Source organism: Schistocerca cancellata, chromosome 8 (genome assembly GCF_023864275.1).
Source record: "Schistocerca cancellata isolate TAMUIC-IGC-003103 chromosome 8, iqSchCanc2.1, whole genome shotgun sequence".
NCBI classification, from domain to species: domain Eukaryota; kingdom Metazoa; phylum Arthropoda; class Insecta; order Orthoptera; family Acrididae; genus Schistocerca; species Schistocerca cancellata.
The window spans coordinates 275069336-275213514 of NC_064633.1; the positions used below are offsets into that span (position 1 = coordinate 275069336).

At 43.3% G+C, this 144179-nt stretch overlaps 1 protein-coding gene across 1 annotated transcript; it reads left to right on the forward strand.

The window, feature by feature from the left end:
* Positions 1–33364: 33364 nt before the first annotated feature.
* On the forward strand, positions 33365–105086 carry LOC126095512 (RAD51-associated protein 1-like). The gene is made up of 3 exons (XM_049910297.1): positions 33365–33711; positions 91450–91689; positions 104936–105086. The coding sequence occupies exons 1-3, from the start codon at positions 33365–33367 to the stop codon at positions 105084–105086; spliced, it is 738 nt and encodes a 245-aa protein (XP_049766254.1).
* The last annotated feature ends 39093 nt before the right edge of the window (positions 105087–144179 follow it).

The window sequence follows — 144179 nt, forward strand, 5'->3', positions numbered from 1 at the left end:
TTCCGAGAAGCAGCCAGGAAATATATTCAGTTACCTCCTTTTATGTGCCTGGAGCTCTCTATCTCCATGCGAATAGCTCTGCCTGAAATACAGCAAAATGTAGCACTGTCAAGGGCGATAGCGATCTACAGGCATCTTCTAGGAAAGATTACTGGGAGCCTGAGGCACCCAGGAACAATATGCAACTACTTCCTCCTCTCAGTGGGGAATCGCAGTTTTGTCTGAAACATGACAATTTATGTCGCCAGCAATCTACCTCAAAAGTTTTCAGACCACCCAGTAGCAGGAGAAGAAAGGAAGAAGTTGCCACGTCTCTGCTTCTGCTGATCGCCGTTCCTGTGTTCCTATGGGCTAATGCCTAAGCCTCCACCCTCCACTTCATCATTCCACTGTCTTCCATGGCTACATTACGTTCTCTGTGTGCTTACCAGCGTTCTTAGTGTTCGTGTGTTTGCTTGTGTGCTGCTCGCTTACATTATAAGACGAAATGTTCAGCCAGCAACAGCAGCAGTGACAGTGGCAAACGCCCTTGGCAAGGATAAATACCTGGTAAGTATATTTTCAAATTGGTGATTGTAACTTTTTTTCCTCACAGTTCTTTCGCTGCTGAGAGGCAGCAGTGGCAGCAGCAGCATCAGCTTCGTAAGTTCATATTTTCTTCTTTCTAATGCTGTATGTATAAGTAATATGTTGCTGAGACACATTATTTTAGTTGAAAAAATTGTATTGGAATGGTGTGTATTTGTAAGACATTGTTGTCTGAGACATATTCTTTGTTGTTGATGATTTCGAGAATGAGGAGCAGGCAGGCGGATGATACTTCCCCTGTCACAGCTATCGTGTAAGTGTGTATTCTAAAAAAAAATTGTTCTTTGTAGTTCTTTTTGTGTACATGTTCTTTATTAGATCGATATTTTGTAGGTATGTAGGAGAGCTGGATCAGTGGCTCCACAGTGGTTTGGACGAAAATGATGAGATACTGCAATGGTTGGAGGAAATGGAGAGGCAGCTATATCGCCGTGAGAATATGCCAGAGGTGATTCCCAGTGACATGAGGGGTATGTCATGGAGCCAGAATAATATAGGTAATTGATAGACACACTCACGCTCCTTGCATATAATCAGTGCTCTTTCCTTCCTTGCAGCAGCAGCAGCAGCAGCAACCAATGTCTAGAACTCTGCACTTAATTTGTTTTCGTTATTGTATTTCTTCCAGAAGGTGCCTCGCGTACAAGGGGTACAAGGGTCGGTGAAGAAACAACCATGCAGGCGCTGTCCTGTGTAGTATGACACAGCTGTGTACGATGCCAAACATTAGGGCACGAGAAGCAGCGGTATCTGCAGCCACCCCCGCTACTGCCGCCCCAGCAGCTCTCCTATGGCGTTCAAGTGGCACCCTCTATCTGGCAGCTGGCTCAGGGTTGTGACAACAACCACCGCTGCAGCTGCAGCCACAACGGGATGCACATTGGGGCATTCTACCATCTCCTCCTCTATCGAGTTCCTTCCCGCGTCGCTAGGAACCTGCGCCTCCCTGCTCCACGTCGGAGCCACCATCATCATCGTCGCCAACTAGCTGTAGTTATAGTAACAGTAGAAATCCCATGGCTGGCAACAATTTTCAGCCACGCTCTTTTAGTGAAGGACATCAGATTAGTAACTAAATACCGAAAATTAAAATACTTGGTGCTTTTAGACGCCTTTGAGGTACGAATCTCTTTCAATAAAACCGAGGATCAAAACCGAGCGAGGTGGCGCAGTGGTTAGCACACTGGACTCGCATTCGGGAGGACGACGGTTCAATCCCGCGTCCGGCCATCCTGATTTAGGTTTTCCGTGATTTCCCTAGATCACTTCAGGCAAATGCCGGGATGGTTCCTTCGAAAGGGCACGGCCGATTTCCTTCCCCATCCTTCCCTAACCCGAGCTTGTGCTCCGTCTCTAATGACCTCGTTGTCGACGGGACGTTAAACGCTAATCTCCTCCTCCAAAACCGAGGATCCAGCAGGAGGGTACCCTGAACCTGTAGGGTTTCTGAGAGTGTGCTTTCTTGTTCTGCTAACAGACCTCCTCAAAGTTGTTAACGGCCCACAGTATCCCGCCACTAAATGCTGCACTGTGCTGAGCATCAGGCTATCGTATGTCCCCAAACAAGACAACCGTAGTGCCGGTGAGACAAGCCTTCACTATCTTTGGGGGAAAATGGGTTGATATCGCGGAGCACACCAATCACAGAGTGGTTTCATTGAGTCCACCTTGAGTGCTATACTGACTCAGTTTTCCGAGATGAGAGTTAGAGCGTCAGCTAAAGCACTCAGCTCAATACTACACCTTGACATTAATTCCAGAGACTGTTCATGCCCACATATTCTCTGGACGTCTCCCCCATTTTATTATGCATCAGTTTGTTTGTCTTGGGACTCTATGCTCGCCGGCCGGAGTGGCCGAGTGGTTCTAGGCGCTACAGTCTGGAACCGCGCGACAGCTACGGTCGCAGGTTCGAATCCTGCCTCGGGCATGGATGTGTGTGATGTCCTTAGGTTAGTTAGGTTTAAGTAGTTCTAAGTTCTAGGGGACTGATGACCTAGTCCCATAGTGCTCAGTGCCATTTGAACCATTTTGAACTCTATGCTCAAGAAAACGAAGCGCAGAATCGAACCATGAGCCAATGCTTACATGCTCCTTTTCTGTGAGCCAGGGAGCAGTAAAGGATTGTCAGTGTTTCCATATGTACGCCAAGCCAAATACCCCACATATGGGGTGAGAGGTTCAACGCATCCCTTGATTATAGTTACATCTTGTACTAGGATGACAATAACCTATAAGGACACGTCATGCAACAATCACTGCCGATTGGCTGGTTTCGACGGGTGCCAGAACAACAATGTGAGGGTGGAATATCGAGGATATATCGGCTGATTCCGGTGTTGGGTGCAGAGCACCTAGTTCGGCTAGGAGGCTCCACCCCAAAACTGATCACAACGCTGGGGAACAAGTGGAAACACGTTCTTCACTGTCGTAATCATCTGCAGTGTCTCAGACTCGGGATGATGGCCAGGCTATCTCCTTCAAACAAATCCACCTGGTTGAAAGAGTATATTGATCGCAATACAACAATGTGGGCTTCCACGACATGTGACTTCGAGAAATATTTCTTTTAAATTAATGACTACTTCTATTCTCAGCAAAATAATGAAGAATTTAGGGAACAAAATGGAAGTTTGATTAGAACTGAATGTGATGGGCGTTGGGGTGTAAGGAAATCCCATCGCCAGGTCAAATTTTAAACGGGTCACAGTATTCCGTGAGAACTTTGTTGCTATGAAGATGTCGAAGGTTGCAACAGTAGATTTCACGAAACCTACCTATGTGGAAATGTGCATACCACACCTATCCAAGATCCACAAGTACTGCTTTCATTATCTGTTCACGGAACCTCATTTCGCTGATCCTAAGTTACTTTGAATGGATGCAGATTGCTACATCTATTGGGTGCAGAACTGTGATCCATAAAACGTAACGAATGGCCACAGTGAAGATTTCGACACGTAATCATACACGTACGATAATCCTTACGGGTTTGTTCCAGAGAACAAGAAGATTATCGGCCTAATGATTGAGGAGACGAATACGTCACCGACTGTGGAGTTTGAAAGTCTGCACGCAAAAATAAATGCGTATCGCACATTGGAAGGTGCCACCCAGACAAGGCTGTGCGTCGTGTTACAGCGAGAGCCTTCTGGACGAAAGACTATTTGCAGAGCCTACACAGCGGTATCCAATGTACACTATTGGCCATTAAAATTGCTACACCAAGAAAAAATGCAGATGATAAACGGGTATTCATTGGACAAATATATTATACTAGAAGTGACATGTGATTACATTTTCACGCAATTTGGGTGCATAGATCCTGAGAAATTAGTACCCAGAACAACCACCTCTGGCCGTAATAGCGGCCTTGATACGCTTGGGCATTGAGTCGAACAGAGCTTCGATGGCGTGTACAGGTACAGCTGCCCATGCAGCTTCAGCACGATACCACAGTTCATCAAGAGTAGTGACTGGCGTATTGTGACGAGCCAGTTGCTCGGCCACCATTGACCAGAAGTTTTCAATTCGTGAGACATCGGGAGAATGTGCTGGCCAGGGCATCAATCGAAAATCTTCTACATCCAGAAAGGCCCGTACAGGAGATGCAACATGCGGTCGTGCATTATCCTGCTGAAATGCAGGGTTTCGCAGGGATCGAATGAAGGGTAGAGCCACGGGTCGTAACACATCCGAAATGTAACGTCCACTGTTCAAAGTGCCGTCAATTCCGAACAAGAGGTGACCGAGACGTGTAACCAATGGCACCCCATACTGCCACGCCGGGTGATATGCCGGGATGGAGATGACGAATACACGCTTCCAATGTGCGTTCACCGCGATGTCGCCACACACGGATGTGACCATCATGATGCTGTAAACGGAACATGGATTCATCCGAAAAAATGACGTTTTGCCATTCGTGCACCCAGGTTCGTCGTTCAGTACACCATCGCAGGCGCTCCTGTCTGTGATGCAGCGTCAAGGGTAAAAACAGCCATGGTCTCCGAGCTGATAGTCCATGTTGCTGCAAACGGCGTCGAACTGTTCGTGCAGATGGTTGTTGTCTTGCAAACGTTCCCATCTGTTGGCTCAGGGATCGAGACCTGGCTGTACGATCCGTTACAGCCAAGCGGATAAGATGCCTGTCATCTCGACTCCTAGTGATACGAGGCCGTTGGGATCCAGCACGGCGTTCCGTATTACCCTCCTGAACCCACAGATTCCATATTCTGTTAACAGTCATTGGATCTCGACCAACGCGTGCAGCAATGTCGCTATACGATAAACCAAAATCGCGATAGGCTACAATCCGACCTTTACCAAAGTCGGATACGTGATGGTACACGAGGCATCACAACAACGTTTCACCAGGCATCGCCGGTCAACTGCAGTTTGTGTATGAGAAATCGGTTGGAAACTTTCTTCATGTCAGCACGTTGTAGGTGTCGCCACCGGCGTCAGCCTTGTGTGAATGCTCTGAAAAGCTAATCATTTGCATATCACAGCATTTTATTCCTGTCGGTTAAATTTCGCATCTGTAGCACGTCACCTTCGTGGTGTTGCAATTTTAATGGCCAGTAGTTTAATATGCCACAGCTGCAGCATATGGTGTAACAAAACAGTTTTCGAGTAAGAGAACTCGAAATGTATACACTCTGCTGCAATATAAATTTACCCTGTCGCCTCACGATGATAAAAGGCTCATTTCTGACGACGGGATTGGAACCCTCCTCTGCTCACAAGATTCACTTGTTGAAAAAGAGGGGTGAGGGATTCTGAGTGAGATGTTATAAATGTTGCAAAATAGTATGAATCTTTTCTCATATTGTAAGTACCTGTGATTGTGTGTGTGTGTGTTAATTTTTGTGTGTGTATGTGTGTTTGTGTGTTTGTGTGTGTGTGTGTGTGTGTGTGTGTGTGTGCGCGCGCGCGTGCGCGGTGCAGATAAAGATTTATTTATGTACACCGTGCCTGTGACGAATGTGTGCTATGTACACTTGTACATATACACATTACAAGATCAAAAGTATCTGGACACCTGGCTGAAAATGACTTAGAAGTCCGTGGCGCCCTCTATCGTTAATGCTGGAATTCAAAATGGTGTTGGCCCACCCTTAGGCTTGATGACAGCTTCCACTCTCGCAGGCATACGTTCAACCAGGTGGTGGAATGTTTATTGGGGAATGGCAACCCATTCTTCATTGAGTGCGGTACTGAGGAGAGATATCAATGTCAGTCGGTGAGGCCTGGCAGGAAATCGGCGTTCCAAAACATCCCAATGGTGTTCTATAGGATTCAGGACAAGTCTCTGTGCAGGCAAGTCCATTACAAGGATGTTATTGTCCTCTAACCACTCCACCACATGCCGTGCATTATGAACAGGTGCTCGGTCGTGTTGAAACACATAATCGCCATCCCTGAATTGCTCTCCAACAGTGGGAAGCAAGAAGGTGCTTAAAAACGTCAATGCAGGCCTGTGCTGTCTTAGTGCCACGCAAAACAACAAGCGGTGAAAAACGCGACCACACCGTAACACCACCGCCTCCGAATTTTACTGTTGGCACTACATACGCTGGCAAATGACGTTCACCTGGCATTCACCGTACCCACACCCTGCCGTCGGATCGTCACATTGGATACCGTGATTCGTCACTCCACATCATGTTTTTCCAATGTCCAATAGTCCAATGTTTACGCTCCTTACATCAAGCGAGGCGTCGTTGGGCATTTACCGGCGTGATGTGAGGTTTATGAAAAGCCACTCGACCATGAAATCCGAGTTTTATCACCTCTCGTCTAACTGTCATAGTACTTGCAGTGGATCCTGATGCAGTTTGGAATTCCTGTGTGATGGTCTGGATAGATGTCTGCCTATTATACATTACGACCCCTCTTCAACTGTCGACAGTCTCTGTTAGTCAACAGAGCGGTCAGCCTGTACACTTTTGTGCTGTACGGGTCCCTTCACGTTTCCACTTTACTTCCACATCACAAACAGGACCTAGGAATGTTTAGGAGTGTTGGAAATTTCGCATACAGACGAGTGACACACGTGACTCCCAATCACCTGACCACATTCGAAGTCCATGAGTTCTGCGGACCGCCCTATTCTACTCTATCACGATGTCTAATGACTACTGCGGTCGCTGATATGGAATACACCTGGCAGTAGGTGGCAGCACAATCAACGTAATATGAAAAAGTATGTTTTTGGGGGTGATACTTTTCGTCACATAGTGTAAATTGCAAAACAAATATGTGTGCACAATGGTAATCAACAAAAATTGAACTTGTAAAAGATTTGCACACAATGTGCGTCGACTAAAATAGTACTTGTAAAAGCATATCTGTGTACCATGTGCGTCACGTAAATAGAATAGTATGTTTAAGTTTCACCTGCCGATAGCCGTCCGAGTCGGAATAGGTTTTACGTCTAGATGTATGCATACATAGTTCACAGTCCATCAAAATTATTGTTCTATAAAAGCCATGCAACTGCTACTGTTAGGGCTGTGGAATTTAGCTGTAGTGTGTAAGAATAAAAATATCTCCACATGACTCCTTAGCATAGATGTATGTATCTGAAAATTGTAAATCCATCAGTCAGTGAATTTTGTTGTTGTTGAGTAAGAAAGGTGTCTCTGCACTGAATATCACAAACATATTATACCTCAAGTACAAGTTGCACATGTGAAAACTGAATAAATAAAATTTGATACCAAATGTCCATGAATTTTCACGTGTGAGCAGGAGGCACATGCCCAAGTCTGCTTACAAAGACAGATAGCAAAGAAGTCTATATAACCAGGACGTGAAGAAAACTGCAGACCTGGTATCTGGGCAAAGCTAGCTATATATTATCGAGGTTGGATCATGGTGGAATGAAATCATACGCTAACTGCGAGGTAAAAATTCATTTACTTTTCGTGCAGCTTAAAAGTAATTTTACATTCTCGTAAGCAGACACAACACTATTTTTACACATCTTATTCTCGAACCGATGTAGAGCTGGGCACCCGTAGAATTCCAGGTCTTGAATAGCAGCGAACTTGAAGATTCGAAGCATTCAGGTGGTCTTCTCCTCGTCTTTGACATAGACGATAATATCCATGTAGTCGAATACCTGAAGCGACATCAAATTATCAGGATCATCGCAATGAATTCTATTATAGAAAAACATTAACCACTTCCCACTCCTCCATGTTGTAGCACACTTCACATTCTTGAAAGTCTTTGGTGACGCTATGTTTGCTGAGAATATTTCTATTATATCAGCATTTTCTGTGTATGCTGTGAATGTAACATTTTTAATATGATTAAAGAACTGTCGACGCTCATTATCATAGAAACCCTGAGATGTTCACACCTTCAGATTCAATGGTGAAATGCTCTGGGTTTGGCTCAGCACCTGTTCATTGATGCAGCTGTACCTTTACTTCGACGGCAAGAACAGGACAGTCTCTACTCCAGGTTGGATGAATATTTGAGCAAGTAACGATTAGACAGGAGAGCTGCATCCGGGTCAAGCTTTTCATTGTAGCTCCATGTGAAGATACACATTTTGCACAAGTAGCCTATTCGCAACAAGCCAATGTAGTACGAGAAACATGCTGTAATTTTTAACAGAGTGGCGGGTTAGGAATGTAAGGACGCACTTTAACGCGAGAAAGTTACCTGAATGGGAGCACAAAGGCAGCCGTTATTTGCATTTCCCTGCTCCCACTTCATTATACACGATGTGTAAGAGCCATCGCACAGGCTCTTTTTCTCGTAAAACTCGGACTGCACTCTCTGAGCGCCAAAAGCTTGTCAACAGCCTCTTCTCGAGAATACACCGGTACTGAACCACTAACAAATTAATTAAAGGCTATCGCAGAAACCTTTGACAATGAACACCCAAAGCCGGTCTTGCTAGACGTTAATAATGTCACTAGAAGTTAGGAAATTGAAATTACTCTCTCTTCTATTAACACTTTCCTCCCGCTTTCGTGGAACAATGTGGCGGACTGCCATGAAGAGCTTTGTGGTGACAACATGGAAGCGGCAGAAGCCACAAATCATTTTTTATAACAAAAATATGATAAGTTTTCAACGTGGTTAATTTCTTTCCATATTCACGTTTCAAATTCTTCGTTCCTTTCATTTTCCAGCAGCTGAAAGGCATTATGTTCGCCCTTATCCGTTTGCCTAAAACGAATTTTACCCAAACAAGATCGTAAGAAGCGTTTCCTTCGACAGTGTCTTTACGGTAGGTCTAAAGCATGAGGAGTTCTTGATATCCGTTCCGCCATCACTTTAATTAACCTTCTTGAAACTCATGATTATCAAATGACATAATATCACGGCATGTGATTACAACTCTACTGCAGTGAAATGTGTTATACGTTTACTTGTGCTTAGGAGCTCTCGTCGCCAGGCGTGCTGTATTCTTTGCAAACAGGGTTACCACTAAGCCACTAAATTGATTTAGCATACCTGGTACACCGTCAACCGCTTTTTTAACGGTACCAAGGAGAGCTACTCAGGTGTGTCCTCCATCCTCTTCACTTCTGGTGAACAGGTCTTGTAGTTTTACCATTATTTAATAGTGCTGATTATTTTCAAACACAAATCGATAATCGAGCTCTCAGGCTGATGAATGTTCATTCCACTTGAGATGCCATAACGCTGGGTTAGGTTTCATTGAATTGATGAGGTTTATTTTTATTTGAAGAGGCACCAGAAATAAATGTAATTCAGGCGGAGCCCTGCGTAGCGGGATGCTAACGACTGACTCTTAACAGCCTGTAACGTCCCCTCCCCCCCCCCCCCCAATCTGATCGGTTAAACCACTTGACCATTTGATCGCTTATCGAACAGTTTCGAAAGTAAGGCTATTGGTTGCGAATATTGTCGAATCGAAATGAAGAAACATACACAACTCTCCGCCTAGATTGGCAGTGACGACTCACTCCACTACGACAGCTGTTTTAATACACTCCTGGAAATTGAAATAAGAACACCGTGAATTCATTGTCCCAGGAAGGGGAAACTTTATTGACACGTTCCTGGGGTCAGATACATCACATGATCACACTGACAGAACCACAGGCACATAGACACAGGCAACAGAGCATGCACAATGTCGGCACTAGTACAGTGTATATCCACCTTTCGCAGCAATGCAGGCTGCTATTCTCCCATGGAGACGATCGTAGAGATGCTGGATGTAGTCCTGTGGAACGGCTTGCCATGCCATTTCCACCTGGCGCCTCAGTTGGACCAGCGTTCGTGCTGGACGTGCAGACCGCGTGAGACGACGCTTCATCCAGTCCCAAACATGCTCAATGGGGGACAGATCCGGAGATCTTGCTGGCCAGAGTAGTTGACTTACACCTTCTAGAGCACGTTGGGTGGCACGGGATACATGCGGACGTGCATTGTCCTGTTGGAACAGCAAGTTCCCTTGCCGGTCTAGGAATGGTAGAACGATGGGTTCGATGACGGTTTGGATGTACCGTGCACTATTCAGTGTCCCCTCGACGATCACCAGTGGTGTACGGCCAGTGTAGGAGATCGCTCCCCACACCATGATGCCGGGTGTTGGCCCTGTGTGCCTCGGTCGTATGCAGTCCTGATTGTGGCGCTCACCTGCACGGCGCCAAACACGCATACGACCATCATTGGCACCAAGGCAGAAGCGACTCTCATCGCTGAAGACGACACGTCTCCATTCGTCCCTCCATTCACGCCTGTCGCGACACCACTGGAGGCGGGCTGCACGATGTTGGGGCGTGAGCGGAAGACGGCCTAACGGTGTGCGGGACCGTAGCCCAGCTTCATGGAGACGGTTGCGAATGGTCCTCGCCGATACCCCAGGAGCAACAGTGTCCCTAATTTGCTGGGAAGTGGCGGTGCGGTCCCCTACGGCACTGCGTAGGATCCTACGGTCTTGGCGTGCATCCGTGCGTCGCTGCGGTCCGGTCCCAGGTCGACGGGAACGTGCACCTTCCGCCGACCACTGGCGACAACATCGATGTACTGTGGAGACCTCACGCCCCACGTGTTGAGCAATTCGGCGGTACGTCCACCCGGCCTCCCGCATGCCCACCATACGGCCTCGCTCAAAGTCCGTCAACTGCACATACGGTTCACGTCCACGCTGTCGCGGCATGCTACCAGTGTTAAAGACTGCGATGGAGCTCCGTATGCCACGGCAAACTGGCTGACACTGACGGCGGCGGTGCACAAATGCTGCGCAGCTAGCGCCATTCGACGGCCAACACCGCGGTTCCTGGTGTGTCCGCTGTGCCGTGCGTGTGATCATTGCTTGTACAGCCCTCTCGCAGTGTCCGGAGCAAGTATGGTGGGTCTGACACACCGGTGTCAATGTGTTCTTTTTTCCATTTCCAGGAGTGTATTTAATTATTAATAAGATTAGTTTTCGTACTTATTTTTCACGCAAATAAATGTCGGCTCTGACTGAATAATTAACTGATTAAACTTGGATGATAGTGAAATAATACAGGCGAAATTCACTGCAGAATCAGAAGATTCAGCTTGCATAATCCACAAATGCGTATATAACTCCACTGCATAATTGTGTACGATGCCTGTTGATACTGATATTCCCTGCTATTACTCAATTTAGCATTCCTGAATTAGTGTGCTCAGTGATCCTGACGGAACATTCATAATATAATACGTATTGTGTTTGCTGTAACACTGAAATTATCATGAATGCGGCAGTACAAGGATGTCGCACCACACTATCACTTGCCATCAAAAATTTGTTTGTAGATGAAGTAAGGAGAGTAGATGAACTAAGGAGACCATAAAATAAAGGTTTCAGACGACTGAAACATATTACTGAAGATAATATTGGAAACAATGTTGACGTACTACACACCAAGTGATCGACACACAATAATACGAGTATACAGGTGAATCCCCGATAATGCTACAAACTTTCAGGGATAATGAAGAACAGTAAACATATCAATTTCGATTATGAGACCTTTGTCTGGGAGCTACCATGACGAAAGGTATAAGGGAAAATCGTTCTGGTACCTGACAGTGGATTTCTTCTACTGCAAACTCTTTGTTTCCATAATTAGGGAAGACGCAGTATGGACCAGAACGTGAAAATATTGAGTAGTAAACTAGGGCCCTAAAAGACATACCTTAAGAGCTATGAGCACTTGTTCAGTAGAGGAGATAAAGTTCCACAGTAGCGAAGATAAACAACTGCTCATAATTCTTAAGGTATGCACTTCTGAGCCCATGTTTACAGGACATTTGTTGGTTGTTTTTGTCCATACTGCCTCCTCTCAAAATAAGGAAAGCAAAGAGCTTGCAGTAGAAGAGGTCCACTGTCAGATTGATATATTTATCCTCCACCACCAACCTTGAAAGTTTTTAACATCATCAGGAAATCAATCTGTAGAAGCAAATGCTAATTTCTTGCAATATTTAACTTGTTTAGTGACAGCATTATATTTAAATTAAGTAATTAATATCAAATAAAAGAATATTATTCTTGAAGCCTGTTAGTATGCGATGTCTTAATTTTGATTTACTCACGACTATACAAACGTAGCAAAATTTGATACATTTATATCATATTTATGATAATCACGCAAATAGGGTTCTAGAAGTCAAGGACCTATCCCAAATAATATTAAATGTCAATAACGCGGTACATCACACGAAATCAACATTGATACAAAACACTATATTACAGGATAATTACTGTTTTCAGAATAGTCACTGGACTCTACAATTCAAATTACTGATCCCTCTAAGTATCAATCTTTCAGTCTCGAGATACTCGTGTTGTCCAACGTCATAATGTTATGGAGAGGTTCGTTCATGTGTAGCAACAGTGGTCCAGAACTTTCCCATATCCGAAGTTTTTGGCAGCCCATTAACAAACACTGCTTGAAAGAATTAGGAGAACATGAGTTTGGGCATGTACCATACTCTACTGAGCTATAATTGCGGATTGGGTATGATCCGAAACTACACCTTCATCTTTGACAAATTAAGTACATAACAAAGCGTTTTCACATCCTCGATCGTTTCCATAAAAAGAACTGAATTGTCCCACAGGTGTCGAAAAATGAAGTAGAAACTACCATTCATTCAACCTCCTGGATGGTTTTCATCAGACTTGGAAGCTCCAGTAACGTGAATGCCCTCCGTGAGAGTTTACCACAGTCTGTGGTCTACGTGGTATGATCCGTAGTAGTCTACGGAGGTCACTCTGTGGTATCCGTATCCATTCTTCATTGAAAGCCCGTGAGAGTTCATGGAAAGTGTGTGGTGAAACAGGACGTTCACGACGACATCTGTCAGGCATGTTCAACAAATGCACAATGGTGTTCAGGTCGAGACTCACAGCCGGGCATACCATTGCTACAATGTCAAGGCTTCGCAAGGCATCCCTGCTGATGCCCGCCACATAGATCGTGGCATTAGAAGGAATTCAATACCATCACCGTATGCAGCAGCCACCACGTGGTCCAGCAGGATCCATTCGATGTACACCATGGCGGTAAGGCGACGATGGACAACGACAAGATCGGTATGGCTGTCAACACTGAAGCCTTCCGCACATCAAAGATTCTTGTACTCTGTCGAATTCCTGGACAACATTTGACGGGTACTCCTCACCAAAGGTTTCCGCACGCGAACACGGCCATCACGTTACGTTAGAGAGTATCTGGACTCGTCTGTGAGTAACACGTTTCGCCAGTGCCGAAGTGGTCAGTTGACATGGGAAAGGCAGAACTCAAGGCGATCTGTACGACATTGTCGTTTGAAGCTGGGTACTCAAACAGGACTTCTGGGTCGTAAGGTCCTTTTTCGCAACCTGTTCATTACATTCTGATCGGATATAGCGATTACAGTGGCCCTTCTGAGACTGTCTTGCAGTGCTCTGGCGGTACCGGTAGGAACGCACGAAGCAGAGATCGTTAGATGTTGGACATCCCTTTGAGACTGTAATGCGTAGGCGACCTAGTCCAGGTCGCCTCGTGTACTGTCCTGTTTCACTGAAGCGTTTCGACAACCTATGAATGATTCATGCAGAGACATTGGCACCTGCAGCAACACGACCGAAAGTCCATCCCTTTTGGATAAAACAGATGTCCATAAATGACAGCTGCTATCTGCGTACCTCAACAGAAAACACTGGGACGCCGGTTGTCACTGGTACTGACACTGTAACGGATAACACTGCCAGTGGATGGTGAATGATTTTAAGAGTTCGCTACATCGAAAACGAAGATCTCAGATATCATCCAGTATATCAAAACAGATACGCTGTTCCTCTATATCTTCTGAACAGCCTCTTATGCAGCAGGATAAACTTCCCCACCTACTTGACATCTCAAGTATCACGTCTGCAAGAAACTAGTACGCTGTTAAATAGCGGTTAGGAAAAGCAAGAGAGAGGGCAGTTCGTCGTTTACGATACCGCCTAGCGATTCAGACGCGCTACTTGCGATGCGTCCAGTGGATGAAAGCCCTTCTCTGTGACCACCGTGCGCAGCCACGAAAGCCAAGTTTCAAAGCCACTGTTTGGTAGACATGGCAGCCCTAAGCTTTACATTTCCATTTGCCCAATCGCTGCTCGGTGAAAATACAAAGTTACATGGAAACGAGTCAGTTGGGAAAAAAAGCAAAGTAAACTGTTTTATAATTTCAGTAACAGTCACCCCAAATGTTAATGCGTTTCTCGCACTGCAAGACAAGATTGTCGATACCTTCATAGAATAATTTTTGTGGTTGTCTTCGGAACCGTAACTGTACGCAGGCGTGCACCTCGTCGTACGAATCAAATCGACGGCCACGAATATCCTTCTTGAGGACTCAAAAATATGGAAACCGCATAGCGACTGTATTATGTGTAACGGTTTCCCAGGAAAACTTCTGCAGCCTGGTAGAGAAAACGTTGGCAGCATGTGGGCGGTTATTATTCTGCATAGGATGATACCGTCCGTTAACCTACTGCTCTTCGACTTTTTGGAACACGGTGCCGCGATTAATGGTTCAAATGCCTCTGAGCACTATGGGAATTAACTTCTGAGGTCATCAGTCCGCTAGAACTTAGAACTACTTAAACCTAACTAACCTAAGGACATCACACACATCAATGCCCGAGGCAGGATTCGAACCTGCGACCTTAGCGGTCGCGTGGTTCCAGACTGAAGCGCCTATAACCGCTCGGCTACCCCGGCCGGCGCGGCGATTAATGTACAGCGGTGCGCGGACACTTCGTAAAACATGTAAGGCGCTATCAAGTCCAAATGTCCAGGAATGTTGAAGGATGGCATCATTCTGCAGCAGGATAACGCCCTCCCATATGCTACCACAGTTCGACTATGCTGCAGACCTTTCACTGGGAAATCCTCGCACAACATTTATCCAGTCCCGTTCTCCCCCCTTTCCATAGTTTTCGATCCTTGAACAAAGACTTTCGTGGCCGTCGATTTGTCTCGGACGAAGTGGTTTTCGCCTCAGTTTACTTAAGTTCTTTCCAACTGTCTCGTTTTTACTTGACTGTCCCTAACATACAGGCTGAGTCGAGACGAAGGATAAGTTGTTCGAGGGCTGACAAAACTAATGATTCTTAACAAAAACCGTCATATGAACATTTGTCCTTATGTTAAAAGTTTCCGAAGAAACTAATGAAAACAGTTGGGAACAAGACAAACGTAGGTGATAGTAAACGAAAGATTGCGATATAATGTTTTGTTTAATTATGTACATTTCCCCACAAAAGATGTTCAAGAAGCCCACCATCAACTACAAAGTAATTTGTAGCTTGTGTTTACAGTTGCTGTGTTGCTGATCTGAGCTTCGTCTTTGGTACGTGTACTTTGCTGAGCACACCATGTAAAATACTGAAATAGTCAGTAAAGGCAACACTACGTAGCCTAATGTCACTTCAGCAGTATTCTCATGTGAGTGCTGGTGAAGAATGACTTGCGACTGACGCCTGTGACTTTCAAACAGTTGTAAGTCGGAAACGGCCAAAACAGGGCGTATGTTCGTTTGAAGCATTTTTTGCCGAATCACTAACAGCATCACCACTCAAACCATGTATCTTTCCTACTGGCTCACTCTGTATGTGGATTATGTGGATGCGTATCCACGCTCCAGAGGTAACCGGTGTGTCTAGGCGAGTTTAAACGCTTCTGCTGATCGCTCCTTAGTCGCAGTGTCACGTCTCAAGTGCGAATCAAATATTTACAAGGGATATTTGGAACCTTCGCTCCTTGTTGCGTTCAAATTTCCGATAGTGCAACGGTACTTAATGCTACCTCCTATCTCAATATTCTCTTCGAAATAGGACTGGTGCATTACTAGCCCATATTACCCCAACCAAGTCCTACGCGAAAGACAAAATGGCTCTGAGCACTATGGGACGTAACAGCTGCGGTCATCAGTCCCCTAGAACTTAGAACTACTTAAACCTAACTAACCTAAGGACATCACACACATCCATGCCCGAGGCAGGATTCGAACCTGCGACCGTAGCAGTCACACGGTTCCGGACTGCGCGCCTAGAACCGCGAGACCACCGCGGCCGGCCGAGAAAGACAGACCGCGGGGCGTACGTCACGAAGGTAGGGCGAGCTAGCTCGCTCAACTCAGCTGATAAACTGCGTTTCTACATCTCTTAACTTGTAACTGTGTGTGTATGTGCAAACGAGAATTTCATCTTCTACTGCAATCCATTATTATGGAGTCTTACTGTTATTACTACTACAATGGTAGGTAGTCTAAAGGGCTTGTAATAATTTGTTACGGTTTTACTGGGGTACACAAAATTAAAATCATGCCAGAATGATTATAAATTGCATAAGGCACCACATCTTGGATGCAGTGAGGACTGTTACGCAGAAGAGACTAAATGCTATATACAAGCTGCTATATCATTGTGTTGAGAATTGATCTTGAAGTTTTGTTATATGACTTGTAATCAGTAAGACTTCATAATAGCAGATTCCAGTAGAAGATGCAATTTTCGCTAGTACGTACACACCCAGCTGCGAGTTTAACAGGTTTAGAAACGCATTTTGTCTTCTGAGTTGAGCGAGTGAGCTCAGGCCTACCGTCGTGATGTACGCGCCGCGGCTTTCCCTTCTCGTGGGCCTCGACCCGAACCCTTCGTTGGGAGAACGTGTGACTCTCAATTTGCGAGCAGCCTCGGTTGCGTCCCATCACAGTGACTACACCCGATACGATCGTTCCCTGCAGTAATTGAGGTAAGTGTTTTATACCGTTGTACACGGAGATCGCAAGCCAACAACTGCTAGTTCTATTTTGCTTTTAAACCGAACTACACACATGCCTGTTGACTGTCGGTTAGTGACCCACTCTCGACGAAAATTGACGTTTAACTGATCTAAACTAATAGGAAACATGCCCGAAGTAATCTGAAGGTAGTTCATGGAAGGATGGAGCCGAAATATTTTGTCGCGGTATACAGCGTCGCCGGAAAGGTTACAGGAGAGCTCTAGCCCAAGGTATTTGAGGAGTGCTCAAGCTCTGCGCTTTGTGATCCCGGTCTTTTTTTGGTAAGGCATCCATATCTAAAAGTTTTCAGAACACATATACAAGTATCGCTTATTATACCTTATATTGAAGAGAATGCGCCTCATAAATGCTGTAGTTCTGGGTCTCTGCCTCTAATATTTCTTTGGAAAGCTGTCGGAAGTAATATGAATTCCTACCTCAGTTTTTAATAGCTGGTCAGCATTGGGGTTAAACACAGGAACTGAGCACATGATTGTTAAAATTTTTATGAGTCAAATGTTAAAGTATATGGTTTAATGTTTCTCTGTCATTGTAAACTTGAGAGGAGTTGGGATGTGGTACTATTGCGCAGTTGCGAGTTTCTTTAGCTACATGCCTCCCCCCCCCCACCCCCTCTTCGGTTCGAGTTTTAGAAGAATATCACAGCCACGTTGTCTAGCTCCTCCGCTCATTTAAACTGTATGAGTAAGAGTTACGTACAAACAGTGCGAAATACAGGATGGAATAATGACAATATTATGACAACTTTGAGTCGCGGACAGGCACAACCAAAAGACACCATGTAGTGAGCTTTCGATCAAAAGGTCGTCTGTAATAAACAATCTCTCTCTCTCTCTCTCACACACACACACACACACACACACACACACACACACACACACTACTCCATTGCATTTGTGTGTGTGTATGTGTGTGTGTGTGTGTGTGTGTGTGTGTGCGTGCGTGCGTGCCTCTCTCTGTGTGTGTGTGTGTGTGTTGTCTATTTCAGAATAAGGCTTTTGGACGAGAGCTTACTTTTTTAGCAATCTAAATTATTTGCATGAAGTGTAGCCAGGCATGAAAATGAAACTTGGACGATAAGCAATTTAAACAGGAAGTGAACAGAAGCTTTGGAAATATGGCACGAATGAAGAATGCTGAAGATTAGATGGTTAAATCACGTAACTAATGAGGAGGCACGGAATAAAACTGGGAGAAACGTTTGTGGTACAACCTGACCAAAAGAAGGGAACGGTAGGTAGGACATATTCTGAGGCATCAAGGGATCACCAATACCACCAAATTACAACTGGAGGGAAGCGTGGGGTTAAAAATCGTAGCGAGAGACCAAGAGATGAATACAGTAAGCAGATTCAAAGAGATGTAGGTTGTAGTGGTTACTTGGAGATGAACAGGATTGCACAGGAAAGAGTAACACGGAGAGCTGCATAAAGCCAGTCTTTCTACTAAAGACCACAACAATAACAACAACAACAAATTTTCCCACTCCTCATTTAATCTTCATCGCTGTGCGATTTCGTTAGACACCTTTTCATGAAGAGTACTTAATCTTCTTGTTCTATGAATATCTTACACATTTCTGTTTCTTGGTTGTGTTTTGAGTTTTCTATCCCCATTTTGTGCTTATTGTAATTTTTGAAATTGTGAGATATTTGTCAGAATATATAACACTGTCTCTGTGTACTGTAACATCCTACATCGTGGAACTTAATGTATTACTGTCTATTGCATACTCAATTAATAATCCAAAACCTCGACAACTCCATGTAAACTTCTTAATATCTTTCTTGTGCAAGTAGATATTTGTTAATTTCGGCTGAGTGAAATCTGAAAATTGCGTAAGTTCCTCTTGATTTTCATTTATTGTTACTTCTCCGAAAGTCCACATTAAATCTGGAATGGGTATTTTTGCCTGTTTGAGCATTTAAATCTCAACTAATGATCATTACGTCACTCTTTACACAATTATCTGTTACGTATTGCAGTATCTTATAAAACAGTTTTATTTAGTCTTTTTTCCCTTCTTCAGAGTTGTACGACGCTATCACCGTTATATGTTCTCTTTCTGTTTCAAAGCGTGGTGTTTCCATTATTTCTCGTTTCATCTTCTACTTTTGATCTCTTAATATGGCTACGCCACGCAGAGCTCTTTTTTTGTGGTATACTCGTTTGCGAATCATTGTGTATTGGTTCAAATCTTTCTTTGAATGTCTTTGTCTGTTTCAGTTAAAAGTAGCTATATTTGTACTTTTCTTCTTTATTTATCTCTCTAATTCTTGCTCTTTCATATTTACAGCTCTCGTATGCCATGTACCGAGTTTTAAATATATTTCGTTCTTGATGTCGATGCAGTCCTCTTAACGTATCCAGGTCTATTTCAATTGCTTCCGTTCGGTTGTATACTGTGTATCGACTGAGTGAAATTTGTTTTGTGTTGGAGCACTGCGGATAACCCTCTACTGAAAGAATAGGGTTCGATTTCGGGGCTCCTTCTCCTGGATCTCTTAACTTCACAACGTTTCTCGAACGTGATATATTTAGGCTTTCCATCACTAACCACGTCTAGATCCACCGGGCTCTTCTCTTTTAACTAAATCCTGACGGAGCGGGTTGCTGTTTCCGAACTTCAAGTCATGTTAGGAGGTGCCTGGTACCGCGTTACCTCGTCAATGGTTGCAATCTTCGCTGTAATCTGACAAGGGAACCTCACGCGGTTCTGTCATCCGGGGTAACTTGCACTCATCTCTATCTTCCTTTCTCAAAAAGGTGCAACACTGGTTATGACAACAGGATCACCTGATGTCGCGCTCAGTACAGAGTTTGCGCAGTGGCTACTTCATTAATTAGTCCGGCGTCGCCTTGCACGCACGCACGAAGACCCACACATATACAAACACACGCACGCACGCACACACGCACACACACACACACACACACACACACACACACACACAGTCAGCATTACATTCGTAGATTCACAGCATCAAAGCCTCTACTCTTCTCTCTATAAAAATAATCTTCTGTGAATTATTTTATAGACACTTTTAAATATTTTTTAGATTGAAATTCTAATAATTTTACTGTATGATACTACATTTTTAACATTTCTCCATCTTCTGGAAAACTGAAGTATTACTCAAACGTAATTGTACTGATAGTCTTCCCTACTAATTGTATAATTCTGCAAGGACTCTTATCTTCTTACTGTTATTATGCAGTTCTTCAGACGTGTTCGATATTCCTGCACTTCTTTCCAAGCGAGAGACTTAATTATACTAAAAAATTGTGTACCTTTGAACACGTGTTATTTCCTGGTCGGTGTTTTAATGTAGTGACTAATTTTACAACACGTGAATGAACGCGCGCTGGAGACCACCATAAGTAGTCTCTGGCATTTTATACCATTTTTGTCATTCAGAGAAATGATTGTGTTGTGCAGCGTTTGCAAATATTGTGAGTTCTATATAGTTAAGTGCTATTCTGAGAATATTGTTACCCCTTTATAGAGTCTTATGGTCTGTAAAATTCCGAAATTTTTTTAAACTGATATGTAACACACCAACAATTAAGCCATACTTGGTTAATTGTACACCGTCCACGTTTCACCTGGAAACGGAGAGATTTTTTACAGTAAAAAACGTGGTATGTTTGCAAATGGACTCAATTGCTTCAATGTGTTAACAATTTTGTGTGTCTCGGAAATGGAAACTTAGTTTTTTTTTGTCAACATCTCCTATTTTAATGTGTTTTTAACTTATAACTTATTTTTGGTAATACTTCTTATGATTTCAGTAACTGAGTATCCGTGTGAAGTAGAGTAGTTATGCAAGAGATGGACTATCGAACACAGTATCTGGAAAAACTATACTGTCCCGGAGAATTTTTTGTGATTTCAGAAAAAGACTGGAGCATATAAAGTGAACGCATCATGTCAAAATGGCTTCTAGAAGTGAAAATCTGTTAAGTCTTCCTAGGTACTTCACTCACATTTACGTAATTACGTTTTATTCTATGAGGCGGCTGACAAAAAAAGGCTTACACACCAACATAACAGCACTTTGTAGTCCTGTATCATATTTCTCCACGTTCAATGGTTTAGTGACTATAATTCAAATGTAGAGGCACTGTGCACTTCATCAAATGCGAACACTTAAATACTGTGCGCTGATATGGACTTGGTTACTCACTTATAACTGGCATAACACTTCTTTAACCATTTATGTGAGAAATATAATGTTAGTACTTATCATGAAATCTCCTAAGTTATGGTTTTCCGGACTAAGTGTCCTTTAAGTAGTAAAATTGTCTCAGATAAAATTGTTTTCGAACAAGTGTCATTCTTCAGCTACCCATGATGTCAAGTCTGTCATCATAGCGATAAAGATATTGACATAAAACCAGATAAATTTTGAAACATATGCTGATGTAGCTACTGTAAAGTGGAGAGTATAACCGGACAGTGCACAAGAATAAAGATTTTGTAAGACTATGACACGGCCAGTACTTCTATATTAAAGCGAGTAGCGAGTGCTGCATTCCAACAAAGAGGCCGCTCAGTAGAAAACAGAATGCAGAGATGAAGTTTTAAGAAGATAAAAATGCTATTCTTGAGCAGATTACATGAAAATAGAGACTGTGCATCAACGCCTAAAGAGAAAATGAAAGTACAGCAAATATGTACCCCATCAGATGGCATGAAAATCTAAGAATGGTAGGTAACACAAAAGTTTCAAAATTGGTGTTAAATGGTAAACGAAATGGAAGAAGAGAGTGAGATTATCACTCTGCAACGGAGTGTGCTCTGATATGAAACTTCCTGGCAGATTAAAACTGTGTGCCGGAGCGAGACTAGAACTCGGGACTTTTGCCTTTTGGGGGCAAGGGCCCTACCAACTTTTTTTTTTTTTTAATCTCATTTTGTTCGCTTTTATTCGTTGCATCTGCTCGGGGCGGACGTCGTAAGACATCCATTGAAATTCGTTGTTGCCCGCATCTCGTGGTCGTGCGGTAGCGTTCTCGCTTCCCACGCCCGGGTTCCCGGGTTCGATTCCCGGCGGGGTCAGAGATTTTCTCTGCCTCGTGATGGCTGGGTGTTGTGTGACGTCCTTAGGTTAGTTAGGTTTAAGTAGTTCTAAGTTCTAGGGGACTTATGACCACAGCAGTTGAGTCCCATAGTGCTCAGAGCCATTCGAACCATTTTTTTTTAAATTCGTTGTTGATCGATTAACTCAGTTTTTTTTTATTACAGAGGGCACGTAACCCTCTCACCGAACACTCTGAGCTACCGTGTCGGCACTGAACTACCCAAGGGCTACTCACGCGCCGTCCTCACAGCTTTACTTCTGCCAGTACCTCGTCTCCTACCTTGCGAACTTAACAGAATCTCTCCTGCGAACCTTCTGTTAAGTTTAGAAGGTAGGAGACGAGGTACCGGCAGAAGTAAAGCTGTGAGGACGAGGCGGGAGTCGTGCTTGGGTAGCTTAGTTGGAAGAGCACATGCCCGCGAAAGGCAAAAGTCCCGAGTTCGGGTCTCGGCCCAGCACAGAGTTTTAATCTGCCAGGAAGTTTCGAAATGGAAGAGGAAAAAATAGCTGATAATACGGTATGGAGACAGAAAAGACTGCAAGCCTAATTCACGAACTTCAGAGGATGAAGAAATGTTTGTTTTTCCACCTCAACAAAATCTCGTTCTGTTTGGTTTGTTTAAGCTATACCGAATAGCACAGTGGACATTTCGTTTTACTTCATCGTTTCCGACAAACAGTAACTCCAAATCGACGAGGCCGTCGGCACCGCATATCTAGCTGCGCGCTGGCCCAGCTACAGCGGCCCGACCGAAGCTTTCGAAATTTCACGCTACATTTAGCTCCTTCAAAAACTTTGAATTTCTATCATTTCGCTCTGGCAGCCATAAAATGTGTAATTATCACATCCGGACTGTGCCGAGGCGTACGGTTTCATTTAATTAAAATGTATTGTTCCAGAATTCAGCTATGAATGCGAAGCGCACCGGTAGGGAAAAAAGAAGCAAAAAAGAGGCAAGCCGGTGTGCATTGGTGACGCGCTCTGGCGTGTCCAGTTGTGTAGCGCGCCCGCGGACAGAACACTGGACGCTAATTAGCCAGTCCCCGGCAGTATCATGCGCCGCCGCCGCCGCCGCCGCTGCCGCCGCTGATGCGCCGTCACCCAAAACCACGGCACAGCAGCGACTCGCCGCCGTGCGGCGCCGCGTAGCGACTCGTGGCTGCAACGGTTTGTTTTGGTGCTCAGCTGTGTCGAGTGACGCGTTACCTCAATGCTGACAAAAGCATCGATCGCATCCACTGCTGATGCACCTCACAACTAGGATGGGAATGTTTAAAAGAGAACACGTGGAAGGTTGTTCCACAAATCTCATCACATGTTGTTTCACGGAGTACACCTTATTACTTAACAATAATATTATCATTACAATTGAAAAAAAAACTTGTTAAAAGGGTCACAACTCTCAGTCTTAGAAACTTGAACAGGCTCAATTAATTGAAAACAAATTTTAACAGTTTATACCATCAAGAACAGGGCTTGAAACAGGAAGTATACTGTTCCCAAAAATGGGAAAAGTCATATCACCTTGGCGTGCCTGCAAGCAAGTTCAACAGACAATTTTATCAACAATTGAATTACAATGACAGCCATTAAATTTACTGACAATTTCGAATCTTAGGTAACGGATACACAACTGGATATCACACATCCAAATACTGAAAGGATTACAAGTCATGCCACTGATTACGGCTACTGATAGGCCGCTTAACAATACATAAGCCTTAATAGAAAAATTCTTAAACCAATAAAATACGCAGTGCTTCAAAACTGACGAACTGGAAAGATATGAAATTTTGAGTATAAATCCCAATCCGTACACTCTTAAAAAACATTGAAAATGACCCTTACATAAAATTACAAATTTCCCAAAATACAAGATAAGCTGGGAGTGTATACAATGTAAATGTGACTCCTAACTGGTATAGACCATCAGAAACGTTGACAATGACCTTTAGAAATATACAATCAACCAAAATTCAACGTAAGTTGGGAGGACATGCAGTTTAAATGTACTTCCCAGCTGCTACAGACGAGCAGAACGGTTGAAAATGGCCTTTAATAAATATACAAGTGCTCAAAATTCAAGATAAGTTGGAAGGCCATGCGATTTAAATGTACTTCCCAATTTCTACAGACCAGCAGAAGCGTTGACAATGCCCCTTAGTAAATGTACAGATCACAAAAAATGTTCAAATGTGTGAGAAATCTTACGGGACAGTGTGCTCCCTGCCGCCGTTGGATAAGCAGCTGCAGCAGCAAGTCGTATACTTCTAGCTCACTCATTTGTTACATAGTTTAATTCTTAATTTCTTTGTGTGTTTTTGGTACTTTCATTGCCTAATTCATAAATTTCGGGCGTATTATAGTATTTGAGAGCTGTAGCATCGCGTTTTAGTACCTGAATAGTGTAAAATCGCGTAGTCTCCTTCCGCCGCCGAGCAGTGTGTCAGCAGTGCGCAAGTAGCAGCATTACTGCATTTACTAGGCAATCTTGTATTTTAATAACCGTTTCAATTTTGTGTCGATTTGTTTGCGCTCTCGGTAGATTAGTTCAGACGTTCTTTGCACAACAGTTTTTAGCATGGATAGGGACTGCAACTGCTGTGTTTGGATGCAGGCTGAGTTGGCATCCCTTCGCTCCCAGCTTCAGGCAGTGTTGGCTTCGGTCACACAGCTTGAGGCTGTTGCCAACGGGTATCACTGTGGGGGTCCGGATGGGGGTTTGTTGGGGACGGCCAGCTCGTCCCACGCATCCCCCGATCGGGCTACGACTCTGGTTGCCCGGGATACTGGTCGCATTGAGGCTGATCCCTCCCACTCTACCTGTGGTAGAGTGGGAGGTCGTCTCAAGGTGTGGCAGGGGGCGAAAGACATTCTGGAGGGCTGAACGGAAGGCCTATCCAGTTTGTCTGACGAACCGGTTTCAGGCTCTGTCTCAGGCTGATACTGATCTTCGGCCTGACATGGCTGCTTGTCCTGTTCCAGAGGTTGCCCCTCAGTCTGCAAGATCCGGGCGGTCGCAGAGGGTGGGCTTACTGGTAGTTGGGAGCTCCAACGTCAGGCGCGTAATGGGGCCCCTTGGGGATATGACAGCAACAGAGGGGAAGAAAACCAATGTGCACTCCGCGTGCATACCGGGGGGAGTCATACCAGATGTGGAAACGGTCCTTCCGGATGCCATGGAGGGTACAGGGTGCACCCATCTGCAGGTGGTCGCTCATGTCGGCACCAATGATGTGTGTCGCTTTGGACCGGAGGAAATCCTCTCTGGCTTCCGGCGACTATCTGATTTGGTCAAGACTGCCAGTCTCGCTAGCGGGATGAAAGCAGAGCTCACCATCTGCAGCATCGTCGACAGGACTGACTGTGGACCTTTGGTACAGAGCCGAGTGGAGAGTCTGAATCAGAGGCTGAGAAGGTTCTGCGACCGTGTGGGCTGCAGATTCTTCGACTTGCGCCATAGGGTGGTGGTGTTTCGGGTTCCGCCGGATAGGTCAGGAGTCCACTACACGCAACAAGCGGCTACACGGGTAGCAGGGGCTGTTTGGCGTGGGCTGGGTGGTTTTATAGGTTAGATGGCCTTGGGCAAGTACAGAAAGGGAAACAGCCTCAACGGGTGTGGGGCAAAGTCAGGACATGCGGGGACCAAGCAGTAATCGATATTGTAATTTTAAACTGTCGAAGCTGCGTTGGTAAAGTACCGGAACTTCAAGCGCTGATAGAAAGCACCGAAGCTGAAATCGTTATAGGTACAGAAAGCTGGCCGAAGCCAGAGATAAATTCTTCCGAAATTTTTACAAAGGTACAGATGGTGTTTAGAAAGGATAGATTGCATGCAACCGGTGGTGGAGAGTTCGTCGCTGTTAGTAGTAGTTTATCCTGTAGTGAAGTAGAAGTTGATAGTTCCTGTGAATTATTATGGGTGGAGGTTACACTCAACAACCGAGCTAGGTTAATAATTGGCTCCTTTTACCGACCTCCCGACTCAGCAGCATTAGTGGCAGAACAACTGAGAGAAAATTTGGAATACATTTCACATAAATTTTCTCAGCATGTTATAGTCTTAGGTGGAGATTTCAATTTATCAGATATAGACTGGGACACTCAGATGTTTAGGACGGGTGGTAGGGACAGAGCATCGAGTGACATTATACTGAGTGCACATCCGAAAATTACCTCGAGCAATTAAACAGAGAACCGACTCGTGGTGATAACCTCTTGGACCTACTGATAACAAACGGACACGAACTTTTCGACTTTGTGTGTGCAGAACAGGGAATCAGTGATCATAAGGCCGTTGCAGCATCCCTGAATATGGAAGTTAATAGGAATATAAAATAAAGGAGGAAGGTTTATCTGTTTAGCAAGAGCAATAGAAGGCAGATTTCAGACTACCTAACAGATCAAAACGAAAATTTCTGTTCCGACACTGACAATGTTGAGTGTTTATGGAAAAAGTTCAAGGCAATCATAAAATGCGTTTTAGACTGGTACGTGCCGAGTAAAACTGTGAGGGACGGGAAAAACCCACCGTGGTACAACAACAAAGTTAGGAAACTACTGCGAAAGCAAAGAGAGCTTCACTCCAAGTTTAAACGCAGCCAAAACCTCTCAGACAAACAGAAGCTAAACGATGTCAAAGTTAGCGTAAGGAGGGCTATGCGTGAAGCGTTCAGTGAATTCGAAAGTAAAATTCTATGTACCGACTTGACAGAAAATCCTAGAAAGTTCTGGTCTTACGTTAAATCAGTAAGTGGCTCGAAACAGCATATCCAGACACTGCGGGATGATGATGGCATTGAAACAGAGGATGACACGCGTGAAGCTGAAATACTAAACACCTTTTTCCAAAGCTGTTTCACAGAGGAAGACCGCACTGCAGTTCCTTCTCTAAATCCTCGCACAAACGAAAAAAATGCTGACATCGAAACAAGTGTCCAAGGAATAGAAAAGCAACTGGAATCACTCAACAGAGGAAAGTCCACTGGATCTGACGGGATACCAATTCGATTCTACACAGAGTACACGAAAGAACTTGCCCCCCTTCTAACAGCCGTGTACCGCAAGTCTCTAGAGGAACGGAAGGTTCCTAATGATTGGAAAAGAGCACAGGAAGTCCCAGTCTTCAAGAAGGGTCGTCCAGCAGATGCGCAAAACTATAGACCTATATCTCTGACGTCGATCTGTTGCAGAATTTTAGAACATGTTTTTTGCTCGAGTATAATGTCGTTTTTGGAAACCCAGAATCTACTATGTAGGAATCAACATGGATTCCAGAAACAGCGATCGTGTGAGACCCAACTCGCTTTATTTGTTCATGAGACCCAGAAAATATTAGATACAGGATCCCAGGTAGATGCTATTTTTCTTGACTTCCGGAAGGCGTTCGATACAGTTCCGCACTGTCGCCTGATAAACAAAGTAAGAGCCTACGGAATATCAGACCAGCTGTGTGGCTGGATTGAAGAGTTTTTAGCAAACAGAACACAGCATGTTGTTATCAATGGAGAGACGTCTACAGACGTTAAAGTAACCTCTGGCGTGCCACAGGGGAGTGTTATGGGACCATTGCTTCTCACAATATATGTATATGACCTAGTAGATAGTGTCGGAAGTTCCATGCGGCTTTTCGCGGATGATGCTGTAGTATACAGAGAAGTTGCAGCATTAGAAAATTGTAGCGAAATACAGGAAGATCTGCAGCCGATAAGCTATTGGTGCAGGTAGTGGCAACTGAACCTTAACATAGACATATGTAATGTATTGCGAATACATAGAAAGAAGGATCCTTTATTGTATGATTATATGATAAACACTGGTAGCAGTTACTTCTGTAAAATATCTGGGAGTATGCGTGCGGAACGATTTGAAGTGGAATGATCATATAAAATTAATTGTTGGCAGGTGGGTACCAGGTTGAGATTCATTGGGAGAGTCCTTAGAAAATGTAGTCGATCAACAAAGGAGGTGGCTTACAAAACACTCGTTCGACCTATACTTGAGTATTGCTCATCAGTGTGGGATCCGTACCAGATCGGGTTGACGGAGGAGATAGAGAAGATCTAAAGAAGAGCGGCGCGCTTCGTCACAAGGTTATTTGGTAACCGTGATAGCGTTACGGAGATGTTTAACAAACTCAAGTGGCAGACTCTGCAAGAGAGGCGCTCTGCATCGCGGTGTAGCTTGCTCGCCAGGTTTCGAGAGGGTGCGTTTCTGGATGAGGTATCGAATATATTGCTTCCCCCTACTTATACCTCCCGAGGAGATCACGAATGTAAAATTAGAGAGATTCTTCCCGCGAACCATACGCGACTGGAACAGGAACGGGAGGTAATGACAGTGGCACGTGAAGTGCCCTCCGACACACACCGTTGGGTGGCTTGCGGAGTATAAATGTAGATGTAGATGTAGAAATGCTAAGGTCATCAGTCCCTAAGCTTACACACTACTTAACCTAAATTATCCTAAGGACAAACACACACACCCATGCCCGACGAAGGACTCGAACCTCCGCCGGGACCATTCGCACAGCCCATGACTGCAGCGCCCCAGACCTCTCGGCTAATCCCGCGCGGCTAGTTCACAAAAATTCAAGACACGTTGGAATAAACTTCAATACAAATCTATTTCTCAGCTCGTACAGACTAGCAGAAACGTTTACAATGACCTTCAATAAATAATTGCCCAAAATTCAAGGTAAGCTGAGGGCTACAGCAGATGGCTATCACAGCCAGCAAGGAACAAGCAGCTAAGTTTCACAATGAGTGGAGTCAGATAATAACTGTGAATCAAGATAAGGTTCAGATTAAAGCCGCCACCGCACAATTTTACAATCACCTGCATAACCTGTAAGGTGTCAGGCAAATCCAACACCTTCCATGAAATCCCTGACATGATAAGCAAATCCAGTTGTATGTCACATAGCTCCGAATAAATCGTGACATTAAATTAACCAAAGTAAAACGTGTAACGAGTGAGCAAATGGAATACCACAGACTAACACAAGAATGCCTAAATGCATGTCATACCTTCCCACCGTGAGACAGACGCAGTTCCGAGGGGAGAAACGAGAACAGAAGCCAAGAGCAGAACCGTGTTAAGCTGGAAGGCCCTACGATAAGGGATGGACACCCACGTCGCCAGCTAACCGCTAGGACCACCCCCAGCCCATGTTAAAAGCTAGAGCCCTCCAGATGAACAGTATAGATCTTACGATAACACAAAAAGGGCCACACCACACGCAAGTTTTAGCGTGAGACTTTTTCGCGTCTCTGTTACGTTGCAAACTTTAAAAACATTGCCCCACCACGAAAAGTATAACGTTTGTCATTGGATAGACAGAATTTTTGTAGGCAGAGCTTAAGGTTAACATTGAGACCCTGATTGGTCAGATGAAAACACAGCCAGATAGTTTTTTTAAACCAACTTCGGTGAATTGTAGTAAGGAGAAGTTAGGAGAGAGTTGCTTCCGAGGCGGCGAGGTGAGCGGAGCTGTGCTGTTCGCCGCCCCCTGACGAGCACCGATAAGGTAATGAACACACGCGATGCCGCATAACAGCGCATAAAGCTTCACTCAGAACTGCAGAAGTCTCATCTGTTACACCCAGTTTTTGCGTAATACAGTGTCGATCGTCAATTAAAGCTCATGGTGTTCACATTTGCCACTTGACTTAAAAATCTGAAACGCGATGATTTTTCTGTTATATAGTTATTGAGAAGACACATTAGCCACTGTACTTTACGACAAGTTAGATAAGTAATTAAAGATAATTGAGGGTCACTGTAGACCATTTTGATAGTTTTCTCTTTTGTGAAACTTAATTTAAACTTAGGTTATAAATGCGATATGGCATAGGTCATCCTTCGATCCATTGTAGAACTTGGAAACCCATTCAGGGAATATTCGTTCACATTTTTGTTGAATGCAGTTGGTTTTTACCATTCTGTATTAAAACATTTCCTTTTATCAATAGTGCAATTTATAAACAATGTTTTGTGAGTAGAATAAAATTTCCAATGGTAAACTTAACTGCTTTTTCGACGTTATTTTACCAGCTAATTAAAAATAGGAAAGCCTTGAACCCCTTCCACTAAATTTAGTTAGTATTAAGATTTTTTTACAGGTCCCAGGTTCAAACTAGTCAATTCCCTAAAAAACACGCTCAGAGCGTCGTTGCGCGAAAGTGGTAGGGAGACATGATATAGAACAAAAAGAAACCACACAGAATGTTAGAAACCCTTTAACTATGTTTTATGCAGCATAAATATGAAATACATGTTAACTTGTACTCTTTGGAAATAGTATCCAATAAAACTGCTAATTTTGTTAAACAATTCTAAGTAAACCATGTCTTATGGGATGGAAAATTCTCGTGCCAATGAAAGAGAAGTATAAAATCTGTGCTGGGAAGTTTAGAAAAAGTCTGTAGGAAATTAGCATTGTCAGCTTACATTATTAAGATCATGCCACCAGGAGGAAGACGGTTTCACAACCAGCTTTAGACCACGCATAGAAATCCAAATTTTGCGACCACTTCAGTATCAGGGTGTGTTTCATTGCATCCGTGAGATGCCGAACGAAACAACAAGTTTACTGTTAGTAGTCACTGTTTACTTTTATCCGCAAAGCGTTTCGAAGGTTTAAACCTCTATCATCAGATGGATTTACTTGTTTTAGTATGATATATGTGTGTGTTGTGTTAAGATTTTGGGGTATCTCATGGCACTGTATAGCGAAGAAACAGTCAGAACAGGGTTTTGGGAAGATTTTTCTTTCTTTAAAAAAACTAGACGTATATCTAAGGCTGAAAATAAAACAATTGAAATAGAATATGTCCAGTGTTCAAAAGCTCCTTTCACTGTCGTGAGGCATCACACGCAAACTGTCGTATTTTGTAAACGAAGATGGCGTCTGGAAACTTCTGAGTTGTATAAACTGAAGTAACTGCCTAATCTGTTCTCTTTTTGCCTCATTTTAATAGCAACACTTCAGTAAGATACTTTTACGAACTATAAAATGAAACAGAGTAACAAAAAAAGTATAGGAGTTAGGAACATAATTTTAAAAAGGAATAATTAATTTAAAAACCTTATGTTTTCCTTTAAGAAATCTTGTCTACCTTAGGTCTATTCTAGTATCCCGGAAGTGTCTACAAAAAACTGAACAACAGACTAGGCCGTGTGGATACTGAAGAGCCAAAGAAACTGGTATAGGTATGAGTATTCAAATACAGAGATATGTAAACAGGCAGAATACGGTGCTGCGGTCGGCAACACCTGTATTAGACAACGAGTGTCTTGCGCAGTTATTAGATCGGTTACTGCTGCTATAGTGTCAGGTTATCAAGATTTAAGTGAGTTTGAACGTGGTGTTACAATCGACACACGGGCGGTGGGAGGTGGTGATGAAATGGGGATCTTCCCGTACAACCATTTCACGAGTGTACCGTGAATATCAGGAATTGGGTAAAACATCAAATCTCCGACGTCGCTGCGGCCAGAAAAGGATCCTGCAAGAACGAGTCCAACGCAGCTGAAGGGAATCGTTCAACGTGACAGAAATGCAACCCTTCCGCAAACTGCTGCATATTTCAACGCTGGGCCATCAACAAGTGTCAGTGTGCCGACCATTCAACGAAACATCCACGATATAGGCTTTCGGAGCCAAAGGCCCGCTTGTGTACCCTTGATGACAGCACGACACAAAGGTCTACGCCTCGCCTGGGCCATCAACATCAACATTGACATTGGATTATTGATGACTGAAAACATGTTGCCTGGTCGGATGAGTCTCATTTCAAATTGTATCGACTGGATGGCCATATATGGGTATATATGGGTATGGAGACAACCTCATGAATCCATTGGACCCTGCATGTCAGCAGGGGACTGTTCAAGCTGGTGGAGGCTCAGAGCGATATGGGGACCCTTGATACTTTTAGATACGACTCTGTGACACGTACGTAAGCATTCTGTGTGATCACCTGCATCCATTTATGTCCATTGTGCATTGCGACGGACTTGGGCAATTCCAGCAGGAAAATGCGACATCCCACACGTCCAGAATTGCTTGAGAGTGCCTCCAGGAACACTCTTCTGAGTTTAAATTCTTCCACTGGCCATCAAACTCACCAGACATGAACATTACTGAGCATATCTGGGATGCCTTGCCGAAGAGATCTCCATCCCCTCGTATTCTCACTGATTTATGGACAGTCCTGCAGGATGCATGGTGTAAGTTCCTTCAGCCCTACTTCATACATTGGTCGATTCCATGCGACGTCGTGCTGCATCTCTTTTTTTTTTCAGAGCACGTGCATACCAAGCACGTTCTCTTTTGGGAATTAGAAATGGGGTATTAGGGTTAATGGGTAGCTGACTCTACGCTAGTGGTTTGTAACGACCTGGGAGTATGGGTCGGTTGGGGAGCGTGCACGGCTGGCCGACAGTCAGCCTTCAGCGGCGCAGCAGTTCGGACGGTGTTACGTCCCTGCTGCACGTGTCCACGAGAGCTGTTTACGCTGTGTAACGGTGTGTCGCGGTGGTACGTAGAACGAAACACGGCATTGTCTTTCCGCAAATTGGAACTGAAATTTAGTTTTGTTAACGAATATGGCCGACCAAACGCTTGCGAGATAGAACATTATTTACGGGACGAGGTTAAAATCTAACCTGAGTTTCTAGTGACAATAGACTTATCCACAGTCAGCAGCGTGGTCTGTGTCAAGCTCATTAATGAAACAGCATATGACGAACTACTACCCCAACACCGACAAGGACTTCGTTTCTGTCATTCGGATGGGATTGCTGGAGTGGTTGCATTTGAACACGCCTCTTTGAGCTTCCATTCGAAGTGACAAGAATTGGTGACAAACGCATTGCGTCCCTACGGAACTTTTCTATTCCATGTGGTTGAGAAGTGTGCGGGTTTCAAAACGTATCCTGACCTAAATGGTATCAGACAAACACGGATCGAACTACGAAAATATGTTCCGTAATACCTGTACATCCCTAGTCGCAGGGCTATTGTCATCTATCAACCACGAACGTGGTATGGGTGTGGGGAGGAAGGACACGTACGTTCTGAGTGTACTCAACGAAGGTTGTTACAGCTGCCACAGGATGCTCCAACACTCACACCGCAACCGACAATGCCCCCAATGACCTATGTAGAGGTATTACGGGATGACGCAGGATGCTCTGCAGAAACGTACCGGAATGTATAGGGAGAGGTAGATCGCGGCGAAGCATGGAAGCCTGACGTTGCACTGGGCCGCCTATGGCAGTCACAGGAGGACCTTTCCTTCGTGCCGCTCGCGGCCCCTTCGGACACAGCACTTACGGACATTGATAATTGGACGGCGAACATCAAGAGGCCATGCTGATCTCTGATTCCGAGGCTCGGCAGCGGGAACAGCAATCACCAACACGCCGGAAGAAGCGCCGCCTCACGGTGGAGAACGACCAACCAGATACAGCAGGGAATGCTGAGACATTTCCGAGTACAGAGCCGACAACCATGGATAGAGAACTGCTTAGTGTGGATGCAGGGATGGCCAGCGGGACGGCAACACGACCCTCCTATGACGATGCTCTAGAGACAGCGGAGGAGTCCGATCGACGTCCACAGAATACTGGGGAGGCTATGGCACCTACAACGTACGACAACTATGGGACGCTGGAGGACTGGTCACAAGACTCACCCAGTGGGGAACAGATGATTCTGTAGGAGCTGAACCTATACACTCTCCCGATGTAAGACGGAACGTGTGCACGGAGTAATTGGAGACAACTTGAGGGGACGGCGGGGGGAGGGGGGGGCGGTAGAAAGAAAGCTGCCTGTGTACGGAAGTATTGACGACCGTAAGGTGCCTTATCTACGTTGATAGCCATGTAACATGCTTACCGAATATTGTCTGTTAACATCAATAGCATTGGGACGACTGTAAAAATGAACATGCTCTGTGACGTGTTAAGGGCTACAGACATTGACCTAGCGTTTACAGGAGGTTCTGGTGCTTTCCCTCTCGGCCTTTTACGGTTATTATATTTACTATTCTCGGTGTGACTCGATGGGCGTTGGCACTGTTATGATGCTGAAGGAAGGATTACGTGTAGATGAAGTAGTATATTTGCGTTCGTCCCGTGGTACGGCCGTTACCATATGTGGAGTACGTTTGAACAATATGTACGCGCCGTCAGGCTCTGATAAGAGAAGGGAACGCGCAGGTTTTTATACGCGTGAGGTCCACCGTTGATCCAGGGACGATATGATGTTTGCATACTCGGTGGAGATTTTAACTGTGTGCTCGACAGGACCAACATCCTAACTGTACTGCAAGACCAGAACTTCGGAAGCTGGTCAACAGGATGGAATTAGTTGATACATGGGCACTGAAGTATTGCAACCAACTAGGATATACATTTTTCACGAACCATTCCTCGAGCCGTTTGGATCGGATCTATGCTTCAAGAAGTTAGCGTTGTAGACGGTGGACGCAGAAATCTGTCAGACCGCTTTTACAGACAATGAGGCATATGTTTATACAGTTATCCTTGCTAGACAGCAGGTGTGAAGACGGAGGGGTAATTGTAAGATGAACGTCTCCCAACTGCGTGATGCACAATGCCGACGCATAGTGGAGGACGCGTGCCATGGCTGCTCCTTCTAAGAAATTCTTATGGTTCTGTCGTACACTGGTTGATTGAGTGCGCGGAGCCAACTTTACGGAGAACGTTAGTAGGTTACATGAAGGGGGATTCTCGATGGCAGCGCACGGCCTCTGACTTTTACTTTACGGCTGTCCGGGAACTGTTCGCTCAACCACGTTCACTATAAGGCCAGACAGCTGTCCACCGATCGAAGGCGAAGCTGATACAAATTATGACGCTAAAGTTGGTGGGTACCATGATGTGCCCGAGTTTGCAGGACTGTCTGGTCAACGAACTTCCCTCTATGCATTACGTCATATAGGAAAGAAGAAGGAGACGGAAGACTCGATCTCGGCAATGGCTGCATTTTTCAACACAAAGGGGCATAGCACAGACATTCATCGATTATTTTAACAGATTCTATGCGAGCGACGGGTAGGGCCAGAGGGAGCGTCGTGGTTCAAAATAGCTCTGAGCACTATGGGACTTAACTGCTGTGGTCATCAGTCCCCTAGATCTTAGGACTACTTAAACCTAACTAACATAAGGACATCACACATCACGCACATCCATGCCTGAGGCAGGATTCGAACCTGCGACCGTAGCGGTCGCGCGGTTCCAGACTGTAGCGCGTAGAGCCGCTCGGCCACCCCGGCCGGCTGGAACGTCGTGGACGAGAAACTGGACGCGACGTGTGGGAACGGGGAAACGGACGTGTTATCTGAAATCATGTGTGAGGAGTTGGAGGAATCGATTACTCAAGGGGCCCTCAACAAGGTCCCAGCACTGATGGTTTCCCTTTGGCATTTTAGCGTGCATCTGTTATCATTATGACAGCGATTTGGCAATGCATGTTTAATAAGAGTCTGGGGTGAGAAGTCCCGCTACCCGTTGAATTCACAGAAGGGCTCGTGATCCTAATAACCAAGCAACGTGGCGGCAAACGATGACGTGATTGTTGCCGCTTGAGCCTCCTTAATAGTGATTACAAGGTCTTTTTTTGGAAATTTGTGTTAAGATCTTATGGGACCAAACTGCAGAAGTCATCGGTCTCTAAGCTTAGCCAGTACTTAATCTAACTTAATCTAACTTACGCTAAGGGCAACACACACACCCATGCCCGAGGGAGGACTCGAACGTCCTACGGGGGGAGTCGCGCGGACCGTGACAAGTCGCCTAAGACCGCGCGGCTACCCCGCGTGCCTACAAGATCTTAATGCACATACTGTGCAGTCGTATCAAAACGGAATGGAATATATGCTGACCAGTTGTGTCTTTGCGGCATCAGTAATATTCACACAGCCTTGGGAGACTCGTGACGTTAAGTCGCCCTCGCGGCCACAAGTCCTCTCCGGGTTCACTGGTTGCTATAGATTTCGATCTTGCCTTTGATCGGTTGGATCATGTATACCTCGCGGCAGTGATGAACGGGCTGGGTGTCTCGCCATTACTGACCACTGCAGTGATGCTGCTGCTGCTCGGCGTAAGATCAGCGATGGTGATCAATGGAGGGAGAACAGAGTATTTTAAGATCTTAATAGCTGTCGGACAGGGTTGCGCCTTCTCGGTCCTCCTGTATGCGATCGCCTTAGAGACGTGCATCGCAGGCCTTCGCCGCCGACTCACTGGGGCCTCCCTGCGGCTTCTATCTTTCAAACGTAGAGCATACGCAAATGACATTGTGTTCCTCGTCCGGAATTATGGGGAGACTCGCTCAGCACAGGGTTGGCTACAGACATATGGGATGGCACCTGGTAGCGAGATTAAATTCAGAAAATCACAATTCGTGCATGTGGGACGTGGACTAGAACCAGGAATGGTAGAACTCTTACCAGTGCTGCAAACCCTCTGTCTGGGCATCTCCTTTCATAATGACACGGCAGGAATGACTGCGGATACCTACCGACGGTTGATGGATATGCTGCAGCGAATGTCACTCATCAACCTTTATCTCGCTCCCGTGATGTGCCACCTGACACACATTCTCCCCTTGACGTGAACGATGACTTTAAGGATTCAGGCGGCTTTTGGGTACTTTGTAAACTTGGGACAGCTCTTTACGGTACAGCACAACACACTTACCCTCCCAACGCGATAAGGGGGCGTTGGCTAAGTCAACGTTCACGAGAAGAAGCGTGCCACGTATATCTCCTTGTGGGGATGATCATCGAACAACTAATACCAACATCTCACCTCACCCTGGTCAGTGTCGGTCATTTATCGCCTCCGTTAACGTATGTGTGTACCTTCATCCTTGAACACAGTTACGTTCAGGCGCGTTTACCGACTTCAAGACAACCAATATCGAAGGACGTGCACCATCTGCTTCTTAGACATGTCGCCCGGAACAGGGTGTAACGGAAACATCCTTCCGTTAATTGGCAAATGGTGTGGCGCACGTTAGAACACACACACTACCTACACCAGCTACTACTGTCAGGTTAACATAGTACGTTGTCGTGAACCGGAAATACCCAACGAATGACAAAAAGTACGCAATACATTTGGCTGAATCGCCCATGTGTCAATAGTATGGCTTGCTGGACACGGACGACCACCGAATGGTCTCCGGGACATTGTATTTTTTCAAAGGAAAAGTATTTTTTGATTCATAAGATAAACGCAGTGGCGTGGATCACAGGAATGACGGTCCATTACAAATATCGGTAAACACACACGAACGTACTAGATTACTGCAATGCTTGAAAGACAGACATACAAAACTGTTACGGCTGCGAAAGTGTAAAGATCAGTATACTCTTTTCCTGGACCCATCGGATAGTTGGGGTGTGGCAGGTGCGCATAGATAAGCGGTGGTGTTGTCGTTTGTGGAACCGACCAAGCAAAGTGGTCAACTAAGATAAACTACGCGAGTATGCGACCCAGGAAGAACTAACAGTTACAAAGTTAGCAATGGAATGTTTCTTTTAATTTTGTTTCTACATATCGTTGAATTGAATCTCGTCATACGTAGGGAATCTTTTTATTTTTCTAGATCTGATCAAAACAGGTAGATTATTATTTTTATTCAGTTAATTGGTTTAAGCATTTTTTTGTTTCAAATACTTCGCAGCGTCATTTCCATCATCATATCGATTTTTTATTTACTTCTATCTTTTTCTTATCATTGTTTTATCGTTAACGTCCTACTTCTGTTACCTATAATCAGCAATCATGTGCCAACAAGGACAGCTCATATTTTGACAACGTGGGAGACCGTGGAGCCACATATTAAAAAATAAAACCTTAAGTGAGAGATCCGGGTTTGAATTCCGTTCTGGCACTAATTTTCACTTGTAACCTCCCATTAATTTCGATGCCCAAATGCGGCTGTCATTGAAAACCTTTGAAGAGTATTTGTTTGTCCGCTAGATTACACTCGTATGTCAGTTCTTACAGACGCGTCCGAACCATCAAACACCACATATACAGTGTGCTCCAAAATTCCCCTTACAAACTTCTAGAACTTGTAGAGGGGATTGGGTAGACGATATTTTGAATTGGTACCGTTTCCGTGCTACAGTCGTTTGAAAACATATTTGTTAGATAGGCATGTAACAGGGTAATCAAGGTGGGGGGGGGGGCGGGGTGGTTACGTATGGAGTCGCTGATGTCATCTGATGTCTGTCCTACCTCTCTGACCTGGTTCACATGTCTGTGAGTGTTAGAGGAGCATGGTTGAATACACGCTTGCAGAATACACAACGTTATCCTTCTGCACGCCGAAGCTCACGTTAATGGAAGAGCTACTCGTCACCTCTATCAACATCGTCATCCAAAACGTTCGATTTCATTGCACACCCTTTTCACCGCAGTTACGCAACGACTTCGGGAAAGGGGTACCTTCACAATTAGACTCGTGACTGTCGTGCTCCAGGGAAACGCCAGGCATTGAGCTAGTGTAACTGTAAACAACAGTGGACATGGAAACTGAGGAAGTTTCCTTTTTATTTCTTTGGCTATTAATGCTTGGAATTGTGAAACAAGTGACGTAATGAATCATGACTAATAAATTAACTGTAAAAATGGTAGCATTACCAACCTGTTTTAGAATGGTTGTCGCACGGAAACAGTAGTTTCAGATACAAAATGTTATGTATTCAGTCGACTCAGCAAGTCCTAGAAGTTTTTAATTGGAATTTTAGAGCACCCTGCATATAAGTGTAATGGCAAGCTAGATGTTGGTAATGACCACGAAACCCAGAAAACCATACAAAAGGATCATAGAACACAATGTAGTGGAAGATATAACAATGGTCACAAAGAAAATGAGATGGAGGGCATAAGTGAAGATATTTCTGTTGGTGACTACGGTTTTGACCTCACGAATTTTGGTTTTATGTAATTCTTTTCAACACTGCACATAAAACACTGTTAGTAGATGCATGATACCAGATAGTGAAAGTAAAATTTGTTTACCTTCGATCGCTTACATGGCATTCCAGTTCAGGTCCCCTTGGAAACTCGGCTGTACCGCAACACATTCTGGCTGCGGTGACTGTTTCGCCATATCTTGGCAGCCTGCAGTAAACACTAAGGGACTCCACATCCACTGTCGCTAAACATGAGCATATTTACCGGCACTCTTAAGAAAAGCTCCGAACAACACAGAGGCGCCAGCATCACTCCAGGCGACGTCACAATCACTGAACTGTTTTCCTACACTGGTCAAGTGTTGCCTGGAAACCAATTGCTTGTTCTTCCGCATTACATTAATCGCGCAGCACTTTCTTCGAACATTACAAGATTGCTTTTCCGACTAACATCGCGCCAAACAGAAATTCTATCCTTATCATTTAGCATCCTCTTACATTTACCAGGCAATGGTAGTTTCCCGTGTACTATATTCTCATCAGTAAACAGTTAGAAATTGCCGCTTAGCCTGTTCTTCAGATACACTGTAGTTTATGTACAGGGAGAACAAGAGCGATCCCGTCATACCTTCCTGTGTCACTCCTTACGATACCTTTGTCTCTGATGAACATTGGCCATCCGGGACAAGGTAAATGGTTCTAATACTTAAAGAAATAAAATAGAGATGATTTGTAGAGGAAGTTCAAGCTTTGGCAACGCAGTTCGTACGGGATGAAAGAATGATGTAAGAAGTCTGCTTTTTCTTAATTTGTCAATTGAATCTTGTTGTACAGCTGAGAAACGGCACAGGCTACTGTGTCATATGGTCGAACAGGTGAATGTAACGAACAGTCTGCTGTAGGGGGGGGGGAGGAGGGGAAGAAAGATGTTATGGAATGTTAGTAGGTCAATCAAGTAGGGCTATAACTACCAGACCGAGTGAGCATGAAGGGAGTTGGAAATTGAAAAAAAAAAAAAAAAAAGACTCCACCTTTGCTGAACAGGCTCCACGTGAATGTTATTCATATAGGGAATGTGATGTTCTCGATAAATGAGCTAAAGGCAGAAAACTAACATTACTTGAAATTCTAGTCATTAATAAACACCAATGAAGGAATCGTGACCTGGTTCTTAATGACCAAGTAAAGTTCCATTACGCACCCTTACTAAAGCAGTAGCAGCCAGTAATTATGTCTCTTACCATTTGACAAAAGGATCGTTATGTTTCACACCCACATTTCATAGAATTCTTTCTCTCCCCTCTTTTTCGTTCTGCTTGTCACATTCACCAGTTTGCCCATATGACACAGTTGCCTGTGCCATCACTCGTACAACATTTTTGGCTTATATGGTTTTAATTTAATTTGTGATACATTTATTCAAAGTCTCTTTAGGTATTGCATTATACTGTTTTCTATCGACATCGTCATAAAATTTCACATATCTTTGTATCATCATAAACTAAAGGCTATGCCTTGTCGATTTAGCCACGTCCCTCTATCCATTGTCATCCTCTTCAATTCTTCATACGATTTTATCCCCATATCTTCTTTGATGTTATTAAAATACATTGCTCTACGCGTGCCTATTGGTTTTTTCCCTAAAACTTTTCCTTCAAATACATTCTTTAGGAACTGGTTGTGTCTCGTTATGTGCCTTATAACTTTTGATTTTCTTCTTCCTCTATAATTTAGCAGCGTTCTGTTCTCATTAACTTACAGTTACGAATGCTCTCCGAAATTGTGTGGACTATCTGATGAGTATTAAGATATCTGGCGATGGCGTATGGAGCTGCTGAAAGTCGATTCAGTACGAACTATTAAGTAAATATTATTGTGAATCATTAATACTGGGTATGCAAGCTATTAATGTATCTTGATTTTTTTCAGTGTTGATCCATTATCAAGCGCAAACTCAGAACTGTCGCAGGTTCGAATCCTGTCTCGGGCATGGATGTGTGTGATGTCCTTAGGTTAGTTAAGTTTAAGTAGTTCTACGTTCTAGGGGACTGATGACCTCAGCAGTTGAGTCCCATAGTGCTCAGAGCAATTTGAACCATCAGAACTGTCTCTCCGGTGTCTTTACCTTCCTAAAGCCAAACTGATCGTCATCTAACTATTTCCTAATTTTCTGTTCTATTATTTTGTATACTCTACATGGAAATAATGTATCAGCTAGCGGACACAAGGCACGAGACTAGTCACGACTAAATAAACCGAAGAAATCATAAATTCGATTTTCTGTTGATTTTTATGTTTTAATTCACAAATTAATGTATATTAACAGTTTTCACATGTAACTGAAAGTAATACTATGTAACAATGTACGCGTTATTACATCTCCATTCTAAAAAAGAAATATCCATATATGCTCAGTGTCGACCGCTGTGGCCGAGTGGTTCTAGGTACTTCAGTCCGGAACCGAGCTGCTGCTACGGTCGCAGGTTCGAATTCCGTCTCGGGCATGGATGTGTGTGATGTCCTTAGGTTAGTTAGGTTTAAGTAGTTCTAAGTCTAAGGGACTGATGACCTCAGTTGTTAAGTCCCATAGTGCTTAGAGCCATTTCAACCATCTGTTCAGTTATAAAAATACGCTTCCACATATTACTCTCTGTATTATTGTTGATATTCAGTTTTATTTTATTTATGTTAGTACGATAGTGTACAATGTATTCTATCTATATTTTCACTATGGCTTTTGTCAATCGACGGTCTCGAAATAGAAGAAACATTAACAGAAATTTGACCAAAACAATCGTTTCACTCATAATACACTGTCCCAAACTGAAGAAGTAATTAATTAAAAGATTAATTGGCTGAGTTCCATTTTAAAGCTCTACATTGGTAATACTGAAGAGCTTCAAAATTTTGTTCCATTTGGTATATTTCGTAGCCAGACATGGAGTACGTATATACTTGGAGATATAATCCGTGTATTCCTATGCACTCCTGCGAATAGTTTTAATTAGCAGAATACGCGTCAGCTACCTCCTCAAAATGCAGTGTTACGCTGGCGCTGCACCTACTGCAGGGTAATTAGAGTCAAACGTAAACAAAGGTGAAAATGTTAACATTCATTTATGTTCGGTAGAAGGAAACATAGCAGTAACAAGATCGTGTTTACAGAGAAATGCACTCGTTTTTTCTCAAAAATGAGACAACTCTTATTAACCATTTTATAGCTTACAGGAAAATATCACGTAACTATCTAATGTTTCTAGTTTCAACGTCTAGACCCATTTTCCTGCTGCTGTTTTATGCAAATATGCACAAGAAATCTGAGAGCATACAGAATTAAAATATAAATACGGGGCAGTAATGGAATGCAAATTTGTTTCTGTCTGAGCTTTACGTTAACAGTGTGGGACAGCAGGCACCTACACGTCATACATATTTTACGTTCCCCATTCTATTTTCCACACATGGATGCACTGTCATAAGATACTGCCGAATAGAATTGCTACTAAAGTAAAAGCATTTTTGTCAACTTCTCAGAAAGACATGCTTTCAAGGAAATGCCTCCGAAGTTTTTGTTGTGTTCTCAATATAGGATGTGGTAATACGTGACAGGCACATTACTGCATCCACTTTCCTGCTTTACTGACGCCAAGTTACAAACTCTGCTGATAGAGGGCTCCGTCCTGTAGTGTGTAATGTGGCGGTGAGTAACGCCGTTAAACTGAGGGGAAAAATCGCAACGCCAAGAAGGAATTGGACGACATAAACGGAAGATAGTAGGTGAGTTTCTGCATTTGAAAGATGTCTGTTCAAATTTCGCGCCAGTCGCGTAACATTGGTGGTAGTAGAGCCACTATGAGGATGCAAATCAGGTTTGCTTTAAATACACGCTGTAACAGCCGTTAGCGTTAGATACCTTTGAGATAGAAAGCAGTGAGTTGACGTTAGTCAGGAATGCCTTTAAGGCGACAGACACCATTATCAGCACCTCACTGAGTTTGAACGCGTCCGTGTAATAGGGCTACGAGAAGCTGGATGTTACTTTCGCGATACTGCAGAAAGACCTGGCGGGAACGTAGCCACTGTACATGATGCAGCGATGGCTACGATAAATGTACGGTCGCAAGAAGACTGGGCTCCAGACGGCCACGTCGCACTACCGAGAGGGAATAATATCGAGGCCGGCGTATGGCTCTGGCGCATCGTGCGTCTGCAGCAGCAATTAGAGCAGCGGTTGGCAACCACAGTGACTGTTACAGATCGGTTACTTCAAGGACAGCTCCGAGCCAGAGACTTCAGTGGTGTCAAACGAGAGCTCACTGGCGAACAGGGTGGAGGTCTGTTGTGTTTTCTGATTAAAGCTAGTTTTGCCTCAGTGCCAGTTATGGAAGTGTGTCGGTTATGAGGCCAGAGATGCTGGCTAACACAGTGGACCTACACCTGGAGTTATGGTCTGGAGTGCGACTTCGTATGACAGAATCAGCACCCTCGTGGTTATCTCATACGCCGTACTGCAACACAGTGCGTCAGTCTGGTTATTCAACCTGTCGTGCTACCATCCAAGAACAGCATTCCCAGGGGTGTTTTCCAACAGGATGACGCTTGCCCACATACCTCTGTTGTAGCCCAAAATGCTCTATAGGATGTCGACATGCTTTCTTGCCTTGATCGATCACCAGGCCTGTCTCCAATCAGGGTCATATAGGACATCATCGGACGACAACTCGAGCGTCATCCACAAACAGAATTAACCGGCATGTGTTGACCGACCAAGTACAGCATGAATGGAATTCCATTCTACAAACTGACACCCAGTACCTGTACAAAGAAATGCATGGTCGATTGAATGCTTGCCTTCCAACATTCTGGTGGTTACACCAGTTATTAGTGTACAAGAACTTCTCATTTGCAACAGATCACGTTGCGGTTACATTCACCTGTGAACTTGCAATGTTAAACACTTGAACACGTTAACCACACCAAAGTATTCCCTAAGTTTCATTACTCTAAATCAATTATTTTTTGGTGTTGCAGTTTTGCCCATCATTATCGGTGAGTGAGAGACCCTCAGGAAACGGAAAGCATGAAACCGATAAGTTCATCCAAACGTGGAGCACCCTCTCAATCTGCAAATGCCAGACTTTACACGACTGCTACGACACCTGCAACAATCAGACTCTTTGGGTTCATTGCCATAGATCATCCTCTACACGGTCCCGACTTGTGTCCATACAGTTTTCATCTGCTCCCAAAAGTTAAGGAATACCTTCGAGGACTTCACTTTGACAGTGATGAAGCGGTGCTAACAGAGGTGAGGTAGTGGCTCCGACAACGAAGTTAAATATTCAACAATGATGGTATCAACAAACTGTTTCTCGTTCGGACGGGTGTTCGTCACTGAAATAAGTGTTTAGATATGAAGAATAAAGATGTAGAATGTTAATAAACTGTTTCCCTTAAAATGATCTCAGAATTTTGATATAAAAATTTCAGAGACCTTACTTTTCAAAAAAATGGTTCAAATGGCTCTCAGCACTATGGGATTCAACTTCTGAGGTCATTAGTCCCCTAGAACTTAGAACTAGTTAAACCTAACTAACCTAAGGACATCACACACATCCATGCCCGAGGCAGGATTCGAACCTGCGACCGTAGCGGTCTCGCGGTTCCAGACTGCAGCGCCTAGAACCGCACGGCCACTTCGTCCGGCCCTTACTTTTCAGTACGACCTCATATGTCCATTCTTCTGTTTATTTTTGTGATCATCATATCTGGCGAGCGAATTCACATCAAGTGCTTAACATTTTAATGCACCAGCGTAACCTAATTGTATACTATTTAATGAAGAAAATAAATATTCCGTTAACTAATTTCAAACTACAGTTGTTTGTCTGATATATTATAGGCTGAAATGCACTATTTGTGCCACAGGACACTTTCTGGAACAATATGATATCACGTTTAATGCAGACCGTCAAAACAACAGCCTTAGGAAGTCCAAACGTAGCGTTAGTAGATATTTTAACACAACATTTAAAAAAAATAGTTCTCACTATTTTATGTCCCTGACAACAAGAGGGAGAAATCACTTATTGATATGTATGCCCCTAGTAGTGATGAAGACTGCTTTATTACGTCAGTAAACTGGGAACATGAATAACAAGAAAGTAAGGCACTGATTGGCAGCGAGAAATAAGATTAACACTGTATCCACCAACATGAATACACTCAGTCCATAGTGGACTAGGGATACGTTGATCGCTGACATCCAGCATCATTGTTGCCAGCTGTCAGTTACGAAGTGCCAACGGCTACAGCCGAAAGCAATAGCTTTCTATAGCATTCCGGCAACACTGAAGTGTTGCTATTAAGAAGTTTTAAAAATGGCGTAACGTGATTGATAGCAGTAGGTGTGCGAGAAGGTGCTGCCCCCATCCCACTGCAACTGTCAAGGACCAACTTACAGCGATCCGACTATAGAATTGATTAATGAAATAGGAAACTTCTTACAGTGTCCGTAAATGCCGAGGCCTAGGGCCCGTGGTCAGTGGTAAGCAACGGCTGCACCTGAAGACTGCTGAACGCGTTGAAGGACGTTTGGTAGCTTGCGTCCTGCGAGCCTGTTGTCAGCGACTGAGCGATGGCTGCACAGACGCTGTGTAGTGGGTCGTGGAGGTTACGAAGCTGAACCCACGAGGCTGTGATCGGTGACAGGCACCAACCGCTCGGGGCGGTGGCGAGGCGACTCGGGAGTTTTTCTCCGCGGGTCGATGAGACTGTCCGCTTGAGTACTCATGGAGACGTCTAATGCTCAAGATCGGAGATCGGAGAGAACACAGCGTGAACTCCATGAAAACTATTTTGGCAAAGAAGCCAGGCGACTTATTATATGCACCCTCGGCAGAAGAGCACACAATCGGTTTCCAGGCGGCACTTGACCAGTGTAGGAAAACAATGCCGTGATTGTGACGCCGCCTTGAGTGATGCTGGTGCCGCTGTGTTCTGCGGAGCTTTTCTTAAGAGTGCCGGTATATATGCTTATGTTTAGCGACAGCGGATGTGGGGTCTCTAGTGTTTAGTGCAGGCTGCCAAAATGTGGCGAGACGTCGCCAGCAGCCTCAATGTGTTGCGGTACAGCCGAGTTTCCAAGGGGAACTGAACTGGAATGCCATGTAAGCGATCGATGGTAAACAAACAAGAATGCATTAAGAGATGGGCAATTTCTTAAAAGATTCACAGTTTTTTTACTGTAGTGAAGTCTTGTATCACGCATCTACTAAAAGTGTTTTATGTGCAGCGTAGAAAACAATTATATAAAACTAAAATTCGTGAGGTCACAAAACAAAATGTGACATAATTACAGCGCAGTTGCAGGAGGGCTGTATAATGTATGTTATGGTTTGCCACTTAACCCATAAAATAAAGTTAATGTGTTATCTGAGACCAATCAGTAACAGGATACATCACCATCATCATTATCATCAGGTGTCTGACATTTGCTGCTGACCAGTAACAGTGCCAGTAGCACATCACTGAACTGCTTTGATGTCTTTTCTTATTCCGATCAGGCGGGTAGCTCAACACTAGAACAGTACTCTAAAATGGGCTGCACAGACGTCTTGTGAGCGGTCTCCTTCATAGATGAGCTACGATTTCCGTAATTCTCCCAATAAAACGAAGTCGACCATCAGCACTCCGCAAAACAAACCTTACGCGCTTGTTCCATGTCACGTCGTAACGTTATGTTAATCGAGCAGCACTTTCTTCTAACATTACAAGATTGCTTTTCTGACTAACATCGCACCGAACAGAAATTCTATCCTTATCATTTTGCATTCTCTTACCTTCACCAGACAACGGCAGTTTCCCGTGAACTATATCGCCATCAGTAAACAGTTAGAAATTGCCGCTTACCCAGGTTTTCAGATACACTGTAGTTCATGTACAGGGAGAACAAGAGCGATCCTGTCATACCTTCCGGTGCCACTCTTTACGATACCTTTGTCTCTGATGAACATTGGTCATCCGGGACAAGGTAAAGGATTCTAATACTTAAAGAAATAAAATAAAGATTGTAGAGGAAGTTCAAGCTTTGACAACGCAGTTTGTACGGGATGAAAGAATTATGTAAAGAGTCTGCTTTTACTTAATTCAATTGAAGCTCCTTAAATCGAACCGTCAGTTGATCATACAATGAAGGCTTCCACGGCTGGTGTTTACTTCAATAAAGGCTTCCAGCCTGCAGGGCCACGGACGACATAAGTGTTCCCTCACGTTTCATCTCAGACTGCGAGTGGCACCATCGGAGGTAAAAGGCACCTGCATGAAGAGATCGAGGAGTTCCTGAATTTATACAGCAGCCTAGACGGTCTTGCGATTCGTCACGTGATGCTGTATGCGAGATTATCTCTAGCTGTTACCATCGTTCTCAATTACAAGTAGTCAATCGTCATTCTGCTGCCGAAAAGCCGAAATCGATATGTCATCTAACATAATACTTCCTTATTTGCCGTTAAAATTATTGTGGTGTTCGTAGATCTCTTATGTTTTAGGAAAGACAACGTATTATGACGCACATATGTGTAGAGAATCTACGGAGAACTACGAACGTCCTACTAATTTCAACAGGGAAAAAATAGAATAAAATAGAAATTGCGATCTTGCGCCTACAGATTGACGATCGATTGTTTTTAGCCGAGAATGATGGCAAATGCGTACGTCATGACGTATGGCGATGATCTCTACCCATCTCTATAAATTCGGAGGCCCTCGAGCTTTTGGTAAAACTTCTGTTTCACAGTCAAAGATGTCCCTTCGTTCGGAGACGATACGTCAGGAAACAGTTTTATATAGAACAAAATATGCTCTGTATCCGATATTTAATTCAGTTTCGTACGCGCAAATTTCGGTAAACAAAACCCGTAGTGAAGGAAATGTGCATCAAATCATTATCCTTGACATTTATGCTCACAGAATTACATAATGTTCAGTTTACATTGTAGCGCCTTGATAAAAGGTGCACACCCCCCCCTCCCACACACGCACACACGCGCGCGTGCGTGCACACCCACACACAGACACACACACACACACACACACACACACACACACACACACACACACACACACACAAGGAGTTTAATTATCGCTAATGCTTACTTAACTTTGGCTATTGCTTAATTTACTTCGCCAATAACCATGTCTTTTACAAAAACTCAAGAATTCAACCAAGTTGATAAAAAATACAGATTGAGACGCAATCTGGTGAAACAACAGAATTTAAACTTGTTTATTCTATGGAAACTGCTGATCTGGGATAAAATTATGGTATTAAAACTTAAATTGACTCTGGAGTCGAATACCTGAATTAAACAAACAGGGAGGAGAGTTGCTGGTCTGATGTGTTATGTAGAAGACGTATATGTTTATTCTGGGGTCTGTCAGAGTATTCCGAAACGAGTACAAAACAGAAGTAGAGCAAAACGTAACAATATACAAGGGATATTACTAAAACTGAAGGCCTTTCTTAATTTGATTCGTTTAACAAAATCCACTATTGTAAATTTGTTACTACGAGCTAGAACCAAAAACAGCGCATTTTAGACTTCAACGAGATCGTCAAGAAGTAAGTTTAGTACATTGCACACCCGGGTTTTCTTGGTACAAAGGGATCTGTATTGCTGAACGCATGTCAGGTGTGACGGTGCATCCAAAATTCACCGATTTAGAGGAGAGTCATATTCGTCAGTCCGATAGTTTTAGCCGAAGCGAAATCTAAAAAACACTAAGATATATGAAAAAGAACACGCACCACGAAGAAACTATCAGAATGGCATGGAAATCGGTAAATGTGATGTACATGTATAGCCAACAAATGAGTTTCAGAAAAATTAGATGAATTATCTAACAGGAGGAGTTTTACAAATTGAGCAAGTCATCAGCTCGTTGGTTCACCTCTCACCCATATGCAAGTAGTTATTCGGCTTCGCACTGATGGATGTCCTCCTGTGAGATATCATGCCCAATTCCGTCCAACTGGTGCGGTAGATCATCAAAACACCGACCTGGTTGGGAGACAGCGCCGATAATGCTCCGAACGGTCTCAATTGGGAACAGATCTGGCGACTGTGCTAGCCAAGGTAGAGTTTGGCAGGCACGAAGATAAGAGGTAAAAATTCTCGCTGTGTTCGAAAGGGCATTATCAAAAATGGTTCATATGGTTCCAAGCACTATGGGACTTAACATATGATGTCGTGGGTGCCCTAGACTTAGAACTACTTAAACCTATCTAACCTATGGACATCACACACATCCATGCCCGAGGCAGGATTCTAACCTGCGACCATAGCAACCGCGTGGTTCCGGACTGAAGCGCCTAGAACCGCTCGGCCACAGCCGCCGGCAGGGCATTATCTTGCTGATATGTAAGCCCAGGATGGTTTTCCACTAAGGGCAACAAAGCGGGGCTTAGAACCACGTCGACGTACCGTTGTGCTGTAACGGTGCCGCAGGTGTCACCAAAGGACCCTTGCTATGAAAAGAAATGTTGTCACAGATCACCACTGCTGGTTGTTGGGCCGACTATCTTTGACCCACAAGTTTAAACTTCACACTAGTTACTGCCCGCCATCCACGTGGAGCACGTGTTGGTCTCACCGCGGACTTCTAGTACCGCGCCACACACGATTGATTTCATCAAAGTGTACGAGCCTGAAGATGGCGTTGATGCAACGTCGAAACTAGTAGCCAAATAAATATAAAACCTTAACTACAGCTGGAGGATTTTCATTTTTAACAAAAAAAGTCAGTTTTGTATCCCATCACTGTCCAGAGCATCTCCAGAAACGTCTTCGTCCTGGTCTCTCACTGACTCGACTAGAATTGTCGTCAGAGATGTCTCACGCTTTGAACTGAGCCCCGATGACGAGGGAAGACGTGTCTGGAGACATCAACTTGACTGTCGCTCACAATATGGTCCGACAACCAGGTATGATGGGTGCCATTTATTTTCATAGCAGGATCTTTTTGGTTGTCAGATGAGGCACTCTTACAGCGCAGCGGTGCCACGACGTCATTCTACGCCCCGTCTTGTTATCCTTCACGACAGGATACCCTGTGTTTACATTTCAGCAAGATAACCTCCGCACGCTCACACACAAACACGAGAGTTTCTACGGCTCGTCTTCGGGCTAGGGATAACCTACCTTGGCCAGCAAGGTCGTCGGATCTCTCTCCATTGAGAACGTTTACAGCGTTATCGGCAGGGTCCTCCAACCACCCCCAATTGGACGTAATGAGGCACAACATCCCTCACATGGACGTCAAACAAGGCTGTCGATCAATGATAAGCCGAGTAACTGCTTGTGTAACGGCCACAGGTGGATCAATTCGTTAGTGTTGATTTGCTCGATTTGTGAAGATCTTTCTCTTCAATACATCACTTTTTCTGAAATTGCAATAATTTCTTCTTTTGTACATGCACATCCCGTTTGCCGATATCCATCCGATTCGGATAATTCCTTCGTAGTTGGTGCATGGCGTCGTTTTTTTTTCATTCTTTTTTGTCTTTCTGTTTCTGAGAGAATCGAATGAGTCAGATGATCAATTGGCTACAACACAAGTTTTTCATGATTCCAGCCTTGTATAAATCTTTTCGGTGTTGAGACCACATGAAATCATTCTTTCGAAGATTAGCATCACCTTCTTCGTCAGGAGAAAGAAGCAGTAGAAAATCAATGTGCAGTAACAGACGCTAAAATCTGATTGGTACCTCGGGACGAACTCTTTCAAAGAAATGCAAAAAATAAATAAATAAATCATAACCCTTAATGGGAGACGTCAAGCTGGGGTTGGTCTCAGTTTCCCTTCTGCTCCTCAATCGCTGCCGAGATGGGTGTGGACAGCATATCGCCGCATTACCAATTTTCTCCATTTGGGCATGCGAATCCCGCTCCCAGATAACGTCACCGTCAATAGAAGTTCGAATCTGAAACGACGTCATCCGACCAACCACAAGCCTGATCGCCATTATAAAGGACGCAGACTTCGGTCCTGAGAGATACCTCCTGATAAAGAGGATGGTATTCATCTTCGAAAGCTCGAGCTCTAACTCTGACTTACGGGGTCTAAACACCAAGAAGATTTTATACAATCGCGATAAGATCAACCTAGCCATCTCATCGCGCCCTTGTGTTTAGCGAGTTTGCTTTTATATTACTTTCGCTTTGGCTTTGCGGATACGGCTTTTCACATCGTGGGCTCGCGGACGTGGATGCTGTGGACGCTCCAGCCGGCAGCGGCGCCAGGGGCGCAGGCACTGACTAACGCGCGGACCCTGGCGTATTGTCTCATGCTCCCTACCAGCTACAATGCGTCGCAGTTAGCGCGCTGGGCGGTGCGTTTTGATTGCGTCGCTGCCGTCAGGGGAAAGGGAAAGGAAAGGACACAATTGCATTGTTCGGCGCTGACGTGCCCCTCTGATGGGACATGCTACCCCGCACCCCCTCGCTCCTGTTCGTCATCACTCAACTGTGTCGCTGTTTCGATCTGCATCGCATCGTCTCTCCGCTTCGAAGTCCTTCACAAATTGTGGCCTGATATCGTATGAATCTAATTGATCATCTGCGTTCCTGTCTTATCTATATGTGTTATTATCTTATCAGTCCATCCAGTTTTCAACATCCTTTTGTAACATCACATTTTAAATGCTTTGATTCTCTCTTCTCTTTCTGTGTCCACCAGTTCGCAATTCACTCCCACATGATGCTGTGCTGAGAAAGCGCAATATACGCAATTTCTTTGTCAAATTAAGGGTAATTTTTGATACTGATGGGCCTCTTTTGGCAAGAATAGCCTTCTTCGCCTGTACTAATCTGTTTCTATGTCCTTTGTATTGCTTCGTCTTCAAAGTAATATTTTATTTACAAGCTAGCGGAATTCCTTCACTTCGTCGACTTCGTGGTCCTCAGTTATGATTTTTAGTAAATCGGCAATCCTATTTCTGTTACTACTCATTACTTCTGTTCTTCAACTATCTTTCAGTCCATGGTGACTGCTCACTGGACACTTTGTTTCATTCAAAATGTAGCGTAATACTTTCCCACTCTCACTGCGCATGGAAATGTCACAATCGAGTCTTACTGTTGACGCCCTTCCACCATGAATTTTAGTCCCACTCCTGAAATTGTTATTTATTTGTTTTTTCTTTGTTTCCTCATTGATTCTTCGACGCATAGATTGAACAGTAGCCGAGGAAGTATACATCTCTTGCTCATATCCTTTCTAATCCAACTATTTTATTCTTGATCTTCCATTGTTATTGTCACTCCTAAATTCTTTCCGTATTCCTTACGCCTATTTTACTTAGAATTTTAAACACTTTACAACGTTTTACATGGTCAAATACTTCCTGATATTCTGTGTGTCTTCCACTACCAACCACAACGTCATGACTGCCAAACTGATCGTCCACTAACATATTCTCACTTTTCTTTTCCATTCTTCTGTATACTTTTTTGTTGTATACATCGATGCAGGAGCTGTTAAGCAGATTATGTGATAATTGTGGCACTTATCTGTCTTTCCTATCTTCGAGACTAGGTGGAGGACATTTTTGCGAATGTCTTCTCGTATGTCTCCATAGATTCTACAAACTTGGTTTGCCAGTTCTTCTAACGAACCTAGAAATTTTAAAGAAATATTTCCGCCTTATTTGGCTGCAAGTTTTCCATTGCTCCGTTAAACCTGACTCTAGTATTCACTCCCGTAAATCCTCCACACAGATTCCACATGTTCTTTTGCCTAATCATCAGGCAGTTCTTCCCCCTGGTAGAATCTTCATTATACTCTAACCACTCAACCACTTTCTTGATGCGTTTAATATCAGAATTCATCTTGCAGTCTGAATGTTGATGCATTTGTTTTTAATTTCACTTATGTATAATCTGAATATATCCTTCCGCTGAACATTAGGTTCTTTATTTCTTGGCATTTTTCCTGCAGCCACCTCGCCTTGGCTTCCCAGGACTTAACAAGAGACTTACGAGGACTATTCGGAAAGTAAGCAGCTATTGTTCGTGAAATGGAAACCACAGCGAAAATCTGATGAAGCTTTGCTTAGATATGTTCGTCTGTAACTATATTACGCCTGTAGAGAGCGTCACCTCGCTATTCGCAGTTCTGAGCGGACAGTGCGCGCATAAAGATGCCTTGAAAATAAAGTCAACTGTCAAGTATGTGTGCCTGACGAGTGATTTCGCCCGGTTTCATACAACCCTACGTAACGTAACTGTTATGTAGTTCCTTCTTCACGGTATTTCTCGGCCGCTCACTGCAGGGGCAACGAGGACGATCCAGCAGGGTCTGCAGTGTGAAGTGTTTGATCACCCTCCATACATCCCAGACTTATTTCCCTATGGTTTTGATATCTGCTTAGATGATCCATTCACTATGAAGACAACATTTTAGAGCCGGCCGAAGTGGTCGTGCGGTTAAAGGCGCTGCAGTCTGGAACCGCAAGGCCGCTACGGTCGCAGGTTCGAATCCTGCCTCGGGCATGGATGTTTGTGATGTCCTTAGGTTGGTTAGGTTTAACTAGTTCTAAGTTCTAGGGGACTAATGACCTCAGCAGTTGAGTCCCATAGTGCTCAGAGCCACAACATTTTAGATCAGACTACAAGCTGAAGCCCAACGTTGAAAACTGCCGGAAAACAAAAGAGGCTGCTTTCTATGATGAGGGTATTGGAAAGTTTGTACTACGCTACGACAGACATCTGTGCCGGAGCAGTGACTTTGCCCAGGAGTATGATGGAAGCTGGCTGGAGGGTGCAGCTAACACTCGCAAAGAGAACAGTTTTGATTTTCGCTGTGATTCCCATTTTGCGACCAATCGTTCCTTACGTTCTGAATAGCCCTCATATATTGCTTTAATGTCAGATCCTGGACATTTCAGTACTTCCTTCTTTCGGTGTTCAGTTTAAGTGTATTTCTGTTAACCGAAGGTTTTATTTATAATTACTTTGCTTGTAACTTCATTTGTCCGTCCAAACATCTGTTATTTCTCTTTTTATGAACGTCCATTCCTCTTTACAGAGCTGTGTAAAGTGATATTTACCATCACAGTATCTACAGCCTTAGAGGAATGCAAACGCTCCCATTCCTTCAGTATCCCGCTTCTTTTTACACTAATTCTTTCTAGGCCATTATATTACAGTTCAGCCTATTCTTTGTCATTACAGAATTGTGATTTGAGTGTTTCTGGTCGTGGGTACGCCTTCCAAAATCTGATTTCACAATGCTTCTCTTATAATAATTCTTTCCAGCTGGAGGTCTTTCCGCTTTTTCAGGTATACACGGTGAGTCACCTAACGTTACCGCTGGATATATTTCGTCAACCACATCAAATACTGACGAACCGATTCCACAGACCGAACGTGAGGAGAGGGGCTAGTGTAATTGGTTAATACAAACCATAAAAAAATGCACGGAACTATGTTCTTTAACACAGACCTACGTTTTTTTAAATGGAGCCCCGTTAATTTTGTTAGCACATCTGAACATATAAACAAATACGTAATCAGTGCCGTTTGTTGCATTGTAAAATGTTAATTACATCCGGAGATATTGTAACCTAAAGTTAACGCTTGAGTACCACTCCTCCGCTGTTCGATCGTGTGTATCGGAGAGCACCGAATTACGTAGAAATCCAAAGGGAACGGTGATGGACCTTAGGTACAGAAGAGACTGGAACAGCACATTACGTCCAAATGCTAACACCTTTTTATTGGTCTTTTTCACTGACGCACATGTACATTACCATGAGGGGTGAGGTACACGTACACACGTGATTTCCGTTTTCAATTACGGAGTGGAATAGAGTGTGTCCCGACATGTCAGGCCAATAGATGTTCAATGTGGTGGCCATCATTTGCTGCACACAATTGCAATGTCTGGCGTAATGAATGTCGTACACGCCGCAGTACATCTGGTGTAATGTCGCCGCAGGCTGCCACAATACGCTGTTTCATATCATCTGGGGTTGTAGGCATATCACGGTACACATTCTCCTTTAACGTACGCCACAGAAAGAAGTCCAGAGGTGTAAGATCAGGAGAAAGGGCTGGCCAATTTATGCGTCCTCCACGTCCTATGAAATGCCCGTCGAACATCATGTCAAGGGTCAGCCTAGTGTTAATTGCAGAATGTGCAGATGCACCATCATGCTGATACCACATACGTCGACGCTTTTCGAGTGGGACATTTTCGAGCAAAGTTGGCAGATCATTCTGTAGAAACGCGATGTATGTTGCAGCTGTTTGGGCCCCTGCAATGAAGTGAGGACCAATGAGGTGGTCGCCAATGATTCCGCACCATACATTTACAGTCCACGGTCGCTGTCGCTCTACCTGTCTGAGCCAGCGAGGATTGTCCACGGACCAGTAATGCATGTTCCGTAGATTCACTGCCCCGTGGTTTGTGAAACCCGCTTCATCGGTAAACAGGTAGAACTGCAACGCATTCTCTGTTAATGCCCATTGACCGAATAGCACTCGATGATTAAAGTCATCACCATGTAATTGCTGATGTAGCGACACATGAAACGGGTGAAAGCGGTGACGATGCAGTATGCGCATGACACTGCTTTGACTCAGTCCACCGGCTCTCGCAATGTCCCGTGTACTGATGTGTGGGTTCATGGCAACAGCAGCGAACACACCAACTGCACCCGCTTCTCCTGTGACGGGCCTGTTACGGACCCGTTTGCGTGCTACGACCATACCTTTTGCATGCAGTTGGCGGTAGATGTTTTGCAATGTGCGGCACGTTGGATGCTCTCTGTCCGGGTACCGTTCTGCATACACCCTGCAGGCTTCAGCTGCATTTCGTCAACACTCGCCATAGATTATCATCTCCGCCTTTTCAGAGTTCGAATACACCATGGTCACAGTTCCTACAACACTACACTATCACAGACGTCTGGTAACACGGTGTACTACAGTTGGTCTGCGTGCGGAGACGAATGCCGAATAACAATAGAAGCAAGCGCTACATGCGGACACTGCGACAGCTAGACCAAACCACAACAGTTCACTACAGCCACACTCGTAAACACGGTCGTCATCGTAAACATGTCCCTGCAGATGCTGCTCGCCGACCGTGGCCCGTGTTTGTTACAACACGCAACTGAACGTCGGAGGTTTCAAGAGTCAAATTTAGGTTACAATATCTCCGGATGTAATTAACATTTTACAATGCAACAAACGGCACTGATTACGTATTTGTTTATATGTTCAGATGTGCTAGCAAAACTAACGTGGTTCCATTTAAAGAAAACGTAGGTTTGTGTTAAAAAATATACTTCCGTGCATTTTTGTATGGTTTGTATTAACCAATTACACTAACCCCTCTCCTCACGTTCGGTCTGTGGAATCGGCTCGTCAGTATTGGATGTGGTTTACGAAATATATCCAGCGGTAACGTTAGGTGACTCACCCTGTATATTTTTCTTTGGTGCACGCTCCTTGCAGGTGCAATTCATTGGAGATCTTATACAATATTTCTTCCATTTCATTCTTACTGCCACGCACATATGGCCCAATAACTCTGTCTTCTATTCTTTTCCCTTCGATAGTATTCTAATCACCAGTGATAATTAGATCGTCATTTATTCAGTATCCTTATTTATTTTCTCTGTTTCACATTTGTTTGCTTGTGACGTCATCATGTATACCTGAAATGTTAATGTTTGGCTTTGCTTTGTTGTCAATGCCGACAAGAATAATCCTGTCACTGTACTGTTCACAGTAAATCACTCTCCGTCTTACTTTCCCGTTTCTGACTAGTGCTACTCCCATTACATATTTTTCTGCTATCCTATACTGGTTTGATCAGAAATCCTCATCTTCTTTTCATTTCATTTCACTGATCTCCGCTATATCCAAACTAAGCTTTTGCTTTGGCATTTTCACTTGTAATAGCTTCCCATTCTCAATTAGACATGATATTCTACGTAGATATTATCTCTTCGTCGGTTATTAAAGTTTTTGTTCATGGTTATCTTCCCCAGTTTCACCTCCTCCCTTCCCTCATAATCATACAAAAGCTGAGATAACTTCCGATACTGCGAGAATAATGTGCTAGAGCACTAAAAGACCTAAGTCGAAACAAGGCCCTGCAGTAGACGACATTCCGTCACACCTACTAATATCTTTGGGAAAATGAGACAGGTGAAATAACGTCAGACTTCAGATAGGTTAAGAAAACGGAAAATTAGGTTTATAGCTTTTGTAGATTTGGAGAGAGCTCCTGAAAACGTCGACCGGAAGACACTCTGAAATTCTGAACCTACCATAAACAAAATACAGGGAGCGAAAGCTTATACACATCTTGTACAGAAACCAGACGGCAGACATAAGAGTCTAGAGGTATGAAAGGCAGGAAGTGGCTTGAATGAAGCGAGGCAGGGTTGTAGCCTATCCCTGATGTTCTTCGATCTGTACATTGAACAAGCAGTAAATGAAACAAAATAAAAATTTGGAGGAGATATTGACGTTCAGGGAGTAGAAATAAAAATGTTGAGTTTGTCAATGACATAATTCAGTCAGAAACAGCAAAGGACTTGGAGTAGCAGCAGACTGTACTAGACAGTGTCTTGAAAGGAGGTTACAAGATGAACATTAACAAAAGCGAATCGCGGGCAATGGAATGTAGTCGAAATAAATCAGGCTATGCTTGAGGGAATTAGATTAAGCAACGAAACACTGAAAGTAGTAGATAAGTTTTGCTATTTGGGCATTAAAATAGCCGATGATGATCAAAGCAGTGAGAATATAAAATGTAGACTGCAATGGCAAGAAATACATTTGTGAGCCGGCCGGAGTGGCCGACCAGTTCTAGGCGCTACAGTCTGGAACAGCGCGACCGCTACGGTCGCAGGTTCGAATCCTGCCTCGTTCATGGATGTGTGTGATGCCCTTAGGTTAGTTAGGTTTAATTAGTTCTAAGTTCTGGGGAACTGATAACCTCAGCAGTTAAGTCCCATAGTGCTCAGAGCCATTTTTGCATTTGCGAAGAACACAAATTTGTCAACATCGAGTATACATTTCTCAGGTCATTTTTCTGGAATGTAGCCTTCTATGGAGTGAGACGTGGACGGTAAACTCTTCAGACAAGAAGAGAGAATAGAAGCTTATTGAATTTGGTGCTACACAAGAATGGTGAAGATAAGATTGGTATATCAAGTACACAATGAGAAAGTACTGAATCGAGCTGGGGAGAGAACATATATGTGGCATCACTTAACTAAAAGAAGGGATCAGCTGGTAAGACATATTCTGAGACATCAACGGATCACCAGTTTAGTACTGGAGGAAAGTAAGGAGGTAGGAATCGTAGATGGAGACCAATACAGCAAGCAGGTTCAAATGGATGAAGGATGCAGCAGTTATCAGGACATGAAGTGTCTCGCGCAGGATGGAGAAGCGTGGAGAACTGCATCAAACCAGACTCCAGACTGAAGACCACAGAAATAGTATTGCCTTTATTACGACCCCCCTGAACTCAGAGATTCCATGGTAATATGAAAGTCGCAGGATCTTGACCAAGACGAGCTGCCGTATCGCGGAACCAGTCTTGGCTGGCCGCTGTAGAGTTCCGAGAGTTGTTGATATAAGTTTCTCCTCCTTACACGAGGCACAATACTATCTACCTACTAATGACCACCGGTATTTCAGAGCAGTCAGCATTATAATCTTTCATTTCACACACGATTTAGATTGCTTTACTTATTCTAATGTTTACAGCTACGCTGAACTAGCAGTCGTTTCAGTATACCAGGCATGCAGTACACTTCATGTCAGTTTGAAGCCTGTTGCAGTTTGAATCAGGAGCGATCAAACCTGTCCACAACTAAAACGTGTGTATGACTTATAACTAGCACATTTAATGATCTCTTTCTTGTACAGGGGAATGGCGGTTATACTATGGGCTGGCTGATAGTATGGGCCATTCGGTGTTTACAGAATTGTTAAGGCTTTCGTGGCCAGTTGTTGGCAACTGCCTATTGTCTTCTGTCTCGGGTTCTTCGGCCGACGTTCATCTGATGATTTTACTGGCATTTCGCCAGCACGAGTGGCCGGCATTGTCAAAGCTTCACCCTCCATTCACCACCGGCAATGGAGGGTGAAGCTTTGACAATGCCAGCCACTCGTGTTCGCGGAACGTCAGTAAAATCATCAGATGAACGTCGGCCGAAGAAACCGAGACAGGAGACAATAGGCAGTTTGTCATTCTGTGTTTTTCACGTCCTTTGTAAAAACAGCCGACGCACGCAGTGCGTGAAATAATGCAAAGACGTCAATCCACCAATTGCTCTAACTTGAATTATATAGCTCTTGAATTTATATCACAAGTCAGTTTTATTTGTTTTTTATGTTGAATGGTGCAGGTTTGGCACCGGTGTATACCTTTGCAACTAAGAAGTAATACGCTATATGATCGAAAGTATCCGGACACCTGACTGAAAATGACTTACAAAGTTGTCGCGCCCTCCATCGGTACTGCTGGTTTTCAGTATTGTGTTATCCCACCCTTAGCCTAGATGATAACTTCCACTGTCGCAGGCATACGTTCACTCAGGTGCTGGAAGGTTTCTTGGGGAATGGCAGCCCATTCTTCACGGAGAACTGCACTTAGGGGCAGTATCGATGTCGGTCGGTGAGTCCTGGCACTACGTCGGCGTTCCAAAACATCCCAAAGGTTTTCTATAGGATTCAGGTGAGGAATCTGTGCAGGCCAGTCCATTACAGCGATGTTATTGTCGTGTAACCACTCTGCCACAGGCCGTGCATTATGATCAGATGCTTGATCGTGTTGAAAGATGCAGTCACCATCCCCGAATTGCTCTTCAACAGTGGGAAGCATGAAGGTGCTTAAAATATCATAGTAGGCCACGAACCTACTATGCTGTGATACTCCTACGTGTCGCGTCCCAGGTTTACTGGCGGACTTGAGTGAAATAAAATAGCTCTCCCAGACCAAACACTCCCTCTGCGGTTAACAACCGTAGTTGTAAATCGGAGCTTGCTCCAACTAAGGTTGACAACCTTTGAAAGTCAAAAATGGAAAGGCCTTTTAAGAAAAAAATCCCGCCGTCCTGCTCAAAAAGGCAAGAAAAGGCTACATCGGATTCGGTGGGTAGTCAACTAGAAGACAGCAACGAATCGGAGCGTTTGCAACCAACAAAATGCACACTAAAACACAAAAAGAAGATTAAACATGAGCAGATAAATTGTATAGCAACACACAACATAAACCCACTACTTCAGACCGGAAAACTCAAGGAGCTCACAGATGAACTAAATAAACAAAAAATTTTAATAACAGGGATCCAAGAAATGAGAAACACGACAGAGGACCCATTCGAATCACAAGGATACAGAATTTATAATGGGAAACCAGGACCGAGGGCAATGAAACAATATCCCCAGTATGGAACAGAGTTTTTAGTAAACATAAAAATAATAGATTCAGTAACGGATTTCCAAGTAGTATCACCAAGAATTGCGACTCTCAGCTTTAAAACAATGAATAAAACCTATACAATAATAAATGCTCCAACAAATGAAAAAAAATTTTCTAACAAAAATAAAGGAAGAGGTAGATAATTTTAGGGACCTTCTAGAACAAACTGTGAAAAGAGTAAATAAAAAAAATGTAAAAATCTTATTGGGAGATTTCAATGCTCAGTTGGGAAAAGAAAGGAAATATAAAGATATAATTGGAAAATTGAGTCCACATAAATTTACGAACAAAAACGGTCAAAAACTTGTAGAACTCTGCAGAGAACCAACCTTATATCTAAACCAACATACTTTAAGAGGAAGCCAAGTAAACGTAAAACATGGAAACATCCAGACAGGAGGAAAGGCTAGTGGCAGCTAGACCATGTCTGTATGGACAAAAATTTTCATAACGAGATCCACAATGTTAAAGTACTTATAGGAGTAGACACAGGCTCAGACTATATAGTTAAAATTAAAATCAAATTCACTCCATTAAAGAAGAGGACCGGAAAAACTAATAAAATAAAAAAAGAGGTTTGACCCACATCAGTTAATTAAAAATAATAAATACCAACAGATAACCCAAACCATCAAATTAACAGGTGATCTAGAACAACTAGTGCCTGATCTTAAAAAAGAAGCAGAGACTCTAGCTCCCTTGAACCCACGAAGGAAACATGCATGGTGGACATCAGAATGTGACAAATTCCATGAAGATAGACACCAAGAATGGTTAATGTTTCAAACACATAAAACTAAAGAAAATGCCATCAACCTAAAAAATGAAAGAAAAAAATTAACACAAAATATTAGAAGAATCAAGAGAGGATTCCATAAAGATATTATAAACTCTATAGATGGTAATTATCATAAAACCAACTCCAGGAACTACTATAAAATCTTTGGGAAAAAATACAACAATATGAGGCCCCTACACTAATACTGAAAGATGAAAATGGAAGAATGACACACAGTAACAAGGAAAATGCAGAAGTCATGGCAAAAGCATTTAACAAACTTTTGAATTGCGAGGAACACAAAGAACCCTTACAAATCAACATAAATACCCCAATAAAAACCAAACATAATGACAGAATGGTACAAGGACAATCCAAAGATGATAAGAACTGGAAGTGCAAAAGATGATGTTAGCTTAAACTGCTTGTGATTCGCTGATGATCTTGCTTTCCTAGCCAACATCGTTCAAGAAGCCAGGCAACAAGTGAAATCACTACAAGAAATAGCAGAGAAAGTAGGCCTCAGAATATCATTTGAAAAAACGGAGATTATGCTAACTGATCCACCCCTTGCAAACAAAATTACAATATGAGAACAGGAAATCAAAACTGTTGATAAATTTAAATATTTAGGCGCAGTAATAACGCACAATCTAAATGAGAGGCCATCATGGCAGAATAAAATAACAAAACGGAACTACGCAAATTACATTAGCAAAACTACAAACAACAAAAACGCCTATCTATAGATGCAAAATCGAAACACTATAAAACAGTTGCACAACCAGAAATAACGTATGGAGCTGAAACTATCTTCAAAACAACTAATACAGCAGAAATTGCCAGAATATTAAAAATAGAAAGAAGAATAATTAGGACATGTATAAATAAACAGTATAAAGTAAATGGACATTGGAGAATAGCATCAAATGAAACAGTATATAAGAAAACAGAACCAGTCATGAGCACGGTCAGGAAGAAAAGCATCTCATTCTTTGGACTTCTGATGAGAACTCCAGAAAACAGAATTAGTAAAAAATAATACAAAAATTGTGAAATAGCAGGAGCGACATTAAATGGATCACAGAACGTAAGGGAGATACAAAAGAACTCCATATTACAGTAGATGACCTAAAAAACAAGACAGAGAAAACCAGAATACTGCAAGACCCGCAAACCGGACAACAAATGAAAATCAATAAAAAGAGTACAGGAAGAGTGGTCTCAGATGAAGAAAGAAAGAAAATATCTGCAAGAATGAAGAAATATTGGACAGACAGAAGAGCAAAACACCTTTCATATAAGAATAGACTCTAATAATTATATTACCTAAATATCATATTAAGTTATTGTTGAGCCAAATTGTATCCCCGTGTCTCAACTTGTTTACAGCTTTGTACTTTTGACTATAGTTGTCCAATGAAGGCCATAAAATAAATAATAATAATAATAGGCCTGTACTGTGATAGTGCCACACAAAACGACAAGGGGTGCAAGCCCCCTCCATAGAAAACACTACCACAACATTACACCACCGCCTCCGAATTTTACTGTTGGCGCTACACACTCTGGTAGATGACGTTCACCGGGAATTCGCCATACACACACTCTTCCATCGGATCGCCACATTGTGTACCGTGATTTGTTACTCCACAAAACGTTTTTCCACTGTTCAGTCGTCCAATGTTTACGCTCCTTACACCAAGCGAGGCGTCGTTTGGCATTTACCGTCATAATGTGTGGCTTACGAGCAGCCGCTCGATCAGGAAAGCCAAGTTTTCTCACCTCCAGCCTAACAGTCGTAGAACTTGCACAGGATCCTGAAGCAATTTGAAATTCCTGTGTGATGGTCTGGATAGATGTCTGCCTATTACACATTACGACCCTCTTCAACTGTCGGCGGTCTCTTTCAGTCAACGGACGAGATCGGCCTGCATGCTTTTGTGCTGTACGTTTTCCTCCACGTTTCCACTTTACTATTACATCGGAAACAGTTGCCCTAGGGAGGTTTATGAGTATGGAAATCTCGCGTACAAACGTATGACACAAGTGACACCCAATCACCTGACCACGTTCGAACTCCGTGAGGTCCATGGAGCGCCCCATTCTGCTCTCCCACTATGTCTAATAAGTATTGATGTCGCTGATATGGAGTACCTGGCAATAGGTGGCAGTACAATGCACCTAATATGAAAAACGTATGGTTTTGGGGGTGTCCGGAAATTTTGATCACATAGTTTATTTCCACACTGGTATTACTACTTCAGTAATGTAATGTAGGAATAAAACATAATGTTGAAATTCCACTCACTGACGCCGGTTTCTGCTTCCATCATGTTTTAATGCATACTGTCAGTCAGGTACGACGGACTACAACAAAATCGGGTAGTATGGATCATATAAAAAAAAATTGACTCTAGCACTCGATGACATGTGTAAAGAACAAGGATGCCGGTGTTCGTTGAAGTAAGTGGTCCGTGACTGCAAGGAAGGAAGCCGATCTAAATGTTTTGGAAGGCGAAATAATCCGAAGGGATGAAGCCGACCGTTCTAATATTCCTAGAGCCACGCTGCAAAGGAGATTGTAGGGAATCAGGAGATGATGGTGATGCCTAAGAGGGGGATTTTCAAACCTACACTTAAATAAGATTACGGAGAAATTCTTGTCGCATGCGTGACAGATTTTGATCCCATGTTAATGCCGCTAGCCAAGATTGTGTTTCCAAGATTTGGTCACGATTTGGTAGAGAATTAAATACTGTCTCCTGTGAGATGAAATGACTTACGGTACTGCGAGAAGAATGTGACAGAGTAAAGGACTTGGAGTAGCAGCTGAATGGACTAGACAGTGTCTTGAAAAGAGGTAATAAGATAAAGATTAACAAAACCAAATCATGGGCAATGGAATGTAGTCGAATTAAATAAGGCTATGCTTGAGGGAATTAGATTAAGAAACGAAACACTGAGAGTACGAGTAGTAGATAAGTTTTGCTATTTGGGCAATAAGCAGTGAGATGGTCAAAGCAGTGAGAATATAAAATGTAGACTGCAATGACAAGAAATGCATTTATGAAGAAGACAAATTTGTCAACATCAAGTATACATGTCTCAGGTTATATTTCTAGAATCTAGCCTTGTATAGAAGTGAGACGTGGATGGTAAACACTTCAGACAAGAAGAGAATAGAAGCGTATTGAATGTGGTGCTACAGAAGAATGCTTAATATAAGATTGGAATATCAATTACACAATGAGAAAGTACTGAATCGAGTTGGGAAAAGAAGGTATTTATGGCACCACTTGACTAAAAGGAGGAATTATCTGGTAAGAAGGGCGAAAAGAAACTGGCAGAGATGAAAAGATTTTCCAGCCAACTGTTTTTTTAACACCATGTGCTCCTCATACATAGGGTGAACATAAATACAACTGACAAACTGGAGGGACGGATTCCTGGCTGGAAATGAGGGAAAGAAGTTCCTATGAACATGTGTCCGGAAATGCATCGTTGCCACGGTAGTGGCGCTGACGAATGACAGTGCCTCTGACCACCACGTTCCTCATGTGTTGCAGGCTGTGTGGCCGACGCATCGCACTGTAAGCAGCAGAACGGTCCGGTATTCACGTCGGGAACGAGCCGATGTGGTATTTATGTACGGCCAAGGAGATGGAAACGGTCGAGAGGCAGCACGGCTATACTAAAACAAGTACCCTCAGAGACACCAACCACATCACACAACAGTTCAAGTCCATAGCAGGGCGTATGTGATCACGAGCGCCTGCAGACAGAGAAACGTGCAGGTAGTTGGCGGACTGTACTTAGACCAGATATGAAGGACGGCGTTCTACAGAATACTGAGACGAACCTTAGTACAAGCTCCAGAAAAGTGATCCGCCAACATGGTGTAAGCCAAAAGAAAACTATGATTATCCTGCACAACAAACTGTACTTTCCCTGTCACCTGAAATTGCATGGAGGCCACTTGAACATGTGGTTTGACTTGGATGCAATGTAGATCTCTACTGCGCTCCGGGACGATTTGTTGTCGTTGCATGCAAACCGTCCATTTCCCGACACATGTTGATAGGACCTTTTTTCCTCCATTTCGAGTAGGGAATTGGTCTCTGCAGTTTGTCGGTTTTATTACTGTTGAGCCTGTGTAAACAGATTAATGTGTTTGTGAACCATAAAGACACATTTCTATTTCAAAACGTATATGTCGTAGTATGGCCTATACTGTCCAACACATTCCTTAACTTCTAGAACTGAAATTTTTAGAAGATATATTCTTACTGTATCTTGTTGCGGTTAGAAATCTCTTGCATATATATCTACTTGGATTCTCTGCAAATAATACTTAAGTTCCTGCCAGAGGGCTTATTGAACCACTTTCACAATAACTCTCTATTATTCCAGTCTCGAATAGCGCGTGGAAAGAGACGAGCACCTATGTCTTCCCGTACGAGCTCCGATTTCCCTTACTGTTTGCGATGATCGTTTCGTCCTATGTAGGACGGCGTCAACAAAATATTTTAGCTTTCGTAGAAGTAAGTTGGTGAGAAAATCCTGCCGCAACGAGAAGCGGCATTGTTTTAATGATGTCCACAACAAACCCTGAATCCCGTATCACGTCCATGACACGCTCTCCTCTATTTCTTGATAAAACTAAACGTGCTGCCATTCTTCGAGCTTTCTCGATGTACACCGTTAATCATATCTGGTGAGGATCCCACATCGCCCAGAACTACTCCAAAAGAGGACGGACAAGCATAGAGTAGGCAGCCTATTTAGGAGATCTGTTGCACCTTCTACGTGTTCTGCAAATAGTAACAGTCACACCATTTACACTAAAGCAAATATGCAGGTACAGGTTTTATTCTGTACACGTTATTGCAAAGTGAAATAACAGTTATATGCCAGTCTTGGCTTATTTGACCCTTACTTACCGCAGCTCCGCTATGTGGCTGTGACAAGTATCGAGATTATTTGAAGTTCTTCGAACTAATAGCAACGGAATAAACGTCTTCATTCAATGTAGCTATGGAATACATTCTTGCCCTATCTTTCACAAGAGACCATGCCTCTCATTTCATGGTGACTAAAGTTGGTAGTGTAAGCCACTGTCTATCGCTGGCCGCTAGTTGTTCGTCCTCAAGGCGACACACCACACACGTATGATTAATACTGACGCCAAAGTACGAGGGGCGTTCAGTCAGTAGCGGTACACACTTTTAGGCAAGTTTCCGCAGAAAAAAATGCGGCTTATGTTTGGGAAATTGTGGAATATTCCTGTTTCAGCCCTAGAGTATCATGAAGTTCGGATAAGTGGCGGCGCTATACGTAACCTACAAAATGACGTCGGTAACAGACTTGCGTACCAAGCAGACAGTTGTCAATGAGTAACTTTTGACGGGAAACCAGTGCATCGCAGATATTCATAGGTGCTTGCAGAACGTCTACAGAGACCTGGCAGTGAACAAAAGCACGGTGAGTCGTTGGGCGAGGAGTCTGTCACCATCGTCGCAAGGTCTCGCAAACCCGTTCGATTTCCCACGTGCGGGACGTCCGCACTCGGATATGAGTCCTGTAACGTTGGAACGTGTAGATATTGTCATTCGAGGTGATGGACGGATCACAGGCAAACACCTCGCTGCTCAGCTGGAAATCTCTGTTTGTAGTGCTGACACATTGGTCCACCAGTTGGGGTACTCAAAGACGTATGTCCTCAGGGTTCCTCACCGCCCAACAGTAGCCAATAAGGAACAACGAAGGACCATCTGTGCGAAATTGCTTGCTCGTTATGGGGATCACCGTGAAAGATTCTTTTCGACATCCTCACAAGCGATAAAAACGGGTTAATCACTTCGAACTAGAAACATTCATCACTTCGAACCAGAAACAAAACGGCAATTCATGGAGTGGCGCCATACCACCTCTGCTCCGGAGTTCAAAGCCCCACCCTCAGCCGATAATGTCATGGCGAGGGTTTTCTGGGAGGCTGAGGGCGTTATTCTGTTTATTGTCCTCACTCATTGTGCAACGATCAACTCTGAAGTGTATTTTGCTACCCACAGGCATCTGAAGAAACGGCTTCAGTGTGTTCGTCGTGACAAAAATGCAAACGAAATTTTCCATCTGTTTGACAACACAAGGCCTCACACAAGTCTGCGCACCTAGGAAGAGCCCACTAAACTTCATTGGACTGTTCTTTCTCACCCAATCATCCCGGATCTCGCCACTTCTGACTCCCAGCTTTTCGGCCCAATGGACGATGGAGTCTGCGGGAAGCAGTACGTGGATTATGGCTATGTTGTTGATGTAGCAAGATGCTGGTTCTGACGTCGAGTAGTAGTGAGGTATCATGCGGGCATACAGGCCCTCCCAATATTGTTGCGTAAGACCCTCACACTGAACGGAGATTATGTTGAAAAATAGGGCATGGAACCAAGAGACTGGGAAATAGTGTGGTGTGTAGGAATCCTCAATAGAACCAACCCGTTTTCAAAGACAAATGTGTTCATTTACTTATTGAACACCACTCGTATAATCTGTTAATATTACAGCACACAATTTTGCCCTGCTGATCCTGCCAGTCGGGTTTTTCCCTTTCTCAGATTGGTGCACAGAAAGACTGCTCAAAGCCAGGTGTGAGAGGTAGCACGGAGTATGCCGTTCTCGCTGATCCAAGATTCCAAGCAGTGGCTTCTAATGGTCAGATTTGATAGTGCCCATACACTTCTGTTCTTACTTTTGTTGCGGCCGTCACGCGATTTTCAGAAATTCTGAATGCTGCTCCTGGTCAGCACTAGGACAGCGGGCATATTACTTTTCTTTGGACCACCGGAGCCAGCACTGAGGCACGGTTCACATTGCACTTCTCGTGCGCTGGCCAGCTAATCGCAAGAAAGAACCAACCTTCCACAGACCCACAATAAGATAGCGAAATACACATAATTGTACGAACTGCGCTCGTTTTCATTCAGACTGTATTTGCTTGGAGTTGTTCGCCGTTCCACAACTATTTTAAACTTTTCCACAGTGTTTAACTTTGTAAAAATCACGCTACATTGCTGTCACGAAATGGGAACGCGGTGATGTGATTCTAACTTACTTAAACAATGACCCATATGTTCTTTTCATTTTGGTTTACAAGTTGGGTTGTTGTCATTTGTTTGACAGATAGTCAGAGCACTCGATAATGGTTTTAAAAGCCCAAACCAGTAACGAGGAAGAGGTCTAAATAAATACATCATAAGTGGGAAAATTCCGACTTCACTTGATAAACTAATGTCTGTGGCGTCCTCTGTGCACAAGATGTTTACTAATCCAGTACTCGAAATGACATACCGCTATCAAAAGCAAAGCAGGTACAGCTATTTCCGACCCAACTTTTCGTGGTCAGTACATGGTTATCACACGGGTCACTAAACGAGGATTTGAACCATTTGCCTCTTTTGCATCATATTAGTGCTTCATGAAAATATGGTGTTGCTTGTAAAACCATTTTTTATTTCTTGCTCGTGTGTAATTTATGCCCGACAACGGGTTTGACAGAAAGCTACGTCTTTCTTCTCAACCATCCTGGGTCGTCTTCTTTACTGGAGTTTGAATTGAAGGAATAACTAATTAGAGTATCCATTCCGAGTCCTTATCCATAATTAACGGGACGAGCTCCGCATTTTTCTGCGCGACAAAGAATTTAAGTCATACTGTCGCCTTGTGTCAATACCTACTTTCACCAAGCGAGTATGAGTGGGTGATTTTTCATGCTAGGAGTAACTGAAAAGAAACATACATGATAATCATTGCTATGGCATCGTACGTAAGTCATAAGCGTCATGAGCTCAGAATTTTAGTCTCGAAACTATATTTGATGATGAAAAATTACGTTTAAACATAAAGCGATCGGAAACTCTCAGCAAACATCAGTTTTCATAATTTGGCAGTGCTCAGTTAACACAGAAATGAAGCTGAAGTCAATTCACATTCCATGTTTTTCATTTTCTTTTTTGTGGAAGTTTATTATGATCTTTTTAACTGACATTTCAGAAGCAAATTTTGCTTGAATTACAATTCCTAATTTTTCTGAAAGAAACAAAGTAAATGAAATATCTAGTTACATTTAAATACGCTCCGTAAGAACAAGGTATGCCATTCACCTCAACAAACCTCGTTGGAAGAAAATAAGGATTATTAATTAAATACAGTTAAATATGAACACAGGAGTAATTTACGGTAAGGTAACAGGTATTTGATTCATATAACTGATTCGCCTCGAATGGCAATGAATCCCCAATCTTCAGTGCGGATGCACATTTACGTTTCACATCCAGTGGGAATCTAAAATTAGCGAGCGTGGAGGACATAGACGAGGACAGCGAATAGGTGGCGTTAGGTGAGAATGTGATCTGGCCTTGGGGACAGCCCAGAAACAGCGCCTTTGCGATAATCACTGTGTCTGGGTGGCGCAGTGGTTAACGCGGCTACCTAATAAACAATAGATCCTAGGTTTGAGTCCCGGTACAGCACGCACTTTAACTCATCGACGCTGATTCCTCTTCAATTCTCGATGAAGAAGAAGCACTCCGTCTTCAGGCCACAAACGGCCCATCGGGACCATCCGACCGCCGTATCATCCTCAGATGAGGATGCGGTTAGGAGGAGCCTTATGCGCAGGGAGCCTTATGCAGTAAACGGACAGAATGCGGAACCCAGTTGCCCGGCCGCAACACTACTTGGGTTGCGGCACGTACCTTGTGCTAGAGGAGGATTCAGCTCGTCCCATGTTCTTTCTCCTCTGAAAGAGAAGCCAAAACTCCCATGAGACGCGACCAGACACCTAGCTCCTCCACGTGCGCTGTTCGATGAATCCAGGCCCGAACTTACCGCTGAAAAATCGCCCATGTTCAAGGAGTATAGTGTTGACCAGTGAGTGTACCGTGTTCAAAGATTTGGATTTCAGTATACCCAAGCAACATTATGCCCCCCTCCCGCACACCATTACACCAGGACCAACGAAACGACTATATTGATCAATCTCATTTTCCAGTGTATGGAATGTTGACCATATAGAACGCCAGCAGGGTATGCGTACAGATGATTCACTGTCTAAAATATACTTTATACCTTGTACATGGAGGTTTGGCACTACAGAAAACGACACAGAAGGACGTGAAAGTATGATGATGACGCTCAAGCTGATGAAACCATAGACACTACCCAGCCACAGACTCTGTAGTGTGATCTATTATACAACAGTTATCACAATAGATACTTCTCAATGTGTTTGTACTCCAAGTCCATAGTTGCCAGCACTCTTCCACGGACAAAAACACTGCGTCCAGCATAACCGAAGAGATTTGATCAACTGCATTTCTAATTCGTCGTTTCACCTGTGTTGTGCTGTTAGTCTTCAGCTTGTACATTTTAGACTTAGTAAGCCCCACAAAAAGAATTCAGATGGGATCAGGTCTGAAGAGCGAGGGCCTGGAAGCCTTTGAGAATTCCGTCCAATTCATTTACTGACAAAATGAGCAACTTGATAATTACTGACAACTCAGGCAAAATTGTTTGGTGCCACATCCTGCTGGAAAGCAACTGAGTCCTTAAGTGCATCTTGTACAAACTATGATTCCAGAAAGATTTTCAGCATAACGCGGAATGTGGTTCGCTAATTGTTTATTCTATAATTTTAAACGATACATAAACAGTAGTCGTTGTCGTCCCTAACCACACATAAACTTTTGGAGTTGTTTCGTTGTCACTCCTGCAATGCGTTCGTTTGGCTAGATTCTATATCTCTCTCTGTTCAAATGCCAACAGATGTGGAATGTTACATCATAGCTGAGAAACACGTGTTCCCTGATATTCCCGTTTTCCACAGCTTGTAACAGATCGTAACACGGAACCTATCACGCTGCAAAATCACCAACTTCAACCTTATGCAGGAGTTGGCCGTGTTATGCATGGGTTTCTCAATCTGTTTCTCATGGTTTCCAAACCATGGATTGTGGGATACCTATTACCTACTAGTGTACGCAGGTGAGTTTCGAGCAATGGCATCCTCTGAGTGTCCCACCGTTTCCTGACTTACGCTCGGCCTCCAACAATGTTCCTCCATATCAGCGTAGCTCTTATGTTTGAATCAGTTAACTCTAGCATTACCAACGCATTTTCAAAATAAATCGTTAATTGTTGTTGACTTTGAGTCAAAATATGCTTTTTAAAGAGATACTGGTAAGTAATTAAGGCCCTGATTACCAATTTTAAAATATAAAGTAACTGATTAAACTGAAATAGTCTCGAAAGATGGGCATAACGAAACCCTCCCCTTTTGGTAACGTGAGGGATAACGAAATTATTTGTTTAGTCTCCTGTCACAGATTCACGTGTGTGCCTCAATGGTGACTAGTTTCTAAAGAGTCCGTAAGTTTTCGAAACACTGCCTGCGTCTTTATCATGGGACTGTAAAAGAGTTTCCACGTAATATACAAAACTTTTGTTCTCTTCTTACAGTATACTTTCGAACTGTCTGTCCTAGGCACTGCTGATTTCCATACACCAGCTGAAGTTAATAAATGTACTTTACTATCTTTAACGGACGCCAAACGCGTTCAATATTAACGAAATTCTTAATTGCAACTTCGTGCAACCAGTTTTTCTAAATTTGTGGGTAATATCTTCTCCCAGCTGTTGATAAATCATCCCACGCAAACGGACGGAAACAACAGCAGTTCATTCGTTCGTTGTTAGTATTTTTACAGACAACCTGCAACAAAAATGGATTTACCTATAATGCTACAGAGATGTATAGAAACTAAGTGTTCGCTCTGCGTAAATTGTCTTCCGTGAGTCGAGCATGAATCATGTGTCGAAGTAGTTTGTGTGTTCAGAGGATCGCATATCCCAGCGCCAGCCTTTGGCTGAGATTTATACGCTTTAACTAAGTTGATTAAGGACCGTATCTGGTCAGCACAAAGACTATTCAGCGGCCTATATCAACACCTCCCATCTCTAGTATTTCTAGCATAGAGTTGCGCTCTGCCAAAACTACCGTACGCTTATTTTGGTACAGTAGATAAATGACGTAGTAGACGGTAGAAGAAGAGAAATAAATCAATGTGTATAGTTGAAAGTCTACGACTTCTCTTTGTCCGTTTGACTGGTTTTTTTTTATTTTTACACTGGAGAGTCAAAGAAACTGGTACATCCACCTAATACCGTGTAGGCCCCTCGCGAGCACGCAGAAGTGCCGCAAGACGACGTGGTATGCACCCGACTAATGTCTGAAGTAGTGCTGGAGGGAACTGACAGCATAGGTCGTGCCGGGATGTCCATAAACCAGTTAAGAATAAGAGGGGGTGGAGATCTCTTCCGAACAGGACGTTGCAAGGCATCCCAGATATGCTCAATAATGTTCATGCCCGGGGAGTTTGGTGGCCAGAAAAGTGTTCCTGTAGCACCTTTGTAGCATTTCAGGACCTTTAAGGTGTCACATTGTCCTGCTGGAATTTTCCATGTCTGTCGGAATGCACAATGGACATAAACGGATGCAGGTGATCAGATAGGATGCTTACGTACGTGTCACCTGTCAGAGTCTTATCAGGGGTCACATATCACTTCAGCAGCGCACGCTCCAAACCATTACAGAGCCTCCGCCAGCTTCAACAGTCCCTTGCTGACATGCAGGGTCCATGCAGTCATGAGGTTGTTCCCATACCCGTAGACCTCAAACCGCTCGATACAATTTGAAACGACACTCGTCCTATCAGGCAACATGTTTCCAGTTGTGAATAGTGCAACGTCGACGTTGCTGGGCCCAGGCGAGGGGTAAAGCTTTGTGTCGTGCTGTCATCAAGAGTACACGGGTGGGCCTTCGGCTCTGAAGGCCCATATCAATGATGTTTCGTTGAATAGTTCCCACGCAGACAATTGTTGATGGCCCAACACTGAAATCTGCAGCAATTTGTGACAAGGTGGCACTCCTCTCACACTGAAAGATTGTCTTAAGACATCGTTGGTCACATTCTAGCAAAATCTTTATTCGGCCGCAGCGATGTTGGAGATTCGATGTTCATCAGGTTTCTGATATTCACGGTACACCCGTGAAATGGTCGTACGGGAAATCACCACTTCATTGCTAGCTCAGATGTGCTGCGTCCCACCGCTCGTGCTCCGACTATAACACCTCATTCATTCTCACTTCAACATTGATAACCCGTCATTGTAGCAGAAGTAACCGATCTAACAACTGCAGCAGACACATGTCTTATGTAGGCGTTGCCGACCACAGCGCCGTATTTTGCCTGTATACATATCTCTGTATTTGAATACGCATGCCTGGACAAGTTTCTCCCGCACTTCATTGTATTTATTTATTTATGTTATGCACATTTGAACAGCAGACCACTCAGTCTTTGTTCACATCGTACACTCCTGGAAATTGAAATAAGAACACCGTGAATTCATTGTCCCAGGAAGGGGAAACTTTATTGACACATTCCTGGGGTCAGATACATCACATGATCACACTGACAGAACCACAGGCACATAGACACAGGCAACAGAGCATGCACAATGTCGGCACTAGTACAGTGTATATCCACCTTTCGCAGCAATGCAGGCTGCTATTCTCCCATGGAGACGATCGTAGAGATGCTGGATGTAGTCCTGTGGAACGGCTTGCCATGCCATTTCCACCTGGCGCCTCAGTTGGACCAACGTTCGTGCTGGACGTGCAGACCGCGTGAGACGACGCTTCATCCAGTCCCAAACATGCTCAATGGGGGACAGATCCGGAGATCTTGCTGGCCAGGGTAGTTGACTTACACCTTCTAGAGCACGTTGGGTGGCACGGGATACATGCGGATGTGCATTGTCCTGTTGGAACAGCAAGTTCCCTTGCCGGTCTAGGAATGGTAGAACGATGGGTTCGATGACGGTTTGGATGTACCGTGCACTATTCAGTGTCCCCTCGACGATCACCAGTGGTGTACTAGCAGTGTAGGAGATCGCTCCCCACACCATGATGCCGGGTGTTGGCCCTGTGTGCCTCGGTCGTATGCAGTCCTGATTGTGGCGCTCACCTGCACGGCGCCAAACACGCATACGACCATCATTGGCACCAAGGCAGAAGCGACTCTCATCGCTGAAGACGACACGTCTCCATTCGTCCCTCCATTCACGCCTGTCGCGACACCACTGGAGGCGGGCTGCACGATGTTGGGGCGTGAGCGGAAGACGGCCTAACGGTGTGCGGGACCGTAGCCCAGATTCATGGAGACCGTTGCGAATGGTCCTCGCCGATACCCCAGGAGCAACAGTGTCCCTAATTTGCTGGGAAGTGGCGGTGCGGTCCCCTACGGCACTGCGTAGGATCCTACGGTCTTGGCGTGCATCCGTGCGTCGCTGCGGTCCGGTCCCAGGTCGACGGGCACGTGCACCTTCCGCCGACCACTGGCGACAACATCGATGTACTGTGGAGACCTCACGCCCCACGTGCTGAGCAATTCGGCGGTACGTCCACCCGGCCTCCCGCATGCCCACTATACGCCCTCGCTCAAAGTCCGTCAACTGCACATACGGTTCACGTCCACGCTGTCGCGGCATGCTACCAGTGTTAAAGACTGCGATGGAGCTCCGTATGCCACGGCAAACTGGCTGACACTGACGGCGGCGGTGCACAAATGCTGCGCAGCTAGCGCCATTCGACGGCCAACACCGCGGTTCCTGGTGTGTCCGCTGTGCCGTGCGTGTGATCATTGCTTGTACAGCCCTCTCGCAGCGTCTGGAGCAAGTATGGTGGGTCTGACACACCGGTGTCAATGTGTTCTTTTTTCCATTTCCAGGAGTGTATTTTACGTTCTTAGAGAAAGTAAGTTCCAATCGGTTTCGAAATGGACACCACAGTGAAAACCTGATAAAGCTTTGCACAGATATGTTGAGTAGTGTCTCTAGTGTGACCGTCGATCGCATCAAGACGCTCTTTTCAGTTGTGAGTGCAGTATGAGCGACTAAAGTTGCCTAGAACAACGGCGTCTCCCACCAAGTAGGAGGCCACACTGAGGGGCTTCGCCTTAATGAATGCAGCCCGCCTAACACAACCGCCACACAATTCTCAGCCGCACTCTGCAGGGGCAGCGAAGACGCTCCTCCAGCCCTCTCGATGGGAATCGTTTGACCACGCACAACACAGCCCTTGTTGGCTCCTCCTGAGTATCATCTCTGTTCACATGAAACACTGGATACGAAGACAAAACTTGGTCGCATGCTACGCACTCTAGACCAGCGTAGAGTTACCGGAAAGCACAGTCGGCTGCCTTCTACGATAATGGTGTTGGAAATTTGGTATAACGCTCCGCGCTCCGACAGTTGCTTAAATCGGAGCGGCGACTGTGTAGAGACGTATCTGGAAAGTGTAGCTAAGTCTTCAAAAACAATGTTTTTGATTTTCACTGTGGTTTGCATTTAGCGACCGATTGGAACTTACTTTCTGGACATCCCTCGTATATTGCGTTTTACAAGTAATAAAAATTAGTTCATCGCTGACTTCTCTTATATTAAGTAACCAAAGCAACTATTTGTGATGCAAGTACAGTTTACAAATACAAACAGAAAAAAGTTTGTGTAATTATAATTGTTATTTTGTTCTTCATCGTGATTTTCCTGAAGTTAGTCATAAATATAAAGGTTGTTTATGAACAACAAAAACATGTTTTATATAAATTCAGAAACATATTTTATATAAATTCGACGAAGTACTGAAGCGATGATAGATATGTCTCTGTTTTGCGTTTTTTTTTTCTTTTTATTTTACCTTCTTATTGAGGTAACTGCGTTTTGTAGCACTGTATGATAGGTCAGTATTTTTTATTTTCACCGCAACGTCCCTCTGTTTCGCGTTTCAATACAACAGTTTTCGAATATAATCTGAATTAAACGTTGACAGTTTCAATTTTCTTGTAAGTAATGTCAGTTTTCAAGTTACAAAAAGGGATAACTACACGGCCCTTTACATACAAGGTGATCAAAAAGTCAGTATAAATTTGAAAACTTAATAAATCACAGAATAACGTAGATAGAGAGGTAAAAACTGACACACATGCTTGAAATGACATGGGGTTTTATTAGAACCAAAAAGAAAAACAAAGTTCACAAAACGTCCGAGAGATGGCGCTGGACGGCAAAACGTCAGTAACTGCTACCGTGACGGGTGAGAAGTACGCCGATATGTTACAGAATCGCATCATCCCCAGCCTGGCTGATAAACACATGCTGGAACGTACGATGTATACGCAGGATGGCGCTCCACCCCATATTGCTAGACGCGTGAAAGATCTCTTTCGCGCGTCGTTTGGTGATGATCGTGTGCTCAGCCGCCACTTTTGTCATGCTTGGCCTCCCAGGTCCCAAGACCTCAGTCCGTGCGATTATTGGCTTTGGGGTTATCTGAAGTCGCAAGTGTATCGTGACTGACTGACATCTCTAGGAATGCTGAAAGACAACATCCGACGCCAATGCCTCACCATAACTCCGGACATGCTTTACAGTGCTGTTCACAACATAATTCCTCGACTTCAGCTATTTCTGAGGACTGATGGTGGACATATTGAGCTTTTCCTGTAAAGAACGTCATCTTTGCTTTGTCTTACTTTGTTATGCTAATTATTGCTGTTCTGACCAGATGAAGCGCCATCTGGCGGACATTTTTTGAAATTTTGTATTTTTTTGGTTCTAATAAAACCCCATGTCATTCCAAGCATGTGTGTCAATTTGTACCTCTCTATCTACATTATTCCGTGATTTATTCAGTTTTCAAATTTATACTGACTTTTTGATCACCCAGTATATTCTCAGTCAGTTTCTAAACAGTTCACCACTTCTGTTTTCTAGGCAAATCTAGTAAGATATTGTGTGGTGTGGGTACTGTAAGACCTTCGGTAGACACACCATCAGATTATTTGACTTGTCGCTCTAACGAAGTAGGCGAGTGTCAGCGATATGTCTCGTGGTCTTATCGTGGCGTGTTTATCTTCTGCCGTTAGGTCAGACGATAGAAATGCCACTTGCACGCTTAGAGTAACAGATTTACGGTGACCAACTTTAAACGGAACTTGATTAATTTTCACACACGTTTATTAAAATAGTAACAAGCATTAAAATTACTTAACTTGATTCTGGATGCTATTTACAATTGAGATGCTATTTACAATTGACAGTCTGAAGTTCCTTTGGTCTTGGTACGTTAATCTTATTCTCACATACCTCTGATACTTGACAAAATGTCTATACATTTCTCTTCATGGCTATGTACAGGAATATGGTAATCTTATTAGGCGCAGACTGAAACTTGACTATAGACTGGTACAGACTAATGCAGACAAATGCAGACTAAGGCAGACTGGTACAGACTAATGCAGACTGGTACAGACTAATGCAGACTGACTAATCGGAGGTTTGTACACTCGTTATAATACCTCGCGCGTTCAGGTATCACTGCGCGAGTGTGATCCGCGAGGAGAAAAGGTTCTACGTTAGCAGCAATCTCATTGGCTGCGTTACATATCAATACGTGGATCCGCGGAAGCAGAATTTGGTCCGTCTCTAAGACAGCGCCATCTCGTTGTGCGGAGACGGACGAGCGCTGCGCCTGCGCTGTTGTGCTTAGCGGGGCGCGCTCTAGTGGGAAAGTTGTGTACGCGCTGACTACGCGGAACTATGTACACAACTTATTGATAGGTACGCAATACAAATAGCGTAGGTGTAATAGGTGTACGACCTTTACTGAACAAGACTACTATGAAAACTACTGTAGGCTACGCTTAATTATGATAGTCTGCAGTACCCTAGGGTAGGCTTAGAAGTCCGAAGTATTTGAAGACATTTTTCCCCCCATCATTGGTGTTCAATCATTGGCACCTTTTCAACAAGGACTGAAGGGGAAGAACGATCATTAAGGCAGCAGATGCAGCTGCAGCGGGAATTTTTGCGGAGCGCGCTCGCAGCCCGCGGCATTATGGCCGCACTGGCGGCACGCGTGTCGCCTGACGCACCGCCGGGGCGGGGCTAGCGCTACTCTTTTGTTGGCGCGGTGCGACGTGCGTATTAATTACGGGGCGGGCTGCGCCACCCCGCCATAAATCAGCCGCCGCCAATATGGGCCGGTGCGCCCAGCTGCCAGCGCGGCCTGCCCGCGCCGCACCAAGCCAAGGGTGGCGGTGCCAGCGCGCGGTGCACAGTGCACGGCGGCATGTTTAACGACCAATTTGCACCACCCAACTACACGGAGACATTTCATTTAGCGCCCTGCATACCGTGCTAATTCAAATAAAACAGTGTACTAAGTTATAAGGAAATTTCTGACGTTTTAGGAATCTACAGGGTTTTCAATATGTCTTTTATGGATGACGAACTTCAACTGTGGTTCAAATTGGCTATTTACCTACTTATTAATATGCAGTCAGTCGTTTATTTGGATAAGATTTATAGTACCATTAACTAGTTTAACATGATTGCAGGTGCCTTGAACGAACTTAACATACTTAAAACTTTATCCCATTATAATGGGTGTAACACCTCCCACATAATCACCCTAGTTGAAAAAGTGCAAAGTAAACTTAGGCAACTTGTGCGACTGTATTCGTGATTTCCTGTCAGGAAGGTCGCAATTCGTAGTAATAGACGGCAAATCATCGAGTAAAATTGAAGTGATATCAGGTGTTCCCCAGGGAAGCGTCCTGGGACCTCTGCTGTTCCTGATCTATATAAATGACCTGGGTGACAATCTGAGCAGTTCTCTTAGGTTGTTCGCAGATGATGCTGTAATTTACCGTCTAGTAAGGTCATACGAAGACCAGTATCACTTGCAAAGCGATTTAGAAAAGATTGCTGTATGGTGTGGCAGGTGGCAGTTGAAGCTAAGTAACGAAAAGTGTGAGGTGATCCACATGAGTTCCAAAAGAAATCCGTTGGAATTCGATTACTCGATAAATAGTACAATTCTCAAGGCTGTCAATTCAACTAAGTACGTGGGTGTTAAAATCACGAACAACTTCAGTTGGAAAGACCACATAGATAATATTGTGGGGAAGGCGAGCCAAAGGTTGCATTTCATTGGCAGGACACTTAGAAGATGCAACAAGTCCACTAAAGAGACAGCTTACACTACACTAGTTCGTCCTCTGGTAGAGTATTGCTGCGCGGTGTGGGACCCTTACCAGGTCGGATTGACGGGGCACATCGAAAGGGTGCAAAAAAGGGCAGCTCGTTTTGTATTATCACGTAATAGGGGAGAGAGTGTGGCAGATATGATACGCGAACTGGGATGGAAGTCATTAAAGCAAAGACGTTTTTCGTCGCGGCGAGATCTATTTACGAAATTTCAGTCACCAACTTTCTCTTCCAAATGCGAAAATATTTTGTTGAGACCAACCTACATAGGTAGAAATGATCATCAAAATAAAATAAGAGAAATCAGAGCTCGAACAGAAATGTTTAGGTGTTCGTTTTCCCGCGCGCAGTTCGGGAGTGGAATGGTAGAGATATAGTATGATTGTGGTTCGAAGCACTTAAATGTGAATTGCAGAGTAATGATGTAGATGTAGAACCACCATCACCATTGCAAGATGAGATATAAATGACAATACTGCTCAGTCTTCCATTTCTTGGCAAAGTATCATACGAACTTACAAGTCTTAGCACATCTTTTTTTTAGACAACATAGTTGTGTGGAGATAACAGCGACTTGTTTACTTATAATAAATTATTCAAAATAGTTACCAACCGTGCACAGGCAGGGTGACGACCCCAGCGTGCCACCAAATGGTGTACATTGCCCTGAAGATGACCCCTTCGGAGGTTGAAACCAGTTGGCGGCAAAATAAATAATGCGATTGTGACTGTCATTTTGAATAATTTATTCTTTTCAGATCATTTAACTTACACCGTGAAGAAAATCATGGAAAATCTCTTAATACCGTGTCGGACCTCCTTTCGCTCGGCGTAATACGGCAACCCGACGTGGCATGGACTCTAGAAGAACTTTGAAGTTCCCTGCAGAACTATGCAGCCATGCTGTCTCCATAGCCATCAGCGTTCCCAGTGCAGGAATTTGTGCAAGAACTGTCCGTTTGATAATGTTGCAGTCAAACTCGGGCGAGCCACAGTGTAGTAGAATTCAGTTTATTTACCTCTTCCATTAAAATCTGCCTACAGACGCCCACGTCCTCGTCCACCCTGAACACCTCCTACAGCTGTACAGTTTCCTCACAGCACTACCAATTATGTGCCCCTACACGTTGGCTGAGTTTGATTATCTTACAAAACTAGCAATTAAACACACAATATTTTTGTGACACAAACATCAATTCATAGATCATTATATTCTACAAGCATGGATTTTCAACTGCATGTTTGGGTTCTAAGCTTTCGACTCACTTATTTACAGTCGAGTGTAGTTTATCTGAAATAGATGGATCGTCACTTCTCCACTAAGTCGTACATGCCTACGGTATCAGATCGACAGCACAATGGAACCTCTCTGCTGGTTGCCATGCATCGTCCTTCTAGGCGTTTGATGAAAGGACACAGTTGCGACACAGAGTGTTCACTTAAAGCTCCTGAGAATCAGCTGGTAGCCATTCCTTGATCACCGCTAAACGGAAAAAGGCCATAGGGCAGTGGCGATTGCCAAGCATGTGGGACTGGGAGGCTACAAGCACGTACCGTTATAGGGCCGTATTTTGAACGGTCGTTTGCATCGCAAAACTTCCGTTCATGGGAAACAACCTGCTCGAATTGAAAAACGGCCTTGGTTCGGCAGCGCATCTTGTTCCCAGCGGATATACAGCTAGTATGCTGCAGCGGGAACAAATGGATGTGTTTGGTGAGCGTATTATCCTGTGCTGTCGGGTGCCAGTACACCGTGCTTCACATACCCCACTTGCCAAAGAGCAGTTTACTACTAGCTATGCTTGTGAAATTGATTTGACCTTACGCTGATAGGTGTCAGCGGCATTTACCTCTTGCGTAGCCGCGCGGGGTAGCCGCGAGGCTTAGGGCGCCTTGTCACGGTCCGCGCGGCTCCCACCGATGGAGGTTGGAGTCCTCCCAAGTGCATGGGTGTGGGTGTTGTCCACAGTTTAAGTTAGATTGAGTAGTGTGTTGGCTTAGGGACCGATGGCTTCAGCAGTTTGGTCCCATGAGGCCTCACCACAACTTTGTCTTCCTCTTGTCTATTGTGGATAATTTGCAAAGATAGTGAGCTGGTTATAGCATGTGACACCGTGCAGACAAAGCCCATTGGGGCTTTCTGGTTTTCATTCTATTAGTATCATTTTTTTAGTAGATTTAGTCTATCCTGCTTGCATATTTACTAAGAATCTTAACTGGTCTTCTTTTACCTTCGTTATTGAGGTTCTAGTCTGACGAAAAGTTTTCTATAGCGAAGATCGCTTAAAATCTTCTCTGCTTTCAAATGGTTCAAATGGCTCTGAGCACTATGGGACTTAACATCTATGGTCATCAGTCCACTAGAACGTAGAACTACTTAAACCTAACTAACCTAAGGACAGCACACAACATCCAGCCATCACGAGGCAGAGAAAATCCCTGACCCCGCCGGGAATCGAACCCGGGATTCTCTACTTTTGACAACCGGTTTCGACAGACACAACCATATGGATCATCAATGAGTGGAACATGTCACGCGAACGTAAACGGGTGTCCAAATGTGTATCTTACGGTATATTGTGATTTTTAAGACTTAACAATCATGTGTGAGCGCTACGTATACGAACTTGGGCATGTGTACAAGGTGTTACTTAATAAGAAATGTTTTATTTCTGATAAACATTTGTACAGTGTGCTACATTTTGTCCACCATAATGACAACATGTCATGAAGTTCTTCATCAAATTGAACACATTTTGTAATAAAATATTTTTGAAGACCAGAAGACGACAGTTATACCTGTCGAAACCTGTTGTTGAAAATAAAGAAAACTTTATGCGGTCTTGACTGTAGAAAGTTTTTTTACCAAGTAAAACAGCTCGCCCCTCCTAATTTCTCAACATGAGAAAATTCATGTGTAGCCCGATCTCTAATTTTGCGCAAATTACTTGCACTAGGTTTGTTAAAAATATTCTGTTAGTGGAAGCCAGTATACGTTCCTGTTTTAATTTTTTTAACATCGCTGCTCATCTGTTTAAAAGTGCTTTCTTTTAATTGTAATGTTAACTGCGAGTTTAATGGTAAAGTGAGTAGTCATTGCACAGTTGGGCGCCAGTCCTTGAACATATATTGTACATGTTGTATTAGTCTGTGCTTCTCGCTCAAGTTAGTTAATCATGCTCAAATGTGTCACTGCAATCTGTAGCATCTCATTATTTGAATTCCACTTCAATTTTTTTCTTATAGCATTTGTGGTTATGGCTCACTGCCTGATCTGAGGCGAAGATAAAACTGTCTCTTGGTTGGGTTTATTACTGTAAGTTGCCTAATGAAGATTCTTTCTCTGTTTTAGTGTACATGTGTTTGTCCAATACCGACAGAAACACTGATACAGGACAGCTTAAAGTCAACCGATTTTATATTTTACTGATTAATTACTATAGAAATTATAATTACTGTACTAACTGACTATACTACAGTGATTGGTTATATTTCACTGACTGAAACTTCCTTGTCTATCCTGTTTTTCAAAGCTGTGTTAAACAAGAAAATGTATTGACACAGTAGTCGCACTAATCCGTATTTATAAATAAATGTCTTTTCTCGTAAAAATGCAATCTTTTATCACCCAGAACTTTCCTGCTCCAAGTTCCTTGCTAGCTACACTTTCATCCGTTAACACCAAAAGTATTTATCACCATCTTAGAAACATGCATTCTTCCAAATCCTTGTCCGTTTAGTTGCCACATGACAGAGGCTTCTCGGTACACCATTTATTAACTTCATGATATGATCAGAACAAGAGAAGTCGAGTAGTCATTTAGCCAAAATGGAGATTATGAACGAATGTAAACCATTAGCACCGCAACACAGAAGTGTAATACAAACACCAAAAAAGTTTTGCATTATCTCGCCTCCGAGAGATCCGGAACCTGTACAGAAAATTGGGATAGAGATCAACATAAACATAGTTTCCGCCTCTTTTATTGCTCATTAAAACCACGCATTGCATGTTGCACCACCATACAGCGAGAGCTTCGGAGGTGGTGGTCCAGATAGGGTTCATGTGTGGAGAATATGCTGCCCACTCTAGTCGAGCGATGTAATTATCCTGAAGGAAGTCATGCACAAGATGGGGGCACGAATTGTCGTCCATGAAGACGAAAGCCTCGCCAACATGCTGCCGATCCAACATGCTGCCGATATCGATGCACTATAGGTCAGAGGATGGCATTCACGTACCGTACAGCCGTTACGGCGTCTTCCATGACCACCAGCGGCGTACGTCGGCCCCACATAATGCAAACCCAAAACAGCAGGGAACTTCCAATTTTATGCACTCCTGGACCGTGTATCTAAGGCGTTCAGCCTGACCGGGTTACCTCCAAACACGCCTCCGACGACTGCCTGGTTGAAGGCATATGCGACACTGAAGAGAACGTGATGCCAATCCTGAGCGGTCCATTCGGCATGTTTTTGGGCCTACCCGTACCACGCTGCATGGTGTCGTGGTTGCAAAGATGGACCTCGCCATGACTCTGCGGCTGGTCCCAGCGGAGGTTCGAGTCCTCCCTCGGGCATGGGTGTGTGTGTGTCTGTCCTTAGGATAATTTAAGTTAAGTAGTATGTAAGCTTAGGAACTAATGACCTTAGCAGTTAAGTCCCATAAGATTTCACACACATTTTTGGACCTCGCCATTGACGTCGGGAGTGAAGTTGCGCGTCATGCAGCCTGTTGCGCACTGTTTGAGTCGTAACACAATGCCCTGTGGCTGCACGAAAAGTGTTATGCAACATAGTGGCGTTGATGTCAGGGATCCTCCGAGCCATAATCCGTAGCTAGCGGTCATCCACTGCACTAGTAGCCCTTTGGTGGCCTGATCGAGGCATGTCATCGACAGTTCCTGTCTCTCTGCGTAACAACACGAGCCGTATACCTCCTTCCAGGTGGAATGACTGGAACTGATCGGCTGTCGGAATCCCTCCGTCTAATAGCCGCTGCTCATGCATGGTTGTTTACATCTTTGAGTGGGTGTAGTGACATCTCTGAACAGTCAAAGAGACTGTGTCTGTGATGCAATATCCACATCCACCGTCTATTTTCAAGAGTTCTGGGAACCGGGGTGACGCAAAACTTTTTTTGGTGTGTGTTGAATAGCAGGTGAATGTAGCAAACTTCTAATAGCATCAGAGGTCAATGTATCAAACTTGGCAGATGTTATGAAAATGTAAGTAAAAATCTGTAAGACACCCGGGACGGACTTTGTTCCTCAAACCATTCTTGTACATCTTGGGACCGATGGGAATACTGATTCTTATGCTGACGCCAAGAGCCGCTTGTGCAGTATTGTTGGGGAGCAAACGATTCACTTGATCTGATAAGTTAGACAGGTTCAGGGATCGCATTCAGAACCACGAAACGAGATCCATCGCCCCATGTGTTATTTACCCAGTAAGTGTCCCCATATGTACCCTCATATTTTCTAACCCTTTGCTACGTGTCATGCACTGAGCAGAAGTACACATGTCTTACTTATGTAGCAAGCAGGGGTGGTCCTGGACTGTGTAGTTTCTTACTGGTTGTTGTTGTTACTGTTGTGGCGCCACCTTCAATTGGCGTGACCGGTCAGTCCGCTATTATAACCCGTAATCTGGGACGGTGAAGCCCCTTATCAACAAACCGTTGTCGATGACAATCTGACTGCGGCGGTTTCCTCAATATTGAGGTACTAACGACGCATTCAGCACAAAATGGGAAGTGAAATGCCCAGAGAGTCTGCATGTATTCACGCCACACATGCACAAGCATAAGTAATGGCCGGCCGCGGTGGCCGTGCGGTTCTGGCGCTGCAGTCCGGAACCGCGGGACTGCTACGGTCGCAGGTTCGAATCCTGCCTCGGACATGGGTGTGTGTGATGTCTTTAGGTTAGTTAGGTTTAAGTAGTTCTAAGTTCTAGGGGACTTATGACCTAAGATGTTGAGTCCCATAGTGCTCAGAGCCATTTGAACCATAAGTAATGTGCCTCATATCGAAGCTCTGACGTCAGTCATCAGTCATCGTGCTCGTCCTGCGCTCAACCTTGACGCCGACTGCCAACACTTAGTCTGATGACATCTCGGCCAGTGACAACTCGAGCTATTGCGCTGGATGTGATGGCCGGATCACTTTCCACCCAAACAAGCAGCTATTTCAGCAACAGATGCTGAAATACCGCTACCAAATGATAGGATCAAGCTGATGAACATTATTTCTAACACAAGACACAATTCAGTATCTATAAGGGACATAAAAAATTAATTCCCCAGGATATATCACGTTAATACCATTTAACATCGCCTTTCTCCTTGATGATGGAGTCAGTTCGGCGACGAGAAAAAAACCAAACCTTTCTACATCCCATGTACCATATTTTTTATGTCCTTGATTTGTACTTTTACCCCAATGTTTAAAACAGTTTCTTCATGAAATGAACCGTGTGCGTACTAAAAGGATTATTACTGATCAATTAAGACAATTGACGATGGTTACAAGAGCTCGTTCGTGAATCTCACCCACTATTACGAAAACACTGCTTCAATCATAGCTCTGCGTACCTTCTGTATCGTTTTGATACTACCTACTGTGAATACATCTATCCACTGTACAGCTTATGTTGCTGGCGCAGAGAAAGATATGACAGTGTACAACGTTATCAAAGCTACTGAAAGAAACACAGTATCTAGGTACTTACGGTCGCCAAATTGTGAAGTAGCTAATTTATTTTCAATTATTTTGGAATTTTCTGAGTTTTCAAAAATAAATTTAATAACTCTGCTTTATACTTAAAACTTTGTCCGCCCCCGGTAGCTGAATGGTCAGCGTGACGGATTGTCAACCCTCTGGGCCCCGGTTCGATTACCGGCTGGGTCGGGGAATTTTCTCCTCCCAGGGACTGTCCTCATCATCATCCTATCACCCTCATGGACTGCAGGTCGCCGAAGTGGCGTCAAATTGAAAGACTGGCAGCAGGCGAACGGTCTGCCCGACGGGGGCCCCTAGCCATACGATTAAATAAATAAACAAATTAACTTAAAACTCTAAGATGGAAGGAAGAAATACTGATTCTAATGTCATGCTTTGACAGCGATCTTTAAGTTGTTTTACGTAATGAAGTCTTTAAATTTATTAATTGGACTGTAAGCTTTGAATTAGCCAAATTTACGTCAGCTAACGGAAAATTTGAAGCTACCAGGGTGTAGAGTTAAAATTTATCATTTAGATTGGTCTGCATTGCCAGTATTCTATTATGAAGTTCTAAATTCTGAAAACTTTATCATAATTTGAAAGATTGTAGTTTTTATGCAAGTTATAATTCGTTGTAAATGACAAAGAATTTAGGAAAGAAGAGTGATGAAATGATTCAATAAAAGTTTGACCAGTCTTGCCATATTGTGGTCTGCGTCGCGGAAAATATAATTCTGCTTGCGTCGTCGGAACGCGATGGTCGATGATCTCACACAGCGTCAAAAATGGTTCAAATGGCTCTGAGCACTATGGGTCTTAACTGCTGAGGTCATGAGTCCCCTAGAACTTAGAACTACTGAAAACTAACTAACCTAAGGACGTCACACACACCCATGCCCGAGGCAGGATTCGAACCTGCGACCGTAGCGGTCGCACGGTTGCAGACTGTTGCGCCTAGAACTTCTCGGCCACCCCGGCCGGCCTCACACAGCGTCTTGACGTCTCTGATAATATAATACACGCCAGGCGGCAATCTTAGCTCACATATTTCCACAGCGTTGCAAGTCCGGAAACTCTTGCATCCGGGACTTGATGATTTCAAAGACGAATTACTAGAGTGGAAGTGAAAAACCTCTTTGATGAAGATCCGACGCACTACTTAACATCACAATCATTTTACACCCGTTTCTACTGAGATGTTCTCCACACCGTTCAAGGCCTCGCTACGCCACCACCATGCGCACCAAGCCAATCGCCGATTGCTTGATTTTCATGGAATTAATTTTACTTTTAACTAACTCACTGTCTAAGTCCTTGGTTTAGAGCAGTCCCTTGCAATTACGGTAACATATATTACACCTTTCTATCATTTTAAGTTCATGCACATTTTAGATAAAATACATTTTACAAGTTTTCCGAGAAATCTTTCTTCCAAACCCATAACACTCACTCAATATTAGTCGGTCGATAGTTGCATCGAATGTGAATTTGAAATTATTTATTGTTAATGTGTTTGGCTGTGTTTTTCTGTCACAAAATGCAGTCGCTAACATTTTTACGTAAAGGCACCGACTGTCTTGTCTCATAGTGGGATAAATGTATTAACGTAGGAAAATGAAACGCCTGCAGCGGTCCTTCTGATCTTATTTACTGTATAGCTACCAGTTTCGGTGCTTCAATGCGCCATCTTCAGGCCTTAGTTGATGCTGAAGTGGTTACCAAGATCCATATATAAGCTGCCTCAGTGGCCAATATAACTGGTTTACGTAGAGTGTCTGTAACTGTAATGTCAGCACTCCAACCATCAACTGCCAACTTACTGACGTGGCAGTTGGTGGTTGAACTGCAGCCACCCCATGTCCATTGCAACCAATTTAGGAACGAATGTTGATAACTAAAGTGCTGCAGTGGACATATTGAGTACTGTGCAAGATCCCAAATATCGATTTCTCAGAGAGGAACATAAAACTAGACATATTCAGTGTGTCAAATAATGCAGAAACCGGCCAGTTTCTGACTGGAGGCGTGAAGTATTGCCTCGTCTGAATTGATGCGTGCGTCGAATGCTCTTCTGGCACAATGAGCAACACAGGTTGAACGTATTTCTGTGATGATTTTGGGTATTTATTTCGTACAATGATTTGTGCCCATTCGTTTAGGTTACAGTGACCATGGAACACGAAGTTTTTCAACTTTATTGATGAGAAATGTTGCCCTTTCATCTACATATTTGTTCTGAACACTCGCGTCTTCTAATTATGACAAGGATCATGTCCACTGGACTGCATCCTCAGCTAAACGCGAAGGGCTTTCAGTAATAAGTAATGCAACACATTTCTTTTCTCGGCGAATTTAGGTTGAAAAATGTCGAATTTGTCGTGGAACATCGTGTAATATACCCACCTTAGCCCCTGTAGTTTCAGTAATTCCCTATAGGTGCGACGCTATACGAAGCTTTCACAATGGCGTCTGTAACGGAGGTGCATACCGAGTAGAGAGCTATCAATGAGATTCTTTAAGCGGGAAACTAGAGGATCGCACATATTCATAGGCGTTTGTAGAATGTCTGCAGAGACCTTGCAAAGAACAGAAATACGGTGTATCGTTGGGCGAGGCGTCGGTCATCATCACAACAAGATGGCGCAGACCTGTCCGATCATCCACGTGCCGATGGATCACAGTCAAACACCTCGAAGCTCAGCTGGAGGTTTCTGTCGGTAGTACTGACACACACGTCCACCAGCTAGGCTACTTAAAGGTGTGTGCCCACTGGCTATCTAGACGCCTGACAGAAGACCGTGCAGAGCAATGAACGACCATCTGTGCGGAATCGCTTGCGCTTTACTCGGCTGATAGTGAAAATTTTTTGTCGAACAGCGTCGTAGGCGATGAAAGATGAGTTCACCACTTTGAACCGGAAACAAAACGGCAATACATGGAGTGGTGAAGCGCCACCTTAAAACATCCCCTTGGAAAAATATATGAATTACTGTGCTGGTAAACCCCTTATGTTATTTGATTTTCAAACAGCTGAGCAAAACTCAACTTACACAGACATTTCTCTCTTTACTTATTCTGATCAACACTAAACTGACACACAATATTTTTAGCGCAACGCAATCTGACTTTTAATAATCCCTAGAAAAGAATGGCCCTGACTAACAATAACCTATACCTTTCATGAATTACTTACCTCACAAAAATCATCATTACTCGAACTACTGCAATACAGCGAGCGCCAATAATGCCAGCTAAATAAAAGATTCTAACTACTGAAGTCACTAACTACTGATAGGCATAGTTAGCAAATGAAAGATTTTGATAGAGAACAAACAATGTACTTACCTTAGTAGTGTTCAAAAGTCATAATATATATATCAGTTCATGACATCCAGTCTTACAAATTTACTTTCTCTGATAGACACACGTCCAGATCATCCGCTCTCAAAACTCTGCCATCTCTCTCCCCACATCCACCACTGCTGGCGGCTCACCTCCAACTGCGCAACGCTACACGCTGTTCACATCCAATTGCTCAACACTACAACAACAAATTCCAACAATGCAAACCAGCCACAGACTGCACGCAGGAAAGCCAGTGATTTTCACACAGAGCGCTACGTGGTGTTACCATTATAAAAACCTAAACAGCCTACTTACAACCTCTCCTCCGAAGAAAAAGTTCACAGCCACACACTCAGCCGGTAAAAACATGGGGTTATTCAGCTTGATGTCCTCCCTCAGGGTACAACGATAAACTCTGAAGTGTATTGTGTTGGAAAAACGACTTAAGCGTGTTTGTCGCCACAAGTATGCAGACAAACCTCTCCTTCAAATGGTTCAAATGGCTCTGAGCACTATGGGACTTAACATCTGAGGTCATCAGTCCCATAGAACTTAAAACTACTTAAATATAACTAACCTAAGGACATCACATACATCCATGCCCGAGACAGAATTCGAACCTGCGACCGCAGCAGTCGCGCGGTTCCGAGCTGAAACGCTTAGAGCCGCTCGGTCACAGCGGCCGGCAAACCTCTCCTTCCCTATGACATTGAAAGGTCTTACACAAGTCTGCGCATACGAGAGAAGCTCAAAAAACGTCATGGACTGTTCTTCCTCATCCACCATCCAGCCTTAATCTCCTACCTTCCGATTTCCACGTGTCTGGCCCGAGGGAAGCAGTATGTGCTTGGGGGGGGGGGGGGGCGAGAGGGGGGGCAGAGATCATCGATGCAGCGAGACGTTGGCTCTGACGTCGACCAGTAGAGTAATATGATGCGGTAATACATGCACGCCAAGAACTGTGGCGTAAGACTATCACGCTGAATGGAGATGTGGTGTTGGCAGAAGAGCCAACACCGTGTTACAACTGGGGGCCGAAATGCACGCGTTTTAGCTCACGCAGGCTGGCATGAGGAGGGAAGGACTATACTGACGTGAGGTCTGCAACATGACAAGGAATTAGAATTCAGAAAGCGGACATAATTAGTTGATACTTAACTTTAATCCATTAATGAGGAACGTCGCTCTTGACGGTACTTGATTCACAATATTATCTCTTCAGAAGACATATAGTAACTGAATATGGCGCCTTGCTAGGTCGTAGCAAATGACGTAGCTGAAGGCTATGCTAAACTGCCATCTCTGCTAATGAGAACGTATGTAGACAATGAACCATCGCTAGCAAAATCGGCTGTACAACTGGGTCGAGTGCTAGGGAGTCTCTCTAGACTAGACCTGCCGCGTGGCGGCGCTCGGTCTGCATTCACTGATAGTGGCGACACGTATACTAACGGACCGCGGCCGATTTAAAGGCTACCACCTAGCAAGTGTGGTGTCTCGCTGTGACGCCACAGGAGATTATGTTGAAAAATAAGGTTTATATAGCCAAAATAGTGGGGAATAATATCGTGTTCTGAAAATCTGAATGCAACCAACCTGCAATTAGAAAAAGAATGCTGTGGATTGCTTACTTAACGCCCCTCGTGTCTGTATGTATGGTAACACATGCATTAATTGCAGGTAATGGAGACAAAGAACAATTAAGTTTGCAGGTTTCCATACCGGTAACAGTTACTGGAGCACTACCGATGCAAAACATGAGAATCGGAGGCCTGAGCGAGCTCAGTATTCCAGCCTCTACTGAAGGCTGAGGGCCGGCGTTAGCGCACAGTGTCGTCCGAAAAAGCAATGGAGCGCCTCCCCGGACGGGCTCCCCGGGCCTAGTCGGGCCACACGATTAATCAGCCGCATCGATTCTTCGGCGACTGTTTTCTCGGTCGGCCATAAATCGGACGCGGTGCAAACAAAGGCACGCGGCGGCGCCCGAGTGGGAAAACACGTTCCCCTGCCCTAAGTGGCAGAAGGCGCCGGCGGGCCCCGCTGAATACCGCGCAGTCCGGCGCCGAGCGCTCCGGTCCAGAGCGGCCATCGGCCCAGCGCCGGCCCTTATATGTCGAGCAAGGCCGAACGATCCGCGCAGCGTGGGAAGCCCGCGGCGAGCCGCACATTCCCAGTGCAGCCCGGCACCTGGCGACCACCTGGTTGCACGGTGAGTACTGCACACCCATCTGGCAGCTGGATGGCTCTGCTGCAGCAAACGATGACACTGGGTATGTTGGAACTTTGCATTCGTCCATAGATGAAACAATACTAGTTCCTAAAAAGTCACTGACAGAAGCCAGAGACTCATGCCATTTACAGTGACTGTTTCTTCTAACAGCCCTTAGTATACGCCACGTAGCTATAATTTTACTCGCTGCGGTCGCAGGTTAGAATCCTGCCTCGGGCATGGATGTGTGTGATGTCTTTAGGTTAGTTAGGTTTAATTAGTTCTAAGTTCTAGGCGACTGATGACCTCAGAAGTTAAGTCGCATAGTGCTCAGAGCCATTTGAACCAGCCCTATAATTTTACTGGCAGTTGCCAACTTGATGTCAGTTCCAATGTCTGTAATTTTAGATGGCTTAAATACAAACTACTTATGAACTATTAGATGGGTAGATCACATAACTAATGAGGAGGTATTGAATAGAATTGGGGAGAAGAGGAGTTTGTGGCACAACGTGACTGGAAAAAGGGATCGGTTGGTAGGACATGTTCTGAGGCATCAAGGGATCACCAATTTAGTATTGGAGGGCAGCGTGGAGGGTAAAAATCGTAGAGGGAGACCAAGAGATGAATACTCTGTAAGTAGGCTGTTTAGGTTTTTATGTTGGTAACGCCACGTAGCGCTCTATATGAAAATCACTGACTGTGCTGTGTGAAGGCTGTGGTTGGTTTGCATTGTTGGAGTATATGCTATTGTACTGTTGGGCAGTTGGCTGTTAACAGCGCGTAGAGTTGCGCAGTTGGAGGTGAGCCGCCAGCAGTGGTGGATGTGGGGAGAGAGATGGCAGAGTTTTGAGAGCGGATGATCTGGACGTGTGTCTATAAGAGGCAGTAAATTTGTAAGACTGGATGCCATGAACTGCTATATATATTATGACTTTTGAGAACTATTAAGGTAAATACACTTTTGTTCTCTATCAAAATCTTCCATTTGCTACCTATGCCCATCAGTAGTTAGTGCCTTCAGTAGTTTGAATATTTTATTTAGGTGGTAGTCGTGGCGCTCGCTGTATTTCAGTAGTTCGAGTTACGAAGATTTTTGTGAGGTAAGTGATTTGTGAAACGTATGGTTTAATGTTAGTCAGGGCTATTCTTTTGTAGGGATTATTGAAAGTCAGATTACGTTGTGCTAAAAATGTTAGCTGTCAGTTTAGTGTTGATCAGAATAGGTAAGAGCGAAATGTCTGAGAACGTTCAGTTCTGCTCAGCTGTTTGAAAATCAAATAACGTAAGGGGTTTATCAGCACAGTAATTCATTAATTTTTCTAAGGGGACGTTTCAACTCCAAGCAGATTCAGAAGGATGTAGGTGGCAGTAGGTACTGGGAGATGAAGAACCTTGCACAGGACAGTGTAGCATGGAGAGCTGCATCAAACCAGTCTCTGGACTGAAGACCACAACAACAACAAATATAAACATCTTACGACTACTTAATGGTACGAAAGAATTTTGCTCTTAAACCTGTTCATCTATCACTACATGTGAGTACAGTCTCCTCATAGATTTGTTCGAAGTAATAACCTTCTGCTCTTCGTTTTACTCTATGTCAATAATTTTTTAATCTGCTGAGATAACAGTTTGAATTTTCTGATAAAGATACATGTAGCCGCCAAGTTGCAGTAAAGTACTGTTGCAACCGGTTGGCTGTATTATGCACATCAGAAATGAGACTTTTTATGACCGATTTGATGCGGCGGCTCGCCATGGATTCCTGTCCTTCCTGTGCCAAACTTTTCATCTCAGAGTAGCAGTAGCAACCTATGTCCTCAATTATTCGAATTATTTGCCAGATGTATTGCAATATCCGTCTTACGTTACAGTTTTTACCCTCTGCGACTCCATTTGATAACTTTGAAGTTATTTCATGTGTGCTGTCGTCAGCTGGCGCCAGCACACCATGCAGCAAAAAGGTTGCGAGAGAATAGTTTGGCCGGCCGCGGTGGCCGATCGGTTCTAGACGCTCCAGTCCGGAAACGCGCTACTGCTACAGTCGGAGGTTCGAATCCTGCCTCGGGCATGGATGTGTGTGATATCCTTAGTTTGGTTAGGTTTAGTAGTTCTAAGTTCTAGGGGACTGATGACCTCAGATGTTAAGTCCCATAGTGCTCAGAGCCATTTGAACCATTTTTTTTTTTTAGAATAGTTTGACCAACAACAGACTCGCAGGAAACGTGCCGCCAACGCTGTCTCGGCCGCCAGTATTTGAGATAGCCAGCGCGGACCAAAGGGCCAGTCTCTTCGAGTCTGTCGCAGTTTATCGCACCGAGAAGTTCCAATGTCATCAGTCGCAGCCCATCGTGAATCAGGAGCAATTAGCTCTGCCGCTAACTAACAGACCGGCAGCACAGAGCAACTATAATAGTGTGCATAGCGGATTTTGTACTTCACCAACAGAGAGGCTAACGTGGACTATAAAGAAAAGCTTTAATCACAACGAATATCTGGAGTTAAGTAAACTTTCCATTCTTACGAATAAAGAACCCAGTTAATCTGTGTGTGCAGTCTGTGTTATAGAAAGAGGATCGCAGCCATCGAACAACATCCTCTCCTGGCTTCCCGTGGTACAGCTCTACAGAGACAACGATAAGACATAAAACCGTGAGGTCTTAACCGATGTCGTACCATCCTGTCCGTTCTTCTTGTCAGTGTTTTCCACATATTTCTTTCCTCGCCGATTCAGCGGAAAACCACCTCATTCATTACCATATCATTCTACTTAATTTTCAACGTTATTCTGTGGCATCACATCTAAAATGCTTCGATTCCTTTTTGTTCTAGTTTTTTCCTCAGTCCATTTTTCACTGTCATTCAGTGCAGTGCTCAAAATGTAAATTCTCAGAAATTTCTTCCGCATATGAAGAAGGCCTATGACACTAGCAGACTTCTTTTGGCAAGGAATGCCTCTATTTTCCATTGCTAGTCTGCCTTTTATATCCACCTTGATCCGAGCATCATATATTATATTGCTAGGTAGCAAAATTGCTTGGTAGCAAAATTCCTTAATTTTGTGACGGCTCCCAAACCCAAGGTCCTCGGTGGTACTTTTGGGGCAGCCACCACAAATTGTATAAAGCGTGGGTTGTGACCAGGATGTAGCTACGTCTTTTGGCCGAAAAATAATGACAAGAATTTCGCCCGCTAGAATGAAGAGATAACTTATCTTTATTTCTGACGAAACGTGCACCAGCAATACAAGTCCAAGTAATATCCAAAAGTAATCCGTGTACTGAACCAAGTCGAATACAACAGGAAATATCACACTGCAATGGCTCCGCTATAAGCTCCACGAAAGGCTAGCAATAGACAATCGACAATAGACTGTCCGTCTCGGGGCCAACGCTCCTCCTTATATGCAAAAGGCAGAGGGCGCTGTGGACCCGAGCTCAGCCATTGCGCGACCTCTTCCGTCGGCGGTAACGCCCTGAGACGCCGACGACCGAGACAGGAACTGTGGCCAGCGATGTCACGGTCAGGGCGCGCGTGCGCGAGTTGGTTGGTTGGGTCCGTGGATACAACATTTAACTTCGTCTGCTTCGTCATCCCCAATTCTGAATTGAAGCTTCCCGCTGTTCTCAGTTCTGCTACTTTCCGTTACTGTCGCCTTTCTTCGATTTACTCTCAGTCTATATTCTGACTCATTAGGCTGTTCATTCCATTCAACAGATTCTGTAATTCGCCTTCACTTTCACCTTGAATTTTGATCCCACTCTTGAGCCTTTTTATTTCCGTCGTTGTTTCTTCCATGCATACACTAGGGGCCAAAGACTAAATTCCTGCTTCACATCCTTTTTAATCCGAGCACTTCGTTCTTGGTTTTCCAGTCTTTTTGTTCTTCTGGCTTCTCATACTTATTGTTTATTATTCGTCTCTTCCTATAACTTAGCTCTGTTTTTCTGAGAATTTCGGACATCTTACGCCAATTTACATTGCTGAACACTTTCTCTACGTACATAGATTTTTCTTCAGTCTTGCTTCCATTGCCAACCGCAATGTCAGAACTACCCCTCTTGTGCCTTTACCTTTCCTAAAGCAGAACTGATCGTCAACTATCAGAGCTTCAGTTTTCTTTCCTATTCCTCTGTTAATTTTCTTTTCAGCAAATTGGAAGCTGAGCTGTTAAGCTGACGGTACAATAGTTTACGCCATTCTCGACTCTTGTTATAGTCTCAAATGTGTGGGCCAACCGCGATAGCCGTGCGGTCTGGGGCCCCTCGTCACGGTCCACGCGCCTGCTCGCGTCGGAGGTTCGAGTCCTTCCTCGGACATGGGTGTGTGTGTGTTGTCCTTAGCGTAAGTTATTTTAAGTTAGATTAAGTAGTGTGTAAGCTTAGGGACCGATGACCTCAGCAGTATGGTCCCATAAAATCTTACCACAAATTTCCAATTTCCAGATGTGCGGATCATGTGTTTCCCAAAATCTCGTGGTATATCGCCAGTTTCATTAGGACTGCAGCTCTGTAACTATTGGTATTATTCTGTACTTGACTGTCACTTACTTTGGAGATCACAAATGAGCGATTTCTTACGCGCAGAGAAATTCTGCCACGGTGACCGTGGTAGCGTTCGACTTCAGTCGTACTGCAAGTGTTTCTATCGAAACTTGGTGTATTGATCCTGCGGCGGGTGGGATTGTCAGAGACCAGAAACAGAGCTTTAACGCAATTCAGATATACAGAAGATGGACACAAGTAGTGAAACACCGCGAGAAATGCATGATTCGACGTATATGCAGATGCTGCCAGGTCTGCAAGTTGTGCTGTCGTATCTGTACACGAGTCGTACCTGTGCAACGTCGTCAATTCGATGCAAGCGTTAGTCGTGATCAGAGCAGCGTTCTGTGTGATTGTGAGTGAATTATGTCTGAGCGAAGTGGATTCCGACGTGAGCATACGGTTGGTGTTCGTATGGTGGGTGCTTCCGCAACAAACTGTTTGGTGTGCCTGTGGAACACCTCCTTGGGATACCAACTCGGGAGGACAGTTACAAGAGGCACTTTATCGATGATTTATAGCGCATACATACACTCCTGGAAATTGAAATAAGAACACCGTGAATTCATTGTCCCAGGAAGGGGAAACTTTATTGACACATTCCTGGGGTCAGATACATCACATGATCACACTGACAGAACCACAGGCACATAGACACAGGCAACAGAGCATGCACAATGTCGGCACTAGTACAGTGTATATCCACCTTTCGCAGCAATGCAGGCTGCTATTCTCCCATGGAGACGATCGTAGAGATGCTGGATGTAGTCCTGTGGATCGGCTTGCCATGCCATTTCCACCTGGCGCCTCAGTTGGACCAGCGTTCGTGCTGGACGTGCAGACCGCGTGAGACGACGCTTCATCCAGTCCCAAACATGCTCAATGGGGGACAGATCCGGAGATCTTGCTGGCCAGGGTAGTTGACTTACACCTTCTAGAGCACGTTGGGTGGCACGGGATACATGTGGACGTGCATTGTCCTGTTGGAACAGCAAGTTCCCTAGCCGGTCTAGGAATGGTAGAACGATGGGTTCGATGACGGTTTGGATGTACCATGCACTATTCAGTGTCCCCTCGACGATCACCAGTGGTGTACGGCCAGTGCAGGAGATCGCTCCCCACACCATGATGCCGGGTGTTGGCCCTGTGTGCCTCGGTCGTATGCAGTCCTGATTGTGGCGCTCACCTGCACGGCGCCAAACACGCATACGACCATCATTGGCACCAAGGCACAAGCGACTCTCATCGCTGAAGACGACACGTCTCCATTCGTCCCTCCATTCACGCCTGTCGCGACACCACTGGAGGCGGGCTGCACGATGTTGGGGCGTGAGCGGAAGACGGCCTAACGGTGTGCGGGACCGTAGCCCAGCTTCATGGAGACGGTTGCGAATGGTCCTCGCCGATACCCCAGGAGCAACAGTGTCCCTAATTTTCTGGGAAGTGGCGGTGCGGTCCCCTACGGCACTGCATAGGATCCTACGGTCTTGGCGTGCATCCGTGCGTCGCTGCGGTCCGGTCCCAGGTCGACGGGCACGTGCACCTTCCGCCGACCACTGGCGACAACATCGATGTACTGTGGAGACCTCACGCCCCACGTGTTGAGCAATTCGGCGGTACGTCCACCCGGCCTCCCGCATGCCCACTATACGCCCTCGCTCAAAGTCCGTCAACTGCACATACGGTTCACATCCACGCTGTCGCGGCATGCTACCAGTGTTAAAGACTGCGATGGAGCTCCGTATGCCACGGCAAACTGGCTGACACTGACGGCGGCGGTGCACAAATGCTGCGCAGCTAGCGCCATTCGACGGCCAACACCGCGGTTCCTGGTGTGTCCGCTGTGCCGTGCGTGTGATCATTGCTTGTACAGCCCTCTCGCAGTGTCCGGAGCAAGTATGGTGGGTCTGACACACCGGTGTCAATGTGTTCTTTTTTCCATTTCCAGGAGTGTAATTACCTAAGCTACAATGCGGACAAAAGAGAGTGTTGGGATCGTGACAGATGGTCATTAAGAGGATTGTGATGGAACGTGAGAGGACGACAGTTGCAAAACTAACTGCAGAACACAATGTCGCGAATCCTATGAGTATCAAAACAAAACGAAAGAACTGCTGAGCGAGTTGGAACTTTAAAACCACTCCTCAGTGATGCAAACGCCCCTAACAGGATAACGTGGCGCTGACGCCCTAACAACTGGGCAAATCAGCAATGGAAAAAAGTCAATTGCTCCGATGAGTCTTGTTCAAATTGCTTCCAACTTGTGGTCGAGTTTACGTCTCAAGAGTGAAACATGGCTAGGGTTCGGTGATGATTTGAGCAGCCATAACGTGTTAGTCCATGGACTTCTTGGTTCATCCAAGATCGTATTACTGCCAAGGATTCTGCGACTATTTCGGTTGATCACATGTGTCCCATAGTCCATAGTACAATGTCTGTTTCCCAACTGTGAGTCTGTGTTTTAAGACGACAGGGCACCTGTTTACATAGTTCACAACGACCAGGACAGATTTTTTTTTAATACCACGAGGATGAATTATCATACCTCCTCTGACCACCACAGCCACCAGATATCATTATTATTCCGACTCTGTGGTCTATTTTAGAGACAAAAGTGCGTGATAACCATCCACCTGCACTATAGTTACCTAAACTTGCCCCTATGTTACAAGACGAATGGTGTAACATTTTACTTGAAAACTATAAAACGGTACAGGACCTTTATTGACCCATTCCGAGATGACAGAATGCTGGTTAGAATGCAAATGGTTTCCCTACACCCTATTAGGCATAGTAATGAGCTGTGTTTTTTATGCTTCCGTACGTATGTCGAGCACTCGTAATCTTCAACACAAATGAAACATGAAACAACTTGATAGGGAATGTGGGTTAAGTAGAAAACTGTTGATTGAAATGAGAAATGACAGGAAGTTCCTGCTGCAAGCGTTGCTGTGTGAGAGTGGTACTCTATGTGAAGATAGTTCTTCATTCTGGCTAGTCGCATATTTCGAGACAAAAGCAGCAGTAAGAAGTGAAGGAGTATTCATAAAGGACAGCCATACGCGCAAAATTGAGCTGTGCATTTATTGTGACACTTGAAATAACAACAGCGCATCACGTCCATGCTTCTCAGTTCAGTCAGTTCTCTCAGAGCATCGTTTCCCAATAGTGTCACACATTTAGACTCAATCAAGGCATTCACCAATTACTTTATAGTCGATGTGAAATAATAATAGCCGGCCGCTGTGCCCGAGCCGTTCTAGACGCTTCAGTTCGGAACCGCGCTGCTGCTACGGTCGCAGGTTCAAATCCTGCCTCGGGCATGGATGTGTGTGATTAGTTAGATTTAAGTAGTTCTAAATCTAGGAGACTGATGACCTCAGATGTTAAGTCTCATAGTGCTCAGAGCCATTTGAACCATTTTTGAAATAAGAATAGTGAAGTGTCATTATTACAATGTGCCTAGTAAGGTACTGCATGCGAACATTTTGCAACACCCAAACGATCACTACAGTCTTCTTCTATGTAATGTGCATTTTCCTCCCCATTCGGTCAGTAAACGATTGATGCTAGTGTGTTGAGCAACACTGACGTTAGAAATGAAATGCGAATGGACAAAAGTGTAGAAACTGGGACATGGTGGTAATGGAAGAAGAAAGAGGTTGAGTGTGTGAGTGTGTGTGTGGTGTGGAGGGGGGGGTGGGGGGTTAATACCATTTATGTTAGTTGATCGTGCTTGGGTGGAGAGGATAACTGATCTATATCTACAGCTACACTTTGCAAATCACTGTACAGTGCAAGGCACTTCCAATTTTACCGCTCATTAGGGCTTCTTTTCATTGCATTCTTGTGCGGAGCGTGGGAGTATGATGAAAGGATTTCAGTATATTGCTAGGTACCTCACTAAATACTCGTTCTTGAATTTTTACGTAAGATATCCTGGAATAGTTAGCGTTTTTCTTCATGACTCTGCAATTTCAGGTTCTTTAGCGTCCCCACAGCACTCTCCTATCTTCAAATAAACCACTGCGCGGACGTTGTGTCCTGCTTTCTATACTTTCAATATCCTCCTTTAATACTATTTAGTATGGGTTCCACAAAACTCAACAAATTTTTTTGTATGGTTGGTAAAAGCTTTTCGTAAGCATTCTCGTTTGTAAAGTGATGGGTATGAAGCTGCGACCCTGATAGCAGAGGCTGAGACACTCGGAACAAACGATAACTGACATCACAGCCGATCACGGTAACGATGAAAATCATCAGAACAAACAGTTGCCCCAGTAACTGCATCTGCATGACTGCACAATCCACACGTAAGTTCTTGGACTAGGGTTGTATTTCCCTATCTAATTTCTCTTATTTTATTACGGTGGTCATTTGTTCCTAGGCAGTTGGCAGTTAATAAAACATTTTGTCGTTCGGGCAAGAAAGTTGGCGACTGAAATCTCATGAAAAGATCTCGCCGCATCGAGGAATGCCTCAGTTTTAATCATTGCCACTCCCAAATTGCTTATCATATCCGTTACATTCGCTCGCCTACTTCATGATAAGTTAAACGAAATGGCCATCTTCGAACGTTATCGATTCAGTACTACCTTGTAATCATCCAGTAGCAAGCAGCAGTGCTCCAGAAGAGGACGGGCAAGCATCGTGTAGTCAGTGACTTCGGCAGATTTGTTGGATCTTAACCTTCCCCATATTTTCTGTGTGATCAATCCAGTTTAACTTGTTCGCAATTGTAATCCGTAGGTTTCAAAGCTTTAAAGCTAAGCGACAACATTTAAATGTGTGTTATTGTTTGTTTAATCATAATTTCATGGATTCTTCTGGTAGTCTTCCGAAGGACCTCACACATTCTACTTTTTGTGGTCAATTGCTACTTCTCCCACCATGCAGATACATTGTTTAACCATTTTGAAATTCGTTTGATCTTCTAATGACTGTAGAAGACAGAAAACTACAACTTCACCTGTAAACGATCTAAGTGACCTGCTCAAATTGTCCAATATATCGTTCAGACAGACTGAGAACAGTAGAATTTCACTTAGGTTCCAGACTTCTCCGTTGAGCGGCCATGTGGTCCAAACACACACTTTGGTTTCAGCGTATGATTACCCGTTAGTTACTGCTAACTTTGACCTTTCTGTGAGTAAATCGCGAATGCAGTGACACAACTAGACGATAGTCCATAGGCACACAATTAGATAAGAATCTCGTTTTGAGGAGCGGCGTCGAAACCCAGAAATGTGCAACCATCTTGATGTTCCCTGCCGATAGCGCTCATTAAATCGTCTGAATAAAGAGCCATATCGCGAGACAAACATTTTCTGAATAAAGATGGTTGAGGGTCATAGATCGTTGTGTTCGAGGTATTTCTAATGTAGGATCATATTATACGTTCCAAATTCTCACTACAGCTAATTTTAATAATAGGGATCCAGAACGCAACGAATTACTCACGACGGCGCTCTGAAAAGTAATGCCTCTTAAATTTTTATTCTATTGTCAGTATTGTCTGTAGTATTACGTGCCATCCGTTTCCCATTTCGGCGACGCATATTGTAATTCACTGCCGCTGGAGAGATCAGAATTCTAGCGTGTAACACGGCGGTGAGTAAGGGAAGTAAGTCGGAGCATGATAAACAGCGTGCTGTATTCGAGTTTTGAATTCGAAGAGTTCGTTCACATGCAGAGCACCCCCTCTTTCAGCATTATAATGCCAGATCACACACGAGCGCTACGACATGTGCAACAGTCCTGCGCTTGGTTTCATTGTCATTGATCATCCTCCATACACTCCCAAATTGGCACCATCCGACATTCATCTGTTTCCAAAACTGAAGGAATACCTTCGACGACTTCACTTTCATAGTGATGAAGCGATGCCAGTAGAGGTGAGGTTGTGGCTCCGACAACTGAGTCAAAGATTCTACAGTGACGGTATCAAGAAACTGGTCTCTCATAGGGAAAAATGTGTTCATAGCCAGGGTCAAGATATTCTTGACTAACATCAACTCATCACGTCCATTCTCAAAGGTAACTAACGCTCACGACCATCACAGCGTGTAATTAAACCAAACCTGATTTGCATCCTCATAGTGGCGCTACTAGCACCACTCTTACGCCACTGGCGCGAAATTTGATTAGACATAGTCTTTCACGCGTAGAAACACGCCTGTCAACTTTCATTTATGCCTCGCAGTACTTTCTTGGTGTTGTGGCTTCTTTCCGTCAGTGTACATTGCATCTTCTGTGGTGAAAAGCACTCCGTCTGCAGGCCACAAGTGGCCCTTCGGGACCATCCAACCGCCGTGTCAACCTGAGATGAGGATGCGGATAGGAGGGGCGTGTGGTCAGCACACCGCTCTCCCGGTCGTTATGATGGTTGTCTTTGACAGGAGCCGCTACTAGTCGTCGAGTAGCTCCTCAATTGGCATCACGAAATGGCTCTGAGCACTATGGGACTCAACATCTTAGGTTATAAGTCCCCTAGAACTTAGAACTACTTAAACCTAACTAACCTAAGGACATCACACACACCCATGCCCGAGGCAGGATTCGAACCTGCGACCGTAGCAGTCCCGCGGTTCCGGACTGCAGCGCCAGAACCGCACGGCCACCGCGGCCGGCTTGGCATCACGAGGCTGAGTGCACCCCGTTCTGTGGTGAAGGGATTTCAGAAAACTGTGTGCAGTAACTCCGCTATTGGTTCTGTCATCAGTAATACACTGAAGCGCGAAACAAACTGATGTAGGCATGCGTATTTCAATACAGAGATAGCTAAACAGGCAGAATACGGCGCTGCTGTCGGCAACACCTATATAAGACAAGTGTCTGGCGCAGTTGTTAGATTGGTTACTGTTGCTACAATAACAGGTTATCAAGATTTAAGTCACTCTCAACGTGGTGTTATAGTCGACACATGAACGTTGAGACATGGCATCTCTGAGGCAGCGATGAAGTGGGAATTTTCTCTTACGACCTTATCACGAGTGTCCCGTGAAAATCAAGGATCCGGTAACATATCAAATCTTCGACATCGCTGCGGCCGGAAAAAGATCCTGCAAGAACGGGACCAACAACGACTGAAGAGAATCGTTCAGCGCGGCAGAAGTGCAACCCTTCCGCAAATTGCTGTAGATTTCAATGCTGGGCCATCAAGAAGAGTCAGCATGCGAACCATTCAACGAAACTTCATGGATATGGGCTTTCGGAGCCGAAGGCCCACTCGTGTACCCTTGATGACTGCACGACGCCTCGCCTGGGCCCGTCAACACCGACATTAGACTGTTGATGACTGGAAACATGTTGCCTGGTCAGACGAGTTTCGTTTCAAATTTTATCGAGGGGATAGACGTGTACGGGCATGAAGACAACATCATGAACCCATGGGCCCTACGTGTCAGCAGGCGAATATCGAAGCTGGTGGAAGCTCTGTAATGGTGTGAGTTGTGTACAGTTGGAGTGATTTGGTACCCCCGATACGTCTAAATACGACTGTGACAGGTGACACGTACGTAAGCATGCTTCCCCCGTCAGAGGTTCGAGTCGTCCTTCGGTCATGAGTGAGTGTGTGAGCGCGCGCGCGCGCGCGCGTGTGTGTGTGTGTGTGTGTGTGTATTGTCCTTAGCGAAGTTAGTTTAAGTTAGACTAAGTAGTGTGTAAGGCTAGGGACCGATGACCTCAGGAGTTTGGTCGCATTGGAACTTACCACAATTTTTTTCCGTAAGCATCCTGACTGATCACTTGCATCCATTCATGTCCATTGTGCGTTCCGACGAACATGGACAATTCCTACAGCACGCTGAGACAAACCATTCATCCAGAACTGCTACAGAGTGGCTCCAGGAACACTCTTCTGAGTGTAAACACTTTCGCTGGCCACCAAACTCCTCAGACACGACCATTATTGAGCATATCTGGGATGCCTTGCAACGTATGGTTCAGAAGAGCTTTACAACTCCTTGTATTCTTAGGCATTTATGGACAGCCCTGCAGCGTTCATGGTGACAGTTCCCTCCAGCTCTACTTCAGGCATCAGTCGAGCCCATGCCACGTCGTGTTGTGGCACCTCTGCGTACTCGCGGGGCCCCTCACGATATTAGGCAAATGTACCAGTTTCTTTAGCTCTTCATTGTATTACCGTTGTTACCGAGCAGTGCCGGCCGGTGTGGACGAGCGGTTCTAGGCGCTACAGTCTGGAACCGCGAAACCGCTACGGTCGCAGGTTCGGATCCTGCCTCGGGCACGGATGTGTGTGATGTCCTTAGGTTAGTTAGGTTTAAGTAGTTCTAAGTTCTAGGGGACTGATGACCTCCGAAGTTCATTGTGCTCAGAGCCATTTGACCCATTTTTACCGAGCAGTGAAGGTACTGCCGCTGGTATTCTTTATGTACGAGCAGGATCTTTTTTGCATTTTCTAGCAATTTAAAGACAGAGTTTCATTCTGAAAAGTCTTAAGCACTTCTTAAATTGAAATCAGCGGGAAAGTGTAGGTGAAGAGCCTTTGTCTGAGACGCTTCGATACTGCAGCAAGTGGAAGGAAAGATAAGAAAATGCTGTGGTTCACCGGAACGCAGCTGCGAGCTGTTGACCGAACGCGTTTCCGCGCACTATCGGGCAGAGTGTATCGCCGGATATTAGAAACGGCACTATTGCCGGAGCCGGAGCCATTCGTGTGGCTGCGAGGCACTTTGCAGCTGCGCCTCGGCGCGCACCGCCGCCGGTATTCCGGCAGAGTCTGCATCCCCAGAGGCCGTGCCGCGCGCGCCGTACACACGGCACGCGGACAAAGCCGGCGAACGGCTGCTAGCCGAGGCGGCGCACGTCCGCGCCGCGGCTGCTGTTTAAATATAGCAAATAAAAGCTGTTGGCTGGCCGTGGCCGGGCCGGGGCGGCATTGTCTCGAGTCTGCCGCGGCGGTCGCGACGCGCGGCGAATCGCCAATGGCGGCTCCTTCCCGCAAAGGCAAACAGCGCGGTGAGGTGGGGCACCCACCCACCCACCCACCTAGCCTCGTTACGCAGCCGGTCGCCGGCTCCGACACGCGTCCCTGCGCGTCTTGCAGCGGCTGCCGTGCGGGACCACACTGCTCGGTACGCTCTCTCATCTGCGCCAGATGCGGAAATCACCTCGTTAATCCAATATTACCAGGGTCATCTTAATCTCCCAGGTGAACAGCCATGTATAGACTCTGACGGCCCAATAAACTGGCACATGTAAGAGATCATTTAAAGCTACGTAATCGGTGTATCTAATACGTTTCAAAACGCCGTGCGTAAGAAACGGAATTTTCTTTTGCTCGTACCTCGGTTTCTGTGGTGATACAAAGAGAGGGTCAAGTGTTCTCAATAGCCCATGGACTAGGGCCCATTTGTATACTCAAAAGTGGGATCCTCTGTCACTATCCTATCGTACATAGTCGAAAAATGATACAGTGGGCTTCATGGCACCGTTAGTCCACAGGCGATTCCTCAGAAATCCACACAATACCTGTTTTTATTATATTTTCACCTTCACCAAAGGACCAAAACCCAGCCGAGTATTCCAAGCAAATGGCTGAAATTTTTACGATATATTCCTAAGATCCCGAAGAACCTCGACTATCTTCTTGATATCTTTATCTGTTTCCAAGATACAAAGCTGCCCTACTTACGCGTAAAATACTGAATGAGGCGAAATCAAAATAATTTCTCAAATTTTAACGGTATATTGTCAAGACAATTGTCTGGAGAAGCCTTACCACGGTTTCAAAAATCTTTATCCGTTTTCGAGATACACCTCCAAAACTTGTTTTTTGGGTACCAAATCTCAGCCGCAGATTCAGAGACGGCTCCCGCCCAACAAATGCCTGCAATTTTTACGATGAATTCCTAAAATTGAATATTTTCTTCATACCTTTATTCAATGTACAAGGGTTGAAAATTACTCTGCTGGTACGAAAACGTACTTTATTAACGACGTATCACGGATAAATATGCTGTAAAGAGTCTCAGTTACCATCAGAGGTGTTCTAGGAGAGCCCTGTTGTAGAACTGTAGCACATCCAAAATATTGTTCCACGTAAAATCCGGTAAGAGGTGCGTTATTTCAGTTTCACATAAATAAACTATACAAATTTTACTGACCAGTACATCTGTTTTCATATGAGTTACGTGCTCTGCTGCAGCAGGGAAAAGAAGAGAACCAACGGACATAAGCTGCTGTCGGAGCACAAAGATTGTGAATACGTTTCTGTCTAGTTACAAGACCCCAACCAATAAAATGGCGTACCAACTGCCTCATTCTACCTTCCTCAGCGCGTTTAAAAATTTTCCCGAAAATTGTTTCATGCAAACGTATTCGTGCTTTTCTATCCTGAGAGAGTAGAAGACACCGACGGTGGCAAAGAGATGGAAAAGTAATGAATACTGGAAGATAGCAGACAGTAGTAGTGTCATAGAAAGAGCGAAGAGGACAAGGCAGTGTAAGAGAAAGAATGGGAATGCAGAGGCTGTGTAACGTAGTTAACAGTGACAGAATAGTGCTAGGGAATGTTAAGGAGACAGTGCTAAGGGGGTAGGAATTAAGAAAGAGAAAATGGACATGGGTGAGGCCCAGTGATGAGATTAGGATATATGACAAAGACAACGAGAAGAGAGAGAGAGTGACAGTGAGAAGAAACAACAGCAGCAGGAAGGAAGGAATGAGACATTTGGAGTAAGAAAGAGCAAAAGAGAGACAGTGAGAGTGAGAGGAGACTGCAGTAGTACGACAGAATGAAAGGGCTGCGGCCCAGGAGAAAATGACAGAGAGAGACAAAGAGTTGGAGTGAATAAATGAGTGCGAAAGGCCAAATGGGGGCAAATGGATATAAGTGACTTACATTGATGGACTAGCGGAAGTGAGAGAGCCACAGTTAGGGGAGTTGGTGGGAGTTTGAGGTGAGCTGCGTGTTTAAAAAAGGGCGAATATGTTCGCACACCAAAAATTTTGGGAGAATTTTTAAAGGTGCCGAGGAAGCTAGAACGCGCAGCTGATACCCCTCTTTTCAGTCATTTAACTAAACGAGATCATATTCACATTTTTTGTGCTCCGATAGGTGCGTTTTTACGCCGGTTATTATTTTGTTTGAAGGTATGTGGTAGTCTGAAAATGAAAGAGAATTTTATAACGTAGGGTTTAACACGCTATCTGATAAAGAGTATCCGTACATCTACTAGTGGACATTAACATGGGGTGCATTCACACTACGATTTTAGGGCGGCTTTAACTCCACTGGGCACACCATCAGTTAGGCGTCCGAGTGTCTGTGGAGAAATGGCAGCCCATTCTTCCTCAAGAGCCGAAACCGAGAAGGTGATGTCAGTCACTGGAGCGAGATCGACATCTGCTTATACGTGTTCCATTAAGTTCAGTGCGAGACACTGGACAGACCAGCCTCATTCAGATATGTTAGTGCCCGCAAATCAGTGGCACAGAAATGCTGCTTTACGAAAGTATGCGCTGTCATGCCGATATAAACAGTCACAGAATTACACGAAAATCACCAGCTGTTGAAGGAAACAACAACAACGAAAATTTGTGCCGTACTGGGACTCAAACCCGAATTTCCTAGCTATCGCGAATCGCAATTAGACGTTTTACCCCTCCCCCCCCCTTCTCTCTTTTTTTTTTTTTTTTTTTTTTTTTTTTTTTTTTTTTTTTTTTTTTTTTTTTTTTTTTGAGCAGTCAGCTTCAGGCTGGCGGAGACAGGTTGGAATCGAAACCCAAGTCCTGCCTCCGATTTTATCTTTTATTTATTTGCTTATTTTGTTCTTTTTCACAAAGTTTCGTATTCTGCTGTAATAAAAATTGTTTCTGTTACTAAGAAGGCATTGTATACAAATTAAAGAACATAAACTATCTCAACATAAAATAAATTTTTGCTTAGTGGGTCCACCTTTCAACCCATGGGTGTACTGTGAAAATCTAATAATAAAGAAGAGAACTGAAATTCCTACAGGGCTATTGCTGAAACAACGACCACACGGTCGAAGGAATTCAAAATAACGATGAAAAACAAATCCTGCATGCCATTTCACGCGTGCTTGCCATCTGCGGACAATGTCGATTGGTGCCAAGTCGATAACCATTTTCCCTCGTATGAAGGTGCACTACAGGGGTCGTCTTCTGCCCGTTACATCCTAAATTGGAGAGGATTCATGAAGACACTGCCCAAGTAATTTGCGATGAGTTGTTGATAGGGAGAAGTGTGCTCAAGTGTGCTATTCCTATCTTGGAACTGTTGTGAATAGTCAGAAACCTCCTTCTCGTCATCGCAGAATAAATAGTGAATCGAATGCCTTTGAACTGTGTGAGAGCATGAGTCTTTGCGGTCGGAGAGTATCATCCGGGGATAGGAGGCAGTGGCGATCAGTCGTGTGAGGCGGCGCATGAAGGTAACAGGCGAGGATCTTCTGTACCGGCATCCATATGTCAAACGCTGTTCCACATGTTAAACGGTGTTCGTCAGTGTCTGGGAGGTGGCACTGTGGGCAGGGAGGAGTATCTGTCAGCCCAGTAGGGTGTAACTTGTAACACGTCACTTATTTCCTGTTAACCACAGGGTAATACGTTGCTCGTATCCATGTAGGGAGGACGAACTGTTGGACTGCTCTCCACAGCGCGGGCCATAGTGTGGCCGGGCTTTTACTCTCAGGCACATTGCGAGGGATGGATCTCAGCAGCAAACGATAGATGTCCCTCACTTTGGAGCTCGAGTGGTGGGCAGCTCTGGGTGCTCATAACTATTTTCGAATACGAATGTCGGCATGTGGAAAAGAGAGGGAGTGAAGTGCGCAGTCGTTACAGGTGGTAGAATTGATGTCGGCAACAGTTCCTCCAAGAGATCGCCCATAAGTGAATTCTGATTACAGGTCTTTAGTTTCGCCGTGGTGCATAAATGCTAGGATGCAGCCCGCGTCCGTACATTTATGAGTCCTAGTCCACCTTCATGCCGAGGGAAGGTGAAGGTGTCGTAGTGGACTTAAAGTAGGAATCCAGAAGTAGCGCAAGATCCAAATGCTACCTGTAGCCTATGTGTCGTCGCTGCCGGTGGAGGGAGAACCTGATTCGTGTGTATGAACTTGGTCGCCATGTGAAGGTTAAGTTTGCCCAATGTTTCTTCCCGTCAGAACCTGCACCACCCGCCTACTAACGTTCTCCGCGCAGTTGCCAAACCACAATCGTTCCATAGCACTGCCACAGTGTTTTATCACTTCAGACCACATGTTTACGGACAGCCGTCTAGCACTGACTACAGAAGAGTGTGGCTTATGAGGACCTGCTCGACCATTATACCTCATTCTTCTCATCTCCTCATGCACAGCCATTATGCTAGCTGGACTGCTTCTAGCACTTTTGAAGTCAGGTGTGATTCCTTCCGCCGATTTCATGCACTTTCTACAGCCACCCTCTGCAATGCTCTGCAATTTCTGACCTACAGTATGTGAGACCTGCCTGGCCTTTACGTAGCTTTGGTTGTTACTGCACAATCACATCATCATCCGTCTACTTGGACCGCTTTAGAGAGGTTGAAATGTCTCTGATCCATTTATTACCCAGGTATATCCAATGACTAGTTCACATTCCAAGTCTCTAAGCTCTCATCACCGACGTACAGTCTCTAAGCTCTCCTCACCGACGTACTCTGCTGTTATTGCTTCCCTACTGTCAACATGATATTCCTCGCCTACTTGTATATTGGAGGATGGACTTCCTCTCATACTTAATGGCCAATTCCGATTTACATAGCAGAGTCTGGATACATTTGATCAGATGTGTATTTGTCTGATTCGTGAAAGACGTATGTTCGTAAGCATGACTGAAAAGTATCCATGCAGTGTTACCCATTAACGATACTTATACTGTTGTCAGCTGTCTGAAAGGTTACAATCTGTTTGATTCTGACTTGCACAGTAGGTACAGTTCGATTGTTACAGTCATCTGCTAACATTTTATAAAGCGTGCACTGCCCTTCTGGTGTTTTTTTAATTTTTTTTTTCTATTAAGATCAGTCACTTTCAGCGCAGCCTCAGTAGGCCAGGCTTAAAAATGAAACAGTAGGTTCGAAACACATGTACCGCAACTATGACATTTAATAAAAAACGCTTCATGATATATAACTTAACTATTTCGGTGCGTGAGAAGCAGCGTGCTGTAATCGAGTTTAGAATTCGAAGAGTTCGTTCACACATGCAGCTCTCTCTCCTTCACTATGACAATGCCAGATCACACACGAGTGCTGTGACATCAGCAACATCCTACATTTTGGGTTCACTGTCTTCGATCACTCTCCACACATTCCTGTCTTGGTCCCAAACGAATTTCATCTGTTTCCAAAAGTTCAAGAACACCTTCGAGGACTTCACTTTTACAGTGATACAGTGATGAAGAAGTGCAAGCAGAGTTGACGTTGTGTCTCCGTCAACAACGTCAAACATTCTACACTGACGGTATCAATAAACTGTTCCTACGTTGGGAGGAATGAGTTTCTAGCCAGTGCGACTGTGTTGAAAACTAAATATGCAGACTTAAGGCTAAAGATGAAGAATGTTAACAACATTTTCTTCTTATAAGAAGCCTTAACAGCTTTCACATAAAAAATGGGGGGCTACTTTCCAGCATGCCCTCACTGTGGACGTATTGAGTGAACATTCCTGGCAGGTGTTCCTAAATGAATATGAGTTTTTCAGTTGAGTTATCCTGACAGCCGTAGTCAAACGAAAGTAATCTCTTTGAGCATAGTAGCCCAATTAATTCCAGTATTAGCTGCCAAACGAACCTTAGCAAAATGAACAATCTGAAAAATGGCGACCAGGAAACAAATATTGGTTGATTGTACTTTAGTGTAAAAAGGTAATTCCTTACATGAGCAACCTCCGCAAGGTACTTGTTTTGCTGTCTATATTATATCACTAAATACATAGAAGATTACTTAAAGAAGTGTACATTTATATGGGTATGATAATGACATTGTCTCCACTTATTTATTTATAAGCGAACAGAAAGTAAAACCACTGATGAATGAGAACATGTGTATCAGCATATGACTGTGATAGTATTTGCATGGCTTCGTCCACAAGCTCAAAGAGAAGGTGTAGCATGATTCAATGGACTTTCACAAAAACGCTCACAAAAAGAATTTCTACTACACGCCGCCATTAGTACCTTACATTACGCTAACTAACCTCAGTATCACAAGAAACATTGACACCGCTTTATTGGTGCAGGAGATTGTATTGCCGGCCGGGGTGGCCGAGCGGTTCTAGGCGCTACAGTCTGGAACCGCGCGACCGCTATGGTCGCAGGTTCAAATCCTGCCTCGGGCATGGATGTGTGTGATGTCCTTAGGTTAGTTAGGTTTAAGTAGTTCTAAGTTCTAGGGGACTGATGACCTCAGAAGTTAAGTCCCATAGTGCTCAGAGCCATTTTTTTGAGATTGTGTTATGGGAAGATCTACTCAGAAATTTAATTTTTAATGTTTATCAGGGCCTGGCACAGATGGTCTCTCATGAGTCCGTTGACCAAGAAAATTCATACTATAAAAAATGAAGTCTCTCACAGAGGAATTACAAAAGAAACACAATTAAGAATATTATCTCTATTATTTGTATTAATACATCTCGTTCTTGGTTTTTAAGAAACTCGAAACTCCCGTGACAGTCTCAAAAACTTCCTCCAGATGCTTGTATCTTGTACTACTTCTTGCCAGTTGCTTGAGCGCATCGAGTTGCATATTGTTTTAATTTCATTTTCCCATGTACTCATGAGTCACCCATCTAGTCTATTACCAAATTACTCTTGCACGAATATTCTTGAAACCACATGATTATCTTTCACTCTCATCTGGCGGCATGTAAGTTGAATTCTTCTGGTGTTTGTTGTGGTCATAATTGTGGCGTGTTGTGGTAGCGTGTGGAGTTTTGTGTTGTGTCTTCTCTTTCAATTTTGCGGTACATTAGCGTAGTATAGACCGAACAGTTGCCTATAAACTTTGTTTTCACGTAGCACCCTTAGACAAATTGTTGGCGTCGTACTCAAAATAACCTAAGTCTTTAATGCACATGGTTTTCGACCGCATTTAACGAAATAATTTCACAGAATATACTGACAAAATATTTGCAAATTATCCTGAAAACTAACGTCTGCAAACGAGAGTTTACCCTTTTTCCATTTGAAAGAGGCTAGGCAGACTAGATACGAATGCTGATTGGCAGATATTGAGTGATACGCTAATTTATGTCGCTGCCCCGTACAAAATCACAGAATTTATGTCGATCACGCAAATAAAAACTGCAATCGTCATGAAAAATGATACGTAAATGTACCCGCGTGTAGCTACTGGAATAAAGAAACGAGTCAGGAATAATAAATGAATTAGCTGCTGCACCGCACATCACTCGTAATGCACGGCTACATTTCACCAAAGCAAAGCGCAACTATGGCTCCGAGGTGGTGTTCATCTCCAGACACCAAAACAGGATCAACTAAGTGAAAACGCGACTTCAAGGAGACACTTCCGTCTCCTGCCTGCGCGTCGCGTCTAAGAGCACAGGGCGAGGCAGACTAGTGTCAACTATCAAGAGCATCTTTGGAGATTTCACACGCCAGGAAATACATGCACGAAACAATTATATTGTAGTGCTGAAACGAGGCCACGTTCCATTACATCTCTCGTCGTCGCATGTGAGGAGATTTTTGCATTTACTGCGAGGACATCGAACTTACCATTACTGGGAGAAAATAGAACGTTTTCCTGTAGGAAAGGAGTGATTATAAACAAACAGAGAAGCTAATAGTAATATATCTTTAGTTTCATGCCTTTCATTGAAATGTAAGCCATGTGGCAGCAGATGTTGTAGAACAGCGAACAAATCTTGTACTAGCCGAGATCTTTCACACTTCGTTTAAGTTCCTGGATCTCTATGTGATGCAAGGAAGACTGGAGTCGACATCTGAGCATCCTGAGCCAAAGAAAAACTCGAATGCTGCCCGTTCCGACTGGAGGCACTATCCTGGAAGTCATGGCTCCTTCACACCAGAGTGAGTTAAGTGCTATTTTTTTATTGGTGCTTGTTCTCGGAAGGCCACGTCTGTGTGAATATGGAATTAGACCTGTTATACTAACGTGCCTCCGAGTACGTGTGTATATGGTCATCGGTCAGCCTAACTGATGTTAATTTATAGTTCCAGGCCATTTCCCGTGTAATTATACATGCATTACTACTATAAATTGAGTTGATCAAACTGAAATTGTAACATAGTCTGTATCGAAGGCAAGGGACCCTTTGTGGATGAGTATGCCCGAGCCACTGCATTAGCAGTCGCTGATATTTCACCCTTTTAATTTTTAAGTAATTTTAAGGAGTGTTAAGCTTGTAACTTGAATGTGCAGTCGCTTCCGCAGTAAGCTAATATTAGCTACATCCTAGGCATTCTCGTTTGTAGCATTATTTGGGCAGATTACTGTTCCCTTCTGATGTGTGTTGTGAGGGCAGTTTTGCCAGCGGACGACGCGTTCCTGTTTCCTGGGCTAGGAGTTGAGATGTGTGTCCATTCTGCTGCGGCTACACTTCCATAGTTGCATGACGTCTAGGTTGGCCCACAATCTGGTGCCTCTACCGGCCGCATCATGTCAGCTCTAAGTAAAGCTGATCCTTTGATATGTGCCATGGCAGAGTGTCGCCAACTAGTCGAGAACTCTTAACCTATCCAATTTGGAAATTCAGGAGGCATATAAGCTTTCAAGCATGTTCTACATGCCCTTATTCCCTATACCTGCTCTTTAACTATACGTTTAAACCTTGCACCCTTATTGCTACCGAGCGAGGTGGCGCAGTGGTTAGACACTGGACTCGCATTCGGAAGGACGACGGTTCAATCCCGCGTCCGGCCATCCTGATTTAGGTTTTCCGTGATTTCCCTAAATCACTCCAGGCAAATGCCGGGATGGTTCCTCTGAAAGGGCACGGCCGACTTCTTTCCCCATCCTTCCCTAATCCGATGAGACCGATGACCACGCTGTCTGGTCTCCTTCCCCAAACAACCAACCAACCAACCTTATTGCTACTTCTGGAGCGTGCTAAGTTTTAAGGCCTTTTAGTTATGAATACGAACTCTTGAACTTTTCCTTTTATCCAGTCATTAGCTAACCCTCTCATTGTAAAACCTGTCTGCATGTTGCTTGTTGGCTGTAATAGCCACCTGCTGTATTTGCCACCTTAACTAGTGTTTTGGGAGATTGTATATTTATTTAAGGTTCTCTGTAAATGTTTCTGTTGGTGTGTACCAGTTGGTAGTCATATTTAAATTGCATGTCTTCCCAGCGCATCTTGTGTTTTGGCGATTGTATGTTTATTTAAGGGTCACTGTGTGTGTGTGTGTGTGTGTGTGTGTGTGAATTCACAAGGGACCAAACTGCTGAGTTCATCGGTCCCTATACTTACATACTACTTAAACTAATTTACGCTAAGAACAACACACGTACACCAACGCCCTAGGGAGAATTTGAACCTCCGGCGCGAGGAGCCGCGCAATCCGTGGCATGGCGCCTCAAACCACGTGGACGCTTCGAGGGCCATTGTCAATGCTTCAGCTGGAAGTCACATTTATCTTATTAAGGCTTGTACATTGCTAAGGGCTTTCCAATAGCCACTATCCTTGGCGTCACTTGTTAGCCTTTCTGTGATTTGGGTGGGCGTTATCTGTTTGCTTCATATGTTGTCCATTTTTGGGAATTGTTCATGTAGTGACGGTTATTTGTAGTCATTTTACTGATAAAACTCTGTTTTTAGAACCCCCTTGCAGCGGCACTTAGTTGGTATGACTTCTGACTTAAATTTGGAGACTGTTTATTCCTCGTTTCAAGCCCTATTCTTAATGGTACAAATCGTTTAAGTTTGTTATTAATGAATTGATCTTCTTCAAGTTATTTAAATTATTGTGAGCGTTGTTATTCTTTTAGCAAGTTTTTTTTAAAATTGTTATTATAATAATTGTTGTTAAGGCATATTGTGTATTCCATAAACAACAAATGACGAAATATGTGGGTCCACCTTCCGCGTGTTTTTCCTTAAAATCATCCCTACCCTTTTTTGAGATATCACTTCGTATTCGCCAATTTCTATATTTAGTTGCTTTCCCACTGTGTGCACCTATCCGCTGATCAGCCAGAAGTTATAACAACATTCCTAACAGTCGGAATGTCCACCTTTGGCTCGGATACTAGCGGCGACGTGTAGTGGCATGGAAGCAATGAGGCCTTGGTAGGTCGCTGGAGGGAGCTGGCACCACATCTAGAAGCACCTCCTGTCATGTTTTACCAGTCTGCTAGCCTACAACGTCCGCCATCTGTAATGAGGGGTAGCCGCCGACACCACGACGTATGGACCTGGTTTTGTCTATGTTTCGCCACCTGTTGAAGTACCTCACGACAGCAATTCCCGGACATCCGAGAAGTCGTCCAGTTTCGGAAATGCTAGTGACGAGCCTCCGTCACAGTCAGACAGACCACGCGCCTTCCCCATTTTACACACGGACAACACGCTCACTGATACTATGTGCACCATGAGTAGCTCTGACTAGCAGTCGGTTCTAGGTGACACTGGAATCGCCTGGACGGGTTTATATCGATAGTAGGTCAGTGCCCACAATGTTCTCGCTGATCAGTGTATATCTTATAATGCAATAGCGCATTTGCATTAACGATGTTTCTCTGTAGTTCAAAGGTTCCGAATTATGTTGCTTTTTGTGTGTACGAAGTAGGGTGACAGGCAAGATGGCGGCGATTTACAAGTGTTTATCTGCTTGCAAGTTTATCTTAATTTTGAAGGTATTATTAAGATGTCAGGCTGTTCTATATTTTACAAGAAATGTGCATAGTGTCACAGTAACATCTGATTCAGAAAATCTTTAACTTAGAACCGCATTTTAATACAGCAGTCAAACAACATGCAGGATCCCAAACGGCCAGTCCGGAGAAAGCGCTAGAGTCCAGCCAACACCGGGAGCTGCAGCCGCACCGCCAAGGCATCCTCGACGTTACCGTGCTCGTGAGGGCTGAGGTGAATGCCGCGCTCCAGGGGCTCGTTGTACAGACAATCACCGATGCTACAACTGCACTGTTGACGGCCAAAACATGGAGGCAGATTCTTAGAAGTAGCTCAGGGTTGGGCATGATTGCTCGAACAGAATCTGGTAGAGAAATCTGACGAACCTGAACAATACCAAAGACCCAGCAATCTCCGGCTGTGCGGGATTCCTGATAATAACAGAGAGAACGCAGCTGAATTAGTTATCAGTCTTGCCCAAGAGAAACTAGCCTGCAAGTGATGGCACAGATAAAAGTCACGGAGTGGTGCATAAGACGCCATAGTCTTCAAAACTTTGACCAATTATACTGAACGTCGTGTCGTGCAGGAAAAGCGGGAACACGAAAAGTAATTCACTAAACAGAACTGCACAACACACAACAGCACAACAGCATTGAAAGCAAGATAAGCTGAATAAAAACAAAGTGTACTGTTAATGGATGTAATGATTGGCAACTGAAAACCGATGTAGGGTTTTGAACCGTCGTCCTCCCGAATGCGAGCCCAATATGCTAATGGAACCCCATTGCGAACGAGATGGGTTCAATATGATTTACATCAGGCCAACTTGGTCCCCGAGACGTCAACATGAGTTCTCTATAATGCTCCTCAAACCATGCATGGTTATGATACCGAGTCACGAACAATTACACTGCTGAAAGATGACATCGCCGTTTGGGAAGGCATCAACCATGAAGGAATGCAGTTGGTTTGCAGCTGTCAGGGTGTGTTCGATTACTACTACAGGTTCCATGCAAGCACAGAAGAATGTCTCACATAGCATAATACTGCTCCTACCACCTGCGTCTGAGGAGCACTGCATGTTTCAAGCAGCCGTTCACCTCAATGACGTCGGTTGTAAAGACGAACGGCGACCTAGCGTAGTAACACTATAATTCACCCGAAGAGCTGACTCGTTTCCATTGATGGACCGTCGAATCCCTATGGTCCCGCGTCCATTGAAATCGCGGTTGATGATGTCGTTGGGTGAACATGTGAAAACGTAGAAGTGGTGTGCAGCGGAATTCCGTGACCAACAATGTCCGATTTACGTGACCAACAATGTCCGACGAACGGTGTGCTCTGAAACATTTTTACGTGCACCAACACTGTGCTCTTTCGACAGAGGTGCCACAGATCACCATTTACCCTACTTTATAGAGCAGACAAGCCTCCGATCCCCACGTTCTGAAAAAAATCTTGGATGTCTAGCCATTTAGCGCCTTGTGGTAGTTTCACTGACATATCTCTTTCCGTGAATGCTCGCGACAGTAGTACAGTAGCATTCGACCCGCTTCGCCGTTTTCGAGATAGTCGTCCATAGGATCTGCGTAAGAATAATTTGCCCTTTGTCAAAGTCGCTTATCTCAATGGATTTCCACATTTATTCCTTTGCTAGGGTCATTTCTGCTCTGCTTACATACTTCTCTTACTGCGTCATGTGCCCGCAACACAGCAAGGTGGCATCCAAGGTCGCTTGAGCAGTTGTCAAAGTTTCAGCTTATCGGCGTATGTTGATAGAGATCAAATACCTTTATAGAAACTGTACAAACCTTCTAATGTAGGCGGGTTGCATCCTTCGAAACTGTTGTTTCAGGTCTCCAATCGACATACAGGCGTATAATTGTAGCTGATGACACAAACCTACCGTTTCTATACAACTATTCTTCCTGTGTCAAATTTAAGCTGATGCTTTCTGCTTCGGACTAGTCATTACTTCAGCTTGCTCCTACCCATCATATGAGCGGTAATCACGGTCTCCATAGATACATTCGCAACTAAATCTCCAGACAGACTAATTCATGCCTCTCAAAGATCTGCACCTGACATGTCTCCCCATGACATAATTTTCATGGGGTATTTGCTCGACTGTTCCAGAAATAAACAGCAACTGACTACATACCGAGACTTCAAACGCATTAATTTACCTGAAATTGCAAATGAGACCCAATAAATAGCTTTGGAGACGTAAATGGACAACTTAATGGCTTTCATAACAAACTTACTCAAATGTATGACAAACATGCTCTGACGAAAACCAGGAATGTAAGGACAGTTGCGTCTTTGCTAACTGAAGAACTAAAGCAGCTCTAGAACTACATAGATGCTGCACATCCGACATAAAAACTGCACCCAGACCACGAAAATCATATTGTTTATAATGATAAGTGCAAAACTCAGGGATGCCCATGCATTAGCCGACAACAGAAACACACCAGCTGTCCTTTGGAAAAACGTGCGTGGTCTTGGTAAAGGCAAAGTATAGCTGCAGCTGACCCCATTGTCCCAGCCGAGGAACTAAACCGGTACGACACTTTACCTACAACAAAAACTGAACACCAACGAATCACGCATACATTGATTACTTCATTGGTGGGGAGGGGCTGGGGTAGTAAACGATTGTGACCACGAAAAAAAATGGCTCTGAGCACTATGGGACTTAACGTCTGTGGTCATCAGTCCCCTAGAACTTAGAACTACTCAAATCTAACTAACATAAGGACATCACACACATCCAAGCCCGAGGCAGGATTCGAGCCTCCGAGCGTAGCAGTCACGCGGTTCCAGACTGAAGCACCTAGAACCGCACGGCCACACCGTAACCATGAAAAGTTCTGTCGAAAGTCGAAAGCATGTTACTTTGCAATACCGTTACAAAAGCCGTCTTGTGTATCAAATCAGCATCTGAATCACAGTCTAAATGATGAAGCTCATTATTGACCCTCTACTGCCACTGTTAGGGATATTTTCTACCACTCCTCAACCACAGGTGTTTTCCCAGAGGCCTGGAAACAGGCCATTAACTAAAAAGGATGTTCGCACAGCACTCTCTGATTCTCGACCTACTTGCATTCTGTCTGCGCTATCCAAGGCCTTAGTACATACAATCTGTAAGCAGCTAACAAAGCACACAACTAAAAACAGCTTGCTAGACAAATACTAATCAGGTATTCATCGCAGTACAAAGGTAACAGATAAAAGGTGACAGATAACCTGAAGCTTGGAATTGATACACAAGATTCTATGATCATGTACCTCTTAGACTTCAGTAAAGCCTTTGACACTCTCGTCTACGACATTTTAGTTGCCAAACTCAGCAGCCTGAATTTATCGCCAAGTACATAACAATGATTTCGCTCATAAGTGACATCTCACCAGAAATTTATCATGTGTGACACCATAAAATCACTGTGGAGGCAGGTAGTACCAACCACGCCAGGGTTCTGTATTAGGTCCTATACTCTCTTCACTTGTGTCTCAGTGCATATGCCATATGTACGCTGATGAATTTCTGTTGTATCCAAGAGAAAAACCAATCAACCTGAAGACAGTGTAAGTAGGCAGTTTAGGTTTTTTATTGGTAACGCCACGTAGCTCTCTGTATGAAAATCACTGGCTGTGCTGTGTGCAGTTTGTGGCTGGTTTTCGTTTTTGTTTGCTATTGTAGTGTTGGGCTGTTGGCTGTTAATAACGCGTAACGTTGCGCAGTTGATGGTGAGCCGCCAGCAGTGGTGGATGTGGGGAGAGAGATGGCGGAATTTTGAGAGCGGACGATCTGGACGTGTGTCCATCAGAAAGAGTAAATTTGTAATATTGGATTTCATGGACAGATATATATATTATGACTTTTGAACACTATTAAGATAAATACATTGTTTGCTCTTTATCAAAATCTTTCATTTGCTAACTATGCCTATCAGTAGTTAGTGCCTTCAGTAGTTAGAATCTTTTATTTAGCTGGCAGTATTGGCGCTAGCTGCATTGCAATAATTCGAGTAACGAAGATTTTTGTGAGGTAAGTGATTCGTGAAACGTATAGGTTAATGTTAGTCAGGGCCATTCTTTTGTAGAGATTAGTGAAAGACATATTGCGTTGCGCTAAAAATATTGTATGTCAGTTTAGTGTTGATCAGAATAAGTAAAGAGAGCAATGTCTGAGTACGTTCAGTTTTGCAAGGCCGTTTGAAAAGCAAATAATGTAAGAGGTTTAGCAGCACAGTAATTCATTAATTTTTCTGAGGGGACGTTTCATATGTCGACCCTTAGTCAAGGATACGTCACTGGAACCTTCCGATTTTTTTCTTGTAGTTTCTGTAATAGTGTAGCTATTGTTTATTGCTAGCGCGTAATTATGCAAAGAATTTCCTTTGTAGTTGTAGTTTTTCACTGTTGTACAGTAAAACAGTTGTGGCATGCATGTAGATTTGCACCAAGTATTTCGCAGCTGCGCTTGCAATTAACTAGATATTATTTTCAGTGCTATGTTAATGTGTTTTCTTATTTTGCTCTTCAAATTGTGCTATTCTGTGTTATCGTGTGAAATATTGTGGCAATAATGGCATGTGAAAAACGTAACACTCGCCTCCAAAGTAAACTGAGAAATGACAGTGAAGACGAAAGCTGTGTGTTAGCGCCACCGTGTAGTGAATTAACTAATGTTCAAAGTAGTAATTTGGTAATTGTGCATAGGGAAATGGTGCGGGCTGCAAATAATATTGTAGACAGTGAAACAATTAAGGAATAGGGAAGCATTATCGATCGATCGGTCGGCAACAGCTCGCCTCAGGTATCCAAAATGACAGGACACAATCTTGCAAATACTGTAGATTCAGGTTTTGTGTCCTCACCGTTTTCTCAAATAACTCAAGACACATTTTCTGCTTTTCAAAATGCGAATATTGCCGGTTCAAATGCACTGCCGAATAGCACTGAGGAACATGTTTCAGACACCAGTGCATTGTTATTACAGTTAATGCAACAAATGGGACAAAGGCTACAAAAGTTAGACACAACGTATGAACAAAATCAGAAACAAATGGGACAAAATCTTCAAAAGTTAGACCCAATGGAACAAAATCCTCAAAAGTTAGACATGATGGAACAAAATCTTCGAAAGTTAGACACAATGGTACAAAATCTTCAAAAGTTACTCTTGAACAAACACGTGAAGATTTAACTGCAGAGTTACTTAAAGTCGAATCGAAATGTCCAAAAGTCTGTAATGACGTAAAAACACAAATTTGTGAGCATTTTCAACCTATTTTTTCGCGTCATGAAAATGCATTACAGAATCACGAAGCAGCCATAAAAGAATTGCAAACTGTTGTTCAAGAAAATCACGACACCTTGCAAGCTAAAATTAACTCAGTTGCATCTACCGATTCGGTTACGCAACTTGCAAATACTCAGGAAAACTTAAAGGACGCAGTAGATACGATTTCAACACAAATGGACACTCTGAAACTTGGTTCAGAAAAACACACTGAGGAAATAAGTTCACTATCGGAGAAAGTAGCCGAACTTTCGAATCAGTTCACTAAATTATGTAGAAAGGTGGATGATGATCTGAATGACACAAGACCTGTAGCCTTCACTGCCACAGAAGAGTATGAATAAATTAAGAAATTCAAACAAAATCAGAATCAAATTAATACGCAACACGAAAGAGAAATCCGGGAAGTACAAGATCAGTTGGCACAAATAATACAAGAATTACATATTTCAGAGGACACCCGCGCTCCAACACGGGAAGAGGGACATAGAAATACGGAAAAGCCACAAAATAATAACACAGGGCATTTCGTAAATTACGAAATAAATTGGCAAGGTGCACCGAATTTTGAGATGGAACTGCCGGCACGACGTAACAATGACCGATATGCGACTCGCCGACACGATGATTTTGACTATAAGTTGTTCATTACAACATGTAAATTCAAAACATTAAAGAATTCTGGCAACGACATTTATCCACAAGCGTGGCTTCATCAATTCTCTCATTGTTTTCCTCCCAAATGGTCATTGGAGCACAGATTAGAATTTATGTGTGGCTACTTAGAGAATGAATCAGCTGTAAGAATGCGATCGGTCCTTCACGATTGTCACAGAGAAGGAGAACTTTATCATGCCTTCCTCTCAGCGTATTGGTCTCAAGCCACACAAGACCGAGTAAAACATATCATCATAATGATGAAACATTTCGAACAATCTGAATATTCCAGTCTTGTGAAATATTTTGAAGACATGTTGCACAAGAATCAGTACCTGTCAAACCCTTACAGCCCCTCAGAACACATCCGCATTTGCTTAATCAAATTGCCTGAACATTTGCGACATATTATTTTGGCAGGACGTTGCAAAGAAGACATTGAAGCTTTTCAGGGACTGTTACAAGAATTGGAAATTGACACTGACAATCGCGGAATGCAAAAACAAGAGCAAAACAATTACAGGTCACATCCGTCACAATTCTGCAATGACAGAAATAATAAAGGGAGACGACAAGGCTATTCTTACATCGTAAATCGTGACCAAAACAGACACCACCCGTATGACAACCGTTGGCAGAGTAGTAATAATTACAGGGAAAGATAACCTCTCCGCAGTAGTGACTATCACAGAGACAATCAGAGAAACAGACAAAATGGGAACAAAAATAATTATTATCAAGGGAGACAGAATAGCTTCAGACTCAACGGTCCAGCGCGCAGTTACGATTCAGGGAGAAATTCTCCACCACATCACCGACAAGAAAGAAACTATGGAATCTACCGACATGACGACAGACGATATGATCGTAACGACAGACCTGAATTGGATCAGAACTGGCGGGATTCAAACAGGGCAGAGCCCTCTCGACGAGCGCCAACAAAGAGACAATAGGCAATGACTCGTACCGCTGGCAGCCATAAAACGTACTTATGAAACTGACGACACAGCTGCCGTAGCTAGTAATTACGTAAAATGGAAGACATTAGGGACATCTTACTCCAGGAACACGACGTAAAACATAACAACATTGTATATCCTGTGATTCACATTACAGTAAATAACATAAAATTCCCCGGCGGGGTCAGGGATTTTCTCTGCCTCGTGGTGACTGTGTGTTGTGTGATGTCCTTAGGTTAGTTAGGTTTAAGTAGTTACTAAGTTCTAGGGGATTGATGACCATACGTGTTAAGTCGCATAGCGCTAAGAGCCATCTGAACCATTTTTTGAACGTAAAATTTACGGCAGTACTTGACTCTGGCAGTCCCATTTCAGTAATTAGTGAAACAGCCTTTAGCAAATGCAACAAATCGAACGATTGCCCCACACTTCCGTTACGTAAGATTAAATTACAAGGTGCAATCGTTGGAAAAAATGTAGATGTACGACAACAAACCAACTTAGAATTCTTTTGTCAAAGCCACAGCTTCTCTATGAACTTACTTATTGTTCCATTATTGTCGACGGAAATTATATTGGGAGTAGACATTTTGAATGAATACAAAGCAATCTTAAACTTTCATGATGCCGAAATAAGTTTAGAGAAAGATGGTAAGTCAATAGCTTTGAAATTTGGAGATTGGCTCTCAAACCATGACGAAGAAATTAATCGGCTTTACCTCCTGTTAGACAACAGTTCTGAATTTTCGACGGAACTAGACACTAACAATCACTCTTCAAGTACTGACAGAGATGATATCGACGGCATATTTGATACTAATGAGTTAATTCAGAATAAAATTCAAACAATTGAGAATTGTAATGACACTGATAGGCAGGACCTTTTTGAGATTTTACAAGCACATTCCACTGTTTTTACTCACAAAACAGAAACAATCAAAGGATTTCAATACCAATTTCGTGTTCGTGAGCATACTAAATTTTGTGTTAAGACCATACGTAATTCCGGCACATTATAGGGACAGTGTTAGAACAGAAATACAATCTATGCTTGACGAGGGCATTATTGAGCATGCAGTAAGCTCATAGAACAATCCATTGCATGTTGTTGAGAAGGAAATGGATCGATCAGGCTTGTCTTAGATTCGAGACAAATCAATACTATCATCATTCCTGAAAGAGACAGGCCGCAATCGTTGGAAGAACTTCTTCAAAATTTTAATGGTGTAAAAGTGTTGTCTTCCATTGATCTCAGATCCAGCTTTTATCAGATCGAACTTCATCCAGAATGCAGAAAATACACAGCTTTCCTTTGTTTCGGCGTTTGTTATCAGTTTCGGAATCTTCCTTTTGGTTTTAACATTTCTTCGGCAGCGTTCGTTCGCAGGCTAAATTCCATACTACCTGATTTCTTAAAACGTCACATCACCTTATATGTGGATGATATTCTAATATCAGAAGCCTCATGGGAACAACATAATCGCGTCCTCAACAGTTTTTTATGTATTTTTGCAGAATCTGGATTTACAGTTAACTTGGAAAAGTCTGAATTCGGCAGGTCAAAAGTAAGGTTTTTGGGACATATTATTTCTTCTGAAGGCATTCAGTCGGATCCTGAAAAGTTAGAAGCAATCAGAGCCATTCCAGTTCCATCCACAAAAAGACAAGTCCGCAGTTTTCTAGGTCTCGTAAATTTTTACCGTCGTTTTCTGAATATGCAAATTCTAGTTACACCAAAACTTTGTTCTCTCACTGGAAAAAATATAATTTGGAACTGGGACAAACACGCACAGTTGGAATTCAATTCTTTGAAAGAATCGCTACTTAACGCGCCAATACTAGCTCATCCAGATCTGTCACAAGATTTCTGCCTTAGCACGGATTCTTCTAAAGTCGGTATTGGTGCCCATTTATTTCAAGAAGCCACAGGAAATGACATTACTGTTCAGAAAACCATTGCTTTTGCTAGCCGAGTGCTAACAAAATCTGAAAAAAATTATTCCGTTACTGAATTAGAAGCTTTAGCTATCGTTTGGGCATTTAACAAAGTCTGTTTCTTTCTTTCTGGTAAGTACATAAAAGTATACAGTGATCATCGTGCATTACAATCTCTTATGCCTTCAAAATTAAATCATGAGAGGTTAAAACGTTGGGCATTGTTTCTGCAAGAATTCCACTTCACGATAGTCTACATTCCCGGCAAGGAGAACATTGTTGCGGACGCACTGTCACGCAGAAGGCAACCTCGAGAAAAATTTTAGTATTCTTTACATTCAGAAAGTCGCCTTTGAAAATTTCATCACCACACCTTTAAAGGACATTGCTCATGAACGAGATAAAGATCCGATTTGGAAATAAAGCAAAAATAAATGGCATGAAAAGACACACACTCAGATTCGGCATTATTATCTGGTTAGAAACAACATACTCTTCAAACGCTGCACTGTTGATGACAAGCTATGGGTACTTTGCATTCCAGACGATTTTGTTAATAAGCTCATTTGGTACATTCATTTCAGCTACGCACATTTTGGTCCATGAAAACGTTATCATACTCTTCGAATGACTTGTTATTTTAACAATATGGAAAAGAGAATTCGAAGAGTCTTGTCTACTTGTAAACTTTGTCAAAAGGCGAAACCATCTACTATCTCACATAGTGCTCCGTTGTTTCCTATCATTCCTTCTAAATAAAAAGAATTTGCAGTTGTTGATCTCTTGGGACCCCTTGTCAGAACATCGAATGGATTTTCGTACGTTCTAGTCGCTGTTGAACTTACTTCAAAATTTGTTTCTTTCACTCCGTTACGTAAAGCCGTGGACGATCTGTATCCAACACCTTTGTTAAAAATTTCTTACATGAAGTTGGACACGTTAGTAAAGTCATTTCAGATAACGGACCACAATTCAGGTCTGCTGTTTGGTCACGCACGCTTTGGAATCATAAAATCAAACCTATTTTTATTTCATTGTACTCACCTCATTGTAACCCGTCTGAACGGATTAGGAAATAAATCAATAAGCTGTGCAGACTTTATTGTCACAGAAAGCATCAGCATTGGGACAGATATTTACACTTATTTCGAAATGTGCTGAATGAAATGCCTCATGACTCCACTGCTTTACCACCTACTCTTGTACTGAAGAATGAAGAACCACCAAAGAGAATCAGAGAGCTTGTACCTTTTCCGAATACCTGTAAACTTCGACACAAAGACATAATTGATTTGGCCTTTAAAAATATAAAATCTGCAGCAGACAAAAGGAGAAAACTACACGGTAAAGCAAATGCAAAGGAATTATATATTGGTCAGAAAGTTCTCATTAAAGCTCATTCATTGTCACATAAGAAGAAACACTTGAGTCACAAATTCTTTCTAGTTTACAATGGACCTTACAGAATCCGACTTATACCACATGATAATTGCGCTGAAGTTGAAACTGTGCGTACTAAGAAGAGTAAAGATTTACACCACATTTCACATGTAAAACCGTTTATTGAAAGATAATCTGCTTTTTAACTTCGTCTTTGCCATAAAACTTTTCACTTCACTTTTCTAGTATGCTTTGTCCTAGAAACTGTTAACATGCAACAATGTTTGAAGTTAAACATCCAGTCAAGAACGAAGAGAACTTATTTAAACAGAAATTACGAATGCATTGTTATAGTGAACAGACGACACAGTGTTGTTATTTGTACATTCTTGCTTGTTAGTTGCACGATCACGTAACGACTATAAGGCTCACATACTTAGAACATATACTGGCACAGCTAATGAGATTTTCATGCAACATTTTGGTTTACTTGAAAAGACATTCTTTATTTGAAGTGCTTTCTGTGGGATTAAAGATGGCTTAGCATTTGGTTTCTTTGACAGCTACACAATTATATCATGACGCTACTAATGTGTGACACAATTTACATTGTTGCTTTTGTGCTGTATCTGCTTTATATCTGCACAGTTTTTCTGAATTCTTCTGGAAAGTAAAACATGCTTCAGTAGTAACTTTTGTGGTATAGCTACAATGAGACAGCCTTTTTCATAACACAACAATACGTTACAGTGTAGTACTTTCTTGATCATGGTACTGTACATAATAACTACGATATCTACACGCATAACATTTGGCTTTTGTTTATTACGAGGTACCTACATTGACTTCCACAGAACTTTGCTTACGGACGACGATAATTACGACACTTGGCACATTTTATACCCTTAAGTAATGACAGAGATTATGTTCCAACAAGACGCACAATTTAGCGCGTCAGTACACGTATTTGAGTGATTAATTTTGTACTTAAAACATTTATTTTTAAAGATTTTTGAATTACAAAGAAAGTTTTCTGTGATACATTTCATTCCATTGCATTGCTGTAATCTGTAACACCTGAGGGTATAATTACATTACTCCTCAGGGGGGTACACGCCTACTTTGTGTACCATGTGTTTAGCAAGCACAAGGAGCCCTAGCTAATGTGGTATTTGCTTATACAACTTTACACATCGGTACCATATTCCTCTAACACAGAATTACACAGCTATCTGATTATTTAACAGAGAAACAAATATTTTTTTTTATTATGTCTGTGACACATGTTTACACAATTACACAATTGGATAATTTCACACTTATGAATTTCTATTTTGTCTGCACTGTGTGAACTGTTCATATTTTTTGGAACCATTGTGATACTATGAGATCTTTGAATGATATATTTGGTATGGGATCATGATTTTTAAAGTACGATTGAGGTAGATGACACTATTGAAATGAGCAGAGAGTTTTCTTAGGTTTTGAAATTATTGCAGAAAGCTACGACGTTTTTGGGATTTGGCTGAGTTTTTATGATGTTATTATTACAATGACAATGTGTATTTTGCTGGTGAGGTATGTTTAAGATCAATAAGCTGATGCTATATGAAGAATTGATTATGCTACATATTTATTATGATGAAATATTGAATTAGTGTCGACGAATATATATATGTGTAATAAGGTAAGGAATAATGAGTAGTGGTTAGAGACTATGACTTGTGAAAAAGGATGTTGGAAACCAAGAATCGTACTTTAAGAGTTATGAAATGTGTGAATGTATCACAATGCCGGTGAAAATTTTTTGGACACTTTTATAGGTATAAGATTTTGTTTCTACAGATTTGCAACGCAAATATTTCGACCTATGAAATTTTATTTGTATCAAACTGTCACTGTAGCGGAAACTGATGTCGTAAATATTTTGGTAAGGAAGGTAGGTCACCTTGATGTAATGCACTGTATGCACCCAGCTGTGCGACAGTTGCCTGGAAAAAAGCCATTAGTGTGTGCCTTTCAGAGGCACAGGTGGAGAAAAAAAAGAGGCCATTATCCTCGCTATTGACATTTCTTTGTAGAAAGCATCGCAAATGTGACACGCCCAAACTTGAAAACATATGATTACACTGTGGAGCTCTTAATTTATGATATTTACTAAATTGCCTAATGAAATGATGCGAAACATTTTTACATGTATTGTCTTTCTAGATGAGAGACTCTCTACTGCCTTTGGAAACGTCATTTGCCGAGTGAATGACATTTCACACATTGCTTTGTATATATTTGCTCATTTCGTTTAATATCTAGTTTCCAGCTGCACTGCAACATTGGTTAAAATAAAATTTAATAGATGTACTAATATAGATATTTAATGCCTACAGATCCAGTAAATAATAATTTTATGATCTACTTCCAAAAAAACGAGGGAGCACGAAAAGACATTTCCACTTCACAGGAATTGCATACATAATTTTTGTCATTGACTTGGTAACTTGTCTGCTAGAGTAAATCACAGTGATGCATCACTCTAGTGTTAAGGTGTGACATAGGTATTAGACATGGTCATCTTTAGTGTAATATTTTTTCTGCTTGAGCTTTGTCATGTTTAGATATAAGTTATTGCATTTGCTGCTGCTGTTTGCCATGCATAGTGAAACTGAATTTCACTTTGTATTACTCTGTTAAGCCAGTTTTACTACTGATTTATTTTCTTTTTGCTGCACAGTGGCTCATATTAGTGATAATGTTGCATTTTCTTTGCTAATTTATATATATTGCTGCTTGCTTTGCCAATTTGTATTTTTTTGTCATTGCTGTTTGTGTTAATTATTTTGTACTGCTGCATTGCCTTGTCCCTTAGTATATATATATATATACTAAGCCGGTCCCAAGCCCGGTTGTAAAAGGAGGAGGGGGAGGAGTAACACCTCGTAAAAAAACCTTGGTTCACCTGGCCCGGGTGATAGTACCTTGTGAGGGTCCCTTGCCAGGGATACGGCGAAGACCTCAACGGTAGGGAAGACGGAGATGAAGATCATCGGTACGGCGGAACTGGCGGAAGAGGCAAGCATTATCAACAAGATAAAGCATATTGAAAAGCCCAGACACGTCTGTGTGGCAACCACCGGTACTCTGGCCAGCGTCTGTTCACCATGTGAGGTGCGGCTGAACACCAAGCTCCAGGAACTAACAATCCCTGGTTCTAACTACCCAGCATTAGCTGGAACTTAATTACAAGCAGTATGATTCGTACAAGTAAAATTAATATTACCCCAGGTGGCCAATCCTCTCGCCCTGTGGCGACAACCAAGCTATCGGATTCTGGGGAGCTTGGGCTCGTACGACAGAGAAAGTCGGAGTTCTCTAGTAAACGTCCACGAAAGTCCCATACATTTATTGGCACTTTTAACATTCAGACACTAATTCAGACAGGCAAACTTCATAATCTTACAACAGAACTCAACAAACAGAAAATTCAAATCCTTGCTCTCCAAGAGACCAGATTCACTGATTCAGAAACAATAGACTACAACAATTACCGTATCTTTAAAAGTAAAACAGACAAGAAAATTGGCAAAGGAGCTGCAATATTTGGCATGGCTTTTATTGTAAATAAGGACACCCTTGACTCTGTTATAGACATAAATCAAATCAGTAACAGACTAATGACCATGCGAATCAAGCACACCAACAAAATATATACATTTATTAATGTTCATGCACCTACCAACATTGCCAACAAAAAAGAACCGGAGAAGACAGAAAAATTTTGGGAAAAACTCGAAACTGAAATGTCCAAAATTCCAGAGGAGGATGTAAAAATTCTTCTAGGGGATTTCAACGCGCAAATTGGCAAAGAGAGGAAATATAAAAAAACAGTCGGTAATTACCCTGCACACAAATTCACAAACAAGAACGGCATGAGACTCATCGAGTTATGTCAGCAAAACAACCTAAAAATCGTGACAACATCACTTCGAAAAGACCCCAATAAACAAAAAACATGGAGATCACCAAACCTTCAGCTTGGTGAATTTCAAATAGACCATGTTGCGATCTCCTATGACTTCCAGAAAGAAATACACGACGTTCAAGTCCGCAGAGGGGCAAATATAGATTCTGACCACTACCTTACCAGAGTTAAAATTAAATTCACTCCAAAAAGGAAACGCCAAAGGAAATCACCACTAATTCCCAAATTTGACTTGAAAAATATCAAGGAATCAGAAATTACAGAAGCATGGGATAAACAACCAACAAACAACTGGAAAGATTTCCGAACGAAAATTATACAGAAAGCAAGAGATTTGATTCCGTTAAAGAAAATATCCAAGCATCCATGGTGGAATTCGAATTGTGATAACGCATTAGAAGAGAGACAACAAGCCTTTTTAAATTACAATTGTGACAAATCAGAAACCACACAACAAACATTTTTCAAAGTGAGAAAACAAACAGCTAAAATACTTAGACAAACTAAAAGAAAATACCTTAATGAACAACTAAACACAATTGAAGAAAACTTTAAGAACCACAACACTCAAGATTTTTATAAAATATTCGCAAATCAAATCAAAGGATACACTCCACAAAATCTCTGCTTCCGGAAACAGAATGGAAAATTGGCACTAACTAACAAAGAAAATTGCCAAGAACTAGCTAAATATTTCTCACAACTCCTAAATTGCCCACAACCAAGTACAAGATTCCCCAGATTACAACCAGAACACACGAATGAGACTTCACTACCACCATCTCAAGAAGAAATTTATAGTCACATTAGAAAACTCAAAAACAATAAATCATCGGGACAAGATGGAATTGTAGCTGAACTACTGAAAAACCTTGGTCCAAATTCGTTAAAAGAGATCACTAGCATCATCCAAGAAATTTGGCAGACAGAAAATATCCCAGAGGAGTGGAAGTGTGCACTAATTCACCCATTGCACAAAAAGGGAGAGAGATCAGACGTAAACAACTACAGAGGCATTTCACTTTTACCAGTTACCTACAAAATTCTATCTGCATGTCTCCTAAAGAGGGCACAAGAACAACTAGAACATACAATTTCAGACTACCAAGCAGGCTTTCGTCCTAATAGATCATGCCCGGAACAGATATTCAACCTTAAAACTATTTTAAAGATTAAAGCAATCAGGTCAAAACCAATAATCTGCACATTCGTTGATTTCAAAAAGGCATACGACTCCATAGACAGACAGTCTCTATGTCACATTCTCGAAGAACGAGGCCTAGACACTAAAACCCGAAAACTAATTGAACAAACACTAACAGAAACCAAATCAAAAATTAAATTCAGAGGGGAAATTTCGGAACCATTCTCAATTAAAACAGGAGTAAGACAAGGAGATGGGATCTCACCACTATTATTCAATATAGTTTTGGACAAAGTTATGAAAGAGTGGGAAGTAACACTAAGGAAACAAAGCTTGTGGAAGCCAATTGAACTAGGAAGAGGTAAAGGAAAATTGAACATCCCTTATTTAGCGTTTGCAGATGACTTGGCAATTATAACTGACAGTGAAGAAACAGCAGTAAAACAAATTGAGACACTTAAAGAATGTGCTGAGAAGGTTGGCCTGCAAATCTCCTTTGAGAAGACAGAATTCATCTGCTCAAAATTAGATATTTCGAAACTACAAACAAAGTATGGTGAAATAACTAGAGTCAAGCACTTTAAGTATCTCGGTGAAGTTATTGAACCAACAGGACTTGAGAAAATAGCACAAAAAAACCGATTACAGAAAATCAAGAAAGCATTTGGACTTATTCAAAATATATAGAACAAGAAATGTCTATCAAAAGGCACTAAAATCAGACACTACAACACAGTCATCAAACCAACAGTCACATATGCAAGTGAAACACTCTCCCTGAATAGAAAATTAGATTTACACGAAATTAAGAAAGTAGAGAGAAAAATTATTAGAAAAATCCTAGGACCACGATACACACAAGATGGATACAGGCTGCAGACTACCGAGACAACCGAAAAAATATCAAACATCGAGGCAGATATCAGGAAGAGGCGGATGAAGTTTTATGGACATATAGACAGATTACCTGGAAACAGGTTAACTAAACGTCTATTGGACTATATGACATCACTTAAGGCAACAATACCCTGGGTAACTGAAGTTAAGAAGGATTTGAAAAAGGCAAAAATTGACATAACAAACACATCAGACCGGGATACATTCAGAAGAAAAATCGACAAGTGGAAGTTTACTCCAGAGACGGAATCTAAACCTTTCCGACCAAAGTGGACCGAAGAAAGGAAGAAGGCCTTTGGGGAGGCAATGAAGAAATACTGGGAAAATAAGAAGAACATTAAGAAATGTTAATCACCTGCTTATCGTTCTCCCATGGGGACATTCGCTAATAATAATAATAATATATCTGAGCTCAGTAAATTTAAGTTAGCTTAAGAGGGAGTAGACTATATAAGAAACCAACTATGGAGGATGGTGAAAGAATGCATTGAGAAGTTATACAAAAAATGTTTGTAAAAAGAAAAGGTACTGAACAATGAAGAATAATTATTTGGAAAGAGGATATGAATAGAATACAGAAATGGGGTATAGAAAGGACCTTTTGGGAATACTGATGTATGAATGGAGATCTCCAAGAAGTAAAGAAAGTTTTGTTTGCAAAATACTGCAGTAAAACAAGCCCTGTCCTTTCCTTTTGTATTATTTCGCTATGTGTTTGTGTACCCTTGTGTATTTGTGTTCTTTCTGTCTTTATGTGATTATCTGATAAGACTTATATTGCAGTTTTTTTTCTAATACTCAGCTACATTCACTATTATAAGGAATATTGTTATCCTCAAGTATAATTTGCATTTATAATATGTTATTTACTTTGTAAAGATGTTTAGACATTATTTATTCTGTTTTGTTTTGATGCTCACGTGTGAAGTTGATGCTTAAAAACTTATTCTGATCTATTATGTATGTACTTATGTCATAATTCCTGTAACATTGATGTATATGTTATTTCGATTCTTTTGTAAAGCCTGCATTACCACAAATGTTATCTGTATTGTTATGTTCCTTAATGATGTATTTTGTACCTTGTAATTGTATTCTTATGTTGAAAATTTATAATTGTATAGATACCAGTTCTTCAAATTAAGTTTCATATCACTGCACACATCTCTGTTGGTTATAGTATACGCACAATATGTGAAAAAACAGGAATGTTAGTGCTCGCACGTGTGTTGATAATTCAGCAAGGGACTGGTTAACAGCATTGCTGGTTGTAAGGACACACCAAAAAGTTTGTGAGTGCTGAAGTGGTGGTTTATGGACTTGCTATATTGTCCGCAAGAGTCTTCGATGGCGATTGTGCAGCTGCACAGTCGCAACAGATAGCTACTGGCCATCTCCACGAGGACGGAAGTGGGTCTGCACCTTTGATGGACCACGAATACCATAATTTCTACAAGGACTGCAGTGGGTCTGCATCTCTGGTGGCCCACCAATACCATAATCTCTACCAGGATTACAGTGGGTCTGCTCTGTGACGACCTACCTACCAATAGTCTTCAAAACTTCGACTGACTCTGCGGTGGATTTGCTCTGTTGTGACCCATTACCTGTCTGCATGTCAAGAGTCAGCACTATCTTTCCGTTGGAAGGACCACAATACTTCTTCAGGACTGCATGGAAATCCACTACTTCCGTGTGTATTTTCTTTTACTTCTCAGACTTTGAGAAAAAAAAACCACTGCAATTTTAAAGTGATGAATGATAAGGACTGTGAGAAAATTTTAGCTTTTGACCAACATTGTATCAATAAGTGTTTGCATTCGATTTCTTTGTTAATGTAATTATGAAAAATTTATTCAAATCTGTATCGGCCAGTGCCCAAAACAATTTGTAAAATTTTTTGTGCGGAGCTTGGGGGCTATGTAAGTAGGCTGTTTAGGTTTTTATATTGGTAACGCCACGTAGCGCTCTGTATGGAAATCACTGGCTGTGCTGTGTGCAGTCTGTGGCTGGTTTGCATTGTTGTTTGCTATTGTAGTGTTGGGCTGTTGGCTGTTAATAGCGCGTAGAGTTGCACAGGTGGAGGTGAGCCGCCAGCAGTGGTGGATGTGGGGAGAGAGATGTCGGAATTTTGAGAGTGGACGATTTGGACGTGTGTCCATCAGAAAGAGTAAATTTGTAATATTGGATATCATGGACTGATATATATATAATGACTTTTGAACACTATTAAGGTAAATACATTGTTTGTTCTTTATCAAAATCTTTCATTTGCTAACTATGCTTATCAGTAGTTAGTGCCTTCAGTAGTTAGAATCTTTTATTTAGCTGGCAGTATTGGCGCTCGCTGTATTGCAGTAGTTCGAGTAACGAAGATTTTTGTGAGGTAAGTGATTTGTGAAACGTATACGTTAATGTTAGTCAGGGCCATTCTTTTGAAGGGATTATTGAAAGTCAGATTGCGCTGTGCTAAAAATATTGTGTGTCAGTTTAGTGTTGATCAGAATAAGTAAAGAGAGTAATGTTTGAGTACGTTCAGTTTTGCTCATCTGTTTGAAAAGCAAATAATGTAAGAGGTTTAGCGGCACAGTAATTCATTAATTGTTCTAAGGGTACGTTTCAACAGCTATCAGAATTTCAATAATGACCTCTGTGGATTATCAAAATGAGCACAGCGTGTAGGGTTAAAGCTGAACCCAACCAAAACCCATGCGGTACTGGGTGATCATTCTAGGCTCATTAGCCCGAAATATAGGGAAACCTACTATCGTTAACCCTAAATGGGAAAAAAATATCAATTTCTCTTCTTCAGGAAAGAGTCAATACGAAAATCTCAATTGAACTGAGGACGTAACTGCAGTGTGCAAGAAGGCATCAGCATCTCTTTGTCCTACAAAAGTACAAGAAGCTTTTAGTTCTTGACCTGAAAGAGAAACCTGTAGCCGAGCGGTTCTAGGCGCTTCAGTATGGAACCGCGCGACTGCTACGGTCGCTGGTTCGAATCCTGCCTCGGGCATGGATGTGTGTGATGTTCTTAGGTTAGTTAGGTTTAATTAGTTCCAAGTTCAAGGGAACTGATGACCTGAGATGTTAAGTCCCATACTGCTCAGAGCCATTTGAACCATCCAAATAGGTTTACAGCGGTTTTATCCTACAAGGACTTTCTCAGGTCAACACAAGATGCCTAGAACTGGTTATGAATGCTTGTGTTCGTGATTTCCATGATGTTCGATTCTGTGATCATATTTCACCACCATATCCCCAGCTACCCTCCCTGGGTGCAGATAAGCACAGAAATTTCCACCCCCTCTGCCACGAATAGAATCAACAAAAAGTATCGGCCTTAGCGCAGTTTTTCAGTAGCAGAAGCTCTACTGTGGAATAACCTTAGATATTATCAAAACCGAGTAAAATCTCCACTTTTAGAAGTCAGTTCATCACATCTCTAATAAAGCAACAACAAGGATTTCCATGGTCCCTGTACACAATCATTGCCATTGTGTAGCCTACTTTCCAACCTGATCGTCCTCATTTCTCAGTATTCTTGGCTGATGCGGTCTCTTTAAAATTTCCTTTCCCCAAAACTTGCTGTATCGGAAAACATCATAATCACATGCCATATTTTAGTGGAGTGGCCCCGGCGTTGTTTTAATTTGACGAATAGCAATTATTTTCCAGACTAAAAATTTGGGTGACCCATATAAGACGAGAACCATATTCGAGGCTGGGAACGTATTTGTAACGTATAACAGATTCTTACATCCATGTAACAGCGAAAATATGAGTTAAGTTACTTGAATAACTTCCGGGCGCGACTTCTGGTGCATCCTGTAGATGGTGTAATAATACTTGAACGATATTAATTGTTTGTGGTATATTTATTTTTTCTGTCAGTGTTAAAGCTTATTGGCTTCAGTGGCTTTTACAGAACTCAACTCTGTGCAACGCTGTGTCATATTGACAGGGTGGTGGTTGTAGTAATTGTTGTTCAAATAATTAGTAGTCATGAATGAAAATCGTCACCAAACTTTCTTCAGGCTGTATTAGTTGTCACTACAAAACTACAATCACCACCGTATCCCGTATATATCTGCACAGGTTGATCCAGGATCAATGTGAAACATTAATCAGTACGAACAGATGGTTCAAATGGCTCGAAGGACTGTGGGAGTTAACATCTGAGGTCATCAGTCCCCTAGACCTACGTAAACGTAACTAACTTAAGGACATCACACACATCTATGCTCGAGGCAGGATTCGAACCTGCGACCGTATCAGCGGCGTGGTTCCGGCCATCGCACCCTGCCCAAGACGAACACCGTAGATTAATTTTGTACTATATCGCCCTAAAATATGGCAACTATTTATTAATCTATTACAGTAATCAGTGAAATAATTATGAATTATACGTAAACTATGCGGTGTACTTCGTGACTCTAATTCACGTACACATTTTTACAGAATGAACGGGAAGACTCGCGTTCTAGATCAAAGATTTTACACATTTTAATTATGATTCCAGATGACTGAGTGGAGCCAGAGATTACTATGCACAGATGGCGTTTACCATGTGAATGACCCCTCTACGCTGATACCCTTAATACCACGATTTAAATACAATAACTACTCTGGAATAGACCAAGCACGTAAATATATTATGAACTATACAGTACTGCTGGAATATCTCCTTGTGGTTGCAAATTATTTCTGTCGTTTTTTAAGTCAGTAAGTCTTATAAATTAGTGCGAGAACAATACCGTTCTTTCTACTTCATCCTTGTGAATACTCCACGGTGATGGACCGCCATTTTGTGCTCGGAAAGTTAAATACGTAAGAGTCACTCTGATGAATCGCCACTCAGTTACTGAGATAGCTCTAACAATTATAAATAATACTGATTAGAAAGTATCTGAATATTAATTTGGTGCCAGGAGCTGATGTACGGTAGGGCTGATATGCTAGGCTACTGGGTGCTGCCATGAGTCGTTGTGTTGTGTTGCTTCAGTTATATACAAATGTGTTGTGTTCTCTCCAATGAACACAGTAGAAGGTGGCGCATTGAGTCAGTTTCAGAATGACTCTATGGGAATCGCTTTGAAGATCGCCAAAAGAGTGGCCCAATCAGCAATCTCTGCTTCGCCACGAACGAGGTGGTCTTCCGCGTTGTGGTAAGCGGCGGCCACAGGCAACAACGGGCGGTTCATATTCGGCATTGGTATACCACAGTTCTAGTATGGAGTTCCAGGTTTGTTGTTCGTAGCTACAGTTCATAGTGGAGATCACCCTGGGAAACTTACTCTACAAGTGCAGTCGCCTGTAGCCTTCGCATAGGGACTACAGCGATTGACAGTGTGGCGCCCACAATGGACGTAGTCTTGTTGACATTGTTTTCGGTAATGCACTCCTTGACGGACCACTACTTGTCCACAAGCACATCCGATTAGTTACGGTACAATTTTAGTTAAGTGCCACAGCGCAATAAAGTCTATATGAGTGTGTAATTAATTTGTTTACATTGTTACTGTTGCTGTGTCCTCATTGGAGCACCTAAACCTAACATTACATGTGTGAGCTGTTCTATCCAGATGACTCATACACATTGAGAGAGGATTAGCCACCCTCTCACTATTCTCCATATTCAAGGGTAGAGTTTAATGTCGGTTTTTAACTCAATCCATCGTGTCTGTGAGTCAGTAGGAAGTTATCAGCATGAGCAGGCACTGATGGAAGTGTGTACATTGCTAATACATGCGGGATATTTACCGTGGCTCTGCTTCAAATAGTATTTTACTGGAGTTTAGAACAAGCAAGCGGTTAGATCATTTAACAGTAAATCTGGAAGTAGACGTTTGGGGCTTGGACACCACATTTAACTATTAGGGAAAAAAACATCTTGAAGCACTTACCGAGGCGAGAATACTGGGCACAAGAATTTCCTGCATACAATGCTTTAAGTCGAAGAGGCGGAAAAATGACCGACTTGGACGTACCTTTTTAGGTGCCTCTTGCCACAGCAGGGGCAGGGAGCATAAGAGAAATCTAAGTTGCCTTCCCATTGTGTTACAACATTGTCATAAATGCCCTTAGTGAACAGGGATGTTAGCTGTAGAAATTCACGAGCTTCTATGTTCACTGTGGACCAGATACAGTACTATCGAGGGAGCCATTACATCGTGTCGTCACTCAGCCTGCAGCTTTTTGGGAAGCCTCCGACCTTGAAAGTAATTTTGTAAGGAATGCAACATTTATGGCGGCTCTGGAATGATCTTTGTTGGGACACAAAAGCATTTCATTTAGTTTCAGTTAAGCCTGGGACCCTGGTCAGATATGCGGTAACTTCCAGGTCATCCATATGATGATGTCCACGATTAATGTGTTACTCACTTTGGCGCTATAAGGAAACTCAAAACACGCTACCTAAAGTGACGGTCAAAAAAAAAAAAAATAAATAAATAAAAATAAAAATAAAAATAAAAGTTGGGAGCGCAGTGTCTCCTCCTCTCTGTGTGGGAATTTGCGAGTCAGGGGTTGGCTGCTTCTCCTGGAAAGAGAAGAATATTGTTAACTATGCTTAGGACTGGCCAATGAGTATAGCAGATGAGTTAGAGAGAAGAGTCTCGTGGAGTCTTGCGATTGGCTAGAAATCCTTGTTGGGGCGCTTGCGGGACTGCTTTAGTGGGTATACCAAGGTTTGACAGAAAGTGAGGAGGAGAATCTTGGTCTTCTGATTCAAACTCCAGTCAGGAAAGAGGCTTCTTATTCAGACTCTAGTCTGGAGTGATCTTCTGATTTAGACTCCAGTGTGGAGAGGATTCGGGTCGTGACTTTTATTGTGAGTGTGGTGCACCTGGGACACTTGTTCCGAGAGTGACTTCGCACTACTACTGGTGTTGACTGGGACGCCTGTGGCGAGGACTCGGTTGTAATAAGTTAGACTGGTCCAGGATAAGACCAGCAAACGGGAGTGTTACACGCTGGAATCTGCTTCGATTTAAGGACTTCATTAGAAAGAAATTGTGATCCGTCTAATAGATTGCCAGGCGCAACTTCAGATACTTCGTGCCCGCGATAGGGAATTACAGGTGCTGCACATCATTGCTCTGTAGACGCTGGAACCATGACCATCACCTGAGACTGGAACCAAGAGCATCACCTGAGACAGCGCAACACATCGAGAAAAAGGGGTAGTGTATTGCCGCTGCAGCTTGGTAGGGAAAACGGAATCACAATCGCGCCCCTTGTTCTCATCTGCACCAACGTAGTAAAACTTCTGTGTAGAATAAATACATTGAAGACTTCAGTATTAGATAATTTCAGATTGTGTTATCCATATTTTGTGACAGAGTAAATAGTTCAATAACGCTAAGCTTAGTCTTTGCCAGCCAGCCGCCACCCAGGAGAGTGTTAACTGTTTCTTGCACACGGTGTACGTGTTGCCTCTAGTTAACGTTCTGTTTTGTCATCATGCTTAACATTTATTTTTTTGTCTCATTTTAATTAGTAAGCTTGTCCCATAACTTTTATAAAAGATCAATCCCTTGTTGTAGATCTATCTCTGATCAAAAGTTAACTTAAATAATGACAAGGCCATCATTTCATTAAAACTATTTCAGCATTCAAGTTCATTTAGATTCTAGTAAGTGTGATAACATCTAATGCGGGCTATCAACTACAAACGTAGTGAAAGGACAAGATCAATTTAGCACAGGCAAGGGGCAGGTAGTCAAGTAAAGTCTAGTTAAAGTGACTGCCGTCAGGGCGGCAAGCACAGTTGCCTGTCGCCTTCCAAACCACACCGCAAGTCCAGTGTAGTCTTGCAACATCAGAACGGAATTAGAGTTATGATTGATGCCGCTGATAACTGTTTTCTGCTTTCCGACTTTATGTGTAGACAACAGGGGAAACAGCTCCACTGCGGATTGGGACGTTAAAGGATAAAGCTAACCTAAGTTCAATCCACTGCAGTCCCAGTTACCTTCATTTACGTTATAAACTATATGCAGGGCCTCATTTTCTTTCATTGCGCTGAATTTCTCTGTGCTATGTGACTATATTCTATTTTTTCCGAGTGAGATCGTGTTACGCAGATTGTTGTTTGGGCAGTAGAAATGTACATTCTGCATATTTTCAAAGTATCAGAGGTTATTCTGTCACTACTTACGAGAGTAATCTACACTTCTTTATACAGAGACACACCTTCCAGCGTGAAAAGCACAATTACCCTATCAAGCTACCCATATTACATATGTCGTGCCACAGAACACATCGGTTGATTGTTACAAGTAAGATTTGATTGTTACAAGTAAGATTGCCTCTCAGATGCTCTAAGTCATGCTTTTTTGAAAAAGGCTGAAAATTAGAAAAAACATTTTAATGCCTTTTATCAACGATGATACACTCTTAACTTGTATGTAATCTGTCACGTTGCTGGAGATACCCTACACATTTGTAGCTTTCCATTCCAATTAGTATCTATTAATCATTTCGATCTCTTCCTCATAACGAAGAGAACTCGATACGTTTCGTGATGGCTGTTACGTGGAATAAGTCAGCGCGTGATGCTATGACATATGGACCGTTTTATCATCTGTCTGCATAACGTATTCTGAGAGTCTTGGACTCGGGCTGTTCCATATCATCAAGCTGAGTAATGCATCTTCGTTCGACAGGTGAATAGCCTTCCGTACTTTGAATACCACTCTCTGTTAGAACTTGTTGCTTTTTCATTGCGCCCTTCTCGAAGATGGACATCACTTGCAGAGTGAACTGGATAATTATAAATAAACAACCGGCGATACGAGGACTGCAATATATGGAAATTTCTAAAGACACTCCAAATTACAAGGAATTTAATTAATGCTACATAGGCGACGTAAGGATTTTTCCCGTGATATTCGATGAACGACTCTTATTTTGTTAACATTGTAATTCAGTTTTCGAAACAAGAACAGAGGTGGTACAACGTATAATACTCAAATATACGACGTTTCAGTTCTGTAGGTCTGTAGTTTATTTTCTCGTCATGGTATGGCACTGATTGTATTTACAGAGCCATCGTGATCTATCATCGCTCAATTACTTCACAAATAGCACGGAGATTAGGTGCAAATTCTTCTTGTGTGCTCATATTTCACACGATTACATCTGAAATGAGCTCAGTAAGACTGATCAGCATTGCTTCTGAAAATGTAAAGGCATCAGGCAGTTCTTTTGTTCTTCCCACTGACAATGGCAACAAAACTTTAAAAGTCAAGACACGTTCATAGCATTGTCGACCTTGAAGAAATTTCGCGATGTAAAATGATAGAGGCCGTTAGAAATTCTCAGGAAAATGAGTGTAAGTTATAGGGAAAGAAAGGTAGTATAGAATATGTACAAGAAGCAAGAGCGAAAAACAGGAGTAGAAGACCAACAACGAAGTATTCGGTAAAGGAGTGATACAACGCACATACGCAGTCTTCCAACCCAATTGAAATCTGTACATCTGGACGCAATACCAGAAATAAGGGAAGGTTTAAGGGATCGTTATGAAATTCGAGCTTAAAGGATATCAGTGATAAGATTCTCTAATGACATTTATACCCCTTGCTGGACATCGACTCTGGGGACTACGAATTCGTCGAGGTGAAGTGGTTCTGATAACTTGGGAACAAAATAACACAAAACGGGCGAAGCGATGAGGACACGAGGAAGACACAAAGACAAGCAAGGAGGACATTCTTGATCAAGTCAACGAGTATCAAATATTGGAATTAATTTGAGGAAAAAATTCTGAGAATCTATGTTTTGAATATACCATTCAGGGATATGACAGGTACGACTCTTCGACCAAAAACATCTGGTAAACACCGGTTCTAAAATACATATCTTAAGATCTATAAGAACTTCTTCATCCTCGACACTATGAAACAACTCTTGTACAGCAAGCTCTGTGATTTCCGTATTTTAGGAAGAGAGACGATGAAACAAAACAAAAAAAATGTCTCGTAAACATGGATTCTAAGATGCTCACCTTAATAGCTATACGCACCAGTTCAGTGGAAGTGATGTGATTCAAGCAGCGAAGATCAACAAACGCCCATAGCTCTTAAGGTATAGTGTTTAGAAACCATATTTACTGAAAGTATTTTTCTTGTCTGATCCATACTGCTGTCTCTTATAATATCGAAACCAAAGAGATTATAGTAGCTGAGGTTTGGTTCACAATATTGAAGATGAAGAAGTGCTCATAGCACTTAATGTATGCGTTTTGGAGCCCATGTTTACTTGCTTATTATGCTTGTAATGTTCGTTCGAGCGTTAATCATTCCACCTTGTACAACATTTAATTCTTGATACATACGAAAACAAAGCAAATCACATCGATGTCCATTTGCTACAGATAAAAAACATCATTGATTTTTCCGATTTCATCTTCTAGCAAAGAAAATTAGAGTGGGCTAGTTTCATTTGTCACCAGTGCGACATAACAATTTCGAACCAATCATCAAGAAGGAACACTGCTTACCAGATCTGGAACCGTCACTCAAAAATGGTTCAAATGGCTCTGAGCACTATGGGACTTAACTTCTGAGGTCATCAGTCCCCTAGAACTTAGAACTACTTAAACCTAACTAACCTAAGGACATCACACACATTCATGCCCGAGGCAGGATTCGAACCTGCGACCTAGCGGTCGTGCGGTTCAACCGCTCGGCCACTCCGGCTGGCGGAACCGTCACTGACGTGTATCTGAGCAACTTGATAGCAGACGCCTAACGACCATTAAATCGAACATCTCTCTTGACCCGTGATTCGACTTTATGTGAAGATAAGTAAATGATGTGTGACGACAGTCATTCGTATCAGGCTGGGACACGGATATTATTCGTCACAACTAAACAGAAAAAAAAAAATTCTGTGGTTGGTCCCGGAAAATATTTAAAGACTGTCACTGAATTGGTTAATGAACAGGACAACGGGGTGCCATAGACAATGCCGGAAACCGTGATATCGAAGCAGGAACCGTTTGCCGACACATGTCTGCGCATTCGCATCTACTACATGGTATATCCCGAATACTTCACTGTATCACTACGTTTGACAGAGAGAATGAAGCAGAAATGTTTAGTGTTCAGTTTAATGTAACACGAAATGGCGCTGAGTGTTATACGAAACACAGTTCTCATAAAACATGTGCGGAACTGTTCGCGCTCCGCAAGAGTTGATGGACGTGTTTTGGGGAAACCTTAGCAAAGTTTTCAATGCATAACTGAGTCGCTAAATGGTTGGAAACGAGTTCTGTAGCGAATACAAACCGTTGCTAACCGGGAAGAGTCCAAACATCAACTAAACGCCGGCCGAAGTGGCCGTGCGGTTAAAGGCGCTGCAGTCCGGAACCGCAAGACCGCTACGGTCGCAGGTTCGAATCCTGCCTCGGGCATGGATGTTTATGATGTCCTTAGGTTAGTTAGGTTTAACTAGTTCTAAGTTCTAGGGGACTAATGACCTCAGCAGTTGAGTCCCATAGTGCTCAGAGCCATTTGAAGCCATCAACAAAACACTTGTCGACTGATTCGCCTACAACAATGTCAAAAAGGAATCCAAATCCCGTTTATCTATGCAAGTTGTAATTAAGAGATCGTCTGGTCGAAATATTATCAGAAATGACCTGGGTTTGTGTAAATTTTCTGTCATGTATGAATCAAAGCGTCTTAACGCACTTTTAAGTGTTGAGTTCGGAAGTGGTTTCTGAATAATGTGGATTCAGGACTTTTGGAGTCTCACTTTTATCTTTTGTTTGCAATCTGCTTTAAACTGCCTGCCTGTGTGAACCGAAATAACATCCACCA

Bases quoted from the DNA above. Each gene is read 5' to 3' on its own strand.
- LOC126095512 (XM_049910297.1), top strand. From the start codon at position 33,365: ATGCTGATCTCTGATTCCGAGGCTCGGCAGCGGGAACAGCAATCACCA. The intron at 33,712-91,449 runs GTAGGAGCTGAA...GTGCAAACAAAG, and splicing joins AGTGGGGAACAGATGATTCT to GCACGCGGCGGCGCCCGAGT. The intron at 91,690-104,935 runs GTGAGTACTGCA...GGCACTTTGCAG, and splicing joins GGCGACCACCTGGTTGCACG to CTGCGCCTCGGCGCGCACCG.